The sequence below is a fragment of the Mytilus galloprovincialis genome, chromosome 10 (genome assembly GCF_965363235.1).
Source record: "Mytilus galloprovincialis chromosome 10, xbMytGall1.hap1.1, whole genome shotgun sequence".
NCBI lineage: Eukaryota > Metazoa > Mollusca > Bivalvia > Mytilida > Mytilidae > Mytilus > Mytilus galloprovincialis.
This window is the reverse complement of record NC_134847.1, coordinates 24,193,358-24,302,755: the sequence shown is the minus strand read 5'-3', so window position 1 is coordinate 24,302,755 and position 109,398 is coordinate 24,193,358. Positions and strand designations below refer to the sequence as shown.

Sequence of the window (109,398 nt, the reverse complement as noted above, 5' to 3'; positions counted from 1 at the left end):
ATTGACAAGTATCTTTACGATGCTCTATGTAGTCCTACGACTTGACAAGTATCTATAAGATGCTCTATGTAATTCTGAAACTTGACAAGTATCTATACGATGTTCTATGTAGTCCTACGACTTGACAAGTATCTATACGATGTTCTGAGTCTTCCTAAGACTTGACAAGTATCAACGATGTTCTATGTCGTCTTGAGACTTGACAAGTATATTTATGATGCTCTATGTAGTCCTACGACTTGACAAGTAGATATACGATGTTCTATGTAGTCCTACGACTTGACAGGTATCTATACGATGTTCTATGTCGTCCTACGACTTGTCAAGTATCTATGCAATGATATATGTCGTCCTGAGACTTGAAAAATATCTATACAATGTTCTGTATTTTCCTAAGACTTGACAAGTATCTACCATGTTCTATGTAATCTGGGGACTTGACAAGTATCTATACGAACTATGTCGTCCTAAGAAGTATCTACGATGCTCTATGTCATCTGGAGACTTGACAAGTATATATACGATGTTTTATGTCGTCCTGAGACTTGACAAGTATCTATACAATGATATATGTCGTTCTGAGACTTGACAAATATCTATACGATGTTATATGTCTTCCTAAGATTTGACAAAAATCTACGATGTTCTTTGTAATTTGGGGACTTGACAAGTATCTATGCGAACTATATATGTCGTCCTAAGAAGTATCTACGATGTTCTATGTCATCTGGAGACTTGACAAGTATATATACAGTGGTCTATGTCGTCCTGAGACTTTATCAATATCTATACGATGTTCTGTGTCTTCCTAAGACTTGACAAGTATCTACGATGTTCTATGTCATCTGGAAACTTGACAAGTATATATACAATGGTCTATGCCGTCCTGAGACTTGACAAGTATCTTCGATGTTCTATGTCATCTGCATACCTGAAAAGTATCTATACGATGTTTTGTGTCTTCCTAAGACTTGACAAGTATCTACGATGTTCTATGTCATCTGGAGACTTGAAAAGTATCTATACAATGCTATATGTCGTCCTGAGACTTGACAAATATCTATACGATGTTATATTTCATGCTAAGACTTGACAAAAATTTACGATGTTCTATGTCATTTGGGGACTTGACAAGTATCTTTATACGAACTATATATGTCGTCCTAAGAAGTATTTACGATATTCTATGTCATTTGGGAACTTGACAAGTATCTATAAAATTAGAAAGATCATATCATGGGGAACATGTGTGCTAAATTTCAAGTTGATTGGACTTCAACTTCTTCAAAAACTACCTTGACCAAAAACTTTAACCTGAAGCGAACGGACAGACGAACGGAGGCACAGACCAGAAAACATAATGCCCCTCTACTATCGTAAGTGGGGCATAAAAAAAAACATCACCTGAAATATGCAAAATATTTGGTGTTCAGGAAGTTTTTGAATATCAATTGTTCCCTACAGAGCTCCTCTTAATGATCAACATGATATAAACTCAAAATGTCATTCATAATACACTTTACAAATAAATTAGCCAAATTTATATTTGTAAATTTTCAAATTGACAAATACCTGTGTTTCTCAAAGGTAAAAATGCATTTTGTCCAAGTGTAGACTGTAGAACTAACTGCTGTCGCAGCTGAAGGATTTCATTTTCTGCTGATTTCAGTTTATCCTGGCATTCTTGCTGTTTCTGTAAATAGTTCTGACAAAGTTGTTCTGTGTATTATTTAGCAGTCAAGACTTTTGGTTTACTTCTTTAGTATCCAAAATAAAATTGAAAAAATTTGCATTTGTTTTCATCTCATCACAGATCAGAAAATAAAACCGATCCTTACGTAATTAATTTAGTTTAAACATTAATTGCCTGTTATACAGGATAAATTTCGAAACATTTCTTCAGCTTATGGAATTTATTTGATAAAAGTCGATCGAGTAGGTTCTCCGTACTTCGTACTACGGAGCCCCGCTAGGGACATACAAAGAAAAAAAATATATTGTGCGCACAAAATAATATATTGTGCGCACAACTTAAATATATTGCGTGCACAATATAAAAAAATGTGTGCACAATATAATATAGTGTACGCACAAAATAATATAGTGTGCGCACAATTTAAATATATTTTGGCACAACTTAAATATATTGTGCGCACAACACAATAATATAGTGTGCGATAAATTCTTTAACCTTACACATGGTACGGGGCTTCAATGTCTTCTTTGTAAAGTGACAGAATGGAGAAATGCATAAGGTTTTCTTTTGAAATGGGGCTAGATTACATGGAAATACTCTAGCAAAAAATCATCACTGCATTTGTATCGACTCCTGAATACTGGAGAAGTTACGTTTATTTCGTCTGAAACTTAGTTTACCAACAGATGCGATGGAAGTCTCCACTTTATATCAGAGTTTATTGGAACGATTTGAAACAGACTTGACAATAGACTTTCGTGTAACAAATATAAAACTACTATTTGCACTTATGCACTTATGCATTATACTTTATTTCTGAACATCTTGATTTTGTTAATGTTGATTGACACAAGACTACCATGCTCCTCAATTCACGACTTTGATTTTGATATGCTTCGTCGACGATAGAGATTGTCATTATATTTAAAAGTCTTTACGCCCGTCCTTCCGTCCGTCCGTCTCTGTTTATGGTAAAAGTTTTGGTTATAGTTTATGATGATGATTTAGTGTCATCAACTTAAATGAATAATGAATCACTAAATAACAAGTTTCCGACATAGAACAGTATGCTAATTATGATTTAGAATTTTTAAGAGTTGTGTACAAATGTTTCATTCTGATTAAAAGAAGAGAGGACAAGAGGTCACTGATCGTATCTATTTTTTATCGATTTCATTTTACATATTTACAGAATATTGTTCGTATTCATTATGGAACTGAAATGTTACGAAGCAATTTAGGAATAGTCAATGAAAATGTATTCCTCAGTGGTATATATTGAAAACAAACGGAACAATTATGATTCAATTTTTCCAAATATGGTCCGTTTTGGGGCATCATTTATTAAAAAAATGTGTGGCCCGATTGATCGCGATCGATGCGAGTACCAATGAGACAACTATATACGTTTACACCATAGCTCATACAATTAATACGGGTTATATTCTTCTCGTATATTTTATGATGGTTTGATATTTAACCCCTAACGGGAGGGATTGTGCTTGATATTCAAATGATTAAGACATAATCTTTAAATCAGTTTAATTGAGATGTGGAGCTGGCATATGTCAGTAAGTGCTAGTAGTCTTTTGTTAATTTATGTATCATTGTCATTTTGTTAAGTTTCATTTGTAATGTATTCTGACATCGGATAATTTCAACATATTTACTTATGGTAGATTGGGAAACAAGTTTTGCAACTTATATTAATCCCTTTCCACTTTGCGTCGGATACGGACTTCTTTTAAACTGAGTTGTACTGTCGGTATTGCTGTGGTTTTTTTTATCTGCATTGGCTAGAGGTATAAAAAGAGGGTTGAGATCTCACAAAACATGTTTAACTCCGCCGCATTTTCGTGCCTGTCCAAGATCAGGAGCCTCTGGCCTTTGGGTTGGTCTTCTAAGAACTTTAATTTTAGTTTCTTGTATATATTTTGGATAGATAAAGGAAAATGTGGTATGAGTGCCAATGAGACAATTCTCCATCCAAGTCACAATTTATAAAAGAAAACCATTACAGGTGAAGGTACGGTCTTAAACACGTAGCTTAGGCTCACAACGAACATCAAGCTATTAAGGGTCCCCAAAATTACTAGTGTAAAACCATTCAAACGGGAAAACCAACGGTCTAATCTATATAAAAAGAAAAGAGAAACGAGAAACATAATAAGTATGATATGACGTCCATTGACGCTGAACTAGTACATATTCATGTTTATGGGCCAGCTGAAGCGCGCCTTTGGGTGTGCAATTTTTTTTGCTGTATTGAAGAACCAAATGTATCTGAGAAACAAACATCATACAACACGCGCGCCTTATAATGATTTGGTACATAAAATACAGTTAAACTATACCTTTATTATCGGATCTAAAAAATAGACCAATTCTGAGATATTTAACATTGACCAATAAACCCTGAAAATGAGATCAAGGTCAGATGACACCTGTCAAGTGGACATTTACACATTAAAATCGTTTCATACGACCAAACTATTGCATTTGGTATCTTAGATTTCGTCTAAACCACGAACACTTAACCTTGTTTAATGATCCACAAAATGAGTTCATGGTCAGGTGAAAACTGTTTTCCCAAGTTTGAGCGCACACCATATTATATTGTGCGCACAATGTGTTTAAGTTGTGCGCACACTATATTATTTTGTGCGCACACTATATTATTTTGTGCTCACACTATATTATTTTGTGTGCACACTATATTATTCTGTATGCACACTATATTATTTTGTGCGCACAATTTATTTAAGTTGTGCGCACAATTTATTTAAGTTGTGCGCACAATATATTTTTTTTTTCTTTTCATGTCCCTAGCGGGGCTCTAGGTACTAGCATCATTAAGTCATGCTAAATTACTGAGATCTTCACAATTTTAGCATTTGAGTTACATTTTAGACGGTTCTCGTCTTAAATGGAAGTGGCCGCATTCGTGTTCATTGATTTCTTAAAATTTAAATGTAAGTTGTATCTGATTATAATAAAAAAAAAAACATATATAAAGGTTGAGGCTGAACACGGATGCGGCAACTTTCTTTTTTTACAAAAACTATCTGAAAAGTGACATATTATGGCATACTGATAGATTTGTCATATTTAAGCTTGAATATGAGCGTCTTAAATAAATAAATCAGTTCAAATATTTCACACAAACTAATTGAATCGACCGAAGTAGACACTTAAGTGTGTAAAACACGACGATGCGGCGTCAAAAAGGGTTTTTGACTTTGATTAATTTTTGCAAGTTTTATTCGGTTTTTTTATATGTTGTTGGTTGATTCTGGTTCTGTTCTTTTTGTGATATCATTTTATCATAAATTACTTCAAGTTGTGGAAATCGATTTAATAATGTTTACCTTTTAAGTTATTTCCCCTAAAAATGCAGTGCTTACTGTCGCAAGTAATGTAGGAAGGAAAAATTGGACGGAAGTACATGTATACGGTTTCCATAAATAATGTGCAAAACTTTTATCATAGTATGTTTAACTTTCATGGTACATATCATCTGTTATTGTAAAATTTCTATATCTTAATTCAACCCCAATACAAATATATCTGACAGTCTGCAAGTAAATCGAAACATTTTTAACCTTGATTAATTTGAATAGAATTGTATTTTTCTTGGCACATAATTTGTCGAAATACACCCCTTCAATTTCTTGAATCTTGGCTTGAGAATTATTTTCCAAGTCTTCTAAAGTTGCTTGCTTAAATTGTTTAACTTCTGATATACATTTTAAAATAAAGTAATCTACTCTTGAATTGTCCGTAAAAACGGCTAATATAAGCCCGGGTTTTATTAATTCAATGAAACGGTTTTCGTTGCTGTTTTGGATTTGTCTTTCAATTACCTCAATTTCATGCACAAGTTAATATTGACGAAAAGTTCCGGCTTCGCTAGTACATGTAGTACAGGAATAACTTTCAGTTATAACATGAATAGCAGGACAAATTGCAAGGTAAAACATTCCGTGGACTTGTATTAAGTCTTTTAATATAATTGGTGAATGCACCTTACTGAAGAGACTACTTTAAAAGATCTATTTCGAAGTCCTTCCGCAACATAAATTAAAATTCGCATTTTACATTTAGAGGATTGTCTTGGTGTTTCCAATTTGTCTTTGCAAAAGTTGAACGAAGTTCATGTAATGCGATTTAATTTCCTTTTTCACGATTCTTTTAAATAAATCGATAAAAGCTATAAACGATCAATAAAAATTGCAAAATTTAACCTGTGTCGAATCTATCTCCCGGTCGGAGTCTATACATGTAGCAACATGCACTATTCTTTTTTTTCGGCAGCCATCAACATCTTTTTCCAAATTTAACCAAACGATTTGTTTTAATTATCATGAACATTTAATTGAAACTTTAGGACATGTAAGGGACGACATCAAAAGATCAATGTAAGATAAAAAACTTAATTCAAATAGTTTGGGGGTGGGGGGGTTGAACGGCTGCAAGATTTGGTTATCCGACATTGATTTTTACATATATCTATATGGGTCAATCAATTTTTCCCAAATTAAGTTAAGAGGGGGGTGGGGGGTCAGTGAAAAAACTATGTGAATTAAGTTTTTTTATCCTTCATTGAACTTTTGATGTCGTCCCTAACGTCGAAAATTAGCGTTTTTCGGATTTTTCGACGTTTTTCGACGTTTGGACAAAATGGCTACCGTTTTGTAATGTGTTGAAAAAAATTATTCCTTAAAGACCCAAATATGTAGTTAATAAGAAAAGAATTTTGGCATTTTGTACTCTTCGTGTATCTAACTTTTGTTTTGATCAATTAAAAATAACTTATTGAAATATCAGTTAAAAAATACGCGTTAACTGCTTTGAAAAATGAAATATCAACTTGGACAAAATGGCTACTGCTTGAAAAACGACTGTGTAGAGAAGATTTTATAAAATCTGCAATATTTGAACTCACGAACAATGAGGTAAATATTTGTACTTTTGGTAGATGTTGTTATTGTCTTACTCTTTTTATTCGTTTTCCGCTATATCTACTTATAAAATTCACTTTCAGTCGTTAAGTTACCGAAAAACGTCGTTGGACATTTTTCTTACTCAAGCTTAATATGCGGACACCGAGTCAAATGAAATTTGGCAAAATAACGGCTTTAACGCCACAAAGAATCGACACATACCGTTGTTCCTGCCAAGTTTCCGAAAGATCAGAGAATAAGAAATATGATCACTATACATAAGAGTCAAAACAGTTTTTCATAAATGTAACGTTGGACATCCGTTTTTTTTCACATAGCTTTGTTATTTTAATCCTCAAATATACTAGATATTACTTAGTATATGATCAAGAGCTATAAAAACATAATTTAAAACATATATTGAATTTGTTTTAGTGGTTCGTGTTTGCTAACATTTTTATTTTGTTTTGCGGAGGAAATTTCGAAGATTGTGTTACAAATCCTAGGGGTTGTAGGAACAGCGTGCGTAACGTTGACAAGATTTGTAGATGTAGCATGCAGTCCGTCAGTTTTAATTTTCTCTTGGTAAATAAAAGTGATAAGGGTAGAAATTTTTAACATTAAGTGTTGGAAAAGTACAGGGGTAGTTTATAATTTTAAAAGAATACAGATTTTTTTTTTTAAAGAATACAGAAATGAAGGACCCCCATCCGGACACGTAGTCACGACCCATTCCTTCCTCGACAATAGACCCCCATCCTGACACGTAGTCACGACCCATTCCTTACTCGACAATAGACCCCCATCCTGACACGTAGTCACGACCCATTCCTTCCTCGACAATAGACACCCATCCTGACACGTAGTCACGACCCATTCCTTCCTCGACAATAGACCGGATTGTAACCATTGACTCCCCATCCTGACACGTAGTCACGACCCATTCCTTCCTCGACAATAGACCCCCATCCTGACACGTAGTCACGACCCATTCCTTCCTCGACAATAGACCCCCATCCTGACACGTAGTCACGACCCATTCCTTCCTCGACAATAGACCCCCATCCTGACACGTAGTCACGACCCATTCCTTCCTCGACAATAGACCGGATTGTAACCATTGACTAGCAAATATTTACATGGGGTAGTAAATGCATAGATTGACATCATTTTTTCATACCTTTATATATTATCAACCAATTAAATAGAAAGGCTTACGTATAACAGCCTCAAAGATGTCACAAAATGCATAAACTAACCATATGACATCATGGTTCCCTATAGATTCGGGTAAATATACAGTTTATAATGGGCAGGTGGGTTTTTCCCTAATTCTACAGCATTTGTATACTCATTTCTTTTCAGATCTAATAATAGTAGTACTGACACTGTGACCGAAGGTTTAGGCCAAATACATAATGCATTGAGTCAACTAAATACCAACCATATTCTCCAATCAGTTATAAATGGAACTTTTCGTATTTTTTGTGGAGCTGAGATGATCAACAATTGTGCTGATGTAAGAAAATGTAATTTCAACAGGCATGCACAAAAATTATAGCTTTTTCTGTCTTTTTCTCTCTTAAAAGTTATACATATTTTATCTATAATATGACTGAATACGACAAGACATTCTTACATACTTTTTATACTTACCTATAGGAACAATTCTAATATTAACTCACGTTAAGGGCATACGATACAGTTGTGATCCCGTATTTAACGTTTGATGAACATTTCCATATATATGCTATTTTTTGCCTGATTAAATCAAATATGTAATAAAAATATACCTTCATGTGCTACTTTTTGAGTTAAATGAGGTCGAAATTTTGTATATTTGCTCAAAATTCGGATTTGTTGCCGTGTTTTCCTTTTCGAAAGAAAGACATAACTTTTTTTGTTTTAAAAGATAAACACAAATTGTTTTTTGTTAAATAATTTGTAATTTCTGATTTTTATAAGTTTCCTAAAAAATTATGCATTTTTTATTCAGAAATAACTCATATTTATCAAATGGTCATGAATTGAGATAAAAACGTCATTTTTTGCTGTATATTTATCAAAATTAAAAAAAAATGCACTATTTACAGTTTTATAATTACATAAGATGTATGTTTCATTATGATACTTTGTTCTGATTGGCTAGCACATCACGTGTTATTCCGTAAGCAATTGCATTGCTCAATAAAACTTTTCATTCATGATAACACGTGGTCCCACGTGTTATTCCGTAAGCAATTGCATTGCTCAATAAAACTTTTCATTCATGATAACACGTGGTCCCACAATAAAGTGCACAGGTGAATTAAATAAAACAATAATAAAATTCGTGTTTACATGATCATTGCTAAAAAATGTAATTATAAGTATTGAATGCTTCTTTTTGTAAGCTGGCCGCGCTTCATACAAAATGTACTTCGTTCAACGCTTTTACACCCCAATGAAGTTACAAAAAGAAGCACTCAATTCTTAAATAAAATTTGGTCCACATAATCTCCCTGCAAAATGAAACAAAATGTCGTTTTAAAAAATATCCATGAACTCGTTTTCTAATTAAATCAGTTTGAATGATGATGGATATATATTCGTTATATACACTAGCTGTTATTATTTAAGAGTTAAATTTTGGTAGAATTTGAAATCGAACTTAAATAGATATGTTAATTCTTATGAAATAATAAGGGCACGTGTCACTGATTACACAACTACTGAGCCGTGAATTATCTAATAAAAAAAATGATTGGATTATATCTTTATTGTTGTTTATGAATTGTGTTGTAACTGTGTTGCGTTTAAAATGAATAACAAGATGTTATTAAGTTTCGTGAAAGTTGCAGTGTAGAGACTGAAAAACATTTTCTTATTGAATGCACACTTTGCATGTGACGATATTCGTTATAACCTTTTTCATGAATGATCAAAATTTATTCAAGATTTTCACAGCCTTGATTTAGATAACAAATTTATTGAAATTATGAATAGGTCCTATATTTTCAATGACAATATTTAGAAATTAACAGGCAGATCAGTATTTATTTATATGATATCTTGGCTGCGTACTTGCTGTCCTTGGTCTTTCCCTTTGGTTTGGTTTACGAGCAAGTTTCTGGGGTTTTGGCACTTTAAACTCTGCAAGAAATGAGACTACTATAGTAAGACAAGAAGTGTTAGTCGTGGTTTGGATGGATTTCGTTTACTTACAATTTATTTAGAAATAATACGAAAATCTACACAGAAAATAATAACGATATTTAGCTTATCTATTAAGTTAATGAAATGAATTGAATGAAAATTACCCAACTTGTATGAGGTTAGTACCATCACTAATCACTCATAAAACAACCTAATCAACAATTGCCTTGGTATTCAATATAATCCTCGGTCATGCCTGACATATTTCACAAAAACGGCGCGTGTCGATGAAAACTTCAATAACTCCTTAAATGTTCAAATCATTAACGATTTTATCAAAACAAAAAGTATTAGACGGAGAATTAAGTTATCTATGGAATGCATATCTTCACCGTCGTTGGTACAGTAGCTGCGCTGTCTGGATTGGTGGCAGTTGCCACGTTTCTGCTTCGCAAGTGCAAGAAAAACGCCACTGTATCTGATGATACTTCAGATATTTCTAGTAATGTTAGTAGTGATCAGGATGACAAACTCTTTTTCCCAAGAATGTTTGAAAAAAATGTTGCGTCCGGGAGACCGCCTCAGAAGACAGCCGTTTTAATTCCAAGATATATATCATATTATATTAGAAAAGAATATAATCAAACTTTCATTTTCAATGATAATTCTTCGATTCCATTTTCAAACAGTCTCTGTATCTGTTATCTCAACGGAACGACAAACTTATATTTGCAGAGTGAGATCCAATAATTAAACAAAAAATACATCTGGAATAGTGTACATATCCTTAAAGAATTTTATAATGCGAACTGTCATAAACCAGTGATAAGAAAAAGGAAAGTTTGCATATATGTTCCTCTGACCTTCTAGACTTGAACTTCAAGTATCCGGCTTTCTCGAAAACTTTATGTATAACATGTCTAATGGTAGTGAAAGAATCGTTTGCGGATAAAGAATTTCAATATACCCATAATCTATTTCCTGCAAGCAGAAGCAGTTGTTTTCAGTGCCCTGTTTCCTCAAACCCCTCTCCCTAGTTTTCTGTGTCGCAGATTTTGAGGCTTCATTTGCAAATTTCTGGATACAAACTACTTTAGACGACTTCCCCCCGTATCATGAGTTCCTATCATGGAATTTAACCAAATACGAGATTCTTACTTAAAATAAGTTTTTCACCAAATTATAAGGTGTCGCTCGGGGTGTCATCTTTTGCTTCTCAAGGGGTAGAGGCTTTTAATAAAAAATGGAATAGAAATGCATATAAATCGCTCTTTATCTAACACTTTTTAGTTCAACACACATCTACTATATTATGATAACACATTACAAACTGAAGGAACTTCATTTTGCCTGTTTTAAGTCTTATAAGACATGTGCTTTTGATTTCGTAAAAGTAAAAAATGACTAAAAATATTTTGTTTTAAAGCTGGAAAATTATTCATTTTAGGAATTCAATTATATATAAATGATATGGGGGGAAGTTGTCTAAATAAAGGCAACAGTAGTATACCGCTGCGCATTCGAAACTCATAAATCGATAGGAAAAAAACAAATTCGGGTTACAAACAAGTACATTTACTGATGGAAACGCATTTATTATAATAGAACAACGACACAACGATAAAATGTAACACACACAGAAAAGTACTAAGCATTAGACAAAATCCGATGAGAATAACAAATATAACATCAAAACTAAATACATGAATTTGGAATAGAAAAGTACCGTCACACGTCTTATAGTAATGTGAATTCACACTCAAATATAAGAGGAAACAAACAACATAACGTTAAAATGTAACACACACAAAAACGAACTATAATATAACAATGGCCATATTCCTGACCTGGTACAGGACATTTTTTAAAGAAAAAAAAGGTGGTGAGAACCTGGTTTTGTGGCATGCCAAACCTTACGCTTTAATGGCAATGTTAAATATAACATTATAATGACAATATTACATTACAGGACTACAATACAAATAAATAGGAGAACATATTGGACAAAGAAACACACGAATAATAGCTAACAAAAGGCACCAGGCTTAACATTAATACGCCAGGTGTGCGTTTCGTCCACACACACATGACAAGACTAACTAATGACGCCCAGATATAAAAGTTCGATAGCCAAAACAAGTACAAAGTAGTTTTTATCCAAAAAAAAAAAAAATTATATGAAGACTCAAAATCTGCAATACGGAAAACTGGGGAGAGGAGTTTGATGAAACAGAGCACTGAAAACGACTTTGGACACAACATTCAAGCTTGATTCTGTCTGAATTTGGATTGTGATCAAACTTTTGACATTGTATAAGTTTCTGACACAAAATAAATGTCAAGATCTTATAAATATATTGCACTGTGCAATTTAAAATTCTTGAAAATTGAAAAAAAAATTGAACCCCATCCTTGGAGCAATTACCCCTGTACACAATTAACTAGACCTAATTACGATACGATCTTTAAAAGATCCTATTAAAAAACGTTTTGAATAAATTTAACAGTGAGACTTTTAATTCAAATTTCCAAGGTGTAACTACGTACTCGGCTCAGTGTTTCTGTCTATTAAAACACCAGTAGTTGATCCAGAGAGAGGGAGGGATCCCGTGGGTTGGACCCCCCTTTTTTCACGATCAAGGCATTTGAATGGGGATATAAAGTTAGAATCCCTTTTAAAAATAGCTGTAAACGCCCCTGAAAGCAGTCCGCGATTTAAGATGATGTGCTCTTTTGGTGTTTAATACGTATCATAAGTCTCCTCCTCAATATATGAAAATTTTATAAATCTGCTTCTGCCTTTCCCCTTGTACTCCTATATTTGAACATTCGGTTCTTTATATATAGTCTTATTTGTATGCAGCGCCTGCAATGATCCCCCTATAACACATAAATGTATTTAAAGATATCAATTGGATAAAACAAGTATTAGTTTTAGATTGTACAAGTTGTTTATGACATTTTTGCAAACTTTTAAGGCTAGCACATTATGGACCAACAAGTCAAGTAATCTATGTTTAAAACTTTATAACGAAAATCTCTGTAACCATGTCTGTGATTTTTCAAAAAAATCTTGTCTTTATTCTCATCAAATACACATTTTTTTATTGGGAGCAACCCCCAAAATGAGGGACTACATTTTTGCAAACTTTTAAGGCTAGCACATTATGGACCAACAAGTCAAGTAATCTATGTTTAAAACTTTATAACGAAAATCTCTGTAATCATGTCTGTGATTTTTCAAAAAAATCTTGTCTTTATTCTCATCAAATACACATTTTTTATTGGGAGCAACCCCCAAAATGAGGGACTACCCCTCAGACAAGGAGTCAATTTGCTGTTGTAGAAAGGAAAAGAGAAACACTTCGCATTTTTATCTTAAAAGGAGGTACTTCAATACTATGTATTTGCAACGACTTTTTTCAAAAAGGGGTCCACTTATTTTTTATAATAAGGATATTGCTATGTGTTTTTTTTTTATTCTACGTTGGCTAGAGGTATAGCGGGAGGGTTGAGATCTCATAAAGACATGTCTAACCCCGCCGCATTTTGCGCCTGTCCCAAGTCAGGAGCCTCTGGCCTTTTTCCAAATCAATATGGATACTTCTTATATTTTGTTTTACTGAATATGCATGAAATATTCCCCTCTAGAAGTAACGTACGCAACAAACAACACGATATATAGTTGACAGCAACTATATGAAGAAAACAACTGAACAGCAGAAGTGCAACAAAAACAAACTCTAACATACATAACTAATTCTTTTAATTTATTAATACTAGTTCTTTTTTTAAGTTCCAAAATGCATGTGCATACACCACGGCGTTTTGACACAAATTAGCTCCGCGCCTGATTCTGGTGCAAACACTTTAGGGCATATATTTTGTAGCCGAACACACGAACACTGTGATATAATAAAAATATCAATACTCAAATAGTTCAGTATTAGGCTAAATTCAATACAATTGATCAGTGTATTTTACATCGAGATGACCGTGAGGTCATTCCGATGTATTGTTATCGCCTAAATTTCCATTATGCAAATTATTTTTGGATTTTCAACCAATCCATAAAAATTATAGATCCGCGGTCATTATCTGGTGCAAAATAACATTACTTATCGCTTGTTTCAAATTCATTTTTTCAATGGATACTCCTATAATTTTTTTTTTTATTAAAACACAAATTGATATGAAAATGTGTTGTCGTTAGATGTATATACAAAAGTAAAAAAAAACATTCATAATATCTAAGCACGTGTACCGAAAAATAGTGTTAAAGCTTGTTGAAGAATATCTCGATCAAGAATGTTTTGCGACACTCCCGACAAGGACCTGTAACTCTGTTATTGCTTTTGCGGGAACATATGAATGACTTCTAATATCCAATCTTTTAGAAAAATTGATTGTTTTTTACAGAAGAGTGTCCATCATGCACTTGCACTGCACTATAACTAGAATAGTAGAATAGAGTGACATACAGATGAAAATTATATATACATGCAACCGTAATATTAATGTAATATATTATAACAACCAAATGTATACTCTGGGACTATTATTATATTAGTATAACTGTTCCTGGTGTATTGATTTGTATCACTACAATACAATAGTTATTACGGTGCGGTAGAATTTCCTGTCATTAATTAATCATCCACGTACGAACTTAGTTGTACCAGAACAAATATATCTCTGTACATTGACCTCAGTTTCAGGTATAGAGATGTGATTTGTTTCTGTGACATGTGCTTTTGACCATCCATAAGAACTTGCGGTCATCCGATGTTCAGTACTTCAGTACTTTGATTGTTAAAAAAAAATGCCACAAATGAAAGTTTTATAAGTTGATTGATATTTTCCACTTATATTACAAGTTTAGAAAGAGATTCAACGAGACTGTAACTTCAGAGGAATACATCCTTAAATTTGCATTTCTCCCCTCGGTTACATTTTTTGTTAAAAATGGGCAATAATTTCATTATGATTAAAAGGGAAAGTCGAATGCACCATTTTATGTTTGGGCGTGTTTGAGTTTTGTCTTGAAAACGTATAAAGCAAAAATGTCTCGCTCCAGATTATATAAGTTTTATATATTTAGGCTACAGGTTGATTTAATATCTTTACAAATGTACAGTACTAAAAAATTAAATAGGTTGGTCAAGTGAAATACCTTTCCGATGAGTCATAACAACATAGTTACAGAAGGTGTGTTCGAATAACAAATTTTTACTGACAGACTTTTCAAAATGCATGACTTAAAAAACTTAATTGTTTATATGAGTTTTCTAGGGTTGCAAGTCCTCAACCTCTAAAAAAAGTTTAGTCTGCCATTCATTCCACGAAATATTTAATTGGATTTTTTTTTATGTTTTTGAACTTTAAAATATTACATCTGAGAGCCGATGTGATAAAAAAAAATGAAGTTGACTTAGGTCAGAAAAATAAATTAAATAGTGCTCAATAATTATTAGATATAAGTAATGTCTTTTAAAATACAGCGTTACTTGCATGCAAAGATTGTTATAGCCGCTTTGTGGATAAATTTGTCTGTTTTCAAGAGCAAAATTTGTAGCGTCTTGTCCCTATAATTCCCCCTCTACGACTGCACTGGCGTAATTTGGAGATCATTTTGACGAAGTCGAAACAAGAAAAAATCTTTAATTTCACTTTTTCTTGAGTGTAAAAAAGGACGAACGTTTTCAGTGGCAGATTTACAGGGGGTAGTTATTCACAACTTGAGTTGACTTCTTAAACTGGCCGTTAATTAATACCAGCGTCCACATGCATGATTTCTGACAAATTACCGGTGGTGTGTAAATGTCTGTTTGCAAAAGTTTTTATGTAAAAATACATTTACATGTTGATTGGAAAAGTACTAATTTTCATTGGTTTGTAATACAATATAAATTAAGATGGATTACCAGGTGAAACTTCTGATCTGTGTCAGTTTAATGAAAAGGAACAAATATTAAGGTCGATGTTGTTTGTATAATATATATACCTATAATTGGTTTGCTAGATGCATTCCTAAATAGAGTACTCACACAAAACATTTCTTGTGAATGTATGTTTTTTTTTTCCTTTCAAAACTGTCTTTTTGTGAATTTAATCAGCAACAAATTAAACTATTTATTTTTAATACCGTACAAGATTTGTTTTTAAAGAGATTGTCGTATTTCCTCACCTCTTATTTTCAAGGTAAATCGACAATTGCTTTACCCCTCCCCCCTTTTTCCCCCGGTCCATGAAAAATGAATTAAAATTTTCTAATGTATAATCATTAATAAAATGCTATTTTAATTTCATAAGATCTACTTTGTAACAGAATCCGTGACTTATACATTTCACTAAAAGCCAAAGCATACAGTTATATTTGTTTATTTTTCTTAAATTTCAATTATCATGTTTATGTGTGAGGCTGTGTATAGGTCAACGAATAAGGATATGAAGGTGTTTTACATATATTAGAATAATGTAGGTCTGGAAGCGAGGCAAAACATTAATGATAAAATAATGAAGAGAGGATAAAAATATCGATTTCTTGGTTGGTTGTTTAACATCCAGTGGCAAATATTTGATGCATGTTTAGGACGAATATAATAAAGATCAATTGAAAGGAAAACGAAAAATAAAGTGAAATAGGAAAAAAAATAAAAGATATTAAAATATAGAAACGATGATCTGACACCCCCGCCCCGAGAAAAACCTACTCACACTCGCATAATATTTTTGTTTTGTTTCATGTTGCCCCCCTCACCCATCCAGACATCGGGGTTCAGGATCCACCCCTGACGTTTTAACTTAGGAATATTGATGACCTAGACATGAATTCCTAGGAAAATTGTTCCGGGGACATAATTACTGACATATGGAACTCAAATTAACAGTATACTAGTAAATTCTTTCACCATAGACATTTAATACTAGTGAAAATTCCGCCGTCCAGACACTTTTATTAGGACTAATTTATCTCTTACATTTGAACAATAAGTATTCGTTCTTTTTGTGACAACCCTGTGATGAAATATAAAGCTCAAACAAACGCTATTAAATGTTTTATCTTTATGGAACTTCTTTCTGGCGATATTTTTGGTGTTGATGCGGAAAACATATATATATATATATATTCTCTCTCTTTGCTTTATAAAAAGTTCAACTATTCTTTTTTTTTTTATCAGAAATTGCAGTATGCTAGCTAATACTAATCTAGGGAGCAATCATTTGATTTGTATTGGGGAGGGGGCTAGGCTGGAAAATGTTGTCCTAGTCTCAGTTTATCCTGATTTTTTTTTACATAAATAACATCCTGCTTTTTTGTCCCCGCTGACTTTTTTCAAGAAAAATGCATCCACTTTTGTATAGTCAGTGGGCCCCCTTATGACAATTTCCTGACCCGCCACTAAATAAGCCGGGTCCTTCATTATGATTTTTTTTACCTTTTTTTTAAACATTAGCTCATTATAACTATAATTAATTGATAGCTGTATTCCGTCTGAACATTGCTCTTTTTTGTTATCAGTATAATTTTACCCTATTCTTTATTCTGCTTCTGCTTCTGCCTGATTATTTTTTGGTGAAATTGCAGCTATTCATGTTCTTTTCTGTAATCGGTATATTTTCATCAATTTTTTTTAATTTTACCAATTCTTTACTTAATTTTCCATTTTCTTAGCGTTCAGTTTATATTTTAGCGGAATCCATTTTTAACAATCCATTATTCTCTTTTTTCTATAATGCTTGCCCATTTTTCTCTATCTTTTTTTTTTTTTTGCCAATTTTAAAAAATGATTAATTATTCTCTATTCGGTAAACCCCCTAAGACCTTTCCTTCACGCTTCATCGAACCACGTGCATTGTGGGCTACTATTGGCGGGAATCTTCTATTGATCTAATTTTTCAACTCTTGTTGAAGGATCCATTTTGGTAATAACATGTTGCTCTGAACGGCTGTTAACACAATTGTTTTGAAAGTTTCGTCTAAAAGGTAGGTTGTATTCTTTCTTTAAATTTATAAATAATATATGGCCTAGTATATTTTGTTACGCAGTATAAATAGTCAAGTTTTAAAAGTTACACAGTATCGGAATGTAAATTTCAGTTTCGTAGAAAACTTTTTGTAATTCACTTTATAAAAACACATTTTTGAATAAAGATAAGAAGAGAAGATTTCATCTTTTAATATATATTAAATGCTATTGTATTAAGTTTCTGGTTCATCCAAAGAATTTGGATTTTCGATTCGAATTGACCGGTATGCATGTGCGAATCGATTTGAAATATTATGCCAAAGAAAAGTGTTTTTTTTTTTTTAATCTAATATGGTTAATTTGAGTTTTATCCTGTAAAACAGGAATTTTCGTAGTAGAAAGTGTCAAAGTTACCATCAGAGGTGGATCCAGCAATTTTAAAAATAGGTCCCAACCCAGGATAAAGGGATTTTTTTTTTGGAGGGGCAAATTAATGTCCCCATTCAAATGCATTGATTGTCCAAACAGAAGGGGGTTCCAACTCCTGAACCCTCCCCGTGGATCCGCCACTGACCATAACCATCATCCTGGATGGCCTCTTTTTGAGACAATGTCTGTTGTATTTGTTGTTGACTTGTTTTCATTCTAAATATTCAACATGCATGAACTATTTGCCACTGGATGTCAAGCAACCACCAACAATCAATAAATCATTCATTTTTGTCTTGCTTGACAGAGTCAAAAAGTGAGACATAGATATGCAGCTGTTTCTGGCGTCAGCAACGACCTCATCAACAATGTATTAGCTTGTGATTTGGTCTAGTTTATGGTGAACTACTAGTGGTAGGTCAAAGATATTTGGTATGCAGTTGTATTGGTATCCGCACATTTTATTGCCATGGAGATTATTTGGCCCTGCCTCCTCAGTTATGGTCTATTTTGATATACTATATGCCGTATAGGTCAATTATATTGATGTGTGGAATTATTGAGACGTTTATTTTACCATGAACTCTTTTTTAACGGTTTATAATGCTCAGTGTTAAGTTTTTGTGTGTTGGTCTGTTTTTCATGGTTAAGTTTGTCTTCTTAGATACTTTAAGCAATAATTAGTCACCTATGTTTAATACATCTATTGATTGTTCAGTGTACATGTACATGTCTGTCTGGCAATGTTCAACTGACCTTGACCTCATTTTCATGGTTCATTGGTCTATGTTTAGTTTACATATGTACTTAGAAACTATATGAAGTGTGTCAACTATATATTCGGTATATATATAAAATGATTGATTGTAAGGTGTACATGTATTTCTCGTTTACTTTATTTGACCTTGACTTCATTTTCTTTGATCATGTTAAGTTAATGTGATATTTGTAAGGATTTATTTATAGGACTATCAACATAAAATCAATAGTTAGTATTAAATAAGGTGAGACATTTCACCATGTTACTAATCATTTGTGTTTTGGTCTGTTTTTCACTTCCCTTAAGGGGGCTCACAGGTCTAAATCAATTTTTTTATTTAATGTAAGATCATACCTGTCAACCTGTGACGATGAAAATGCAGGTCATGACCTGCATTGAAGAATCAAATCTCAGGTCATAACGCGTACGAACTTTTTCGAGCTGAATTTCAGTATTTATGGTACATTTTCTTATAATGTATATCAAAGATACCAAAACATAAATGCATGTTCACTTTGTTAAGTCATTTTAAATCTTATTAATTATTATTTCATTGCACTTTTGAAGATTTTTATAAATTTGTGTTACTCAGTCTTATGTGCTCTGCTTTTTTGAGAAAAAATACTAGTCATCATACACTAGAATTGATGTAATCCTTAAATGTTTGAGACTATTGAGAAGTAGCCTTTATCCATATTATTTTTATTTAACAAGGAAATTATGGTATGATAAAATATAGTAATACAGTTAAAGGAAGTATAAATGTAAAAAATAATTTTCAACTTTTTTTTATCAAATTGTATAAAGGTATAAAAATAATGAAAAGTTATTTTTCAATATGTATTTGAATTATATATTTTTATGATTTTTAAAATCTTTTTCACCCATTAAACGTAAATATAAGGAATAATTTTGAATGGTGACAAATAAGGGGAAGTAACTCTAGCTAGTTTGTAAACCAATGGGGCAATTTATTGACGACCTAAAGCTAAGGTAATTGGTGTTAATTAACAGTGTGTTTGACACCAAAGCTGTCAAGTGAAGCCATGCACTTAATGGGTCACTTAATTTGACAGTTTACATAGCTAGATGAACTTCCTGTTCATGGAAGAATTACGAATTTGCCGGTATTTCAAAGGAATATTACTTATGAAATCAATCTCAAGGCTAAGAAATACGGGTGAAATCGGGTCATTTTCGGAATTCCCGGGTTATTTCAATGACCCGGCGGGTGATCCGGGTGATCCCTCAGAATTGTGAAAATCTCGGGTCACACCCGCAGAATACGGGTCAGTTGACAGGTATGTAAGATTTCGCTTTATTTTTCTATAAATGAACTTTATCTTATACTTAATAGAAAAATGAAATTAAAAAATGGGGTCACCGTTCATTTACGCTCACAATCTGCCTACAAAAGAAGCATACAGTTTTGTTAATGACCTTTTTTTCTGTTGAACTAATAGGAGAAAAAGCGGTAATATCGAAATAAAAAAAGAACTTAATTACAGAAATCGCTTAAATTTTACAATTATTTAGTTTATGTACAGCTTATTCGAAAACAACACGAAAAAATATAGGTCACCGATGAGTTAAAAAAGATACTTCAATTTTAATGCCAAAAAAAAGACATTTTTGCACCAAAGGGAGATAATATGGAGTTTTTTCAATGATATCTACATTTTAAAAGTCACCTGACGCCAACACAAATTGATTTTTTGGAATGATTTTTGTACCATATGATAAAGTAACAATTACTTAAGGTAATTAATAAAATTTGTAATGAAAAATAAATGTTAAATTTTTTTCTGAAAATCTATTACCTGCAAGCCTCCTTAAGGAGTATATACGTACCCTTTTTGTAGTTTGGTGTTTAAATGCTTGATAGAAAGCATTATTTTATGCAGTGCAAATAATGATTGTGTGTGCATGCATGCATCATCATGGGGCATCATTTTTGGGATACAATTGCTTTTTTAAAAGCAATCTGTAGACTTATACCATTGAATAAACATCAAGGAAGATCTCAGTTTCTTGAGATTGTTTTGCTTTAAATGGTTTAAAAAACAAAAGGATTGAATTTAAACAACTGTCCTATAATCTCCTTCTCATAATCTTCATGTTTCGATATTTCCCTTGACTTGTATCATTGTATGCGTGTTTTTAACAACACGGAAAAACTACAAATTACAAGTCTAGGGTTGTAAGTATGTGCATGCGTATAGTTTTCTTGACTTGAATGGGTATCAGATTGAATGGTTGCTCTTGTTGCTCTGGATTCCCTACTCCATTGATTAATTTGAAACTCATGGAATCCTATGTATGTCTGCTGTTGAGGGTTATTGTTGTTGCATAATTTTAAATCATAATTCTATGCATCATTTGAATTTAAATTAATGTAGTCTACAACATAAAGGTGTAACTAGAACACCCCTTTAGCCAAAATGGAGTCTTCCATATTATCGCTATAATTTGTCTCCCTTCTGTAAGTAGCTTTCGTCAAACTTTTAAACGACAATACGTTGAGAAAAATTAACTCATTCTGTCAATAGACATCGTATTATATTAAAACCAATCACAATTTAAACAGAGGAATGTGTACGGAAAGAAGTCATGCCCACTGACCCATAGGAAATTAAATATTGATTGAGTTAGGAATGGGGTTCCACCTAGAATTCATGTAGGAAAATGGGGTACAAAGTGAAATACCTTCTCTCAATCTCAGTGACTGCTGTGGAAAGTAAACTTGGAATTGATAGAACAAAAATAAAACAGAATGTTCATACGACATGATTTTGAGTTATGAGGTTTCTTCTTGCCATGGTTTGAGTTGATCAAAGGACGAGTTTACCCATATTTTTATGCCCCACCTACGATAGTAGAGAGGCATTATGTTTTCTGGTCTGTGTGTCCGTCTGTGCGTCCGTCCATTCAGGTTAAAGTTTTTGGTCAAGGTAGTTTTTGGTGAAGCTGAAGTCCAATCAACTTGAAACTTAGTAAACTTGTTGCTTATGATATAATCTTTTTAATTTTGAAGCCAAATTAGACTTTTGACCCCAATTTCACGGTCCACCAAACATAGAAAATGAAAGTGGGAGTTTCAGGTTAAAGTTTTTGGTCAAGGTAGTTTTTGATAAAATTGAAGTCCAATCAACTTGAAACTTAGTACAAATGTTCCCTATATAGTATAATCTTTCTAATTTTAATACCAAATTAGATTATTGCTCAATTTCACGGTCCATGGAACATGGAAAAGGATAGGGCGAGTGGGGCATCCATGTACTTTGGACACATTCTGGTTGATGATTGGATTATTTCCCTTTGACATTTGTTTGGGGAAAATAATGGCGGCTAATGTTCATTTCATCACATGAGTCACAAATTTCCTTAAATACAACTATCATATTCACGATTGTGAACATTGGGATGCATCAGGCAATTATTGATTTATATTATTGGCAACACTATCTTCACTTTTAACATGAGTTCAGTTTATTTTTATGCCCCATTTATGGGCATTATGTTTTCTGGTCTGTGCGTCCGTCTGTTCGTTCGTCCGTCTGTCCCGCTTCAGGTTAAAGTTTTTGGTCGAGGTAGTTTTTGATGAAGTTGAAGTCCAATCAACTTGAAACTTAGTACACATGTTCCTTATGATATGATCTTTCTAATTTAAATGCCAAATTAGAGTTTTGACTCCAATTTTACGGTTCACTGATAGAAAATGATAGTGCAAATTTCAGGTTAAAGTTTTTGGCTTCAGGTTAAAGTTTTTGGTCAAGGTAGTTTTTGATGAAGTTGAAGTCCAATCAACTTGAAACTTAGTATACATGTGCCCTATGATATGATCTTTCTAATTTAAATGCCAAATTAGAGTTTTGACCCCAATTTTACGGTTCACTGAACATAGAAAATGATAGTGCAAATTTCAGGTTAAAGTTTTTGGCTTCAGGTTAAAGTTTTTGGTCAAGGTAGTTTTTGATGAAGTTGAAGTCCAATCAACTTGAAACTTAGTATACATGTGCCCTATGATATGATCTTTCTAATTTAAATGCCAAATTAGAGTTTTGACCCCAATTTTACGGTTCACTGAACATAGAAAATGATAGTGCAAATTTCAGGTTAAAGTTTTTGGCTTCAGGTTAAAGTTTTTGGTCAAGGTAGTTTTTGATGAAGTTGAAGTCCAATCAACTTGAAACTTAGTATACATGTGCCCTATGATATGATCTTTCTAATTTAAATGCCAAATTAGAGTTTTGACCCCAATTTTACGGTTCACTGAACATAGAAAATGATAGTGCAAATTTCAGGTTAAAGTTTTTGGTCAAGGTAGTTTTTGATAAAGTAGAAGTCCAATCAACTTGAAACTTAGTATACATGTTCCCTTTGATAAGATCATTCTAATTTTAATGCCAAATTAGAGAATTTATTCCAATTTCACAGTCCTTTAAACATAGAAAATGATAGTGTGAGTGGGGCATCCGTGTACTGTGGACACATTCTTGTTCACTTTACAAAGGAAAACAAAATGACTTACAAAATATAGGATCAGCACTAAAAAATAGGGTAGGTCCAGTAACCATGCATATAAACCAGATATATATATTTTTTTTGCCTTAAGTGTACTGGTGTATGAATTTCTGAAATTATACCAAAAGTTTTTTGGCTCAAACCATTTATCAAAAAAGGGAAAAAACGAGGGTTTTTGTCAAGCCTGTCAATTTTGTTGCAGAAAGCTTGACACATATACATTGTATATGGATAGTGATTAAGCAGCAGCAGCAGTGACATTAGTTAACTTCTTGAAAGCTTTACGTTTTAGAAGGTGGAAGACCTGGATGCTTCATACTTTGTATATAGATCAGGGGTGTGGAAATGCTATGCCCGACTCGCCCGACTCGTACATTTTAACACCCGGACAAGTAATTATTTTTGTCTTGGTTGCCCGTGGACAAGTAAAATAATATGCATGACAAACTTCAAATTCAGCAAAAATATAGGATTAATTTCAAAACGTATAAAGATGTTTAATTTATGTAAAAGAAACCAATAATCAGCGAGTAAAAACATCAATGTTCATGACGATAAATATTACATAACTCCGGAAATAGATCGATTACCAAAATGAGTAAAAATAAGTATGCAAACCCGAGTCGCGTAATATTGTTTTATCCACTAATCACCGGAAAGGTCAAATCTTAAGATTTTGAATCGAGATTCAGATTGATGAATACTTTTAAAATAAAACATCGGGCAAGCAAGACAAAAAGAATGACGAATCAAGTCGAAAGCATGAAACGCAATCGGATATGGTCAAGGTGTAAAAAAAAATACGGAAGCGAGAATATCAGACATCGTGAATATCAGATTATCCCTTGTAAAGAAATTCAGTTAATAAGTTTTGTTTTTGAATTATTTATAGTCTGATCAAAGGCAACCTTAATAATAATAATGTGTTGTCTAAGTGGTAAATAGAAGTGTTTAACTACCAAGAAAATACCAAGTGTGACAGTTGATAGAAATAATTAGTTAATCTATTATTTAGTCTCACTGTCCTCTAAATTTAGTATATTATTTAGTGTACCTGGCTACAATTTTTATTAAAAAAACAATGCTGAAAACTTTACATGTCATTTCATTTAGTTGGTTTGCTTTTGAGTTTCTGTCCAATTGATGTTATAAACCCATTTCCAACATTCCTAAATTTTTACACTTTTATATAAACCAATTGATTACACTGATTTGTTTGGGATGCAAAACAGTGCTAAGAATCATATATTAGCTAACAATAAAATACTACAATATTTATTGGGACCATCAGGACAAGTAACTTTTTTTCCCGGACAAGTAAAATTTACAGTTTTACTTGCCCAGGGACTAGTGCTCACAACAAATATTTCCTCACCCCTGTAGATGCCTCATGTTACGAAGTTTCTGTCAGTCACATGTCCAATGTCCTTGACCTCATTTTCATGATTCAGTGACTACTTGAAATAAAAAAAATTTAAGATTTCTTGTAATGTTAAATTCTAGCGCTCTCTTATTATAAGTAATACTAGGATAACTATATTTGGTATGTGCATTCCTTGCAAGGTCCTCTTGCCATCAGACAGTTTTCACTTGATCTTGACCTCATTATATGGATCATTGCATAAGGTTAAGTTTTGGAGGTCAAGTCCATATCTCAGATACTACAAGCAATAGGTCTAGTAATTAAAGTAAATTTGGTGTATTGAATGATTGCAAGGTGTACATGTCCAATCTGGTGGGCGTCATCTGACCTTGACCTTATTTTCATCCTTCAGTGGTCAAAGTTAAGTTTTTGTGATTTGGTCTGTTTTTTTTATACTGTATGCAACAGGTCTACTATATTTGGTGTATTGAATGATTGCAAGGTGTACATGTCCAACTGGTGGGTGTCATCTGACTTTTACCTCATTTTCATTGTTCAGTGGTCAAAGTTAATTTTTGTTATTTGGTCTGTTTTTCTTATACTGTATGCAAAAGGTCTACTTTATTTGGTGTATGGAATGATTGTAAGGTGTACATGTCTAGCTGGCAGGTGTCATCTGACTTTGACCTAATTTTCATGTTTCAGTGATTAAAATTAAGTTTTTGGGTTTTGGTCTTTTTATGCCCTATTTATCATGTTTATTGGCATTATGTTTTCTGGTCTGTGAATCCGTCCAACTGTAAATGTGTCTGTTCATCCCACTTTAAATGCCAAATTAGAGGTTTCTGTGTGTGTGTGTGTTACATTTTAATGTGTCGTTGTTCTCCTCTTTTTTTGTCCATGGATTTGTGAGTTTTGAACAGCTGTTGCCTTTATTTATCTCATTTCCACAGTCTACTGAACATAGAAAATTATAGAGGGATGGGGCATCCATGTACTATGGACACATTCTTGTTTAATACCATGCAATAGGTCAACAATATTTGGTGTATAGAAAACATGTACTTTATAATCTATATATTTATGTCAGTCGCGCAGCTTTTATTTGACCTTGACCTCATTTTCATGGTTCATTGCTCAGTGCATACATGTGATTATTCCGGCGGGAGTTAAAATCTCCGGCTTTTCAGACCCTCTTCCGTCCCTCCCGTTAAAAAGTGAAATCTTCCGCTTTTTGAACATGTCAATCTTGAAAAAATTTCAGTAGACATTTCTGATACGGACAGGGAAAAAGTCCAAGAATCTCAAAATTTATATGGGAAAAGTCCAAGAAAAACGGAAGTTTCCTGTAATGAAATTGGTGTCAAAAAGGTAAATAGGAAAATAGCCTCGAGTAATAAATGAAGGTGTTAAGGATTAGACTGTATATACAACAATAAAAGAACAATCATGTATAAACATCGATTTTGATGCTGTTGAAAACAGGGAACAGACTTAGTTTATACTGAACCGTAAAGACAATAAAATCAACTCAAATATGATATGTATGGCTTAATTGTTTTCTATCAAAGCCAATGGAATACCTTTACATATTTAATTAAAGTGTGTTTGTCTTATAATTTGACAAAATGCAAACTGTATGTGATCACCAAATACCCCAGCATCAAATTAAAGAAGACATTCACAAAGTATTTAGCCAAATTTTAAAATGGTGCAAGTCAAGTGCCAAGGGTCAAGACTATGCTTACTACACTTCATACAAAACTGACTATGGTTGCCCTAATTACTTGACTAAAAATATGGAGACAGCTACCCACCAGAAGACCCACAACTCTATCAATTCAACATTCTGTTTCAAACATGTTCAGTAGTCATGGTAGTGGTACTAAAGTTGACAATGTAGCTAAAGAAGAGTTACTTTTTGCCATGTATTATTTTAATTTTAGTTTCTTGTGTACAATTTGGAAATTAGTATGGCGTTCATTATCACTGGACTAGTATATATTTGTTTAGGGGCCAGCTGAAGGACGCCTCCGGGTGCGGGAATTTCTCGCTACATTGAAGACCTGTTGGTGACCCTCTGCTGTTGTTTTTTATTTGGTCGGGTTGTTGTCTCTTTGACACATTCCCCATTTCCATTCTCAATTTTATGATGGCTGATTACTTTATCTTGGAACTATATATGAAGAATAAATATTTGAACCCCCCTTATCTTCTATTTTACTGAGTAAAAAATGGCTATGCAGGTGTTCAAAGGTATGGAATCATTGTTTTTTTTAACAAAAAAGGAAGACATTTATGCAGTTTAAACACAGAAAAAATCTTGCGTATGTCGATGTCGATAAAAAATCTCCAGTTATGAGGCCCAAACTCCAGCTGAAAATTTCCAAATCTCCAGTTGTGGCTTGACAACTCTGTCACATGTCTGTCAGTGTGAAGTTTTTGTTTTGTTTTGGTTTTCTTATTTATAAGCAATATATATGTCAACTATATTTGTTGAATGGAGAATTGTTAGCTGCACATGTCTGTCTGGAAATATTAATATTGAGTTTTCTTGCTCAATGTTAAGCTAAACATTGTATGTGACAGTTGTAATAAAGGAAAATTAAGACCAGTGATCTGGAAGGATTTTTAGCTCACCTGGCCCAAAGGGCCAAGTGAGCTTTTCCCATCACTTTGCGTCCGGCGTCGTTAACTTTTACAAAAATCTTCTCTTCTGAAACTGCTGGGCCAAATTAAACCAAACTTGTCCACACTCATCATTGGGGTATCTAGTTAAAAAAATGTGTCCGGTGACCCAGCCAACCAACCAAGATGGCCGCCATGGCTAAAAATAGAAAATAGGGGTAAAATGCAGTTTTTGGCTTATAACTCAAAAACCAAAGCATTTAGAGCAAATCTGACATGTGATAGAATTGTTAAACAGGTGAAGATCTATCTGCCCTGAAATTTTCAGATGAATCGGATAACCCGTTGTTGGGTTGCTGCCCCTGAAATGGTAATTTTAAGGAAATTTTGCTGTTTTTGGTTATTATCTTGAATATTATTATAGATAGAGATCAACAGTAAACAGTAATAATGTTCAGCAAAGTAAGATTTACAAATAAATCAATGACTGAAATGGTCAGTTGACCCCTTTAGGAGTAATTGCCCTTTATAGTCAATTTTTAACCATTTTTCGTAAATCTTGGTAATATTTTACAAAAATCTTCTCCTCTGAAACTACTGGGCCAAATAATCAAAACTCAGTCACAATCATCTTTTGGGTTAGTAGTTTGAAAAATGTGTCCGGTGACCCGGCCATCAAACCAAGATGGCCGCCATAGCTAAAAATAGAACATAGGGGTAAAATGCAGTTTTTGGCTTATAACTCAAAAACCAAAGCATTTAGAGCAAATTTGACGGGGTAATATTGTTCATCAGGTCAAGATCTATCTGTCCTGAAATTTTCAGATGAATCGGACAAGTCGTTGTTGGGTTGCTGGCCCTGAATTAGTAATTTTAAGAAAATTTTGCTGTTTTTGGTTATTATCTTGAATATTATTATAGATAGAGATAAACTGTAAACAGCATTAATGTTCAGCAAAGTAAGATCTACAAATAAGTCAACATGACCAAAATGGTCAATTGAGTACTTTAGGAGTTATTGCCCTTCATAGTCCATTTTTAGCTCACCTGGCCCGAAGGGCCAAGTGAGCTTTTCCCATCACTTGGCGTCCGTCGTCCGTCGTCCGTCGTCGTCGTCGTCGTCGTCCGTCGTCGTTAACTTTTACAAAAATCTTCTCCTCTGAAACTACTGGGCCAAATTAATCCAAACTTGGCCACAATCATCATTGGGGTATCTAGTTTAAAAAATGTGTGGCGTGACCCGGCCAACCAACCAAGATGGCCGCCATGGCTAAAAATAGAACATAGGGGTAAAATGCAGTTTTTAGCTTATAACTCAAAAACCAAAGCATTTAGAGCAAATCTGACATGGGGTAAAATTGTTTATCAGGTCAAGATCTTTCTGCCCTCAAATTTTCAGATGAATTCGACAACCCGTTGTTGGGTTGCTGCCCCTGAATTGGTAATTTTAGGGAATTTTTGCTGTTTTTGGTTATTATCTTGAATATTATTATAGATAGAGATAAACTGTAAACAGCAATAATGTTCAGCAAAGTTAGCTTTACAAATAAGTCAACATGACCAAAATGGTCAGTTGACCCCTTTAGGAGTTATTGACCTTTATAGTCAATTTTTAACCATTTTTCGTAAATCTTAGAAATCTTTTACAAAAATCTTCTCCTCTGAAACTACTGGGCCAAATTAATCCAAACTTGGCCACAGTCATCTTTGGTGTATCTAGTTTAAAAAATGTGTGGCGTGACCCGGCCAACCAACCAAGATGGCCGCCATGGCTAACAATAGAACATAGGGGTAAATTGCAGTTTTTGGCTTATAACTCAAAAACCAAAGCATTTAGAGCAAATCTGACAAGGGTTAAAAGTGTTTATCAGGTCAAGATCTATCTGTCCTGAAATTTTCATATGAATCGGAGAACCTGTTGTTGGGTTGCTGCCCCTGAATTGGTATTTTTAAGGAAATTTTGCTGTTTTTGGTTATTATCTTGAATATTATTATAGATAGAGATAAACTGTAAACAGCAATAATGTTCAGCAAAGTAAGATTTACAAATACGTCAATGCAAAGGAAATGGTCAGCTGACCCCTTTAGGAGTTATTGCCCTTTATAGTCAAATTTTAACCATTTTTTCGTAAATCTTAGTAATCTTTTACAAAAATCTTCTCCTCTGAAACTACTGGGGCAAATTAAACCAAACTTGGCCACAATCATCATTGGGGTATTTAGTTTAAAAAATGTGTGGCGTGACCCGGCCAACCAACCAAGATGGCCGCCATGGCTAAAAATAGAACATAGGGGTAAAATGCAGTTTTTGGCTTATAACTCAAAAACCAAAGCACTTAGAGCAAATCTGACGAGGGTAAAATTGTTAATCAGGTCAAGATCTTTCTGCCCTCAAATTTTCAGATGAATCCGACAACCCGTTGTTTGGTTGCTGCCCCTGAATTGGTAATTTTAGGGAATTTTTGCTGTTTTTGGTTATTATCTTGAATATTATTATAGATAGAGATAAACTGTAAACTGCAAAAATGTTCAGCAAAGTTAGATTTACAAATAAGTCAACATGACCAAAATAGCCAATTGACCCCTTAAGGAGTTATTGCCCTTTATAGTTAATTTTTAGCATTTTTCATAAATTTTTGTAAATTTTTAGAAAATATTTTCCACTGTAATTACTGGGCCAAGTTCATTATAGATAAAGATAATTGTAGCAACAAGAATGTTCAGTAAAGTAAGATCTACAAACACATCACCATCACCAAAGCACAATTATGTCATGAATTTATCTGTGTCCATTGTTTAATATGCACATAGACCAAGGTGAGCGACACAGGCTCTTGAGAGCCTCTAGTTAACAATTTTCTTAAAATTTGAAGATTTTCAATAACAGTTTCCACAGAAAGTACTGTTATAGATAGAGATAATTCTAAGCAGCAAGAATGTTTACTAAAGTAAGATCTACAAACACATCACCATCACCAAAACACAATTTTGTCATGAATCCATCTGTGTCCATTGTTTAATATTCACATAGACCAAGGTGAGCGACACAGGCTCTTTAGAGCCTCTAGTTTCTCTATGGGCCCCCCAGGGCCCCCCAAAAATAAATTCAATGGGCCATGTTGTCAAATGAGTGGGCCATTTAAATTGACTACACAGAAAGAAAAAAAAAGAAAAAGTGTATACATGTATTTCAGCATTTAGAGGTGGTGGTACTTACCATTTTGATTTTAGATAATATCATGGATATTGTTCCTGTGATTTTGTAATTTCAATTTCAATGAATATACAATAACTTCTTCCAAACCGGACAATATTTAAGATAACCTTTATTTACAATGTTTAAACTGTTACTGTTGCCTTGTTCATGTTCTAGTTCACGTTTTTTTTAACATTAAATTTGGGTCTTCGTCGATACCATAATTATTCCAGACGTTCTATTTAAGAATAGACGACGTTTCTGGCATTTCCTCTGCACTTCTTGTATTATTATTACTTCACCAAGATGACAAAAATAACAGTAGAGAGTATCATTAATTGATAGAACAAAACAACAATTCGCTGAATGCCTGTTTACAAAATGTCAAAACGAGCCAAAGACCAATAAACGACAAGGACAGTTAAGCGCCTTTTATGGAGACAAAAACTATATTCATAAAAAGGCTTTCAGGTTTTTCAATCGAAATAATAGCAAGACTAACTTACTTACTAAATTATAATTAGACATAAATCTCATCTGTACTAGCCAAATTTCACAAATTTAAAGTTGTTTATAAAAAATTATATCATGAATGATGGTCAATTACGTTTTTTTGTGTAATCAGATATACCGCATGGTTCTATTATTATCATAGGAAAACACCTGAGACGTCTCAAAAATATATAGGTGCTCCTAGCATTGGAGGTACATTACACAGTTGTGTACATACACATGGCGGCATGGAATCTGATCGGAAATCCATTTGACGATATCTAAACGTTTTGAAACGAAGTGAAAATTATCGTGCGCCACGTGGGCGCTTACATTTGTCACTCTATGCACCATTTCTGGTCGATATGCGCTATAGGCGCAGGGCGCACATCCTTCCCGATCACTGAAGACAATTTAAAAGCAGTGCAAGGGAGGTAATCCAATCCATTTAAAGAATACTGTGATTACATTGTACCTCCCTTACACTGCTTGTAAATAATGTATTAAGAAATGATGATTGTCTTAAGATGATTAGCTGTTAATTTATTTTTAGAAGCTACTATCAATTATTAATTTTAACCATGAGGCCAACCTTAAAAATATGTTTGTTTGCTGTTTTCCGACTGTACCTTCAGACTGAAGGGTCGGTAGGTAGGAAAAATATTTTATTTTATCAGCCAAAATACAGTTTAAACAAGCAGTTACACTAAACCAAGTTTCTTGTGAAGAAAAAAACATTTTAAAACAACAAACACTGGACATGCTGAAAACCAACATCAAATGAACAGGCATTTTCAGATAAAAAACTTTTTAACCAAAACTGAAACTTTAACATAGTGTCTTTATCCAATTTATGACATAAAATAATATGATATAATTATTAAATACTGGAACACTTATAAACAAGGAATGTCATTATGACTAGAACTGTTTTAAATAAATATATTCAGATATGTATGCTTCTTGACTAGAATGTTTTCATGAGTAGAGTATTTTCATCAGAAAAATGTATATGGGCGTTTTTCAATAAAAGCGTATCTTTCAGACCTAAAAAAAAATGGAAAATCAACTTGTCTAAAATTTAATTTCAAGAGTTATTTTGAATACCTCTATTATAGACCTGTTTGTAAACAAAAAGTGCAATCTTAAATACTCCTTAAAATGATATTTTTTTCATAATTTGAGTACTGTTTCGTAGGGGACTTTTGTCCCCTACGAAACTGCTTCTAAACACACATATGTTTGGAATTTTAAATGTTTCCTATAGACATTCAAGTTTGTTTACTTTATATACTAGGAAAATCTTTTTTTTTTTCTGAATTGGAGAACCATTTTTTATCGATAAAGATTAGACAGTACTTCACATATGAAGGTACAACTCGTGTTACGTAGTGGACATTTTGATGCGTTTCGTAGGTGACAAATCCGTTTCGTAGTGGACAAAAAGTTTCGTAGTTGACATCAACCCTATTCTATGTTAATAAAAACATAATAAAAATTACATGAAACTAACCCTTGGTATTTGCTTTGCACGAATATAATTGAAAAAAGAGTAAAAAAAGACTGCATGGTAGTGGTAGTGTCCCCTACGAAACATTTTTCTCCCATACTTGTTTCGTAGGGGACGTATTCACATGTTTTATTTTTTTCCCACAATCCCTTTGTTGCAAAAGTAACAAGACTGATTGTATTCATCAAAGCATGTATTAAGCTGTACACTGATATTTTTTTCATAATTTTAAAACCAGATACTGATGGAGATTTGACCCGTTTCGTAGTGGACATTTACAAAAATACGGTATCACTCTGATCCATTTGATGTGCTCAATTTTTTATACTAACAATTTAATTGCCGTTATAAAAGCATCACTTCTTTTGTAAGACCCTAATGTTTATATCTCTTGCAAACAAAAATTACATTGATTTTATAAAACGGTTTATTAGCAAATTTTAATGACTTCATTTCGTAGTGGACATTTTGTTAGGGACACACCTTCTGAAATTAAAATTCCTATGTTAAAAGCTGTTTATTATAATATGTTGGCTCTAAACATACTTTTGAATTATTAAAGAACTTATATTAAGTAAAAATAACATTTATTTCTACATTTTTTTACGATATTTTAGAGTATGAAAGTTGAACAGACGGTCTAGGGACATGCCATTTTGGTTGTTTTGGATCCCGGACCATTCAGGAATCAATAAATTAGCAATCCCTTTAAAAAATTAACTGTTTCTTTGCTTAAAAATGTTAAATCTAATTCAATGTACTGACTCCACAAAAAATTACTTGCAAAGACCAAACATGTTTTTTTTAAAGTGGCTAGGACAAGAAAATACGTTTTTATTGGAAAACGCCCATATATATTATAGATTTATAAGACAATTATTAAAGAGTGTATTTTTAATAAAAAAAAAATAACCATTGAATCTTCCTCAATTGAAAAAAAGGCAACTTGAAAAGAAAGTATTAAGACATCCGACTGTTTTCATATTTCTAACAATATTTAATTATATGTGATAAGGTTATATTTTTGCCAGGCTTTAATGAAAACCAAAGAAATCTAAAGTTTGGGGTGAAATCCATAGCACCCCATTAAAAGTAAATGGTCTGTACTGTAATGTTTTTAATGCATAAAAAAAATTGGCAGCATAGCTCCTAAGGACATGTTTTAATTGAATTCACACAGGCCACACAGTTTGGGTATATTTAATATTGTAAGAAAGAGAATAATTGCAATGAGTGGGGCAGCCCCCCTTAAGTTATCCTAAAGGAGCATACTCATTGCAATCGAAGATAGATTTAATATAGAGAGAGTATATTTATTTTTCAAGCTAACCATTCATTTTCTCTACATCTTTGTGTAGTTAGGGTTGCTTCTTACTGATTTGGCATGATCTATATTCATTAACATTTCAAATGAGCCCTTCCTCCGTACAGGTGTGTTTACAGATATCCATGAAGATTTAAGTCACGGAGGAGTGGTTTCATCTTTGTTGTCTTCACAAAGATTTGTAGAAAATATGCCATACTTCAAGCTGCTGTCGAATTATTTAACCACTGAAATTGGTTCCATAAAGTCAGGCTCCACAGATTCTGTACCCGATTTGTTTGAGACAGAATGGTTATCGTGTCAGTTATGAATATCCGCTGCATCATCGTCAATGATATCATCACACATCATTACATGTGCCTGAATCTGTATAAACAGTTTACTAATAAACTTTTTTGTTTGTTATTTGTCTTAAAATTGACACGAGACGACAGCGTAAAGTACTCCTCCGTGACTTCATGGATACCTGTAAACAATTTCCATGTGCTTTATCATTAAATGGTCACATGAACGCTTGATGGGAAGCTAAGAAAAACCGAACTTGAAATGCGTAATTGACCCAGACTTTAAATCATTTCCGGAAAGGACCCAAAGTTCTGGATCGCGTCAATAGAGGTATTAAAAAAAAATTCTTCAAATTTAAAGCAATAAAATTTTCACAGTCGGGAGGATTTTCAAGGGTCGGTCGGTAACTGCAAACAAACAATATTTTAATTTAAGCCTGACTGTATGTCATTTTATGTTTTAATATTTTTGATGTATTTAAATGAGTAGTTATGGTTGCAAAGTCCATTAGAAATTTGAATTGAGATTATTTTTCAATTTTGGAAGAAAGAAAAGGGGGGTTGAAAAAAATTGTGGGGAGGGGTAAATAAGAATTTGTGTCAAATACTTAATTACAATCCAAATTCAGACCTGTTTCAAGTGCAAATAATTTGCCATTTTGGCCACAACTTTTGACATGAACTAATTGTCTTGGGCCGTGTTCATATTGACCTAAACAAAGTGTTGTGTTAGTGTAATCCACACGTAAACTATTGTGTTAGTGTCATCCACTCATAAACTGAACTGTGAAATTTACTTTCTCATTGATAAATCATGTTATGTTTACATGCAGTTGATTGTCAATGTAGGCCTTGTCTGAGTTAACTGTACAAAAAACTAGCCATGTATATATCTAAAGAAGAAATGTTTGTGAGTAAAATTAATATCGAAAAAAATTTGTAATAAAGTTCTGTACAGAATTAATTAGCTAAACTTGATATGTTGCTTCAGTGTTATAAAGAAAACTTTTTGTAGCTTTATTTACCCCTTATCGACTGGATGTACATAGAAATATTTGCCACTGGTCTTTACTCAATCAATGATTCACTCATGTATAAATGCATTTAGTTTAAACATATTTATTTATAGTGGATTGGGAAACAAGTTTTGCAACTTATATTAATCCCTTTCCACTTTGCGAGTGCTGCCTTGTAGCGGCATTAGCCTACTCTTTTTCGAAATCTACAAGGGTGTCTTTAACGTGCAAGAGATATGGCTCTATCTTAACACGGGTCAGCCATTTATCGTCCCCTTCCGACGGACTATTATCGTTTCCTCCAGACCATACTCGCAGATGGTGTCAAGGGAGAGCTGAAAATTGAGTTCCTGAAATTTTCATCCCAAACGGGAATCGAACCAGGAACCTTTGTGTTAGTAGTCCGATGCACTAACCACTACATATATATGTATAAATGCATTTCTCAATAGAGTGTGTGGTAAAAATTATATATTGTTAGACCAGTATTTCATATCCGGTAAATTATTATTGCACTTAGAAATAAAAAAAACCAACAATATTAATTTGCAATGTACGAACTGTTATTTTAAAAACAAAGTTGAAGTATATCTGTATCTGTATGGTTTCTGTTAGGTAGTATTTGGTCATTGCTCTCAGTTCAAACTAGTGACCGTTTTATTAACAACTAATGAATTGAGAAAAATGCAAATAATATTATTTCTCGTTTCTCTTTCATTTTTAGCTCACTGCTGCCCGAAGGGTCTCATGTGAGCTTATGCCATCACTTGGTGTCAGTTGTCATCTGTCGTGGTAAACTATTTAAAAAATCTTCCAGGGGTTTATCTGGGTATTTTGGGAAAAAGGACCCTGGCCAGTTTTGGGAATTCTTTAGCGCAGTTTTCAATGAAATTGGGAGAAACAACCAATATACCAGATGTTAGTTTTAGTGTGTTTAGTTCATTAAATTTGTTTTTAAAGATAACAACATGGCATTAAAGTTTATTTGAGTATCAAAATAATGAGTTCTAACTTTTTAAAGGATTGCTATTTTTTTAGGTCACCTGGCCGAAAGGCCAGGTGAGCTTTTCTCATCACTTGGCGTCCGTCGTCCGGCGTCGTCCGTCGTTGTCATTGTCCTGCGTTAACTTTTACAAAAATCTTCTCCTCTGAAACTACTGGGCCAAATTTAACCAAACTTGGCCACAATCATCATTGGGGTATCTAGTTTAAAAAATGTGTCCGGTGCCCCGCCCAACCAACCAAGATGGCCGCCATGGCTAAAAATAGAACATAGGTGTAAAATGCAGTTTTTGGCTTATAACTCAAAAACCAAAGCATTTAGAGCTAATCTGACAGGAAGTAAAATTGTTCATCAGGTCAAGATCTATCTGCCCTGAAATTTTCAGATGAATCTGACATTTCGTTGTTGGGTTGCTGCCCCTAAAATGGTAATTTTAAGGAAATTTTGCTGTTTTTGGTTATTATCTTGAATATTATTATAGATAGAGATAAACTGTAAACAGCAATAATGTTCAGCAAAGTAAGATCTACAAATAAGTCAACATGACCAAAATGGTCAGTTGACCACTTTAGGAGTTATTGCCCTTTATAGTCAATTTTTAACCATTTTTCGTAAATCTTAGTTATCTTTTAGAAAAATGTTCTCCTCTGAAACTACTGGGATAAATTTAACCAAACTTGGCCATAATCATTATTGGGGTATTTAGTTTAAAAAATGTGTCCGGTGCCCAGCCCAACCAACCAAGATGGCCGCCATGGCTAAAAATAGAACATAGGGGTAAAATGCAGTTTTTGGCTTATAACTCAAAAACCAAAGTGTTTAGAGCAAATCTGACAGCGGTAAAATTGTTCATCAGGTCAAGATCTATCTGCCCTGAAATTTTCAGATGAATCTGACATTCCGTTGTTGGGTTGCTGGCCCTGAAATGGTAATTTTAAGGAAATTTTGCTGTTTTTGGTTATTATCTTGAATATTATTATAGATAGAGATAAACTGTAAACTGCAATAATGTTCAGCAAAGAAAGATCTACAAATAAGTCAACATGACCAAAATGGTCAGTTGACCACTTTAGGAGTTATTGCCCTTTATAGTCAATTTTTAACCATTTTTCGTAAATCTTAGCAATCTTTTAGAAAAATGTTCTCCTCTGAAACTACTGGGCCAAATTTAACCAAACTTGGCCATAATCATCATTGGGGTATCTAGTTTCAAAAATGTGTCCGGTGACCCGGCCAACCAACCAAGATGGCCGCCATGGCTAAAAATAGAACATAGGTGTAAAATGCAGTTTTTGGCTTGTAACTCAAAAACCAAAGCATTTAGAGCAAATCTGACAGGATGTAAAATTGTTGATCAGGTCACGATCTATCTGCCCTGGAATTTTCAGATGTATCGGATAATCGGTTGTTAGGTTGCTGCCCCTGAATTGGTAATTTTGAGGAAATTTTGCTGTTTTTTTGTTATCTTGAATATTATTATAGATAGAGATAAACTGTAAACAGCAATAATGTACAGCAAAGTAAGAACTAAAAATAAGTCAGTATGACCAAAATAGTCAATTGACCCCCTAAGGAGTTATTGCCCTTCATAGTCAATTTTTAACAATTTTCTTAAAATTTGAAGATTTTCAATAACATTTTCCACAGAAAGTACTGTTATAGATAGAGAATATTGTAAGCAGCAAGAATGTTTAGTAAAGTAAGATCTACAAACACATCACCATCACCAAAACACAATTTTGTCATGAATCCATCTGTGTCCATTGTTTAATATTCACATAGACCAAGGTGAGCGACACAGGCTCTTTAGAGCCTCTAGTTTTATTTTGACATGAAAATTTGTGAACTAAAATATTTTGAGTTCTGTATAAAATATATCCTGTTTCTATTTTCTTTTATATATATCTTTTATTTTTCAATTTTAGTGTTGCTATGATAGCTGTCACATGTTTGGTTCTTTTCATTTTTTATTAACTGTATTTGATTGACAAACCCGGAATTATATACTTGTCCGTTTCCGGATTTGATCTGGTTTTAGTATTTTCCCACACTTCCTGTTTATTTATGGCAGCCATTGTTTGTCAAATGTTGTTTGTCATTCAATATGTTTCAACTTGAATTTACACATTACTTGTTGACAATTTTTGACATAAAGCTAGCTGTTGAATAAAACAAACATCTCTGTCCTGAATAATAAAGATGAAAATAAATTTTGTGATCATTTTACTCCCAAAATTGGGAAAAATGTAGGGATTTTGCCGTTGGGAATGGGTCTGAAAACCGGACCCTGTGGAATGCTAGAAAAATCCATGTCTTCTCCTCTGAAACGTCTGGGCCAAATACCTTTTACTTAATGTTCCTTACCGTATCTAGTATATAAATTGTATCTGAAATATTGATCCATCACCAAACATGGCCGCCATGGCTTAAAATAAAACACGGGTCAAATGCAGTTTTTCGCTTAAATCTCAAAAACTAAACTGTTGAGAGCATCTGACATGGGGTAAAATTGTTCAATTGGTCAAGATCTATCGGACCGGAAATTTTCGGAAGAATCGAACAACTCATTTTTGGGTTGCTGCCACTGAAGTTATAAGGAAATTATGCAGTTTTTTTTGTTATAATCGTGAATATTATTATAGATAGATATAACCTGTAAACAGCAACAATGTTCAGCAAAGTAAGGTCTACAAAAAAGAAAATATGACCAAAATTGTCAATTGACCCCTAAGGAGTTATTACCCTTTAAAGACAATTTTTCACAATTTGTTCATCAATTTTGCTGACATTTAAAAATTGATGAAAAACAAGTGAGGGATTCAGGCTCTTGAGAGCCTTTTGTTTTTATAGATTAGACTGTTGCATTGGTTTTCCCTTTTGAAAGATTTTAGCTTCTTGTTAGGTGTGAGCCAGAGCACATTGTATTTAATGTTGTTTTTTTTTACAAATTACGACTTGGATTGAGAGATGTCTCATTTTAAAGTTTCGGGACTTACTTATGTTTAACTGTATGGATCTCTCTGACATTTTACCACAAGGTTCCATATAGTGAAGGGAAGGCTAAGTGTCTGGTTGGGGTTAATATTCCTGATCATTTAGGAATAAGGGGCCATGCAAACAAGGGCCAAAAAGAAGCATTTTCTAGTTTACAGACAATAATTTGTGTTTAAGTGTATGGATCTCTCTGAAATTATACTACAAGGTTTCTTACTTAAAAGGAAAGGCTGGAATAGAGTTTTGAAGTTCTTGCTACAAGGGTGGTAACTGTTTCAATAAATGAGGGGCAAAAAAGGGGGAAACAAGGGTTTTTCTGGTTAAATGACAATTTAGACAATTTAAAAGCAGTGTCAAGGAGGTCATCTAATTCCAATTGAAATTTAAAGAATACTGTTATATATATGTTTGATTACTTGATTACCTCCCTTACGATGCTTGAAAATTATGTTTAAGTGATATTCTCTTGAGATGTGTAGCTGTAAATTTACTTTTATAATTAAGTTTCTGTTAATATTAATTTTAACCATGACTGTAAGGCCAAAGAAAATATATATTCAGACTTCTCTTGAACTGAGTTTTAATGTGCGTATTGTTATGTGTTTACTTTTCTACATTGGCTAGAGGTATAGGGGAGGGTTGAGATCTCATAAACGTTTAACCCTGCCACATTTTCGCGCCTGTCCCAAGTCAGGAGCCTCTGGCCTTTGTTAGTCTTGTATTATTTTAATTTTAGTTTCTTGTGTATAATTTGGAGTTTAGTATGGCGTTCATTATCACTGAACTAGTATATATATTTGTTTAGTGGCCAGCTGAAGGACGCCTCCGGGTGCGGGAATTTCTCGCTGCATTGAAGACCTGTTGGTCAAACCTTTTGATGTTGTCTTTTCTATGGTCGGGTTGTTGTCTCTTTGGCACATTCTCCATTTCCATTCTCAATTTTATTTTCCAATATTTATATATATGCAAATTTGATATTTTACAGAAATCTAATAACTAGAGCAGAAAATTTGAACAACCTAGTGTTTAGAGAAAGCAATGTAAAGGTAATGTATAACAAAAAAGTGTGGTAATTAAGAATATTAGTATTAACATATATATATATACATGATGATTAGTTTTTTGTTGCATCATTCATATCACAAGATACTTAAATATAAGTATTAACTGAAGAAAAATCCTTCAGTATTTCAATTCCTTAATCACCATGAAATGAAAAAAGTTATTGAAAAGTGACTGGTAGTTGTTTTCATGAAGTATGCCAAGGGAGATAACTAATCACATTCAGAGGAGGTCCATTTTAAAGCATTAAACTAGTTACGATTGTTTTTAATTATACCCCCGCTTTAAAAAAGGAGGGGTATACTGTTTTACCTCCGTCCGTCAGTCCGTCCGTCCATCAGTCCGTCAGTCCGTCAGTCAGTCCGTCCCATGAAACTTTCGTCACATTTTTCTCAGGAACTACACATCCACCCTTTCTGTAATTTGGTATCAACATTTATATATGTCAGCCATACCGTGTGATGCGTTTTCAGATTCATCACTTGACAACTTCCTGTTTACCGAACACTTGTCTGATTTTACACATGATAGCCAAGTTGAAAATTTTCGTCACATTTTTCTCAGGAACTACAATCCAAGGATTTCTGAAATTTGGTTTCAGGATTTATATAAGTCAGCTATACCGTGTGATGCGTTTTCAGATTCATCACTCGACAACTTCCTGTTTACCGAACACTTGTATGATTTTACACATGATATCCAAGTTGAAAATTTTCGTCACATTTTTCTCAGGAACTACAATACAAGGATTTCTGAAATTTGGTTTCAGGATTTATATAAGTCAGGTATACCGTGTGATGCGTTTTCAGATTCATCACTTGACAACTTCCTGTTTACCGAACTCTTGTATGATTTTACACATGATAACCAAGTTGAAAATTTTCGTCACATTTTTCTCAGGAACTACAATACAAGGATTTCTGAAATTTGGTTTCAGGATTTTTATAAGTCAGCTATACCGTGTGATGCGTTTTCAGATTCATCACTCGACAACTTCCTGTTTACCGAACACTTCCATATTTTTACACTATTAATATTATCCACTTGCGGCGGGGGTATCATCAGTGAGCAGTAGCTCGCAGTTTCACTTGTTATATTTATTTCGGTATTTAAGATATGTATTTAAATGAGCTAATTTATGTGTATGCCTTCTCTTAATCTTGTTTCTTGGAATATAATTTTGATAAACATTTTTTTCAGCATTTCTTTAAAATGATAACATAACTTAAAGAAATCAAAAACTTTTCCAATATAACATTAGCCATAGTCGTGCTTACATCAATTACAGATAACTTTTCATTTTTCCAAAAACTGGTTATGATGTTGGATGCCATTTCTTTTAACAATAAGTTGTAACCGCATGAATCCCTATAAGCACACTAATCTTCTAAGTGTATTCTAAGTCATACACCATATATATTACAAATTTGTGAAGAAAATTTTGATTAAAAATAATTTTACTCATCTGTACTCTGTAGATCCTATGTATTGCACAAACACTGCACCTGGACTGAAGACAAACACTGCACCTGGACTGAAGACAAACACTGGACCTGGACTGAAGACAAACACTGCACCTGGACTGAAGACAAACACTGCACTTGGACTGAAGACAAACACTGCACCTAGACTAAAGACTTTAGACATAATATCCAAGTTAAATGGGACTAGTGACCACTGGAACTAGCTCCTTCAAAAAACAGTCATTATTGACCTCTATATTGATGTGTTATGATGAAATCATGTTTTTGATAGTTGCATTGATAAATGTTCATGCATTAAAACATTGGATTGACTTTGACCCAAGACTTATTATAGTTTCTCCAGAGTATAAATGAGTTTGTCAATTTTAAGTGTTTAGAAAATTTAATTTTAATATTTACCAATTTGTGAAATTTGATAGCAAGGCTAATGGCTGGTGCACCAAAATAGATTTTCATAATTGGCTGTATTTTCACTGGTAAAAAATTCTGAAAAATTGTAACAGCAAATAGCTTCTCTTTAAAGCTGATATAAATTAAGAGCTTTTGTTAAATTTCTTTAATTTATGTTGCCCTCCTTGACGAAGAAGACACATTCATGGCAGATAGCAAAGTCATAATGTACGTATTTCCTTAAAACTATGTTCATGTTTGTAAACAAAATGGATCATTTTTGTCGAGCCTGCAACTTTTGTAGCAGAAAATTTGACAGGGATATTGATCTGGTGGCGGTGTTAGCTTTATATATTAGAAGGTGGAAGACCTGTATGCTTCATACTTTGTATATAGATGCCTCATGTTGCGAAGTTTCCATTGGTCACATTGTCTTATGTCCTTGACCTCATTTTCATGGTTCAGCGACTACCTTAAAAAAAAGATTTTTTATGCCCCACCTACGATAGTAGAGGGGCATTATGTTTTCTGGTCTGTGGCTCCGTTCGTCCGTCCGTCCATCCGTCTGTGCTTCCGTTCGTCCGTCCGTTCAGGTTAAAGTTTTTGGTCAAGGTAGTTTTTGATGAAGCTGAAGTCCAATCAACTTGAAACTTAGTAAACTTGTTGCTTATGGTATGATCTTTTTAATTTTAAAGCCAAATTAGACTTTTGACCCCAATTTCACGGTCCACTAAACATAGAAAATGAAAGTGGGAGTTTCAGGTTAAAGTTTTTGGTCAAGGTAGTTTTTGATAAAATTGAAGTCCAATCAACTTGAAACTTAGTACATATGTTCCCTATAGTATAATCTTTCTAATTTTAATGCCAAATTAGATTATTGCCCAGTTTCACGGTCCATGGAACATGGTAAAGGCATCCGTGTACTTTGGACACATTCTTGTTTAATGATAAAAACTTGTACCTTTAAGAAAATTTCAGAGATTTAAAAGTAAGTTTTGTTTTTTCAGTTGAATCAATTTCTTCTATTGTCTTAATTACAAATATGGAGAATTGGTTAAAATGCTTATGATACAGCTATTATGACCGCTCCTTTTTAAATGACTGCCAAAATTTAAAAAAAATTGGTTGTATATTGATATCACTTCGTTGTCAGTGTTGTCCAAAGACAGATGGTTTCTGCATAATAACTTATGAATAAGTAAATAGAAATCAATAGAATTTTAACATAAGGTTTATAACCAGTACAGGAATTGATTTTGGGAGTTTTTGTCTCAATAGTTTAGAAACAAGGGGCCCAAATTTTCTAGTTTCGAGACAATAATTTGTGTAAGTGTATGGATCTTTTTGAAATTGTGCCACAAGGTTCTATTTTAGAAAGGAAGGTTTGAATTGATTTAGGTGGTTATGGCCCAAACTGCTTAGAATTGGGGGCCAAAAAGGGGTGAAAACAATACTTATATATAAGTATAAATTGCAGGTAACACACCAGGATGAGTCGCATAGTTAGTATTTGGTCATTAGAATTAGGTCTTTCCACTTTTCGTGGAAAGACCTTTTGTTTTTCTTCTGATTATTTTTTTTCTTCTGCCATCTGAGATGCTTTTTTGTCTTACAACATATCGAATGGATTTTTTGGCCAATGATGTTGTACAGTAATAGGGTTTCAAAACTCACCCTGTGTGACCGAACACTTATTCTTATAGGAGTTATCTCCCCGCGTTCCCTTTTTCTTGTTATCGCTATATCTCTAAAACCGTAAAAGATTTTAGCAAACTGTTTTCACCAAATTGTTCGTCTACTCTTGAGAATAATTTGGTTTATTTTGACTTGAGTGATCAGAAGACATCTTTGAAAATTTAATATAGGCGATTTGTTGGATAAATTCATACGTCTACAGTCTTTTGATATGAAGTCCTTGGTCCATTTGAAGAAAATCGAAGTCAAGGTCAAAGGTCAAGGTCATGTTTTAAATTTAAAATTTTGCTTCTTATCATTATTCCACAGAAACTGTGACAGTAAATGATATATGTTTGCCAAATAACTGTTTACAATAAGGCGCAACTTCAACCTATTTCAGTCAAAGTGTTTTGGTTAACCCTTATAGGAGTTTTCTCCCCTTATGTATTTCAAATCAGTATTTCTCCACAACAATACAAGTGATTGACCTTCCGTTTTGAGTTCACTGACCTATGACCTTGAAATTGAGATCAAGATCGAAGGTCAACGTCATGTTATAAATTTTGAATTTTGCTTGTTACCGTTATTCAAAAGAAACTGTTACAGTTAATGATATGATTTGTTTGCCAAATTACTGTTTACAAAAAGGCGGAACTTCAACCTATTTCAATAGCCAAAAAATATTCCCCATTTTAAAGCTGATACTAATTTATAATTTCCTTTTGTTACAGATACCCATATATGTTCCACTCCAACGAGAGGGATTTCATGAAAGATGACGCACCAGGATGAGTCACATGTTAGTATTTGCTCATTAAAATTGTACTTGAAACTATGTTTTACTGTAACAATAGCTAAGAATTTTATGACAAATTTGGTCTTAAATCAATTTCTTTTATTAAAATTTCGATTCGAATGCGGCATTTTTTAATTAGAATTGATAGTAATTGTAAATTAAGTGTCGCTGATTTAAAATTTGACATAAAACACATCACATTAATTTCAATAGCCAAAAAATATTCCCCATTTTAAAGCTGATACTAATTTATAATTTCCTTTTGTTACAGATACCCATATATGTTCCACTCCAACGAGAGGGATTTCATGGAAGATAACGCACCAGGATGAGTCACATGTTAGTATTTGCTCATTAAAATTGTACTTGAAACTGTTTTACTGCAACAATAGCTTAGAATTTTATGACAAATTTGGTCTTAAATCAATTTCTTTTATTAAAATTCCGATTCGAATGCGGCATTTTTTAATTAGAATTGATAGTAATTGTAAATTAAGTGTTGCTGATTTAAAATTTGACATAAAACACATCACATTAATTTCAATAGCCAAAAATATTCCCCATTTTAAAGCTGATACTAATTTATAATTTCCTTTTGTTACAGATACCCATATATGTTCCACTCCAATGAGAGGGATTTCATGGAAGATAACGCACCAGGATGAGTCACATGTTAGTATTTGCTCATTAAAATTGTACTTGAAACTATGTTTTACTGTAACAATAGCTTAGAATTTTATGACAAATTTGGTCTTAAATCAATTTCTTTTATTAAAAGTTCGATTCGAATGCTGCATTTTTTAATTAGAATTGATAGTAATTGTAAATTAAGTGTCGCTGATTTAAAATTTGACATAAAACACATCACATTAATTTCAATAGCCAAAAAAACTTCCCCATTTACTGTAACAATAGCTTAGAATTTTATGACCAATTTGGTCTTAAATCAATTTCTTTTATTAAAATTTCGATTCGAATGCGGCATTTTTTAATTAGAATTGATAGTAATTGTTAATTTAATGTCGCTGATTTAAAATTTGACATAAAACACATCACATTAATTTCAATAGCCAAAAAATATTCCCCATTTTAAAGCTGATACTAATTTATAATTTCCTTTTGTTACAGATACCTATATATGTTCCACTCCAACGAGAGGGATTTCATGGAAGATAACGCACCAGGATGAGTCACATGTTAGTATTTGCTCATTAAAATTGTACTTGAAACTATGTTTTACTGTAACAATAGCTTAGAATTTTATGACAAATTTGGTCTTAAATCAATTTCTTTTATTAAAATTTGGATTCGAATGCGGCATTTTTTAATTAGAATTGATAGTAATTGTAAATTAAGAGTTGCTGATTTAAAATTTGACATAAAACACGTCACATTAATTTCAATAGCCAAAAAAACTTCCCCATTTTAAAGCTGATACTAATTTATAATTTCCTTTTGTTACAGATACCCATATATGTTCCACTCCAACGAGAGGGATTTCATGGAAGATAACGCACCAGAATGAGTCACGTGTTAGTATTTGCTCATTAAAATTGTACTTGAAACTATATTTTACTGTAACAATAGCTTAGAATTTTATGACAAATTTGGTCTTAAATCAATTTCTTTTATTAAAATTTCGATTCGAATGCGGCATTTTTTAATTAGAATTGATAGTAATTGTAAATTAAGTGTCGCTGATTTAAAATTTGACATAAGACACATCACATTAATTTCAATAGCCAAAAAATATTCCCCATTTTAAAGCTGATACTAATTTATAATTTCCTTTTGTTACAGATACCCATATATGTTCCACTCCAACGAGAGGGATTTCATGGAAGATAACGCACCAGGATGAGTCACATGTTAGTATTTGCTCATTAAAATTGTACTTGAAACTATGTTTTACTGTAACGATAGCTTAGAATTTTATGACAAATTTGGTCTTAAATCAATTTATTTTATTAAAATTTCGATTCGAATGCGTCATTTTTTAATTAGAATTGATAGTAATTGTAAATTAAGTGTTGCTGATTTAAAATTTGACATAAAACACATCACATTAATTTCAATAGCCAAAAAATATTCCCCATTTTAAAGCTGATACTAATTTATAATTTCCTTTTGTTACAGATACCCATATATGTTCCACTCCAACGAGAGGGATTTCATGGAAGATAACGCACCAGGATGAGTCACATGTTAGTATTTGCTCATTAAAATTGTACTTGAAACTATGTTTTACTGTAACAATAGCTTAGAATTTTATGACAAGTTTGGTCTTAAATCAATTTCTTTTATTAAAATTTCGATTCGAATGCTGCATTTTTTAATTAGAATTGATAGTAATTGTAAATTAAGTGTCGCTGATTTAAAATTTGACATAAAACACATCACATTAATTTCAATAGCCAAAAAATATTCCCCATTTTAAAGCTGATACTAATTTATAATTTCCTTTTGTTACAGATACCCATATATGTTCCACTCCAACGAGAGGGATTTCATGTAAGATAACGCACCAGGATGAGTCACATGTTAGTATTTGCTCATTAAAATTGTACTTGAAACTATGTTTTACTGTAACAATAGCTTAGAATTTTATGACAAATTTGGTCTTAAATCAATTTCTTTTATTAAAATTTCGATTCGAATGCGGCATTTTTTAATTAGAATTGATAGTAATTGTAAATTAAGTGTCGCTGATTTAAAATTTGACATAAAACACATCACATTAATTTCAATAGCCAAAAAATATTCCCCATTTTAAAGCTGATACTAATTTATAATTTCCTTTTGTTACAGATACCCATATATGTTCCACTCCAACGAGAGGGATTTCATGGAAGATAACGCACCAGGATGAGTCACATGTTAGTATTTGCTCATTAAAATTGTACTTGAAACTATGTTTTACTGTAACAATAGCTTAGAATTTTATGACAAATTTGGTCTTAAATCAATTTCTTTTATTAAAATTTTGATTCAGACGCTTTAAATTATTAAAATGTTGTTTTCCACTTTTTTCGAGCCTGCAACTTTTGTAGAAAGCTCGACATAGGGATAGTGATCCGGCGGCGGTGGCGTTATTATTATAAGTAATTGGCATGGTTCATCTGACCTTGACCTCATTTTCATGGTTCATTGATCAATGTTTCGTTTTCTTGGTTAATGTTGAGTTTATGTGACAGTTGTAATAAAGTTTTATATTTAATAATATCAATGATTAGTAAAGAAGGCAAGACATTTCAGCGTGTGCAGTCTTGTTTTATAGTGATCTGGAATGAAAATATGTTTTGACCTGGAATGACGGCTCCAAAAAAAATAATTATATTTTGAATTAGTCTAAATATTTCTTTTATTCAAATTTATAATCTAATGTAGTATATTTTAACAAAAATGTGTTGTAATTGTTAACATACTTTTGTCAAATTATGGATTTGACATAAAATACCTGCGACTTTTATTATATAATTGATTTTAAGAACCAATAGTCTATCCAAAGCTGATGCTAATTCATAAAGATTGTTTTTGTTACAGATACAGCCTACATATGTTGTGCTACTGGACAATGAAGATTGTTTCATGGTAGATGGATCCCACATCAGGATGTATAGCATGTATGTATTTGGTATTTATAACTGTACTTTAAACCATGTCTATATGTGTGGGAAAACAAATATCAGTTTTCCCCAGAACAACAGCTAAAATAAGAATTTATTACAAATTGGTTTAAAATTTCTTTTATTCAAATGTATACTGTTATGTAGTATGTTTTAACCAGAAGGTATAGAATTGTCTATATACCAGACTTGGGGTAATTGTAATTGTAATCGTTAATCAGCTGTAATTGATTACTATTTTTCAAGTAATCAGTGTAATCATTAATCAGCCAAAAAGCTGATTACATGTAATTTAATTTAATCAATTACTTTTCAAAATACCCTGTAATCATGATTACTTTTTGATTACATTCTGATTACAATGAAAAAAATCTAAAATTGTGTTTTTGGTCATTAAATGAACCTCTTTGTTATTCATATATGATAAATTTTAAACATACTAAAATGGTTTGGTTACTTCAAGCATGTCTACTTCAGTTAAAAATAAAGTTACAGTATTGAAAAATCATGACTAGCCTAAGCAGAGACATATAATACAATTATATACCTTTTTGGTAAAAGATATTGTACATACATGTATATTCATCGTTTTATAATGATCTTCATATTAATATTTGATAATAACTGTTATATATTCAAGTAATACTTTTCTTTAACCCTGAATTATAATCTTTTGTTAATTTTTGTGATTTTTGTCAACTTTGAATTGACAGGTAGGAGACTAATTAATGTTTGTTTTTATTGCAATTACCAATTGAGTATAGCTGTAGGGAAATATATATGATAAAAGATAAATCAGACATAAAAATTTATCTAATTAGCACAAACTAAATTAAAAGTTGGACAAATATGTTGTTTAATTTTTTTTTGTATTTGGACTGGACATGTAAAATGCAATGATTTTTAGTACTTACATATTGTTTACAATTTGATTAAACATTTCTTTTAAAATTTAACTTAGTTTTAACTGGTAACTTTATTTCATCCACATTTAAACTTCCATAAACTGCAACTTAGAATACATATAAATTATGAAAGAGGTCAGAAGACAAACAAAAAAACTCTTGATTATGATATATCGTTATTAAATTTAATTTAAATTAATTCAGAGATCATTGGTGATAAAGTGTAATGAATATATATGTAGTGAAATTTTGTGTTTATTTAAATAAATGAAGTTTAATTTGAAGTTATCATTTTATAATTGAACCAAATTAAATACTTTCTCAAAAAATGCTATAGTTATGAACGTTTATTCATTCACATCATTCAAAATGTTTTGTTTTTAAATTCATTGTAATCGGATGTAATCATGATTACTTTGCCAATGTAATCATTAATTTAATCAGATACTTTCAGAAATGATGTAATCATTAATTTAATTTAATCGTACAAATGACAAAGTAATTGTAATTTAATCAATTGCATTGAAAGTAATCGGACCCATCTCTGCTATATACTTGTCTCCAAATGAGGATTTTAAAGAAAAATGCATCATATTAATTTTGAATAAATTGCAACTATCAATTTTCTCTATTTAAAGCTATTACTAATTTAGAATTTATTTTTTTAACAGATACATTCTAAATATGTTATACTCCTAGACAATGAAGATGCTTACATGGTATACAACACTTGAGGATTATTGACATGTATGTATTTGGTTATTGTAATTGTACTTTTAACTATTATAATAATTATGTGTTTGGTAATGAAAATCAGTTTTTCCATGGAACAGCTTGAAATTTAATAACAAATTGGTCTTACATTTCTTTTTCCAATATTTACTATAGTAAGGTTTATTTCAATAAGAATGTAAAGTTAGTGTTAATATGCTTATCTCAAATTTAGGATTTGACATAAAATATTCGCCACTATAATCTCTGAATTGAATGAACAGCAAATATTCTTTAATTAAAAATACCAATTTAAAACTTTTTTTTTGTTACAGATGCAGCCTATATATGTTACTCCTCGCCAATGCAGATAGTTTCATTGTAGATAGTGCATTAGGATACGTCACGGATACATCACATGTAAGTATTTCTCTTTAAACTATGTTTCTATTTGTTAGGTATTAAAAATAAATTTTCAGTAAGTGAAATACCAGATTGAAACTATATAACAAATTGGTCTAAAACTATTTTTATTTTTTAATAAGAATATCACTAATTGCAAATATAAATTTCCAATTTAGGATTTGACTTAAAACATGCATGCATCACATTGATTTTTGAATTGATTTACAAAAGCAAATCCTCTTGATTTTGAAACTGCAACAAATTTATAATTTTTTTTTCTGTTGCAGATGCAGCCTAAATATGTTGGCACTCCTTTACCATGAAAGATGCTCACATTGTAGTTTAACACATTAGAATGAGTTACATGTAGGTATTTGGTCATTTCAATTGTTCTGAAATAATAAAACAAAAGTTTTTCCAGGAACAACAGTTTGAAACTTTATTACAAATTGGTCCTACATTTCTTTTATTAAATTATTTACTGTAATGATGTATATTTTAATAAGAATGCTCAGTGATAGTAAAACTACTTTGTCTAGTCTCTAATTTCAGAATTGGCATTAAACATGCATCACATTAAGGAAGCTGGCTTGTCATGTTTTAGATTTTTAGTCAGATTTTCGGAATCCTCTGGTTTTATCCATTTGAATGCCTTGATAAAATTTGCCCGGTGACCCCCATTTTTCTTTTTGTTAATCTTTTATATGTATAATGATAAGCCATCTGTAAAAATCTTATAAAATTTTAATTACTTTTTAACAGTTTTTGAGAACTTCAACTTGTCAATGATAAAGCTATGAAAAGTCGAGAGAGAATATTTCCCGCCAAAATTTCAATGGCTTTTATCTCAAAAACAAGCACGGTGACCTATATATTTTTTTTGCTCTTTGGATTCATTTATTAATTCCCTATCTATATAAACTAGTGTTTTGAAAAGTTAATTACTTTGAAACTGAGAAGCGAACTCCCTTAATTTCTTAAGTGGTTTGCAACTGGAAATAGTCTTTTTTAAAACTGAAATTAAATTATGTATGTTTTTTGTTTTTGTTACAGATACAGCCTCAATATGTAACACTCCTATACCATGAAAGATGCTTCTATTGTAGAAAGCACATTTAGGAAAAGTTGCATGTAAGTATTTGTTCATAACAATATTTCTCAAAAATATGTCTACGTTTATTAGTTAATAAAACAATTTTTGCTGGAAACAATAAACTGAGCTTACATGTAGGTATTTGAGGGCACTGAAGTAAGCTTTATAACAGACATTGGTCTTAAATTTTTCTTTCATTCAGATTTATTCATGTGAAGTATATTTTTATCAGAATGTATAGAGATTGTTAAAAATATACCTGTCTCCAATTTAGGATTTAACATAAAACATCCATCACATTAATTTCCAAATTGTTTTTGTTACAGATTCAACTTAAACAGATGATGTTTCAGTCGTAGCAGGTGCAGTTAGGCAGCCAAACATGTTGAACTGATTGTTGTGATGAGACAGTTTATTGCTTTGGGAAATCTAATAATATTGTTTATAGATTTAGATAATAAAATTCTGTAATGTTCATAATATCATATGATAATTTGTTAAGTGCCCTCAATATGTCTTCAACGAAATATTAACATGCACAATTGAGGATGCACTGTAAAAAAATCTTCAATATTCTTATTTTTAAAAGTAGGTTCTGATTGTCAATTTTATAAGATATGTACATATTTACCTGAATTTATTTTTAAGGTAATTGGAACAATATGACTATTAAGATTGTTTGAAATTCATGTTGAGTTTCAATCATTTCTGTTCAAAATATATATATCACATTCTTCTGGTTTGCCAGCAACTTCAATTTTTGAAATTAGAAAATGATGTATAGCCAAAAGATCAGTTGGACAATGGTGTTGGTTGCAGTTAATACCAGCTCTTTATAGGATCTTAAAATGCCTAAAATGGAAACAATGTTTAAATTTAACAAGTTACCATATCTACTGATGAAGAAATTAAAATATTGTGTATGTTCCTTTTTTTGTACAAATGGATATCTTTTGAGTAATCGATTGGAACACCCAAACAATAACTTAATCATTTGGTTTTTTTCTTGTATATCCATCATTGTTTTTGTAAGATAAAAACAAAAAGAAAGTAATTTTGTTAAAATTATTTCTAATTTTTATCAACACAATTAAAATTCTATTAAACTAATAGTTTAGTTCATGCTCCTTTAATGTATATCTTAAAAGTTTTGTGGTGGGCTAAGCAAATATCAAATAATCATTTCAGAAATACACTTGATTGCAGCGCTGCATCTTCACTAACATTTAACATAGTTGGTTCTGAGTTACTGAGGTAGTTCCTATTGGTGTGTTTCTTGTTTTTTCTATGGCGGAATCAGTAGTTTCTATGTCTTCAGGATATGGTTTTGTCATTCAAAGGGAACTCGCAATCTCGCAATGTAATTCTGAAATGATATATATTTGATATTTTATTTTCATTGAAAAAGAAACCATATTAAATTTATTGCATGAACATTTGAACTATTTAAACTTTTTAATTCATAATTTTTGGAAATGGAAAATTCATATTGTAACTGACATATTTTGGAAATAGAATTCAAATTGTAACTGACACATTTTGAAAATTGAATTCAAATTGTAACTGACACATTTTGGAAATCGAATTCAAATTTTAACTGACACATTTTGGAAATAGAATTTAAATTGTAACTGACAGTTTGGAAATAGAATTCAAATTGTAACTGACACATTTTGGAAATATAATTCAAATTGTAACTGACACATTTTGGAAATTGAATTCAAATTGTAACTGACACATTTTGGAAATTGAATTCAAATTGTAACTGACACATTTTGGAAATAGAATTCAAATTGTAACTGACACATTTTGGAAATAGAATTCAAATTGTAACTGACACATTTTGGAAATAAAATTCAAATTGCAACTGACACATTTTGATGGATGGAATTTTAAAAATAAGAAAATTTATGTACTTAATTTAAGCACAAGTGAAAACAATTCCTAAATATAAATTTTTGCTTCATTTGGTAACATGGATGTGCAAAATCACTGATGGCTAACAAGGTTAATTCCCTTATTGGTTAGATAATGAAGTATAGTCTACTGGACCCTGTAGACATCCTACTAAATGTATTGATATATTAAATGTTTTTTTATATCTCAATCAATATTTGTACATGCCTCACACAAAAAGGTGCAAACAGAGTTGCATGTACTGGACAGAGTCAGCTATCAACTTTCTTTTTATAACAGACCCATTTCACAATCAATATTTGTACATGCCTCACACATAAAGGTGCAAGCAGAGTTGCATGTACTGGAATTTGTCAGCTATCAAGTATTTTTATAACAAACCCACAGAACTGGTATCCAGGAAATTGAAATGAATCAACAAAACATTTATATTGTAGAAATGTATAATTTTCCCGCGTTTCGGAGTATAGCGGGAAAATGTTGTCTAAAAGGAATGTTTTATAAGAACAGTATGTTTTTGGCGGGTTTTGTAAAGTGTAGTTCTACACGTGGACCAATCATTTGGATTGTGTCAATAAGTATTATTATGTTAATAAGGTGAAAGCGGGTTTTTAATTTTCTTGTGTTTGAAAATCATTCTAGCCACAGACGTTCATGACACTATAAAACTTATATTGTATATTATTTTGCTGTTTTTTCTTGTGATGGAGTTTGGCATCAATGTCCCGAGGCGTGCCTTGCACTTGCTCCGAACACAGGTTTCCATATCAATTTCTTTAGTAAAGTTTTTGATGGTTTTTCCTGGGCGGTGAGGTTACGTTAAAGACGGATATATACATAAATACATACATAGAGATATGGGCTCTTATTGATTCAGACTAAACTTGTTTCAGATGTTTATTCTTTCTGTGTACTCATTTGGAATGTATTTGTATTTCATATATGTCATGATTTATAATATAAATATACATTAAACGCCGGCTCTGTTAGTCTGCACGGCTAAATGCATTGCTTTGTGTTTGTTATTATTGTAGTGTAGTTAAGACTAATATATTTCTCATTATACCTTACTTATGATGCAGATTCAAAGATGTACTACAGTGACATAACACTACAAGTTACAATATATTTTGTATTTTTTGTCATGATGCAGATTTTTGTCATGTTATTTTAAACATGGTGCATTACTTTTTTAGAGTTTTCTTTATGTGTTATGACGTATGCTATATTTGCTAAACTTGTATGCATGTTTATTATGTTAATGAAAATAAAATATGATGTCTAGGTTATCAGCAATATGAATATATTGTTTATTTTGTTTAAGCCTATAAATTATTTTGAAAGATTCTTAAATAAAATGTATTTGAAAACCGAGAATGTGTATAGTACCAGACTTGTAATACAATTATGTCTGATAGTATTATATGAATCCTTGATAAAATCTATGTAACATCTCATTACCCTCCTTATACGGTGATGCACATATTAAAAAGATGTGGTATTATTGCAGATAGGACAATTCTCCATTAGAGACAAAATGACACAGAAATTAACAACTATAGGTCACCTTATGGCCTTCAACAATGAGCTAAGCCCAAACCGCATAGTCCGCTATAAAAGGCCCCAAATGATAATGTAAATCAATTCAAACGAGAAACCAACCTAATTTATGTGCAAGAAATGGAAGAAAAACAAATATGTAACACATAAACAAACGACAATTCCACTTAGTTACAGGCTCCTGACTTTTGACAGGCACATACATATAGAAGGTGTCCGACCACCAACCAAATTTTGCAATTTTCATAGCTTTCTAAATTTTTTATCTTAAGTTTAACCTCTTACAAACCAGGTATGTCCTGAATCGTACAGGTATCACCTTTCTTTATGCCAATTTTCAACATACCTCTAAAGCCATATAAGAAAGAAGAGACCTTCCGAACTGATGTACCACTAAAAATAACAAATACAAATACAAATATTTTTATTGGCACAAACTCATTAACAATTAAAAACCAATTGTTCAGAGAACCATTGATGGTCTTTCCACCAGTACGGATCTTTTTTATATGAAAATATTAACATTCGGTTTTAAATGTCAATTTTAGCGTCGAATGACAGCTTATTGAACGCTGATTCCAAAAATATATGGTTTCTTTACAAAAAGATATAAATAAAGAAGATCATTTTTTACTTCCGGTTTAAGAGATGTTACTTCCGGTATGTTTTGATAGTTTACTTGACTCTGATTCCAAAAATAGATGGTTCTGTATACTTTTAGGTGTCAGACCACCAATTACTCCCTCCAATTTAGAACGTATGTAAAAGTAGCCCTACTCTGACGCAAAATAGTGCTTTTGATGTCCTTGTTTACTTAAACTAACCAACAAATTTGCAGAAATGAAACTTTTGGTGAATATATCTAGATCATTTTGAGCCAAAATTTACTTGTCTATGAGTTTGCATTAAAAATTGAGGATTTAAATGCGCTCCATAGTATACTAATTTTAGATTTCCGGAAAACCAGGTTTTTGTTTTGGAGTACCTCTGTTTGATGGTCCGTTATTTTGTTAGAAGGCTTTAAAGGTATGGTGAAAATTGGCATGTAGAAAGCTGATACATGTACAATTCAGGATATACCTGGTTTCTATGAAGTTAAACTTAAGGTAAAATATTTAGAAAGCTGTGAAACCCAAAATTCAGAAAACAATTGATTTTTTGGTCTTAACTGGTCATTTGAAATAATAGTAGTCGCATTTTAATCTTTTTTGGAGCAAAAAGTCACATATTGCAAATTTAGAGTCTTAAACCTGAAAGTGTGCTATTTTTAGCTTTTCTCACCCTGACAATATGCTTTCCTATAAAAAATGTTGTAAATTGTTATAAATGCACAGTAAGTTGTTTCTGTGGTGTTAAACATTTAAACATAGGTTGATTGCTACCCAAAAAAAATTGTCGTCATGAAGATTTGATGAAATTATTTGATTTTTACCCCTTATATCATTGCGGCATACCATGTATATGGCAGTTAACATAGCCTGATATAAACACTGCATAAACTCACAAAAATCTCATTTATTATCTCAAATGAAAGTTTTACACTTTAAATTTTATTGATTGATAGTAAATAAAACAGTTAAATGACCATGACTGCACTTTTGATCAGTTAATAGTCCCATTACTGACACCATGTGTAAAAAAGGGGGGTCAATATTCCTTGACTCTTCAATACCTTGGATTTTTTATTAAACTCATTGTAAAAATTGTGGAAAATCTTTAAAGCAGTAGAACAAACAAGGAAAAATCAACAAAAGCTGATCTTGATATTGAAAGTTTATGTTTCTCTAGTCCAAAATGAGATTTTCAAGTATTTTCTATCAAAGGCTTACATTACAGTCAGTTTAAATTGAGCTGTGAAATTTGTAATATGAGTCGCATTATGCTCAGAAAGGATGTTTTTAACTTCAAATTGACTAAGGATTAAGAATAAACAAAACAAAAGATTTCTGATCAACTTTTTTTGCTCTTTAAGAGAAATGCAGTGAAACCCAAAATTGAGAAAACAATTGACTGTTTGGTCTTAACTGGTCATTTGAAATAATAGTAGTCACATTTTAATCTTTTTTGGAGCAAAAAGTCACATATTGCAAATTTAGAGCCTAAACCTGAATGTGTGCTATTTTTAGCTTTTCCCACCCTGACAATATGCTTTCCTATAAAAAATGTTGTAAATTGTTATAAATGCACAGTAAGTTGTTTCTGTGGTGTTAAACATTTAAACATAGGTTGATTGCTACCCAAAAAAAATTGTTGTCATGAAGATTTGATGAAATTATTTGATTTTTACCCCTTATATCATTGCGGCATACCATGTATATGGCAGTTAACATAGACTGATATAAACACTGCATAAACTCACAAAAATCTCATTTATTATCCCAAATGAAAGTTTTATACTTTAAATGTTATTGACTGATAGTAAATAAAACAGTTAAATGACCATGACTGCACTTTTGATCAGTTAATAGTCCCATTACTGACACCAGGGGTAAAAAAGGGGGGTCAATATTCCTTTACTCTTCAATACCTTGGATTTTTTTTATTAAACTCATTGTAAAAATTGTGGAAAATCTTTAAAGCAGTAGAACAAACAAGGAAAAATCAACAAAAGCTGATCTTGATATTGAAAGTTTATTTTTCTCTAGTCCAAAATGAGATTTTCAAGTATTTTCTATCAAAGGCTTACATTACAGTCAGTTTAAATTGAGCTGTGAAATTTGTAATATGAGTCGCATTATGCTCAGAAAGGATGTTTTTAACTTCAAATTGACTAAGGATTAAGAATAAACAAAACAAAAGATTTCTGATCAACTTTTTTTGCTCTTTAGGTGTCGGACCACCAATTACTCCCTCCAATTTAGAACGTATGTAAAAGTAGCCCTACTGTGACACAAAATAGTGCTTTTGATGTCCTTGTTTACTTAAACTAACCAACAAATTTGCAGAAATGAAACTTTTGGTGAAAGAGAAATATATCTAGATCATTTTGAGCCAAAATTTACTTGTCTATGAGTTTGCATTAAAAATTGAGGATTAATGCGCTCCATAGTATACTAATTTTAGATTTCTGGAAAACCAGGTTTTTGTTTTGGAGTACCTCTGTTTGATGGAGTACCTCTGTTTGATGTTTTATTTTATTAGAAGGCTTTAAAGGTATGGTGAAAATTGGCATGTAGAAAGCTGATACATGTACAATTAAGGATATACATGGTTTCTTTGAAGTTAAACTTTAGGTAAAATATTTAGAAAGCTGTGAAAATTGCAAAATTTGGTTGAACAGATAGGGATTTTTAATTGGTGGTCTGACACCTTTACATTAAATTAGTACAAAAAATGGCTACTTCCGGTTTACAAAATGTCACTTCCGGTTTGATTTTACAAGGTCACTTTGCTAGCAACCTTTTGCAAAAAGTCCCATGGCTTTATCATGTATACATAAGAGGAAAGAGCAAAGGTCAAAATCTAGAACGTTGAATTTACCTATGACCTTGAGCTCAATTCCAAGGTCATCAACCAAGGACCTCAAATCAAAAGACTCTAGGCCTCTACTTCATATTGTTAATGAGTTAATTATATTACCATACAACTAATATTAGATATAAAAGGGGAGAAAACTCGCATTAAATGTTACATACCCTTTTAAGTAAAATTTATGTGTTACGACATGTCGCAACTAACAATTGTCTGAAAATATTTTGTCAATATCTTGTATGATTTCTGAAAATAAGAGATAACAAGCCAAAATCAAAAATTTGAACATGACCTTGACCTTTGACCTTGACCTCATTTTCAATTTTTTTTACCAAGGACATCAAATCAAAAGACCCTAGGCCTCTATCACTTATGGTTTTCCAGTTACAAATTTATTTCATTTATTTCAATATAAAAGGGGAAATAACTCTCAAATGGAGTCTTCGCAAAGCTTCGGTCAAAATAAAAGCTAATATCCTGAGGATATAACGAGCAAGTTGGAAAAATAAATTTGTCGCTTTCTTTTACGGTTGCTGAGGAGATCTGATAACAAGAAAAACAGTGTTTTGGGGAGATAACTCTTACAAAGAAAAGTGTTCGGTTAAACAGGGTCAGTTTCAAAAGCGTATAGACTGTATAATATGATATACAAAAAAACTAAGCGACATCTTTTAAAACATTTTTACACCGCAAGAAAACAATTAGGCAGAAGAAAAAAAAAAATAATCAGAACAAAATCAATAGGTCTTTCCACACGGAAAGGTGGAAATACCTAATAAATGGTTAAGACCTATGGCAGTACATACAACTATAATAATTGACATGGTAGAATGAAAGGTTCCATGATAACATATCATGCTAAATTATGAAAAGTTACAAAATGATGTATCATACAAGTTCACTATTTCTTATATTTAGACATTCTGATATGAAAGAGGAAGACAGTCTAAGTAATAATGCTAAGCTATTATTGACCAATAGAGATATTTTTTCATCAACGGTAATATTACGCTGTATTTGAAATATAACATTTATTTTATTTTCTAATATTTCTCGCTTTGAGGTATATCTATTACATTTTAATAAGAAATGTTGTTCATCCTCAATTTCCCCTTTTTACAGACAGGACAGTATCTTTCCTCTCTAGGAATATTAAGATGTCTTCCCCTTTCAATCATTAAAGAAAGTGCACTTATGCGTATTTTGCATATTGCTGCTCTATCATTTAAATTGTTTAGTGAATCAACATATGATGGTATTTGACCCATTTTGTAGACTTGACGAAAGAAACTGAGCTTAGAAGACTCCTGTATGTTTGCATTTTGATTTTGCAAGCACTGATCATAAATTCTCTGTTTTACTTGTCCCAAGTGCTGCTTTGATAGACAACTTTTTTCAACAAGATATGAATATCCTAATTTTTGTAAAATGCACTGAGTTTTTAGGATCCAGGGGTTTGAAAATCTTGTTGCACAGAAAATTTGATTTACAAGTGTATTTTCTGATGAAAGTATATGCTCTAGAAAATTTATGCTTGAAAAAACAATTTTATTTTTGAGTGGAATTCTACCAAGCTCAGCACGACAAGCATCATTTGAAGCCTTGCAATGAACACCAAGTGCTTCTTTAACAATTTTAATGTGTAATTTTTCAAAGGGTTCAGAGTCCCTTAATGATGAGTTAACAACCCAAATTTCAGAACAGTACATCAGTATAGGTGATATTAATGTATCGAACAATTTTTCAAGTAGTCTACATGGATTATTCAGACCAACAGTTTTCTTAATTTTGAAATAGGCCTTTCTTGCCTTTTCCATAAGAGTATTAATGGCTAAATTGAAATTACCATTACATTTTATTACAATACCTAAATAAGAATAATGACTAACAGTTTCAATACAAGAATCATTGTAAGTAAATTCGTCCAAAAATGTTTTACCATTTGAATTAAATACAATAACTTTGGACTTATCTGTGTTAACTTGTAGTTTCCAACAATCACAATAATCATATAAAGCATTAAGACTATTTTGTAGTCCTTTTTTACTTTGAGACAATAAAACAATATCATCTGCATAAAGAAGAATATTTAAAGAAAAGTCCCCAATTACAACTGGATCAGAATTACAATTGACTAAAGCATTAGAGAGGTCATTAATATAATAATTAAAAAGTACAGGGCTCAGTATATCTCCTTGTTTTACTCCTCGCTCAGATAAAAATGCTGAACTGAGTCCATTTGAAAACTTGATTCTGCATACTGAGTCAGTATACATTTGTACATTGAATAAACAATTCTAAAAATTCTATTTGGAATATCATGTATCAAAAGTTTATAAAATAGTCCTATTCGCCAAACTGTATCAAAGGCTTTTTTAAGATCAATGAAAGCTGCAAATACCTTTTTATTTTGTTGTTTATAATGATCAATTACTGATTTTAGTGTAAATATGTGATCAGCAGTACGACTTTTTTCTTTAAAACCAATTTGATTTTTGTTGATTCAGTTGTTTACTATTTATGAAGTTCATAAGTCTGTTATAGATAACTTTATTAAACAGCTTGTCGAGGTTGGAGCTGATGGATATGCCCCTATAATTTCCAGGGTCAAATTTGTTTCCCTTTTTGTGGAGAAAAACTAGAAAACTTTCATTCCAGGTCTTTGGAAATTTTCCACTAGTAAAAATAAAATTAAATAATTTATGAAGTGGTTTAATTATTACTGGTACAACATTTTTCAACATTTCATTTGAGATCATATCAGCCATTACGGAGCAATAACCGCTGGTTTTCTTGAAATCTTAAATTTGTATACTACAGAGCGCATTAATCATCAATTTTTAATGTCAACTCATAGACAAGTAAATTTGGGCTGAAAATGGTCTTAATATATTTCTCTTTCACCAAAAGTTTCATTTCTGCAAATTTGTTGGGTAGATTAAGTAAACAATGACATCAAATTTGGGGGAGTAATTGGTGGTGTGACACCTAGAATGTGGCGGAGTTCAACATGTTAGCGGGATCCCAACCCTCCCTAACCTGGGACAGTTTTCTAACAGTACGACATGTTCGTCCATCCCTTTGTCCTGTCTCGTGTTTTCTTTCCTTTCTGATTACCGATAATTATGATTTTTAGCTCATCTGACCCACTGGCGTCCAGTGTCGTCTTTGCCGGCGTCCATTAACTTTTACAAAAATCTTCTCTGAAACTAGTGGGCCAAATTTGAACAAACTTGTCCACAATCATTATTGAGGTATCTAGTTTAAAAAATGTGTCGGTTGACCAGGCCAACCAATGAAGATGGCCACCATGGCTAAAAATAGAACATAGGGGTAAAATGTAGATTTTGGCTTGTATCTCTGAAACCAAAGTATATATATTAAGGTAAATTATATAAATATTTATAATCTTACAAAAGTCTTCTTTGAAAATAGACAAATTTAAAATTTTAGGGCAGATAGATCTTGACCCAAGTAACAATTGTATCCCCATGTCGGATTTGCTCAAAATCTGCCCTAAAATTTTCAGACAATTGGCCAGGCCGTTGTTTGGGTGCTGCCCCTGAATTGGTAATTTTAGGTAAATTTTGCAGTTTTTGATTATCTTTAGTATTATTAACTGATCCATTCAGCAGTTGTTGTCCCTTATGGTAAATTATATAAATATTTATAATCTTACAAAAGTCTTCTTTGAAAACAGACAAATTTAACCAAACTTGGTCACATCATAGGATATACAGTTTTAAAAATGTGTCCGATAATCCTGCCTGCCAATCAACATGGCAGACATGGCTATAAGTCCTACAAAACTTTTAAAGGGGCCTTCAAATTTAGTTTAATGTTGTTTATTAGCTTCTTTATACCTTTACAATGCTATACCTATGGTAAAATTGATTGTTTTCCTATAAATTATGCACCGTGAAAATTGCTCTTTCAAAATTTCCAATTGGGAGCCTCCATTGGGGAAATCGCCCGCAAATAGTGACAGTTGGCAGGTATGCATAAGGGTATCAAATTTTCAAAATGTGTCCAATGACCCTGCCTGCTAACCAACAATCTGCAAAAATATTTTACCAGTTGATCAGTTAGTTGGAGAAGAAATCTAACTGCAAATTGGTAAACTGTTAGCCATTGCTATTGTGATACCACAAAGGTTACTGTATAAGCACAGTATGGGGTAGGGGTCAATTCGCAACAGCATAGTGTATTGCACAAAAGCAAAGAAATGAATATAAATCATGTTACCAATTTAAAGTTCTTTGGCTACAGCTATTCTGTGTCAGAAACCTATTATGTCGCAACTTTACTACAATCCAAATTCAGACCTGTACCAAGCGTGAACATTGTGTCCATTTTGGCCCCAAATTTCAGGGTTGGACATCTGCGGTCGTGTCCAGCTGCGCCCAGCGAAGCAACTTATATATACACGTGGAAAAAAGTATTGCAACACCTTGAGATTTTTTAGATCTTGGAAAATCGGAATGTTCTTTAGATTGAATATGATAAAATATTTGTATAATAATATGATAACATTTTTAATGGTAACATTGACATTACACATTCTATGGTCTATTTCTTCTGGCCCTCATACTTTTTATGTATTGAATCCATATTCTAATTTTGTTCTAGCCCAACACCTTGAGATTTTTTAAATCTTGGAAAATCAGAATGTTTTTTTAGATTGAATATGATAAAATATTTGTAGAATAATATGAAAACATTGACATTAAAACGAATAGAAAAATATATGAAAAAATGTTCTAATTTACCACAATTTTGATAACAAAATGAATTAATTTTTGAACCAAAAATTGCATTTTACAACTTTTACTGTAATCGAACTTTACAATGTCAGACATTTCAAAATAAATCTTAAGATGATTGTTCACATCATTGTTGATTGGGGTGTTGCTAAACGGCGGAAACGGAAAACGGAACGGAAAACGGAAACAGAAAGAATTAACATCTTTTCTTTTTGGTTATTTCATCTACATAGGCATGTTTTATATAATATTACACATGTTCACAAGACTAAACCAGAGGAATGAATTTAAAATAAAAGATTTTAAAGCATAAGTAGTATTGAAATAATTACCAGGAGATGATGAGACTATGTTTTTCAAATATTTGATAAGGCCATGCATACGTCATTCCTGCGATTTAGGATAGTCTGTTCGACTTTCCTTTAAAAACCAGTTTGACCAATGTCAATAAGATAGCAACCCAACAACACAAAAAAAAACTCTACAGGCCTAAAAAAAAGATTATCATCGGCCTCGATTCTATAAATAGGTTGTGAAGTAATCAATTTTTGGGGAAATCCTTTGCATCATTTTTTTCTTTGTATCTTTCTTAATTGCCTTGAATCAAGATTAGTGATGTGGTGTACCTTGTTGCGTTGTTCTGCATTGGTGATTTTCGTTGTATCTTTTCGTGTATAATGGAGAAAAAAACATAAAAGAAACCTAATAGGACAATGGTGTATGGACAAAATCTGATATGGAAACCAGGGAACTAGAATAGAAACTTGTATGTACTTTATTTTTATGCATTGTTTTTGATAAAATCTCTCACTATAAACAAAGCCTTTCTCACCCTTTTACATTACTCGAGGATTTGTATAGTAAATCCTTGCAATACTGAAGTATGCTGTTTGGTATTTACATATAAAAAAAACATATCACCTAGAATTTAAATCAATAAATACGAATTGGTGTGCAAAAAGGGGAGAACAGTTAGTAGCCTACATGGATATATACGATTTGCACATTGCCTTCACCAAATAAGTCGTAGTCATGTCCTAAGTTTTTTAAATCAAATTGTCCACGCTGCTTTAAATATCATGCCGCTTAATTCTTCTCTTAAAATTCAATTCCTCTCAAGCAGCCGTGAATTTTGTTTCATAATATTACAACTGAAAATAGTGCTACTCATTCAGTATGCTGTTTTACTATAGTAGAAAGCATAGAAAGACAGACGAAAAATACCAAAGGGTTATTCAAACTCAGAAGTCGAAAACAAACCGTCAACGCCATGACTAAAAAAATAACAATAAACATGTATTATTATTCATTCACACAAAAGGAATATTAAAATTTGAAAGTTACTTTTATTTATATTGATAGTCTTTAATGATTTTGGTGCTATGTCAAGACAACTGAAAAGTCATTCTGCTCTGTTCTTTTTTAATGACAGAAATGATGCATTATTTTACAATATGCATCTGATCGTTTGGATGTTTCTACTGGCCAAACACTCGATTTTCCGAGATATCACTGATATCATTTACTAAATAACATCTGACCCAGAACAGTTCCTTGAGATACCCCTGAATCAACGGCCAGATGAACCTGTTTGATGTTTGACATACATACAGAATGTGTCGGGGTTAAACATGTTAGCGGGATCCCAACCCTCCCACTAACCTGGGACAGTGGTATAATTTAACAACATAAGAACGAACAAAAAAAAAAATCAGTTGAAAAAGCTTAACTCATCATATGGACCTAAATACAAGTGGAAGTGGCCGGGTTTTGTTCATGCCACCAACAAAAAGTCACTAGGTACAGATCTGAGATACTCGCAGTTAACTGACAGTTAACAACTAATAAAAAAAATCATTCATCTAAGACGTAAAGCATTGGTGATATTATAATAATCTAGACGGTAGCGCATTATGTTGTAGCATACTATATGTTGCAGCATCTTGCAGAGAATGCATGTCTGAAATACTTAATTAGCAGAAATGCAGAAATGTCTCCTGTTGTCCATTCATCAGGTATCAAGCTAATATTAATGATTTTGAGAAATTTGTGAATAATAATATGCCAGCTGCTAAATCATTTTATATTTTTCAGGTTTATTTTTTTTACACATTGTGTGGTCCATTTCTTCTGGCCCTCATACTTTTTATGTATTGAATCCATATTCTAATTTTGTTCTAGCCCATACTTAAGTTATTTTGTCTTTCAATTTTGGATGTAACTGTTTATTTAGTGGTACGTATTTAGTTGATGTCTTCTTTGTTGATACAATTATAGTGAACTGTTCATTCAATGTTTTTGCTCTGTCATGGTCGTTTTCTGCTGGTAATTAGACCTGCTTTAGTCTTTAGTGGTATACTTTGAGAGAGTTCCTTTTTTTAATATCTAACATGGCCCTGCTAAGTGAGCTTTGCTCGTCACTTGGCGTTCGTCGTGCGATTTCGTCTTTGTTAACTTTTACATAATTTCTCAGTCTGTGAAACTACTGGGCCAAATGTTATTGAACATTTAAGGAATCGCCAGCTAGTTTTGGTTTAACTTTTCAATAATTATCATTGTTATATCTAGTTTAAAAATTGTGTTGTATAACCCTGCCTGTCAGCCAAGTTAGCCGACAAGGTTAAAATTAAAACATAGGGATAAAATGCAAGTGCTGTCTATTAAAAATGTAATGAATAACGATAACCTGATTTATCTATAAATAGTCGAATCTTCTGGAGTTTCGTAAACAACAACGATAAATGATATATACTACTTCATAACGTGTGCCCTCACGTGTGTGGTAAAATTTGTTGATTGATGCACGTGGCTTTTCTAGTAAATGAATTAATCTACAAAGCGAGAGCACTTTCCATTTTCATCAGCTAAGAGTCGACTAGCCCTTTTTGAAAGGCTAATGCTTGTTATACACCAAAGAGTCAGTACTTGGTGCAGCCTCCATTCACACGGATAACTGCCTTTAAACGTCTTCTCATGCCTTCGACAATTTGACGTATTTTTTGCTGAGGTAATCGCAACCATTCCTGAATAAGGGAATTGTTTATTTCATGGAATGTTTGAACTGAGGGTGTCCTTTCGCGCACTTTACGCCCCATAAAGTTCCATATATGCTCGATATGGTTCAAATCCGCGCTATAATCAGGCCAAGAAAGATAAACCGACTTCATTAAACAGATGGATCTTCCTCCAAGATGCTTATTTCAGTTTTGGCGAGCTCTGCACCATTGGAAATGGGTTACTTTATGTCTGTTTGGAAGCAAGGGTCCCAGAAATAGTCTTGTCGCACGATAACCAGTAGCTCATTGCGAACAGTTTTCGTTTAAAGTCTCCTGTATGGTAACCACTCTCTTTTCCGGATTGTAAGTTGTTTGCAAAGGGTTTCCTTCTGACAAAACTGCATAATGCTTGGTTTTCCCTTTCTGATGTTAAAGATTGTCTTTTTTTTTTTATCTCGCTAGGTATTAACATCCTTTGTTGCCTGATTATTTTTTATTAAAACAACGACCTATACTGGAATGGGGATGATCAACAATACGTGCAATTGTCACACCGACATTTAAACATCTGTGTTGCCTGCTGAAGAATGAATGTAGATGATCATTGACTGAAACATATATACTGGTAATGTTAGTAAGTGTAAATGTTAAATACTTTTGACCTTCAGTCCTGTTCATGTCTAAAAGATTATCCGTGTGTAGGAGTTAAGATCATGTGTATTGATATCTGCCATATCTCGTAAACTGTTGTCACTTAAAAACTGATATAGCTTGATAGAAACACTACCGACATTTAAATAAAATATTTTACTAATGATACTGGGAAGATCCTGATTTCTTTTTTACGGGTTTTGTCGAGACTGCGACTTTAGTCGCAAGAAGCTCGACATAGGGATAGCGATCCGGCGGCGGCGGCGGCGTTAGCTAACTTCTAAAAAGCTTTATATTTTAGAAGGTAGAAGACCTGGATGCTTCATACTTTGTATATAGATGCCTCATGCTATAAAGTTTCCGTCAGTCACATGTCCAATGTCCTTGACCTCATTTTCATGGTTCAGTGAGTGACAACTTGAAAAAAAGTTCAGAATTTTTGTAATGTTAAATTCTCTCTTATTATAAGTAATATGATAACTATATTTGGTATTTGCGTACCTTGCAAGGTCATCATGCCCGTCAGACAGTTTTCAATTGACCTCGACCTCATTTCACGGATCAGTGAACAAGATTAAGTTTTGGTGGTCATGTCCATATCTCAGATACTATAAGCAATAGGTCTACTGTATAGGGTGTATGGAAGGACTGTAAGGCGTACATGTCCAACTGGCAGTTGTCATCTGACCTTGACCTCATTTTCATGGTTCAGTGGTTATAGTTAAGTTTTTGTGTTTTGGTCTGTTTTTCTTATAACGTATGCAATAGGTCTCCTATATTTGGTGTATGGAATGATTTGTAATTGTACATGTCTACCTGGTAGGTGTCATCTGACCTTGACCTCAGTTTCATGGTTCAGTTGTCAAAAAGTTAAGTTTGTGAGTTTTGTATTTTTTTCTAATACTATGTGCAATTACTATTTTTGGTGTATGGAAATATTTTATAATCTATATGTCTGTCGCACAGATTTTATTTGACCTTGACCTCATTGTCACGGTTCATAGCTCAGTATTAGGTTTTGTGTTTTGGTCTTTTTCTTAAACCATAAGCAATAGGTCAACTAAAGTTAGCTTTACATGCCTGCCTGACATGGTTCATTTGACCATTACCTCATTTTCATGGTTCATTGGTCAATGTTTTATTTTCTTGGTTAATGGTAAGTTTATGTGACAGTTGTAATAAAGCTTTATATTTAGAACTATCAACATAATTTCAATGACTAGTAAAGAAGGCGAGACAATTCAGCGTGTGCACTTTTTTTTTGTTGGACAAACCCAACTAAGAAATTAACACTTCAAAGAACACAAATAGAACCATACAAGTATAACATGCTTGCAGTTTCTTGGATGCCATGTCGCATATTATAATCACATCATGCAGAAATGCAACGTATGTAATCCTCATCTTATTTTGAGCTTTTCCTGCAATCCGAAATAACATTTTTTATCAGAATCATTTGGCAATGCATGCAATCTTCTTCTTCTTTACGTAAATCTCTGCAGCTAGCTGTGTTGAGTTCTCTTAAATGATCATTGTTAAAAATGTTAATGTATTCAAAAAGAAGTTATTACAAATGTTGAAAGGAAATTCCGGAATGGAAAATTTGAAATGCGCAAAATTTAATTACAGGAACGGACATATTATTTACACGAAGCAGTCATAGTATTTTGGCCAATATGCAGATTTGATATCAATAGCAATCTTTATCTGAATAAAATCTATGAACGGTTGGCACTGATTTAAATTAGTGTCTCCTTCACGACAGTCTTGAACATTAAAATTTAATAACAAATAAAAGAGGCTGCTCTTTTTAGTGTTTAGTACAGGTTGGCTGTCACTGTGCACCACAGTTTAATATAGAAACTAATTGAGGGAAAACCAGAGAACTCTCTATTTTCAGAAAGCACTGTCATACATCCAAATATACTATTCACACTTGTAACTTATTAAAAATACAAAATTAATGTAATTAAGAATATACCTCTTGCTTTTTTATGATATGTATAATCAATAACTATATTTATCAAAGTTGTACATATATCGATGTTAGTTTGTTATGTTTGGTTAGGTACACGTGTCTATGCTATTTATAGAAAGGTCTGTTTGATTGGATATATGAATATGAAGTGTGCGGGTAGAATTTCATGCACGGGTGGTTTAATAGTTGTTAAAGTCATTCTAGTAACTGCAGTCAAGTGCTTTAGAGGCTTTTTTCCAAATAAATAATTATGAAAATTATTTATTTACAGGTTGATAGTCCAAGATGAGTCGCAAATATTGATGTAGCAGTGCTAGTTAGACTAGAGACAGACAATTCTCATCATTCTCATTGATATAAAAGGTATTACGTGTACTTATTACCTGAATAAAAATGCACTTGACTTTTGCAAGTGGCTACTCCCAAGTGAGAGTTTTGTATTATATTGATAAATGTGTTATGTTCGGTTGAGGTTACGAATTAGAACATAATATATCTGAAACTACCATTTATTTTTAAACACATGCAGATTCGTTCTCTGTTGAACAGAAACTTTTTTCCCAGAATATAGATGTATTTATCAAAGTTGTACAAAATCGAACATGTAAAATGTTGTTTGTTTATAATTAACATGTGTTTGGTTAATTATAGTAAGGTCGGTTTGATTGGGATATTGAGTTCATGCACGAGTGAACTCAGGTGATTTGAAGTCATTCGAGCCATTGCAGTCAATAAAATTAACGGTACCAATTTTCTTGCACCAGATGCGCATTTCGACAATACATGTCTCTTCAGTGATGCTCGTATCCAAAATATTTGAAATCCAAAGCTTATATAAAAGATAAGAGCTATAATCCAAAAGGTCCAAAAAGTATAGCCAAATCCGTGAAAGGAAATCAAATCCTTACAAACAAACCAAATCCGTCAAAGTGTACAGTAGCATTTTATTGGTTTCTCTGCAACTTGTACTTTCGTAATATGGCAAGTTCTAAACGTGAAGAAAGTCACCTCTATGACATTATGACACTGACATAACAGATAGAGACATGCTAACCAAAGTTGCAGACATAACCTTTGACCAATTTCTTAAGCGGAACAAGTTTATTACGATTGCTGATAAGTCACCAGCAGGATGGGATACAGTCATAGAATACCTGTCAGACAAACTGGCTTAGGTTTCCGATGATGAGAGGAAGATTAGGTTCGCTGTAACACGGACCTTGACGCACCAAGTAGAACAAGTAACAAGAGCGTTTAAAATATCAAGGTGATAAGTATTGATTACATGATGTATGGTTTTGTCATCATATTGAATAGCAAATTTTATTATATAAAATGAATATTTAGATTCAAATCAGTACATGCCATTTGAATATGAAAAAGAATGCCTCTTCATGATCTGTTTAGGGAAATGAGAAGAACATAATTATTTATCTTACCTCCTATACATTTCCAGGAATATGATTGGTTAAAAGCGTCCGCGTGCAAACCGTGTGTATTTGATATAAGGTTAGTAGGGAGGCGGGGCTTATCTCATACACGGTTAGTAGTGGAGTTACGTCCCTTTATATTCCTTATTAGGTAAGAAGGGGGTGGGGCTTATTTCATACACGGTTAGTAATGGTGTTATGTCCCTTTATTAAAAACAAAACGGTACTGAGAAAAAATCTTAAAAGTTCCAACAGACGAAGAAATTGATGATTAAGATTGAAACAAATTCATAAAACACATTTAAACCTTACAAGTCGTTATTGTTGGCATCTGTTTTGTAGGATCAATGGAAGTATTTGCTTAGTGCTAACAGTATTGAAGACTTGCTTATTTTGAGAATCACTAGTCTTAATTTCACCGTTAAGATAGTCGGTAAGATAAATTCGTTACATTGTGTGCTAGTGACCTAATACGGTATATATGGGGTCAGTAAATTCCATATGGGAATTCAAGCTTCGCTCTCACCCTATATGGAATTTACTGACCCCATATATACCGTATTAAGTCACTAGCACACTATGTAACTAATAATATTTGAAAGATAATAATACAAATTCATTCGTTTTATACATGATTGATAATGGTTATTCTATCCCGTTCATCACGATTTAACCAGTTTTACTGTTATATTTAACAAGAACTATATAAAAATGCTGAATTTGTTTCAGAAGCTAATCCAGAGAAAGGATTTGTAAAGGGGATCATGTTTTACCTACATGTACTGAATAACATTAACGGTACCAATTTTCCTGCACCAGATGCGCATTTCGAAGTTCTGGCTATTGGGCTGGTGATACAGCCCACCAGCATGCATGAATTGTTGGAAATATAGTCACCAAAACATGGTTTTAAAGACAATCAAAAAGCAGAGGCATCGACCCAGTGGTAGTAATAACATTAACGGTACCAATTTTCCTGCACCAGATGCGCATTTCGACAATACATGTCTCTTCAGTGATGCTCATGGCCAAAATATTTGAAATCCAAAGCTTATATAAAAGATGAAGTGCTATAAATAACACGTTTGGGAATAAATAATTCAGTTCTTCTTTTCATGGTATCCAGTTCAGTATACATCAGATTTTTAATGAGTACTAACTATTAAAAAAGTTTAAAAAAGGATGAAAAGATATCTAACATGTGCAGCAGATAATTATATTTCTCTAATTCTTCGTCAATTTATCCTTTTCTGCACCCATTGTATAAACAAATTTAATCAACGTGTGGTTAATTGATCTCAGTTCTTCATTGGTTAAAATCCAATTATGACGTCGAATATTCTTGTTTTCCTCTGAATTCGCTATTGTGACGGCATGAAAAAAGGCGACCATGTCTGCTGACGTCACATAGAAAGAACACATCTTTTTTGCAGATTAGTCGCAAAGCAATAAGTTTGCCTGTGTATTGTTTGAAAATCATTAGAGACACAGATTCCACCGCCAAATCTCGTGTAATACGTTAGTTATCCACTCTCGACAGTTAAATATTAAATATTTAAAACGCTAGGTGAGCCTCGCGTTTTTAAATTTGAAAATTTAACTGTCTCGAGTGGATAAATATCGTATCACACACGATGCAGTGTTAGAATCTATATTTATCAAAGTTGTACATATATCGATGCTAGTTTGTTATGTTTGGTAAGGAACATGTGTTTATGCTATTTATAGAAAGGTCTGTTTGATTGGATATATAAAGTATGCGGGAAGAATTTCATGCACGGGTGGTTTGATAGTAGTTAAAGTCATTCGAGTCATTGCAGTCAAGTGCTCTAGATGATTTTTTCGAATTCTTACAATTTAATACATTCAACTTAGTATGGGAAATTCTGAAAATGAAGAGACTATTCCTAATACATGTAGAGAATATCAATGCACCTGTTACTAGTGTTACTGCTCGTAGTTTTCGTGTCTACTAGAAAAACAACACTGAACCTAAATCCACAGACATCTGCTTTGGTTGCCAGACGATAGGTCACTGGAGACGAAAAGTTCAAAGTTCAAAGTTTAACAACCCAAATAGTTGCGGACGACGATATGAATGATAAGACTTAGTATTATTTTGATTTTGTTGCCAGTGATAAGCGTCATTTAAAAGAGCAGTTAAATACTTTACAACTGGATTCATATGAATATGAGCAATCAATTAGTGTACAATCTGTTAAAGGTAGACGAAAAAATATTTCGATTATTGAAAACTGATAGAAGAAAAATCATATGTGTTAGACATTATTTTAAACGGATATGCTATTCCTTTTTTAATAGTAAAAACAATAATTCTGCTATTGATAATGCAAAAATTGTATCACGAGCTATTGCTGATCTTTTGGTTAATGATTGTATTGAAGAAGTTAAAACCAGACCTCATGTTATAAATCCATTTACAATTTCGATATATGCTTTCCCTTTTATTAGTGCATGCTTTTAGCCGGGGTCACCGGCTGAGTAATTTTTATGTCGCCTGTCATAGGTAATGTAACCAGATTAATAACTAGAAATTTGTATAGATTGATTGAGTCACGTGTTTCATGGGACTATAGTTTTATCTTGACTGAGGGAACAAGAGGTCATATGTGAGTTACAGTTTTGGAAATTTTGATTTAAATTCGAAATGTTTTTCAGAGTATACAATACAATATTTTATTATAAAATTAAAGGGCCCAATAAGAGCATAACATTAATAACGTCATTAGATAAACATTACATAGTGATTAAAGAAACATAAATAATAGTTCAAATGCTTGAGGAAAGGGTTAGTGGTCAAGGGGAGATAATTTTTCTAGTATAAGGTTCCATCTATAATTCATACCTGCCAACTTTTCAAAATTCCCATGGGGGTTTTGCGTGCAAGATGGCTGTCATAGTCATAAAATTTTTTTGAGGGGGCCTTCAAATACATTTTAATGTTGTTTTTTGGGTTCTTCATACTTTTATAAGCTTAAAGTCATTGTAAAACTAATTGTTTTGTTTAAAACTGTGGACAAAATTGATCTTTCAAAATTTCAATTTGGGAGCCTCCATGGGGGAAATCCCCCGCAAATAGTGACAGTTGGCAGGTATGATAATTGTGTATTCTGATGCTAGCAGTTTTGCTTATGGAGCTTATTTATGTCTATAAGGGAATCATATTTTTTTTATAAAATGTGGACTGGTTGAGGGACAGGATTAAGTTTGATATGGAGAGAAAAGAAGGCTATAGAATTATGTATAGATACTATTCAAGGTCAGTTATCCATGCTGGAATGTCTTGAAGTGGTTTACGGACAGTCAGAATTGTGTGGGTATAGTGGAGTCAGGTAGTGGTAAAAACGCAACTACATAGTTGGCGATGTCAATATTTTCTAGTTGTGTAAAGAATTCTATTAATTTAGATATTGAATGGATACCTAGAGATACAAATGTTAAAGCAGATGCTATAAGCAAGGTTTTTTTATTCAAACGATTGGGGCGTCAGTGTTGAAATTTCTTTTTGAATTTATAGATTATATGTATGGCTCATTCAGTTGATAGATTTGCTGACAGTGATAACAAGAAAATTGAATTATTTTATTCTAGATGTTATACACCAGGTTCATCAGGTGTGTTGCGTTTTGCTTTGACTGGAAGGATGACAACACTTGGTTGTTCTCTCTATACATTTAGTATGTATAGTTATTAAACATTATATTGCGCCATTTTTGGCCTTGTTATATCAGAATAGTTTGTTATGCCAACATTGTGTGGACGAGATGCTTGAATTCAATGATACTAAAGACATTTTTATTCGTGGTTCTTAAAAGAAATCATTGTCTGGTTCAAATGATTTGAAAGGCACTGTAATTGCTGTACCTATTGTGATCTAGTATTGATATAATTGATTGGTTTTGAATAATGATAAATCTTCTTTACTTTGTGTAGTTTGTTAAGGTTTATGTATTTTCTACTCAACATTATTGTCTAGTATAACATTATAGATATGCCGCTTTGCTAGAGTAACGCTTAAGATATGCTGCTTGGCTAGAATAACAATATAAACATGCCGCTTGGCTAGAATGACAATATTTACGGGTAGCCGCTTGGCTAAAATAACAATATAGATTGCCTCTTGGCTAAAATATCATTACAGATAAATAGCCGCTTGGCTAGAATAACATTACAGATTGCTGCTTGGCTAGAATGACAATATTTACAGGTTGCCGCTTGGCTAAAATAACAAATAAAAATACAGATTGCCTTTTGGCTAGAGTAACGCTTTTTAAGATATGCCGCATGGCTAGAATAACAATAAAAATTGCCGCTTGGCTTAAATAACAATACAGATTGCCGCTTGGCCAGAGTTAAGCTTAAGATATGCAGCATGGTTAGAATAACAATACAGATTGTTGCTTGACTAAAGTAACGCTTATGATATGTCGCATGGCTAGAATAACAATACAGATTACCGTTTGGCTATGATAACTATATAGATTGCCGCTTGGCTTAAACAACAATATAGATTGCCGCTTGGTTATGGTAACGCTTAAGATAATCCGCTTGGCTATAGTAACTATATAGATTGCCGCTTGGTTTAAATGATAATACAGATTGTCGCTTGGCTAGAGTAACGCTTAAGATATGCCGCATAGCTAGAATAACAATATACAGATTGCCACTTGGCTATAATAACTATACAGATTGCCGCTTGGCTAAATAACAATACAGGTTGCCGCTTGGCTAGAATAATAATACGGATTACCACTTAGCTAGAATACCATTGAAGATATGTTGATTGATTAAAGTATGTTGATTGATTAGAACACAAAAATATAAATACAGTTTGGACAGAAAAACAACATGTACCATGTGTACGCTGAATCAATACTGCTGGGCTACATGACACTGCTTGTTCAAGGTCAATGTAGCGTATCTGAATGCTACATGTCGAATGTCTATAATATGCCATGACTTCATAAAATTTACACTTTACACTACAGTACTAAGCTAGTTTATTTTGGATATAGGTTCTTTATACGGATGAATTATTTTATTATTATGGTTTCAAAGCTTGGTGTATAGTTGGTGTAAACATGACAGATAGATTTATCCGAATCTGCTAAAGATGGATATGTGAAGGAAAATATTATTACTCAATTATCTGTATTTCAGAATTTAGGTATTTAATTATAATAAACCGATCATGCCCGATCTTTGTTTTTTTTTTCGAAAATGCACTTGACTTTTGCAAGTGGCTACTCCCATGTGAGAGTTTTGTTTTATATTGATAAATGTTTTATGTTCGGTTGAGGTTACGAATTAGAACATAATTATATTTATCAAAGTTGTACATATATCGATGCCAGTTTGTTTTGTTTGGTAAGGAACATGTGTTTATGCTATTTATAGAAAGATCTGTTTGATTGGATATATAAAGTATGCGGGAAAAATTTCATGCACGGGTTTGATATAAAATGAATTACGTGTACTTAATTACCTGAATAAAAGAGCACTTAACTTTTGCAAGTGGCTACTCCCATGTGAGAGTTTTGTATTATATTTGTTTTATATTCGGTTGAGGTTACGAATTAGAACATAATGAGTTTTAAACACAAACATGATGTTGTTTGGGGCTTTATCTGCGGGGACAGCAACACATTTGTCATGGAGGTAGGATAAGTGTTTTGCAACATTTGGGTCTTTAAAGATTGACGTAGCATGGGAATTGATAGACCAATTCAGTTACTTAATTCTGATTTGTATCAACGACCTCACAGCCTTAATCCATTCGGAAATAGTGTCTACGTCTTCCCTCTCACGATTAGCCCATTGCCTGGCATAATCCTCGACAATTTAAGTTGTGTTTCCAATTAATGGATTTAGACTCACGATATTTCGGACCTTTCGATAACACATTTCTCAGTCAAGTGTTATTGGCAATATTGAGGTCATCGGTAATAACGTGGCCAGCCGGATTATATGTGTAAATTTATTTTGTCTGTTTATATAAGACAACTTGAAATAAAAGGAGAAGTCATTTATGCATCAATGAGACACAAACTTAAAAGAAACAAGAGCAATTTGAGAAAAAATGTCAAAAGGTTTTAACAAGTAATGTGACCTGTAGTTTTGTCTTGTGATTGAGTCTCATTTGCAATCTTAAGACACCACCTTATTTATTTTCCACCTACAACTTCATAGAGACATTGTATTTCTGATATGTACATCCATCCATCATGTAACATCTTGAAGTTTCAAAATTTCTGAGAATATATCGCGCAGTCATAATTTGGATGCATCATTCGGTAGCCAAGTAGACATGTCGTTGAGAAGCACAACTGTGCTACACTGACTGTGTCTGTTAAGATTATATGTGCAAAAATGTAATAGAGGTACGTCCCTGCTAAACTGAAGTCTGTAGGTGTCAGGTTTGGAGTTCCCAGTGAAGACATATTTTTGCATGTTTGCAAATACAGGCACATTTAAGATTCACAGCTACTAATAAAAATAAAACAAAAGTTGAAATCTGTAGTACATCTTGACACAAACTCGTGTGCTTACTTATTAAGAATTTTTGCTTATAATAATGACATGAAATAAAGTCATTAGACACATGGGAAAAGTCGCACTACTTTTAAATCTACGATTTTTACGCTGTTTAAGTAGACAGAGTTGCCTTTCATACATCTCTGACATTCAATTCTACAATGCCAACTGAAAGAGTTAAGATTTAAAGAAATAATGATACACATCACTATCAAACAAAAAAACATAACTAATAACTTTTAGCCATACATTTTCCCATAAAAGACACAGTTCTTATAGTTTACATTCATAAAACTGACAGGGACTCTATCTATAGACCACCAATATACGAGTGACTAAACAGGTCGTTTTTGAAAAAAAAAATATCATTTCTTCTTTTTCTATTAAGTCCTTTGATCTTCTCTTCTGCATGTTCTCACTTTATTATAAATGAAATAACACCTTAACTGCATGTTTGAAAATATGTAGTATGCAAACAGAATGTGGGATAAACGTCAATGAGCAACCTAGCGACCAAAATAAGCAAACGACATGTGCACGCTGAATGGAGAAAAAGAGATGCGGGTTTCCCTCACTGAGAAAGCATCCAAGCGACTACAGATATATATGGATGATATATTCACTTTGCTGATGCTACCATTTGTTTTTTTTATACGCCCGTCAAAATTTTGACGGGACGTATTATGGTATACAAATGTCCGGTGTCCGTCCGTCCGTCTGTCTGTCTGTCCGGCGTAAACATGTCGCACCGTAACTTGAGAACGACTTATCCAAATTTCATGAAACTTAACATAGTTGTTTCTTATGATGGTCAAATGATCTGTATACTTTTTGGTGAAAATAAGATTAAAACTTTTTGAGTTACGGCACTTTGTATCTAAAACAGGGGTGTTTTTTTTCACATGTCGCACCGTATCTCAAAAAACAATTCTTGATTATGGCTTAAAACTTTAAACACTTCTTAGTTATATAAATCTTTATATCTGTATACTTTTTGGTGATGATTCAAAATTTTATTTTTGAGTTATTGAGTATTTTGTAAAAAGGGGGGGGGGAGGGTTTTTTTACATGTCGCACCATATCTCAAAAACGATTTATGATTATTGCTTAAAACTTTACACATGTCTTTGCTATACTTATCTGAAGATCTGTATACTTTTTGGTGATGATTCAAAATTTCATTTTTGAGTTATTGAGTATTTTGTAAAAAAGGGGGAGGTTTTTTTTACATGTTGTGCCATATCTCAAAAACAATTTATAATTATTGCTTAAAACTTTACACACTTCTTTGTTATATTAATCTAAAGATCTGTATACTTTTTATGATGATTCAAAACTTTATTTTGGAGTTATTGAGTATTTTGTTAAACAGGGGAGGGTTTTTTTACATGTCGCACCGTATCTCAAAAATAATTTATGATTATTACTTAAAACTTTACACACTTCTTTGTTATATTAATCTAAAGATCTGTATACTTTTTGGTTTTGATTCAAAATTTTATTTTAGTGATATTTAGTTTTTTTGTAAAAAAAAAAAAAAAAAAAAAAACAGGGTTGGGGGTTTCACATGTCCCGCCGTGTCTCAAAAACAATATATGGTTATTGCTTAAAACTTTCTCTGAAACTATTTATGATTTTTCCATAAAACTTCCACACAAGACGTCAGGCGTATCATGCGCTCATGGCGCAGCTGTTTATTTTTACATGTCGCGCCGTATCTCAAAAACATTTTATGATTATTGCTTGAAACTGTACACACTTCTTTGTTATATTAATCTAAAGATCTGTATAGTTTTTGGTTTGATTCAAAATTTTATTTTAGTGATATTTGTAAAAAAAACAGGGTGGGGGGGATTTCACATGTCCCGCCATGTCTCAAAAGCGATAAATGGTAATTGCTTAAAACTTTCTCAGAAACTATTTATGATTATTGCATAAAACTTCCACACAAGACGTCGGGCGTATCATGCGCTCATGGCGCAGCTGTTTATTTTACTTTGTTACTGATAAAAACCGTCCGCAATGAAAAAGCCGGTAGTGATGAAAGTGGCACTAAACACCAAAAAAGCAATACAATCAATCAGGGTTTATTTCAGACGTGTTCTTCATCGTTTTTTGGTTTGGCAAACAAGAACCTGTTGAACGGATTTTAAATTGACTGAAAGCAATGTTTTGCAACACATACATGTTACTCTCTTCTTGGATAATGACTGATATATTTGTCGCTGGACATGAAGCAGCTACATCAAATGCAAATATTTCATCAATGCCTTGTAGAATTGATTCATTTGTTGAGAAAATTATTGCTAATGTGAGTTATATGCTTGACAAACACAGGTATATCACTTTATTATACATGAAATAACACATTAACTGCATGTTTGAAAATATGTAGTATACAAACAGAATGTGGGATAAACGTCAATGAGACAGCAACCTAGCGACCAAAATAAGCAAACGACATGTCAGGATGAATGGAGAAAAGGAGATGCGGGTTTCCCTCACTGAGAAAGCAACAAATATATGGATGATATATTCACTTTGCGGATGCTACCACTTGTTTTTTTTTTTACTTTTCTACTGATAAAAACCGTCCGCAATGAAAAAGCCGGTAGTGATGAAAGTGGCATTAAACACCATAAAAAGCAATACAATCAATCAGGGTTTATTTCAGACGTGTTCTTCATCGTTTTTTGGTTTGGCAAACAAGAACCTGTTGAACGGATTTTAAATTGACTGAAAGCAATGTTTTGCAACACATACATGTTACCCTGCTAAACTGAAGTCTGTAGGTGTCAGGTTTGGAGTTCCCAGTGAAGACATATTTTTGCATGTTTGCAAACACAGGCACATTTAAGATTTACAGCTACTAATAAAAATAAAACAAAAGTTGAAATCTGTAGTACATCTTGACACAAACTCGTGTGCTTACTTTTTTTGCTTATAATAATGACATGAAATAAAGTCATTAGACACATGGGAAAAGTCGCACTACTTTTAAATCTACGATTTTTACGCTATTTAAGTAGACAGAGTTGCCTTTCTACATCTCTGACATTCAATTCAACAATGCCAACTGAAAAAGTTAAGATTTAAAGAAATAATGATACACATCACTATCAAACAAATAACATAACTAATAACTTTTAGCCATACATTTTCCCATAAAAGACACAGTTCTTATAACTTACATTCATAAGACTGACAGGGACTCTATCTATAGACCACCAATATACGAGTGACCAAACAGGTCGTTTTTGAAAAAAAATATATCATTTCTTCTTTTTCTATTAAGTCCTTTGATCTTCTCTTCTGCATGTTCTCACTTTATTATAAATGAAATAACACCTTAACTGCATGTTTGAAAATATGTAGTGTGCAAACAGAATGTGGGATAAACGTTTAACTGTAACCATGAGACACCAGATATTAATGTCAGGTATGTTTATTGTACATGTATCAGTGTGTATACATACTCAAGACTTGGATATAGTAGGTGTTATACAGAGTAGGACTGGGGAATACATGTCATGATGTCTATTTAACCAAGAGACACTAGATATTAATGTCAGGCATTGCTTATTGTATCAGTTTGTATTCATACTACATGACTGGGATGGAGTGGGTGTTATACAGTGTAGGACTGAGGGAAACATGTCAAGATGTCTACTGTAATCAAGAGACACAACATATTAATTTCAGGTATGTTTATTGTATCATGCAGTATGTATACATGCAACATGACTGGGATGGAGTGGGTGTTATACTGTGCAGGACTGGGGGATACAAGTCATGATGTCTACTGTAACCAAGAGACACCAGATATTAAAGTCATGTATGTCTACTGTATTAGTGTGTATTCATACTACATGACTGGGATAGAGTGGGTGTTATATATTGTAGGACTGGGGGATACAAGTCATGATGTCTACTGTAACCAAAATACACCAGATATTAATTTCAGGTATGTTTATTGTATCAGTGTGTATACATACTACATGACTGGGATGGAGTGGGTGTTATACAGTGTAGGACTGGCGATACAAGTCATGATGTCTACTGTAACCAAGAGACACAAAATATTAATGTCAGGTATGTTTATTGTATCAGTGATTATTCATACTACATGACTGGGATAGACTGAGTGTTATACAGTGCAGGACTGGGAATACATGTCATGATGTCTACTGTAACCAAGAGACACCAGATATTGGAGTCACGTATGTCTATTGTATTAGTGTGTATTCATACTACATGACTGGGATAGAGTGGGTGTTATATAGTGCAGGACTGGGGGATACAAGTCATCATGTCTACTGTAACCATGAGACAAAATATATTAATGTCAGGTATGTTTATTGTATCATTGTGTATACATACTACATGACTGGGATAGAGTGGGTGTTATACAGTGTAGGACTGGGGGATACAAGTCATGACGTCTAATGAAACCAAGAAACACCAGATACTAATTTCAGATATGTTTCTTGTATCAGTGTGTATACATACAACATGACTGGGATGGAGTGGGTGTTATACGGTGTAGGACTGGGGCATACAAGTCATCATGTCTACTGTAACCATGAGACAAAATATATTAATGTCAGGTATGTTTATTGTATCATTGTGTATACATACTACATGACTGGGATAGAGTGGGTGTTTTACAGTGTAGGACTGGGGTATACAAGTCATGATGTCTACTGTAACCAAGAAACATCAGATACTAATTTCAGGTATGTTTATTGTATCAGTGTGTATACATACAACATGACTGGGATAGAGTGGGTGTTATACAGTGCAGGACTGGGGGATACAAGTCATGATGTCTTCTGTAACCATGAGACACAAGATATTAATGTCAGGTATGTTTATTGTATCATTGTGTATACATACTACATGACTGGGATAGAGTGGGTGTTATACAGTGTAGGACTGGGGGATACATGTCATGATGTCTTCTGTAACCAAGAGACACCAGATATTAAAGTCATGTATGTGTATAGTATTAGTGTGTATTCATACTACATGACTGGGATAGAGTGGTTGTTATACAGTGCAGGACTGGGGGATACAAGTCATCATGTCTACTGTAACCATGAGACAAAATATATTAATGTCAGGTATGTTTATTGTATCATTGTGTATACATACTACATGACTGGGATAGAGTGGGTGTTATACAGTGTAGGACTGGGGGATACAAGTCATGACGTCTAATGAAACCAAGAAACACCAGATACTAATTTCAGATATGTTTCTTGTATCAGTGTGTATACATACAACATGACTGGGATGGAGTGGGTGTTATACGGTGTAGGACTGGGGCATACAAGTCATCATGTCTACTGTAACCATGAGACAAAATATATTAATGTCAGGTATGTTTATTGTATCATCGTGTATACATACTACATGACTGGGATAGAGTGGGTGTTTTACAGTGTAGGACTGGGGTATACAAGTCATGATGTCTACTGTAACCAAGAAACATCAGATACTAATTTCAGGTATGTTTATTGTATCAGTGTGTATACATACAACATGACTGGGATAGAGTGGGTGTTATACAGTGCAGGACTGGGGGATACAAGTCATGATGTCTTCTGTAACCATGAGACACAAGATATTAATGTCAGGTATGTTTATTGTATCATTGTGTATACATACTACATGACTGGGATAGAGTGGGTGTTATACAGTGTAGGACTGGGGGATACATGTCATGATGTCTTCTGTAACCAAGAGACACCAGATATTAAAGTCATGTATGTGTATAGTATTAGTGTGTATTCATACTACATGACTGGGATAGAGTGGTTGTTATACAGTGTAGGACTGGGGGATACAAGTCATGATGTCTACTGTAACCAAAAGACACCATATATTAATTTCAGGTATGTTTATTGTATCATTGTGTATACATACTACATGACTGGGATAGAGTGGGTGTTATACAGTGTAGGACTGGGGGATACATGTCATGATGTCTTCTGTAACCAAGAGACACCAGATATTAAAGTCATGTATGTGTATAGTATTAGTGTGTATTCATACTACATGACTGGGATAGAGTGGTTGTTATACAGTGTAGGACTGGGGGATACAAGTCATGATGTCTACTGTAACCAAAAGACACCATATATTAATTTCAGGTATGTTTATTGTATCATGCAGTGTGTAAACAGACTACATGACTGCGATAGAGTGGGTGTTATACAGTGTAGGACTGGGGATACATGTCATGATGTCTACTGTAACCAAGAGACACCAACTATAAATTTCAGGTATTTTTATCGTAACATGCAGTGTGTATTCATACTACATGACATGGATGGAGTGGGTGTTTTACAGTGCAGGACTGGGGGATATAAGTCATGATGTCTACTGTAACCAAGAGACACCAACTATAAATTTCAAGTTTTTTATTGTAACATGCAGTGTGTATTCATACTACATGACTGGGATAGAGTGGGTGTTATACAGTGCAGGACTGGGGATATAAGTTATGATGTCTACTGTAACCAAGAGACACCAACTATAAATTTCAGGTTTTTTTTTTTGTAACATGCAGTGTGTATTGATACTACATGACTGGGATAGAGTGGGTATTACACAGTGTAGGACTGGGGGATATAAGTCATCATGTCAACTGTAACCAAAGAACACAAGATATTACAGTGCTTATCCAGTGACCTTTGGGGTATCACAATAGCAATGGCCAAAACAGTTTACCAAATTGCAGTTAGATTTCTTCTCCAACTAACTGATCAATTGGTAAAATGTTTTAGCAGATTGCTCAAGTGAAATGTTGTTAGTATGAAGTGAGTGCTGTGAAATCAAAAGTAATACTTACCATCCAGATCCAGTTAGTTGATATCTTTGTCATTTGTTTCAAACACAAAGATGACTTACTATAGTATGAGTCACTGAATAAGAAGGTCTAATTTTGACATGGAAACTTCTATCATAAATAGATTTTATGAATAAATAGTTCAAACCATTGTTTTGTAGATGTATATTTTATAGCTTTGTCTTCTAAGACAAAGTTATTGTGTAATTATGATTCGTATAATATTTTCTATACAAATTACTGATCTGCTGGCATTAAAGGGAAATAATTTTTATTGAGTTATTGTACACTAAAAAATTAATCAATGATACCTGGCTTCTGATTTTGCCTACTATTTTTTTCAAAATTTTAATCATCTTAAAAATAAATTTCATTGTTTCTTTTCAAAACAGAGGATAAAAGTTTAATAATCATACAAGTAATGTTACAAACAAATTAAATGAGGAAAGTTGATATTTGTCAGACAAAAATTGTGACAACATTTTGCTGATTTTCAGTAATGTAAATTATTTCCCTTTAATGGTAGCAGATAAGTAATTGCTTTAGAAAAAAAAAATCCAAATTACAATTATGCACTAACTTGTTGTTGGAAAACGGAGCTATTAATTATAGACTTACAAAACAATGTTTTCAACTATTTATTTATAAAATCTATTTATGATAGAAGTTTCCATGTCAAAATTAGACCTTCTTATTCAGTGACTCATATTATAGTAAGTCATTTTTGTGTTTGAAACAAATGACAAAGATATCAACTAACTGGATCTGGGTGGTAAGTATTACTTTTGATTTTACAGCACTCACTTCATACTAACAACATTTCACTTGAGCAATCTGCTAAAATATTTTACCAGTTGATCAGTTAGTTGGAGAAGAAATCTAACTGCAATTTGGTAAACTGTTTTGGCCATTGCTATTGTGATACCCCAACGGTCACTGGATAAGCACAGTAATGTCAGGTATGTTTATTGTATCATGCAGTGTGTATACATACAACATGACTTGGATGGAGTTGGTGTTACACAGTGTAGGAGTCGGGGATACATGTCATGATATCTACTATAACAATAGACACAAGATATTAATGTCAGGTATGTTTATTGTATCATTGCGTATTGATACTACATGACAGGGAAGGAGTTGGTGTGATACAGTGTAGGACTGGCGGAAAAAAGTCATGATGTCTACTGTAACCAAGAAACACCGATTATAAATTTCAGGTATTTTTATTGTAACATGAAGTGTGTATTCATACTACATGACTGGGATGGAGTTGTTGTTATACAGTGCAGGACTTGGGAATACAAGTCATCATGTCTACTGTAACAAAAAGACACAAGATATTAATGTCAGGTATATTTATTGTATCATGCAGTGTGTATACATACAACATGACTGGGATGGAGTGGGTGTTATACAGTGTAGGACTGGGGGATACAAGTCATCATGTCTACTGTAACCAAAAGACACAAGATATTAATGTCAGGTATGTTTATTGTATCATGCAGTGTGTATACATACAACATGACTGGGATGGAGTGGGTGTTGTACAGTGTAGGACTGAGGGATACAAGTCATAATGTCTACTGTAACCAAAAGACACAAGATATTAATGTCAGGTATGCCATTGTATCATGCAGTGTGTATACATACAACATGACTGGGATGGAGTGGGTGTTTAACAGTGCAGGACTGGGGGATACAAGTCATAATGTCTACTGTAACTACGAGACACCAGATATTAAAGTCATGTATGTCTATTGTATCAGTGTGTATTCATACTACATGACTGGGATGGAGTGGGTGTTATACAGTGTAGGACTGGGGAATACATGTCATGATGTCTTCTGTAACCACGACACACCAGATATTAAAGTCATGTATGTCTATTGTATCAGTGTGTATTCATACTACATGACTGGGATAGAGTGGGTGTAATACAGTTCAGGACTGGGGATACAAGTCATGATGCTTACTGTAACTAAGAGACACCAGATATTAGTGTCAGGTATGTTTATTGTATCATGCAGTGTGTATACATACTACATGACTGTGATATAGTGGGTGTGATACAGTGTAGGACTGGGGGATACATGTCATGATGTCTATTGAAACCAAGAGACACTAGATGTTAATGTCAGGAATGTTTATTGTATCATGCAGTGTGTATACATACAACATGACTGGGATGGAGTGGGTGTTGTACAGTGCAGGACTGGGAATACATTTCATGATGTCTACTGTAACAAAGAGACACAAGATATTAATGTCAGGTATATTTATTGTATCATGCAGTGTGTATTCATACAACATGACAGGGATGGAGTGGGTGTTATACTGTGTAGGACTGGAGGATACAAGTCATCATGTCTACTGTAACCAAGAGACACCAGATATTAATGTCAGGTATGTTTATTGTATCAGTGTGTATTCATACTACATGACTAGGATGGAGTGGGTGTTATACTGTGTAGGACTGGGGGATACAAGTCATCATGTCTACTGTAACCAAGAGACACCAGATATTAATGTCAGGTATGTTTATTGTATCAGTGTGTATACATACTACATGACTGGGATAGAGTGGGTGTTATACAGAGGAGGACTGCGGGATACATGTCATGATGTCTATGTAACTATGATACACTAGATAGTAATGTCAGGCATGTTTATTTTATCAGTTTATATTCATACTACATGACTTGGATGGAGTTGGTGCTATACAGTGTAGCACTGGGGGAAACATGTCATGATGTCTACTATAACCAAGAGACACAAGATATTAATGTCAGGTATGTTTATTGTATCATTGTGTATTGATACTACATGACATGGATGGATTGGGTGTGAAACAGTGTAGGACTGGGGGATACAAGTCATGATGTCTACTGTAACCAAGAGACACCAACTATAAATTTCAGGTATTTTTATTGTAACATGCAGTGTGTATTCATACTACATGACTGGGATAGAGTGGGTGTTATACAGTGCAGGACTGGGGAATACAAGTCATAATGTCTACTGTAACCAAAAGACACCAGGTATTAATGTCAGGTATGTTTATTGTATCATGCAGTGTGTATACATACAACATGACTGGGATAGAGTGGGTGTTATACAGTGCAGGACTGGGGAATACAAGTCATCATGTCTACTGTAAGCAAAAGACACAACATATTAATGTCAGGTATGTTTATTGTATCATGCAGTGTGTATACATACAACATGACTGGGATGGAGTGGGTGTTGTACAGTGTAGGACTTGGGGATACAAGTCATAATGTCTACTGTAACCAAAAGACACAAGATATTAATGTCAGGTATGCCATTGTATCATGCAGTGTGTATACATACAACATGACTGGGATGGAGTAGGTGTTTAACAGTGCAGGACTGGGGGATACAAGTCATAATGTCTACTGTAACTACGAGACACCAGATATTAAAGTCATGTATGTCTATTGTATCAGTGTGTATTCATACTACATGACTGGGATGGAGTGGGTGTTATACAGTGTAGGACTGGGGAATACATGTCATGATGTCTTCTGTAACCACGACACACCAGATATTAAAGTCATGTATGTCTATTGTATCAGTGTGTATTCATACTACATGACTGGGATAGAGTGGGTGTAATACAGTTCAGGACTGGGGATACAAGTCATGATGCTTACTGTAACTAAGAGACACCAGATATTAGTGTCAGGTATGTTTATTGTATCATGCAGTGTGTATACATACTACATGACTGTGATATAGTGGGTGTGATACAGTGTAGGACTGGGGGATACATGTCATGATGTCTATTGAAACCAAGAGACACAAGATGTTAATGTCAGGTATGTTTATTGTATCATGCAGTGTGTATACATACAACATGACTGGGATGGAGTGGGTGTTGTACAGTGCAGGACTGGGAATACATTTCATGATGTCTACTGTAACAAAGAGACACCAGATATTAATTTCGAGTATGTTTATTGTATCAGTGTGTATACATACTACATGACTGGGATAGAGTGGGTGTTATACAGTGCAGGACTGGGGGATACAAGTCATCATGTCTACTGTAACTAAAAGACACAAGATATTAATGTCAGGTATGTTTATGATATCATGCAGTGTGTATAAATACAACATGACTGGGATGGAGTGGGTGTTATACAGTGTAGGACTGGGGGATACAAGTCATCATGTCTACTGTAACCAAAAGACACAAGATATTAATGTCGGGTATGTTTATTGTATCATGCAGTGTGTATACATACAACATGACTGGGATGAAGTGGGTGTTATACAGTGCAGGACTGGGAATACATTTCATGATGTCTACTGTAACCAAGAGACACCAGATATTAATTTCAGGTATGTTTATTGTATCAGTGTGCGACTGGGATAGAGTGGGTGTTATACAGTGCAGGACTAGGGGATACAAGTCATCATGTCTACTGTAACCAAAAGACACAAGATATTAATGTCAGGTATGTTTATTGTATCATGCAGTGTGTATACATACAACATGACTGGGATGGAGTGGGTGTTATACAGTGTAGGACTGGGGGATACAAGTCATCATGTCTTGTGTAACCAAAAGACACAATATATAAATGGTAGGTATGTTTATTGTATCAGTGTGTATACATACTACATGACTGGGATAGAGTGGGTGTTATACAGTGGAGGACGGGGGATACATGTCATGATGTATTTTGTAACCACGAGACACAAGATATTAAAGTCATGTATGTCTATTTATATCAGTGTGTATTCATACTACATGACTGGGATGGAGTGGGTGTAATAGAGTGTAGGACTGGGGATACAAGTCAAGATGCTTACTGTAACTAAGAGACACCAGATATAAGTGTCAGGTATGTTTATTGTATCATGCAGTGTGTATACATACTACATGACTGTGATACAGTGGGTGTTATACAGTGTAGGACTTGGGGATACATGTCCTGCTGTCTATTGAAACCAAGAGACACAAGATATTAATGTCAGGTATGTTTATTGTATCAGTTTATTCATACTACATGACTGGGATAGAGTTTGTGTTATATAGTTTAGGACTGGGGGATACAAGTCATCATGTCTACTGTAACCATGAGACACCAGATATTAATGTCAGGTATGTTTATTGTATCAATGTTTGTTCATACACAGGATTTTTCTCTCCTTAACGGGAGGAAGGGAGGAGACCCCTGAACACGGGATTATTGTACTCCCGTCGGGAGGTTCACATGTATGCAGTTTTTATTGATATTTTTCAGTTTCTGAAAGCTGGTGTCATATACATAAAGTCTCACTGTCTGCAAGAAATAGGATACAAAAGCTTCTTTTGAATCATTGGAACGTTTGTTTAAAAATTTAACCATATACACTGACGGTGACTGACCCCCATTTTGATAATTCATATTGATTGACTATTTTTGTATAAAACTAATAACTTGCTACAAAGCAATGTCTTATTCAATTGTAGTATTTAATTCGAATAACATAAACGATACAAAGGACAAGGTAGGATACGGCCAGTTTTTGGCCCCCCTTTTTTCTCATTTTTCGAATTCTGCTTTGGAAAGCTACTTTTTATGTTAAAACATTCCCTAAGGTTTGAAGTTTGTTTGGATGAACTTCAAAACCACTAATTTTTGCAACTGGGTGAGGTGAGGGGGTTAACTTTCTGTTATTATTCAAATATTGTAATTATTATTCATTTTGCAGGTGATTTTATTACATTTTTTTATTATTTTAGTGCCTGTGCCAATGTGACCCAGGAATTTTTTTATTCCAATGTCATGAGAACTGTTTTTGCTGTCTAAATCGCCATACTTTTTTCCGGGTCACATAGGTGCACGCTTTTAAATGTTAAAAAGCAATGGCCAAAAATCGTTATTTTTCCTTCTTTTGACGTTTTTGATGCCCTTTTACCTCCCTAAGCTCACCCGTTTTTGAAATTGATTGTTTTGAAGTTCATCCAAACAAACTTCAAACCTAAGGGAATATTTTAACGAGATCAGTAACTTTCCAGAACAAAATTTAGAAAATGGGAAAATAAGGGGGCAAAAAACGGGCCTTATCGTACCTTGTCCTTTAACTGCACCAGAGGCTAATTTTACTACGAATGTCTCTACAGGGGTGCTTGGGGTCAAAATATTTCAGAAATGATTCAATCCAAACAATGGGTAAAGAGCTGATCAAATCAAAAATGGCTGACAGAAGAGCCATATCTAAGCAAGGTAAGTTTACATGCCTACAAATTGTGCAAGACTCAAAATTCTTTGAAGAAGGTTGTCTCTATGTCCCAATTAATTAATTTTTTCTAGTAAATTTGGGTGACTCATGGATTCTAAGATTCATGTTCACTAAATAATAATAATGAGAAACTGTATCTTTTCATTTCAATAAATATTTATTATTTACTACATGTACAATATGTATAATCATATATACAAAATCTTTTTTTATCTTTATCTTAATGTACAATATTTTACAATATAATGTTTACCACAAAATGAATGAATATTTATAGGACGGTATATGATAATTTTGCTGTAATATAATTTTGTCATCCTAGACGATGGAAATCTAGCTTGAATTGTCAATGACATAAATACCGTTACATGCAACTGGATTCTGATACACCAGACTTGGAAGAATAAGATACCATAGAACAATTGAGCATGTATTAATGATAAGAAAATACAGTTAACCTTGAGGAAAATCATTAAGACTAGTAACAAGCTATATTTACATGCCTACAAATTACTCAAGGCTCAAAATTTTTTAAAAAGGTTGTGTCTATCCACGTCAGAAATTAATTTATGATTATATTGGTGTCAGACTCATAACAAATCTTATAAAGAATGTATGTATTTATGTATCCTCATAACAAATATTATAAAGAATGTATGTATTTATGTATCCTCATAACAAATATTATAAAGAATGTATGCATTTATGTATCCTCAGCACCAGGTTACTGTCAAAGATGAACCACAATTAAGTTCTTTAAATGTTTAATATGGCGTAGCTCTGAAATTAAAAAAAAAACCAACAAATTAATTAATTTGAAGATCATTATTAATTATGTAGGTTAAGCAGTAATTATAAAATAAATAAAATCATTGACCATAATTGACTGACCGGTCAAACAAATAGTATCATCAACAGCTCTTGTGATTATCAGGCAAAGAAAAGTATAAAATCCTCAATTAATTTATTTTATCCCTGAATATTATTAAAATAAATAATTCTAATTATTTAAGAATATAATTTTACAAAATGAAAGTTGAAATTTGTACCATAAATGTCTTATCAATGTATTTTGTGTTGTTTGATTTATTTTTTCCTGCTTACGTGTATCTTTATTACAGTAATTTCTCTAAGAAGTGAAAGCAGTAAGCTTCAATGCTTTTAATTCATTTCAATTTGTATTTTATAATTTAAGATTTGCAAATATACTCAATGACTGATCAAAAGCTGAAGGCACTTTTGTGATGTTCTTCACCATAAAGCTGTGAATCTTTTGATGGCAAGTAAGCAAGTTAAAAAGTAATATCAAGAATTGCTGACAAATTTTGAGAGAAATCTGTTTTTTCTTGTCACTTGTAAAATGAAAGATACATGTGTATTGCTACTTCTAGATTGTTAACATTTTTATTGTATTTACCTTGCAAATGTGATCATAGATATAATTCCAAAGATGAGTTCCAGTCCAATCAACACCACCTGGATTGAAGCTAATATTACATCAACTCTCAAGACATAGGTCTGCCATAGTATTAAATATAAAGCTCCAAGCACAGCAGGTATACTCAGTAATATAGACACTAATACACCAACTATTCTTTCTGTTAGGTTACCTTTTTGAGCTAAAAAATAAAGATCCACATTCATAAAACAAAAACAATGCTCCGTATGAGAAGGAATATTAAACTACAAAATGTGTGTTGAAGCTAAGAATATGAATGAAATAATTTGTTGGTCAACTGACCATGGGGCTGCAACCTAACAATACAATAAAATATGACATCAAAAGGTCCACATAAGGCCTCCTTCTACAGTTGAATTTCTTTACAAAATGTTAAGCCTTAAACCATTTTTTTTGGTAAAGTATATTATAAAAATAATAAGGTGCACATTAAATCATAGGTACTTCAGATTCCCTGACACACTCAGTCAAACAGAACAATATGAATTTTTGTTTCAGGTAAGAGTGAAGGTTGGTACCTATTCAAACGCTCAGGGTCGTAACAAGCCTCTTTTAAAAGTGAGGTAAAAATATTCGCCATCATTAAATGCCATTAACCTTTGTGCATAAATATTGAGGACATATGTACATACATGTAGTATCATAGTGTACAAGTTTTTGGCCAATAACAATTGTTGGACATGTTAAATGTGGGAGTGTACTGTTTGTGTACATGTTGGTTAGTTTAACAGGAAACTCTTATGGGAAGTCCATTAGACATGGTTTGTACATGTACTATAATACAGTTGGAGGAGCATTTGCATATCTCATTCTATAGATATAAGGGGGTTTGACCCCCAAAAATCATTGGTTGGTTTATATGCTGAATCTGATTAGTTCAGTTTGATGGCCACCAGGCAGGGCCATAACTAGCCTCTTTTAAAAGTGAGGCAAAATATATTTGATGAGCGATGGGAGGAGAAAAAATTCAGGAGATGGGTCTGGGGCCACTCAAAGCCCCAAGAAGCTCGGGAAAAAATTATGCAAAATCATGCATTATAAGTAGTGTTGTCAACAGTTAACCGGTTAACTGTCGGAAGGACAGAATACTGAATATCAAAAACGTTAACTGGTTAACCGGGAATTTTTTCAATTGTAATAGATTTGATATAAATATAAGTATTGAGATCATTAAATAATTTTGTTCTATTTAATAAATTATAGTCGTGGTAATTAATTTGACAGACTTATTGTCCAGTATATTGATTGATATTGTTAATCCTAAAAACATCATATTAATTATTTAGAATTTAGACAAGTTTTCTATCAGCTGGGGCAGGATCTTTAGGAAACATAATTAGTATACATGTTTTTTAAAACACTAACTTTAAATTAGTAATTCAATTAAATTTTACAATATACTCCATTTTTTTATTTTTTATTGCGAACCCTATCATAGTTTTCCATAGATTCACCTGCAAGTTACCTGTCCATTTAAAATTTTGTAAGTTCTATTGTCCCATTGAACAAATACAACACCTGCAAGTTACCTGTCCATTTAAAATTTTGTAAGTTTTATTGTCCCATTGAACAAATACAACAGGTATTGTTCTCTGTGTAGTTTATTTGATGGGACCTTTAAATTTCCTCCAAGAGAAATCTATCACTCATTGATTAATTTGCCTGACCAAAAAAATATCTTCTTTGTTCACTGAAATACATGTATAAACTCACATAAACTGCATGTGATACAGTATTTATTCAATATCAATAATATATTTTCAATCTGTTCAATATAAGCACTGATTTAATTATAAAAAGTTTATTTCTGATTTTTTTTTTAACTACTGCATGCATTTATGTTTTAAAGAATTTGCATGTTTTTTGTGGTTGTTCAGTTATAAAGAATACATTTATGAAGACCTTTATTTAAACATTATCATTTCAAGTTTTTACTTATGAACAGACTAAAAAAAGCAAATTTTAATAGGTAAAATGTTGAAATGTGATCAGAAATCAACTTTTAATTTTTAAATCAGTGTTTATATCAAACAAATTGAAAAAGTGTTATTGATTGAATAAATACAACATCATATGCAGTTTCATAATTACTTATTTGTACATGTATTTCCATCATTGTCAGTTCAATTTTTTGTTTAGGTAAATTAATCAGTGAGTGATAGATTTCTCTTGCAAGAAATTTAAAGGTCCCATTGAATAAACTAAACAGAGAACAATAGCTGTTGTATTTGTTAGATGGGACAATAGGACTTACAAAAGTTTAAATGGACAGGTAACTTGCAGGTGAGTCTGTGGAAAACTATGATAGGATTTGCAATAATTGATATTGGATAGACCTACAGCTGTATGTGAGACAATATCTGAAAAAGTCTAATTTTTGGCAATAAGAAAAAAACAAAAAAAATGTCATTAGACCCGGTATTTTAATAGCACAAATCGAAGAACACACATTGAGGACCTAGGAACTGTTCTTTCCTGTTACCAAAGTGAATAAATTTTAAAAAGTTCCTAATTGGAAAAAGTAATAAGTTTAAGACACTATTTGTGGTTTACTAGTATATCCTGCAATAGTTTATCAAATGCCAATTATTGATTTTAGCATTTGCAATACGAAAGGTTTAGAAACATACTAAAATATAGTCAGATATGTCAGTAACATAAAAGAATCTTGAGTAACAGGATAAACAGTAACAGAACAGAGTTGGTAACAGAAAGGATTTTTTTCTCCAAAAAATGCTTTATTTTATAGTTTAAGAAAAATACATCATTTCAGATTGGTCACAAATGGATGATAACATCATTTATCCTTTGAAACTGTATTTGCAAGATGAAAAATCTGCCTAGGTAAAGAAAAATTCTAAAATAATTTCCTTTCTGTTACTATCTACTTTACTAGAATTGCACAATTTTCTCTGCGGTTATCAAAAGCAAAAAACCTATTTTTTCATTCAATATACTGTATATTATTTTGAAATTTATTTAATATGGTGATGATACCTTATATTAAATGAAATGGTTGGCATATATTAGATTAACTTTTTGATTCATCAGTGAAATTGTCTTGAACATACCTTCCTGTTACTGATTATGGTTATGCTGTTACTTTTTATCAGGTAACATGACAGAACGTAACAGAAAGGATTTACGCAGTACATTTACTTTTTGTTCATTTACTCGAATTGTGTAGAAGTTTACTTTCATCTACATATCAATTTGATAAGATACTATAAAAACACATGTACTGTTTAGTGCTGACAATGAAATATTCTCATTAGGTACAAATGAGGTACACAAAAAGGCTGTAACAGGAGAGAACAACAAAATTATTTTTCAGATATTGTCTCACATACAGCTGTAGGTCTATCCAATATCAATTAAAAAATAAAAAGCGGTAACAGGAAAGAAATTACCCCTGAAGACAACATTTAAAATACCCTTAAAAATGCAAAAAAATTTACATGCTTTAGTTATAACAAAATCAGACCAGTAATGGAGAAGTGTTTTATATACATGTAATCTGTCAGACTTGTGAAAATTGGAAGACTGTTTACTTAATTTAGATATTCCTCGATTGATTTAATTTTCAGAAAATAACAGGGGACAACATGATTTGGGGGGGGGGGGTTTGGGTGTGATCCTTTAAATTATATTTTTTTATTAGAAGCAATATTAAAAAGAATGTTTAATTTGATGCAGTTGGTGCATTATATACTCTAGTTAATACTGAAACTTAAAATTTTCCAAAAAGATGCCTGAATAAAAAAATAATTGCTGGTGAAAGGTGGGACATGGAAATTAGACTTTTTCAGATATTGTCTCATGTACAACATCCATCGTGCAATGTTTTGTCATACTTTAAGTGAAATGCCAACTCATAAATTTCGAAATACAATCAGCTTCAAGCCTTGGATGTAATTGATGTATACCTGATGCTACGAGTAACAGGTAAAATTATTTCAAATTGAAACACTGCACATTATTCTTCGACATCAAGAAACAATGAAAGAATCAACGATTTCAGACATTTTTCAATTCGACGTGATCAAGAAGGTTTAATTTTAAGTTAGAACAAACGCCAAAGTTGATACAGGAAATTGGATTATTTTAATAAAAAAGTTAAACTTCGCCATCAATCCTCACAGACAAGCCTTTTAATGCCAACTACAATTCATTGTATTACAAAAACGTACATTTGTAGGGTATAATATACATGTATATAGTTAAGGCCTTCAAACATCAACTTAAATTACCGGTTAACCAGTTAATCGGTCGAACAATTACTAAGTAACTGGTTAGTCAAAACTGTACAATTCGACAACACTAATTATAAGTGTATCCCCGACCCTTATTATTCTGACACGCAATTAATTTCTTGCAATTTTTTCTACAATATTCTAATCTAAAAAAGCAAAACATATAGATTCATTGTAATTCAAAGGGACACTAGCTGTCAAATTCATGTTCACCGATTTGACTCAAATTCTCATATTGAATTTATAACAATCTAAAACAGAAAGTTTTAAATATATACAATGTACAATGTACAATGTACTGTGAGCTGTGTATATATGGTAAACGTGTATTTTGACATGTCACATATACATTGTATACTAGGAGCATGTTATCTATTAATTTTTTGGTTGGTGTAAATAACTTAATAATTAACACATTTCTAAACTATTAAAATTAAAATTTTAATAATTAAGTTACCAAAAAAAATTCTGAGGGCTTCAATTGCTGCTAGGAGGAAAACCAGTATGACTTCAGCAGGCAACACATTTTCAGCATAAGGTAATGTTTCTCCTGCAAGAAATTACCAATTTCTATATATATATTGATTATTGTATAATCTTATGAATAAATTTGTAATAAATAGTCCTTATAAGGTAAACAAACACATTGATTTGCTTTTTCAAGTTCCATATACATTTTACTGATCATCTTAAAACTCTGATTACACATAATGTATTCAACAAGCAAAATAGGAATATAACTACATGTACCATCCAAACCATGTTTTGTACAAGTAACATTAGGGCAAAGTCAAAATAAATGGTTCCTTGCATATATTGCAATATTTATCAACCATGCTGATAATTTGATTGGATAAAATGATGTGGCTTGATGTGTAGAATATTCCTGCAAAATATCTTCGGTAAATCTCAAGTATTAAAAAAGTTATGTTAAAAAATCATTAGACAAGGAATTTTTCTTTTAGAACCATTTCTTTGATGTCAGGAGTGCAACACTTTTAAACGACACTTTCTTGGACTTACATTTTAAGATAATCTCAGCTCCTAGTGACTTATTTACTCGAAATTTGCGAAACTTTCTAAAAAATTAGATATGTGCAAAACTATTTGTTGTGGTAAATTCATGTGAGGAGTTCAACAAAATTAATTGTTTGTTATTAGTTATAACAACAAAATTAATTGTTTGTTATTAGTTATAATAATCTAATAAGTATAACATGAAACCATTATAAAACTTTTGAAACCTTAGAAATATCATGAATATTGTTATTTCTCATAAAAATGCAGTTTAAGAGAATCAGCTTCCTAAATTCTGAAATGATATAAAAATTGGTCATTCAAGAATTTTTGCTTGGGACAAACTATATTTCTTAGATCAAAGTCCTGCTTTGATATTTACAAGTAAGAATTTATTATAACTCCTACAAGTAACCTAAATAGTTGTAAAACATGTTTAGATGCAAATAAGTCACTAGGAGCTGAGATTATCAGTAAGGTTATCTTTTTTGTTGCACTCCTGACATGGCACAACTCTTTTTTCAAAACACATCTGTATCAAATCGGTTCAATGGATAAGCTTCATTCTGAGCTGAATTCATCACTAAGACATACTAGTTGTAATAAACATAAGAATCTATGGCACATGTCATTATATTACAAGTTGTTGTGTCTTTCAAATAAATTTTTTTTTTCAAAATGTGAAGAAAAAGTGTTGCACTCCTGACAATTTTGGCATCTTTTTTTAATGTAATTTTTCTTATGCTTGAAATTTTCCAAAGATATTTAGCAGGATTGTTCTACACATCAAGCCACAAAATTCAGCCCATTTTAACATTGCAATGACTGCCATTTAAAAAAAAAGTAGCAAAATGTGATGAGAATTGAACTTATGTATACAATAAGTGATACATGTATGTATGATATAGCTAAAAAGTATTGTTTAAATGAAAATAAAATGTCAAATCTGAAAGGCATATATGTATATAAACACTTAATCTAGAAATGATGGTATGTTTTGATGATGTATAAACTGTTTTAATATGATATATATTGAATGTCAGGAGTGCAACAAGATAGGGAAAATAAAGTAACTTATATAAGTAATAATTAAAAAAAAAAAAAAAAAAGTTCAGAAAAACTTTGAAAATTGCAGATCTCTTTTTTAGTAGTCAAACAACAATTCTGATGGATATTTAATGAAATTTAGTTCATAGTTTGGTAACTTACCCTCAATTGTGTTAGAAAAATCAATTTAAATATGGTCTGAAGTGCATTAGACATGTAAGATGCATAGTTTAAACAGAAATTACATTCAAATGACAGATTTAGGTCTTTATAAACCAGCAATGATTAAAAAAATTAAAAATCACGAGCATTTTGTTCTAGTTTCTGTATTTTAGTTTGGTGTATAATAAGTCAGGAGTGCAACAAAAACAGGGGAAATCGGAAGTATTTTCTATTTGTTATATCTTTTTTATTAAAAGATTTCTCTATCAATTATTTTTCCTCAGTCAATTTAATAAAGGGTAAATTTTGATAAGGAGAAGGGTTTTTATCAACTTATTGATGAATTAATTTTTAATTAAAACTTTTTCAATCAACTTTAAATGAATTGATACAAAAAATAGGCAAAAACATTAAAAAAAATTATAATCAGATGAGATTATCAATTTTTGCATTAAAAGTAATGTTTGGATTTCTGCAATTAAATGGGGTGAAAAAAATATTAATATTAAATAGTGTTTGTCTGAAAACTTATTCCCAAAAGGTATACTTGATTTTTTTTTTATTGGTTTATGTCAATAAAGTTTCAGAACTTTTTTGTTTCTTTATACTTTTTTATATCCTTTTGGATATATCAACTTAAATGTATATGTATCAAGATACAGTAAAAGAAAATGCACTAAAACTTTGTTGAAATTTGACCAAAAAAAATAAATTGGGACCATTTTTTTTTACTTTGCCCTGATTAACAAATGATTCAGCATGTACAATATGTATCAAAAGTTTTAAAATAAAAAAAACCATTATTAAGCTATAAAATTAAAGGATATTTTTACCTTAAAAAAGAAGTGATCAATGGTAGAGTACTAGACTGATCATGCTGATCTCTTAATAAACTTAAAAACAATCTAAACGGCTATTATAAGATTCAATAATGAACACCTACCTTTAAATATGAAAATGAGTATTTCACAAATGAAAAAGAATCCAAAGTACCATCCATTCAAATATAGTAAAACTTGGTAGGGTAGTGAAGATCTCTTTGAATCTGTTAAGGATTCATAATACTTCTTGAATAGTTTTATTTTGATGACATCTTAAAACATTATGTAACTTCTTCATACATACATGACATATACATTTTTTGTTGAAATCAAACGGTTTAATTTTGGACCCTGATTTAGACCAACTTGAAAACTGGGCCCATAATAAACTAGAGGCTCTAAAGAGCCTGTGTCGCTCACTTTGGTGTTTGTCCATATTAAACAAAGGACACAGATGGATTCATGATAAAATTGTGTTTAGGTGTCAGATGGTGATGTGTTTGAAGTTCTTACTTTACTGAACGTTCTTGCTACTTACAATTATCTCTATCTACAATGAACTTGGCCCATTAGTAACAGAGGAAAATATTTTGTGTATTGACTATAAAGGGCAATAACTCCTTAAGGAGTCAACTGACAATTTTGGTCATGTTGACCTATTTGTAGAACTGACTTTGCTGAACTTTATTGATGTTTACAGTTTATCTCTATCTATAAAAATATTCAAGATAATAACCAAAAACGTTAAAATTTCTTTAAAAATTACCAATTCAGGGGCAGCAATCCAACAACCAGTTGTCTGAATCGTCTGAAAAATTCAGGGCAGATAGATCTCGACTTGATTAACAATTTAACCCAATCAGATTTGCTCTAAATGCTTTGGTTTCAGAATTATAAGCCAAAATCTATATTTTACCCCCATGTTCTATTTTTAGTCATAGCCACCGTCTTGGTTGGTTGGCCCCGGTCACCCCACACATTTTTTAAACTAGATACTCCAGTAGTTTCAGAGGAGAAGATTTTTGCAAAAGATTACAAAATATTACGAAAAAGTGGTAAAAAATGACTATAAAGGGCAATAACTCCTTAAGGGGTCAACTGACCATTTTGGTCATGTTGACTTATTTGTAAATCTTACTTTGCTGAACATTATCGCTGTTTACAGTTTATATCTATCTATAATAATATTCAAGATAATAAGCAACCAGATGCTCCGCAGGGCGCAGCTTTATACGACCGCAGAGGTTGAACCCTGATCGGTTGGGGCAAGTATGGACACAACATTCAAGCTGGATTCAGCTCTAAATATGGATTATGATTAAATAGTTGACACAGCATAGGTTTCCGACACAGAATGAATGTGGTCTAATGAACTTAAAATATATTTTTTTTGCCTTTGAGCAATTTACTATGCTGTTGAAAATTAATCCTCTCAAAAAAATGTTTGAAGAAATTTTCTTTTTATTTATCAAATCTGAAATGAGAAAAATTTAAACCCCCCCCCCCCCCCCCCCCATTTTTTTTCACATCCCCCTTTCCCTTTTTCCAAAACTGATCTCAATTCAAATTTCTAATGGAGTTTGCAACAATAACTACTCATTTAAATACATCATAAAATATTAAAATGTAAAATAAAGTGCTTGTTATCACTGAATGGTAGAGTTGTTTTAATTTATCAGTTGGTAGTAAAAGTGAATATACATTGTATATTGTTTAAAACAATGATTTAAGTTGATTCAACTACTATTCTGGACAAAGAAAGATAACTCCAATTGAAATTGTGCAATTAGATATTTCTTGCTATTGTGCAATACTGTGCAATTGAAAATATTTGCTATTGCACAATACTGTGCAATTGAAGATCACTGTGCAATTGAAAATTTCTTGCTATTGCACAATACTGTGCAATTGAAGATTTCTTGCTATTGCTGAATACTGTGCAATTGAAAATTTCTTGCTATTGCACAATACTTAAAATAATAATTTTGAATCCTGATTTGAACTTGAAAACTGGGCCCATAATCAAAAATCTAAGTACATGTTTAGATTCAGCATATCAAAAAAGCCCAAGAATTCAATTTTTGTTAAAATCAAACTTAGTTTAATTTTAAACCCTTTGAACTTTCATCATGTTCATGTAGACCAATTTGAAAACGGGACCAAAGATTAAGAATCTACATACACAGTTAGATTTGGCATATCAAAGAACCCCAATTATTCAATTTTTGATGAAATCATACAAAGTTTAATATTGGACCCCGATTTGGACCAACTTAAAAACTGGGCCAATAATCAAAAATCTAAGTACATCTTTAGATTCAGCATATCAAAGAACCCCAAGGATTCAATTTTTGTTAAAATCAAACTAATTTCAATTTTGGACCCTTTGGACCTTAATGTAGACCAATTTGAAAACGGGACCAAAAATTAAGAATCTACATACACAGTTAGATTCTGCATATCAAAGAACCCCAATTATTCAATTTTTGATGAAATCAAACAAAGTTCAATTTTGGACCCTTTGGGCCCCTTATTCCTAAACTTTTGGGACCAAAACTCCCAAAATCAAACCCAACTTTCCTTTTATGGTCATAAATCTTGTGTTTAAATTTCATAGATTTCTATTTACTTATACTAAAGTTATGGTGCGAAAACCAAGAATAATGCTTATTTGGGCCCCTTTTTGGCCCCTAATTCCTAAACTGTTGGAACTAAAACTCCCAAAATCAATCCCAACCTTCCTTTTGTGGTCATAAACCTTGTGTTTAAATTTCATAGATTTCTATTCATTTTTACTAAAGTTAGAGTGCAAAAACTTAAAGTATTCGGACGACGACGACGACGCAGAAGACAACGCCAACGTGATACCAATATACGACCAAATTTTTTTAATTTTTGCGGTAGTATAAAAACTGCAAAATTTCCTTAAAATTACTAATTCAGGGGCAGCAACCAAACAACAGGTTGTCCGATTTGTCTGAAAATTTCAGGGCAGATAGATCTTGACCTAATAGATTATTTTACCCTTGTCAGATTTGCTCTAAATATAAATGCTTTGGTTTTAGAGTTATAAGCCAAATCTACATTTACCCCTCTGTTCTATTTTTAGCCATGGTGGCCATCTTGGTTGGTTGGCAGGGTCACGCCACACATTTTTTAAACTAGATACCCCAATGATGATTGTGGCCAAGTTTGGATTAATTTTGCCCAGTAGTTTCAGAGGAGAAGATTTTTGTAAAAGATTACTAAGATTTACGAAAAATGGTAAAAAAATTGACTATAAAGGGCAATAACTCCTAAAGGGGTCAACTGACCATTTCCGTCATGTTGACTTATTTGTAAATCTTACTTTGCTGAACATTATTGATGTTTACAGTTTATCTCTATCTATAATAATATTCAAGATAATAACCAAAAACAGTAAAATTTTCTTAAAATTACCAATTTAGGGGCAGCAACCCAACAACGGGTTGTCCGATTCATCTGAAAATTTCAGGGCAGATAGATCTATACCTGATTAACAATTTTACCCCATGTCAGATTTGATCTAAATGCTTTGATATGGAGTTATAAGCCAAAAACTGCATTTTACCCCTATGTTCTATTTTTAGCCATGGCAGCCATCTTGGTTGGTTGGCCGGGTCACCAGACACATTTTTTAAACTAGATACCCCAATGATGATTGTGGCCAAGTTTGGTTTAATTTGGCCCAGTAGTTTCAGAGGAGAAGATTTTTGTAAAAGTTAACGACGTCGGACGACAGACGACGACGGACGCAAAGTGATGGGAAAAGCTCACTTGGCCCTTTGGGCCAGGTGAGCTAAAAATCTACTTACATCAGTTCAGATTCAGCATATCATAGAACCCCAAGAATTAAATTTTTGATAAAAAATCAAACTAAGTTTAATTTTGGACCCTTTGAACCAGACCAATTTGAAAACAGGACCAACAAGAATGTGTCCAAAGTACACGAACGCCCCACTGGCACATTTTACATGTTCAATGGACCGTGAAATTGGGTAAAAAATCTAAAATTAGAAAGATCATACCATAGGGAACATGTGTACTTAGTTTCAAGTTGATTGGACTTCAACTTCATCAAAAACTACCTTGACCAAAAACTTTAACCTGAAACTGGCACTGGCACTTTCATTTTCTATATTCAGTGGGCCATAAAATAGGGGTCAAAAGTCTAATTTGGCTTTAAAATTAGAAAGATCATATCATATTAACCCTTTCCTCCATGGAATTCTTTTTTTTCCACTTGATTCGCATATGATTTTTTCAATGAAAAAAAATCATCAGGTTTAACATGTTTAAAGTATTAATGCATTGCGAAAAACAAATTTTCCATCAATAAAATTCCAGTCAGATGTTCTCATGAATATCCTTTTTATATAAGTTACATTTTTTTTAAAAGTCTGATGAAGTTTTATCCTAGGTAATACGTTTCAACTGAGGCACTACACAGGCGTCAAAAGGCGTCATTATGGAGGAAAGGGTTAAGGAACATGTGTACTACTGTGGATTCATTATTATTCGTCGGATACCAATTTTCATGGTTTTCGTGGTTCCAGATGAACCACAAATTTAAATGTTCAAGGAATCACACATTTTCTATAGGCTTTGTATGCAGAGATTTTCCAAACAACGAAATCAAATACCCACGAAAATGCAAGATTTTCTTAATCCACGAAAAATTGATACCCACGAAAATAAATAAATCCATAGTAAGTTTCAAGTTGATTGGACTTCAGCTTCATCAAAAACTACCTTGACCAAAAACTTTAACCTGAAGACAGACAGACAGATGGACGAACAAACGGACAGACCAGAAAACATATAATGCCATCGTAGGTGGGGCATAAAAATTAAGAATCTAAATACACGGTTAGATTCGGCATATCAAAGAACTCCAATAATTCAAATTTTGATGAAATCAAACAAAGTTTAATTGTGAACCCTTTTGGCCCCTAATTCCTAAACTGTTGGGACCAAAACCCCCCAAATCAATCCCAACCTTCCTTTGTGGTTATAAACCTTGTGTTAAAATTTTATTGATTTTTATTTACTCATACTAAAGTTATTATCTGGAAATCATGCGTCTACATACAACAACGATGTGATACCAATAAACGACTATAAAAAAAATTATTTTTGTGGTCGTATAAAAAGAAAAAGAAATAGTCAATATGACTTTTCATCTTGAAAGGATACAATTAACTGTATTCTCCCTGAAAAAAAAAGGAAAATATCAATTATTGCAATAATAATTTTATATAAAAGCATACATCATAATAAATTCATTTTGTACATGTATATATGCTTTGAATATTCTAAATGTATTATTGCGAACCCTATCATACTTTTCCACAGATTCACCTGATAGTTACCTGTCCATTTAAACTTTTGGCAGTTCTATTGTCCAATTGAACAAATACAATAGCTATAGCAATATGCCTATAGTGTAAATAGACTTTGAAATAAAGATATATATTGTTCTCTGTGTAGTTTATTCACTGGGACCTTTTAATTCCTTCTAGGAGAAATCTATCACTCATTGATTTATTTAATTTACTTTTAAAATTTATTTAATTTAACTGACCAAAAAAGAATATCTCCTTTTTTTTTTATTGAAAACTTCTATCAACTCACATAAACTGCATGCAATATATTGTATTTATTTAATATCAATCTGTTCAATATAAAATCTGATTTAATAGTAAAAAGTTTATTTCTGACACATTTTTTAGTATTTTTCCAATGAACATGATGAATTTGCAGGTTTTGGTTGTTGTTCAATTATAGAATACATTTATGAAGACCTTACTTTAAAAATATTAATATTTAAGTTTTTATTTATCAAACACACAATGCAAAAAAAAAATTTTAATAGGTCAAATAAATATTGAATATTTGATCAGAAATCAACCTTTATTTTTTGAGTTAGTGTTTATACATGTATTGAACACATTAAAACTGTATTATTGATATTGAATAAATACAACACCACCAGGCACATGCAGGTTTATGAGTCCTTATTTAGTATTGGTATAAGTATAAGTATTTTTTCATCATTGACAGTTCAATTTTTTGTTCAGGTAAATTAATCAATGAGTGCGCGTGATAGATTTCTCTTGGAAGAAATTTAAAGATCCCATTGTATAAACTACACATAAACAATAGCTATTCAGTACTGTATTTGTTAGATGGGACAATAGAACTTACAAAGGTTTAAATCGACAGGTAACTTGCAGGTGAATCTGTGGAAAAGTATGATAGGGTTTGCAATAATGCAAACTTCAATTTCCAACTTATTGTATAAAAACCGGTATAAAATTGAAGGCTGTATGTTACCCTCTAGAAAAGATTTATTCTATTGTTATGTGTGTCTTTGGTTTGTTGTCTCATTGATCTATACATAAAATCTTTTACTCGGCTTATATGACTATAGGAGGTCTTCAGAGGTCAACGTAATAGTAAATTAGATGGCGTCAAGACTAAAATACATATGAATTGATTTTACATATATTATCAATCCCATGCTCTGTAAACTTGGTCTATAAAAGACTAATTGGGATAAATATTTTACATGGTTATAAATCAAATATGAGAATTTGAGTCAAATCAGTAAACAGGAATTTGACAACTAGTGGTCCTCTACATCTTGGAGAAAAAGAAAAAAAAATTGGCTTCCTAATTCCTGATTGGTATATAATATGTGAAATTACCCCCTACAAATGCCCATAATGTATCAAAACCTTTTACTTGTGGTATTGAACTTTGAGGTAAAATTTCAGAGCAATCAAAATATTTATACACAAGTTGTATAAGGACAATAGTCCGGAAACTAGAAAAGTTGAGGACCACCTCTCGGCCGTGCAGGATTTTCTCGCTGAGTCACATGTTGAAGACCCATTGGTGGCCTTCAGCTGTTATCTGCTCTTTGGTTGGGTTATTGACTCTGACATAATCCAACTTTCCATTCTCAATTTCATTGTGTTGGGCCCTTTTTTGGCTCCTTATTCCTAAACAGTTGGGACCATCACTCCCAAAATCAATCCCAACCTTTCTTTTGTGGTATTGAACCTTTTCAAGTTTTTGATAAATTTCAAAGAGATCCATACACTTTAACTTAAGTTAATGTCAGGAAACTGATGACAATAATGCTGGCAATGACGACCTCATAGCAATACACCTTATTGCTATTTGGAAATCTGTTTGGTTGACCAAGAGAATTTGCCCCGCTTAAACTATTGACAATGACTTTTCCTTTGTGGTGTGGTGTCAAATATTTTGTATTATCATGATTATGACATCCAAATTTTTGGGAAACCTTTGTGATGTCCAGTAGTAGGCCAAATAAGGGATACCGCTGTTCAGACAATCTGTCCTATGACTTTAATTACCACGTGACAAAAATGTATGCATCGTCATTTCCAACATGAGCAAACAGGTGAAAAAGTTTGATTTTATACTGCACAAAATATTTGGGAAATTAAAATCTAATTAGATTGTCACCCTCCCTCAGTCATACCGGAATCAAGATTACGTACTTATGGAACATAAATCATTTCTATATTACCATGATTACCATGATTACAGAATGATGATTATAAAAGTGCTGGAAACGTTTAATACAGCAGGGATACAGGCACACTGTCTATCTGGTAAATGACGTAACAAAGGCAGGCGAAATTGACTATCTTTTCTGGTGAGAGACATGATTCCCAAATTGACAAATATCGGACAAATAGCAAAAAGGTGTATATATATATGACCCCAAAATTTGTTTGTGGTTGTATAAAAAGGGTATCATTCATTTATCATGATTATGATACAGTTCAATATTATAAGATGCATGACATTCTTCTTGTGTTAAATAAGGGCACAAAGTCCCCTATTACAGTAGAAAAATCAATAAAAAAAAAATGGGGAAATTTTCATTGTACTAACATGACTAATGAACTCAAAATCGTTAACTTTTTTTGTCAATTTCTTAATTCCTGCATTTGCGCAGAAAACATAAATCTACTTCCTTCTTCCGGTTACGTTGTCATGAGCCATGATGAGAATTTGAGTAGTCTAGTAAAGTATAGAAAATCAAGGAACACAATACCAATTTCATTTTAAATAATTAGCCGTTTCAGAATCTAATGCATGCTGGGTAATATTTTCAAAAGTGTACACCAAAACGTTGTGATTAGTTTAAAACTTTCCAAACAATGGAAATTCAACCAATTATCTGACGTTATTTTCATTTTGGTGTACGAACAATGAGATTACCCATAGTCCATTAGATTCTGAAAAGGCGAATTCTTTGTCTTTGATATGAATAAACGTAACCTAATGATAGCGTTTCTTTGTTAACATTGAACATGACATCATAATTTAAATAATGTCACAAGTAAAATCCCTCACAACAGAACCAAAATCGGAAACGTTACGGTATAATATTTTCCGTTTCTTTTTCAACAGATTTTGAAGTTACAAAAATAATTCATACAGACTTTGTTCCCTTTCACAGGTATTGCCTGCCTCATATTAAATCATCAAATACATCATTTGTACATGTCATGAGGTATATAATGAGATTTGTTGTCTATTGCTACTAATATAAAACAACTTTAAATCTATGAATGTAAAACTTGTTTGAGCATGTCAGTCTGAATGGTTCAAATACATAATACGGGTCACTAAATGAAATTTTCTATGCTCTTCGTATTGTTTTGATAAAATAGTTAATTGAAAAATGCTATCTTAGATTTGTTAGAATTGTCTGTATAGTTTTCTGAAGCTAAAATACCTTTTGGTTTTGGTTGTTGTCCCGCGGTAGCCATATTCAAACAAATTTCTGTATAAAAATAAATATCTTCACTCCGACCTCAGATCAAATTAATCGCGAATATAAAAGGAAACAAATAAATTACGCCAGTTTTATTTCAGCCTGTGTTTAAAAGTGAAAATTAAAAATGAAATAAAGATCTGTTCACTGATTTTTTCTTCCAATGTAATTCTTGATTGTGTGATAAGTACCCTGGGAGATGAGTTTATAAATAAAAGTTTTTCAAACTTGACTAGTTCCCGATCCCCAAGCTGATACATACACACTTAAAATATATTGACTATATTCGATATTACAAAAAAAAATGTTATATGTTACCTGAAATAAAAATACAATTGATTATTATTATATACACCCAACAAAAGATCGAATTAATATTATCTGATTATATACAAACGAAAAGATCGACCTTGTTGATTACGTAACTTTAATTAATCAGGATTTGATTGAATTAAGTGATTACGAGTGGGCGCACTACGTTTGCGCGCATTTGGGGATTAAAATGTTTTACGTTTGCGCGCAGCTTTTGATTACATTTGCGCGCATTCACCTCATCGTTGGTGAGTAGGAGACCAAGACTAACGGAATGAGTATACTTATACTTGTAAATAATTGAACTAATTATAAATAAATAAGTATTATTACCTGTATTTTATCTGAGTTTACCTGTCAAAAAAATGCGCGCAATTGTAATCGAAAGCTGCGCGCAAAACGGTAATGATTTTTGCGCGCAAATGTAATGGTAATGCGCGCAAACGTAATGCACCGTTACGAGTGGCATTACCTTAGTTCACAATCATCAGACAATAATTGTTGAATAAACAAACCAATCATAGACTAATGATTTCGTTTATATATATACTGTTCAAGTTTGTCACAAATTCCTCCATATAGTGAATATAGTTTATTCATATTTTATTATGGGGCCGGATCGACGTGGGCCGGATCGACTTGGGGCCGGATCGACGTGGGCCGGATCGACTTGGGCCGGATCGACTTTGGTCGGATTGACTTGGGGCCGGATCGGTTTGGGGCCGGAACGACCGGATACCTCCCATATATATATTATCAAATTATATATATTATATATATTTCAATTTCATGTAACATTGTTATACCTTATTGATGTATTTTTTCAATAATAAATACTGTTTAAACTATTAAACCTTGTAGATAATTAAATATTAGATACAGCTTCTATTGCGTTGTCAGTTCATTTTCGATCTATGCGTTTGACTGTCCCTCCGGGTATCTGCATGTCGCCCATCTTTTAAACGAAGCCGAAATTTTAATAATATACTACTGACATATATTTTTCTTATTCAAAATTATAAAATCTTTCTACCAAGGACAAATGATCCTTTTTTCTACTTAGGATACATATCTTCATATATCCATGATATCATGGACCTACAAGCTACAGGTATTGAGCAAAATCCGTGAAGACAACTTTTGTTTTCTACAATAACAATAAAAGAAAAATGATACAACGAGCGAAAGAGCAAGCAAGCAAGCAAGCTGAAAGGGAAGCAAGCAAGCAAGCAAGCAAGCAACTATTAAAGCAAGCAACAATCAAGCAAGCTGAAAGCCGGGGGACGAGATACCTAACATTTGAATTCTGATTTTTTTCCAATCACTAATGAAAGTGAAATAGTGAAATATTAATTCTCTTTTAGCAGCCATTAGGTTAAATTTTGTCAAAACAAGCTAAGAAACATTGCCAATAATGAATTATTTAGTACTTGAAAGTGTATTCCGATTGAATCCGTATTCATGTCGTGAACTTCAATTTAACCCCTTAGCCATGTCATTGTGTTATATATCAGTATGTATGGTCGGATTATGTTTTTGTGTGTAAGAGAGAGTTGTTCACCGTATTCATCAAAGCCTTAATTTAATTTAGTTTCCTGTCATTACTACCCCCCTTTTATTTGTCGCATGTTGTG

General features: G+C 32.6%; 1 protein-coding gene and 2 long non-coding RNA genes across 13 annotated transcripts; 2 read left to right on the top strand and 1 right to left on the bottom strand.

Moving 5' to 3' along the window:
• Nucleotides 1–17,638: 17,638 nt before the first annotated feature.
• LOC143047225 (uncharacterized) lies at nucleotides 17,639–54,710 on the top strand. 9 transcript variants are annotated; one of them, XR_012969446.1, is made up of 18 exons: nucleotides 17,639–17,761; nucleotides 40,253–40,313; nucleotides 41,530–42,431; nucleotides 44,612–44,679; nucleotides 44,948–45,015; nucleotides 45,281–45,348; nucleotides 45,805–45,872; nucleotides 46,141–46,208; nucleotides 46,477–46,544; nucleotides 46,813–46,880; nucleotides 47,149–47,216; nucleotides 47,485–47,552; nucleotides 48,220–48,299; nucleotides 49,879–49,954; nucleotides 50,254–50,338; nucleotides 50,611–50,689; nucleotides 51,377–51,454; nucleotides 51,743–54,710. It is a non-coding gene; the product is annotated as an uncharacterized LOC143047225 (long non-coding RNA). The 9 variants fall into 9 exon arrangements; XR_012969449.1 differs by lacking the exon at nucleotides 44,612–44,679; XR_012969451.1 differs by lacking the exon at nucleotides 45,281–45,348.
• A 1,155-nt stretch (nucleotides 54,711–55,865) lies between these two features.
• On the top strand, nucleotides 55,866–71,748 carry LOC143049046 (uncharacterized). The gene is made up of 4 exons (XR_012970023.1): nucleotides 55,866–55,999; nucleotides 66,586–66,757; nucleotides 69,024–69,115; nucleotides 70,912–71,748. It is a non-coding gene; the product is annotated as an uncharacterized LOC143049046 (long non-coding RNA).
• An 18,238-nt stretch (nucleotides 71,749–89,986) lies between these two features.
• Nucleotides 89,987–107,536, bottom strand: LOC143047223 (transmembrane protein 216-like). 3 transcript variants are annotated; one of them, XR_012969445.1, is made up of 7 exons: nucleotides 107,114–107,229; nucleotides 103,825–103,841; nucleotides 98,730–98,823; nucleotides 96,018–96,110; nucleotides 91,266–91,467; nucleotides 90,549–90,628; nucleotides 89,987–90,507 (listed from the first exon to the last, which is right to left on the bottom strand). XR_012969445.1 is itself a non-coding variant. In XM_076220228.1 (6 exons), exons 1-6 carry the CDS (start codon nucleotides 107,445–107,447, stop codon nucleotides 90,613–90,615), a joined length of 456 nt encoding a protein of 151 aa, XP_076076343.1. In that variant the 5' UTR covers nucleotides 107,448–107,536; the 3' UTR covers nucleotides 89,987–90,612. The 3 variants fall into 3 exon arrangements, 2 of the variants coding, with proteins under 2 accessions (XP_076076343.1, XP_076076342.1); XM_076220228.1 differs by lacking the exon at nucleotides 107,114–107,229 and adding an exon at nucleotides 107,414–107,536 and having other exon boundaries at nucleotides 89,987–90,628; XM_076220227.1 differs by having other exon boundaries at nucleotides 89,987–90,628; nucleotides 107,114–107,228.
• Nucleotides 107,537–109,398: the final 1,862 nt, after the last annotated feature.

Bases quoted from the DNA above. Each gene is read 5' to 3' on its own strand.
- LOC143047223 (XM_076220227.1), bottom strand. From the start codon at position 107,150: ATGAGGCAGGCAATACCTGTGAAAGGGAACAAAGTCT. The intron at 96,111-98,729 runs GTAGGTGTTCAT...AATTTCTTGCAG, and splicing joins ACTCATTTTCATATTTAAAG to GAGAAACATTACCTTATGCT. The intron at 91,468-96,017 runs GTAACTTAATTA...TTTATTTTTTAG, and splicing joins AGCCCTCAGAATTTTTTTTG to CTCAAAAAGGTAACCTAACA.